At 37.8% G+C, this 122,560-nt stretch overlaps 1 protein-coding gene across 1 annotated transcript; it reads right to left on the minus strand.

Moving 5' to 3' along the window:
• Positions 1-6: 6 nt before the first annotated feature.
• Positions 7-108,294, minus strand: LOC130069822 (mannosyl-oligosaccharide 1,2-alpha-mannosidase IC-like; the record flags this gene model as incomplete). The annotated part of the gene is made up of 2 exons (XM_056233957.1): positions 107,317-108,294; positions 7-24 (listed from the first exon to the last, which is right to left on the minus strand). Coding segments are annotated over exons 1-2 (567 nt in total), but the record flags the coding sequence as incomplete, so codon positions are not given.
• Positions 108,295-122,560: the final 14,266 nt, after the last annotated feature.

The following is a 122,560-nucleotide window of genomic DNA, read 5'->3' on the forward strand; positions in this document are numbered from 1 at the left end:
GTTGTCCCAGGCAAACTTCATCATCTGCAAACACAAAACAAACAGACGTGAGAAAACACGTACGGTGAAACACCTCACCCATTAAATGTGCTTTTAACAAAAACGTTTAGTGTGTTGTTATTACAGGCAAAAAAAAAAAAGATATTACGATGCAAACGTGTCTAAAGCAATCAAGTGCAGATGTTCACTGATCATCAATGAGCAAAAATGCAGATGAATCAGAAGAACGTGGGCTTTTACGCGTTAGACGACAATACCTCTGGCGCAGTGAAGCATGGAGAAATGAGGGCTGGAAACATGAAATATGGGGATGTTATGAATGACAAGGAAAAAACAACAAAGAATTTAATCATGTTCCACAAGGTCTATTATTTCTGCTGGAAGCAACACGCTGTCATAATTAGCTGTGCTGTAATGCGGGCAGGCCTGCAGGATCACATTAATCATAGAAATACATAAATTCATATTATTCATATATCAACAGATAGACGGTGTCAAAGAAACGGAGCGTTACCTATGCACTTTATCAAGTAAAAAAAGGAATAAACACATCAAAAATCATTGTTTTCTCATAACCACCGCACATTTAAATGAACTGCCATGTTTCCTGAGCATCAAATCGGCATATTAGAATGATTTCTGAAGGATCATGTGACACTGAAGACTGGAGGAATGATGCTGAAAATGCAGCTTTGACCACAGGAATAAATTACAGTTTCCTATATATTAAACAGCCGTTTTAACTTGTAATAATATTTCACAAGATTTTCCTGTTTAAATAAACGCAGCCTTGGTGATGATCAGAAGAGTCTTCTTTCAAAAATATGAAATTGCAAGTATAAATGAGTTATAAATGCACATCACTTCTCTGATATTTATTTATCTTGATATTGTCAATGGTGACACAATTACAATAGAGTGGGATACGTATACATAGCTAAGTACATAATGATAGTGAGTAATATTAATTATTATTGATATTACTGTTATTGTAAAACTATGTTTAAACAATATGCTAGGATATATGGTTATATTTTATATATGATGTGATTATTATAGATATCGAGACATATTTGAATGTTTACGATAATGAGGATTACCATATAGCATTATAGTGATTATTGAGATAGCATAATGTAATTGTAAGAAACTATAATATCAAATAAGTATTATCATAACAAATAAATTATTATGTATTTAACTGTTAATGGCAGCGGATATATGGGGTAATATATGGGAAGGAATTGGGGGTGGGAGCAAATAAGTTATACTTCTTTCCACTCCCTTTCGAGCAACTATTATTATTAGTGTAAATAATATGTGTGTATATGTGTATTTATATCTATGTATATGGTAGATAAGCTGTGCTATGTTATTTTTATTTTGAATTGTGTGTGTGTTAATATATATGTTTATATTATTTTATTTTATTTTGCTCGAAATAAACTTCAATCAAATCAAAACTTCAATCAAATGATGCATTTACTGGCGAAAGGGCGGGGCAACCTGTCACTCACATGAGATCCACCAATAGCGAGCCACGACCTTCCAACCTTCCAATCAATTCCCCACAGACAAAACCAAGTCCTGCCCTACATTTGCTCTTGTTCCACAAGCCGTTTCACTCTGATATGAGTCACGATATGAAAGAAAAGATTATCATAGCTTCCGTTTCATGGCCACTTTGAGATATAAACTTAAAATTAGACCTGGAACCTGTTTTTGAATAGCTTTTGAGTAACATTACAAAGAAAGAACATGTGCTCTCCTGCTGCTGCTTCCGAACCTCTGAACTCCAGCAGATCTGCAGTCCTGGATCTGTGTGTCTCGTGGGATCGAGCTCTGAAGGAGTGTTTCAGCACAGCCAGAAAGAGAGAAGCCTGGCACCAACAACCTCCACAAGCCGACGTCTGAAAAACACTTTCTTCCCTTGAGGAGGAAGCCAATAATTGATGTGGGATCGCCTCCAACAACGCAATAAAAAGCCTTTCGACATGATAGGGAATTAGCAGGAAGAAATTCCAACTGTGATACATGGCGATACTTTTTAAAGCTCGACACGAAGGAGCAGCTGGGCCGGGATGTGCGTTTCATAAAGCTTTTGTGATCGTCTGATAGTGATGAACACTGGTGGGCTTTATGCTCACTACACTAACGCTTTGGTTTCTACACGTTTCGCAGCTTTGTTGGCCGAGTGTCTCTCCTCAGGGAGTTCAGGGAAAAGAAGAGGAAAATACATAGCAGGTTTTCTACCTGTTTGAACTTCATCATGTCCACTTTATCAACACTGAGAGTAACGGCACTGATAACCGCCCCGAAGCTGCTGAGAGATTTACAGTTTCATCTCAAACACAGTCCAGAAGTGTAAATGCATGAACCGCTGTCACAGCGAGATCAAACATACATGTTCTGCCTTCATTGTGCCAGACTGAATGAACACACACAACACTCCATATATTACTGACTCCGACAGCTGACAACAGTCACACTAGCATCCAAATATGACTAGAGATATTATACATACAGATCTGTTATAAGGCAAATGTTGCTTGCACAATGGTCTAAAACTTAAATAATAACTTATATTATTTGCATTTTGTCTTGTAACACATACTAAAGTAGTATTTATTATAACAAAATGTGCAGTATTTTACATACAGTATGTAGTATATTGTATATGCAGTTGACGATGTAAGCAATAATAATAGGCTTGTGTTCAATAGAAAAAATATAATCAATACTAAAAATAATCAATACTTTTCAATGATTCATAACAAAGAATGAAATGTCTTTAAATATTAAGAAATTATTGATTGCAATAAATTACAAATAGTTAATCAGCAAAGCATGTTTCATTAGTTTACTAGTACATACAGTACATGATTTATATAATTGTGTGTGTGTGTGTGTGTGTGTGAGAGAGAGAGTGAGTGTGAATGTGTGTGCACACGTGTTTGAGTAAATGTGTGTGCATGTGTGTGTGTGTGTGTGTGTGTGTGTGTGAGTGAGTGAGTAAGTGAGTGTGTGTGTGTGTGTGTGTGTGTGTGTGTGTGTGTGTGTGTGTGTGTGTGTGTGTGTGTGTGTAAACCCTACATTATGAGGACAAAATTTCCCCACAAATATGGCAATATCAAATCCTTGTAATTGTGGGGACCTTGTTTGATCCCATGAGGAAAACAGCTCATTAATCATAGTAAGGTTTTGGGTTTTTTTATGGAAAAAAGCAGAGAGTTTTCTGTGATGGGTATGGTTAGTGTAAGGGCAGCGAATATACAGTTTGTACAGTAGAAAAATCATTATGTCAATGGAAAATCCCCATTAAAAAACATGAAAACACAACGAGTGTGTGTGTGTGTGTGTGTGTGTGTGTGTGTGTGTGTGTGTGTGTGTGTGTGTGTGTGTGTGTGTGTGTGTGTGTGTGTGTGTGTGTGTGTGTGTGTGTGTGTGTGTGTGTGTGCGTGTCAGACAGTGCTGGTAAATCTGTGAATATTCATCTGAATGAATTCAGGTCAGCATGATGAACGGTCTTCACAGAACTGGCACTCTTCATGACACACATTTAAATGACTCAGCTGTTGAGGATGAACCCTAGGGTTTAGCACATGTGCTTCAACAAACTGAGCCATGGTCAATTCCACATCATTACCTGTCATCTCTCTATCGTAACTGTAAATGAGATGGCAAAGGTCCAAAAACAAGAACGGTCTGCTTTGGTGAGCATGAACATTAGCTTTTAACTTTCAGGATTAGATAACAGCATTAGCTTCCCTGTTTGTGACCAGTAGAGCATGACGCTAGTAATGCCAAGGCCTTCAGTTTGATTACCGGTAGGGTCAAAGAACTCATGAGTATGAGCCTAATGTATATTCACACACACACACACACACACACACACACACGGTTTGACTGTCTGGTGATGCATAAAACAGTAATATTGTGAAATATTATTACAATTTGAAATAACTGTTATCTATGTGAATATATTTTAAAATGTAATTTATATCCTGTGATCAAAGCTGAATTTTCAGCATCATTACTGTCTTCAGTGTCACATGATCCTTCAGAAATCATTCTAATATGATGATTTGATGCTCAAGAAACATGAATTATTATCAATGTTGAAATTTCTGGAAACGATAATGCATTTTTAGGACTCTTTACTGAATAGAAAGTTCAAAAGAACAGCATTTATTTGAAACAGACATGTTTTGTAACAATATAAATGTCTTTACTGTCACTTTTGATCAATTTAATGCTTCATTGCTGAATAAAAGTTTTAATTTCTTTAAAACAATCTATCTATCTCTCTATCTATCTCTCTATCTATCTCTCTATCTATCTCTCTATCTCTCTATCTATCTATCTATCTATCTATCTATCTATCTATCTATCTATCTATCTATCTATCTATCTATCTATCTGTCTATCCATCCATCCATCCATCCATCCATCCATCCACATCAGACTCAAAACTCTCAAATGACCATCAAACACTATGGAATATAATACTGTACACAGTCTGATCTCATTTGTATTTGCATATAAAGTGGACACATGAAATGCACATGTACTAATGAAAGGATTCATGGATTCTATGGACAGGCTTAATATCCAAGGACTCATGAGGAGCATGTGTTGACACTGTATGAATCACTGTCTGCTATAACCACAATTTACATACAAATATGTACAAAAACTAATGAGATTGAGTCTCATACACAGAGACAAAAGGCCTTTATTAAGTTCTCAGAAAACACACAATGTAAATGGCTCAGCCAGCTTAAATGATAAGAAAATAAACCCATTACAGAAACATTCAGTGTACTTTACACCAAATGAAGAACACATTCCCATGTCTGACACTTTGATAAATTGCTCCTCACTGTGATACATCTATCTTAAAATTGCATGAGCCTCTCGCAAAGTCCCTGCATGGCACATCAAAACCATCCGCATTTCGCTTGCCTGAAAAGCTGTTTTTGCACAGAAAGAGAGACATATAAATATATATATATATTGACCAAATGGAAACATAATGAGTCCCCAGTGTGGTACATCCAATTCCCAGATGAGATGAAAGCGAGAACGCGTCCATTAATGGGCTTTTATCTGGCTGAGCTCTTTCATGCAGCGTGGAGGTCTAGCAGGCTCATTTGCAACAACCATCAGCAGGAACAAACATGGCAAATCTCATGTAACCTGTCAAGAACACGTCTGGCTCATATTTCACCCCGTAATCAAAAGAAAACAACCTTCAAGGACATATTTGTTTACTTAAAGATAATAAAAAAGGTAATTGCGACTTTTTATCTTGAGATTCTGACAGGAGGCAGGAACAAGCTTCCAGACTATTTAGATATATTTTTTTTGCATTATTTTCATGACAATTAAGCACTCTTTTTTTTATCCATACATAACCCTAACCCATGCTGTAGTAAATAAATATTTAATTAAATAATATATAAATGACAAAGATTTTAAACTTGTATGTAACTGGATCAATTTGTAAATAATATCAATAAAAATTATATAAATAAACATACACACTCCAACTACTAATACGAAACAAATATATATGCAAAATACATATTTGCCTTAAAACTAAATTTGCAGTGTCGTGATTTACCTCAGAGCTGGTTAGTTTGGTTCAAGGCTTACAAGTTTGTAATTAAAGAATATTTTAAAAATGCCCGTGGAGAAAATGAACGAGGAAAATACCTCAGGAAACCAAGGCTTCTTGATTGTTATTAAAAAATGCCAAAACTCTTGATGGCCTCATAAACAAGGGTCCTTTTCTTTATGCAAAATTATATTTCAAATGATTTGGTGTTGAAATGTGACCTGGACATGTTTTTTGTGACATTCACCCACGTAGGACATGACAACAAGCCGACAGGGCGTCTGCGGTGCAATGCTACAGTAAATGAATGAACTGAAAGCTCAGTAATGGGTGCCGAGACAATTATTTCTGCAATAAACATCAGGACACACTGAACAAAACAGCCTTTGCTGAGAAATGCACATCACTGAATGTCCTTAAGTTAATTATTTACACAACACACATAAAAGAGACTGAATTCACACTGACAAACTCATCTCTGCGTGACTAACTGTACAGAGGAAGAGCAGGTTTTATATCAAGACATGCTGATTAAAGTGAACAGACGGTTTGACAAAAGGTCTTCTATAATAGCATGAGTTAGGGGAGTAACAGCTCATGTATTTGTCATGGTACAGACGTCATGGTTCGGTGCATACAAGACGATGAATACAGTGAATCACAGGCGATCTACTCTACAATCCAGCATGCGATGTAATGCAACGCTCTTTGCCAACCGCCACAACAGGAAAAAAAGCAGAAGAAGAAGAAGAGACGATCTATGCACCAACCCAAACCAAGAGTTCAGATGGGAATGTCTCTCCCCTAATACCATCTGTCAATGACTAGCAATAACAAGTTGCAAATCATCGCTCATTGCCGTGATGCCAACTATAGAACTATAGGATTTCAAACAAAAATGAACAAGCACTTTAATATGTCTTGCCTGGTTCAACGGGAAATACATTAAGACAATAAAGGAACTACATTTGGCTAACAATTTCATGGGGCATTTAAACTCTCTAAACTACCTGAACAATTATATTCCCTTAAGATACTTGAAAAAACTTGAAAAGTGCTTCCTTTATAGTTAATTATCCATCAGGTTACTGTGACTCACCTTTGCGGAGGCATTCAGAAGAGATTCATGCCTCATGCATTTCAAATACACCAAGGTTTCCTTAGCTTTCAGTGCTAACATGAACTAGTCTTGCCAACTTGGAGTGGTGCATAATAATTGTTAATCAGCCCGGGAATCAATTGTGATATTTTGCGTCCCGTTGTGGGCACAGCAAGAGCCCTCGTCGGGCTGATATTTAATCAATAGCCAGCAACTGTGTAAAACGCACTAAGCTTCCTGCTCTAAAATGCTCATTGTCACTAAAATAACCAAAGAATTGGTCTTGGTATGTAATGGACCTCAGACTCTCGATAGAGGAGTAATTTGAGGCAATTATCAAACTAATACATAAAAAGCATGAGGTTGAAGGATGAGAAGGAAGTCACTGATGAAGGGTCTTGGTTGGTCATGATTGCGAGCAGCTGCAGTGGAAAAAGTGAAACACGCAGATTAAGGAGCACAAGAGGACAGGAAAAGTAGAGACAAAAATACGGTGGTTAAGGGCGAAATGAGTAGCTACCAAACTCAGTCGTGACTCAGAACTGTCTGAAGAATCAATTTCAGTCCAGTATTTACCATTACGAAGGATTTCTGGTTCTTCAGTTGTTTTTAGGTAGAGAACAAGCACTAAAGAATATTTTACCAAAACAAAAGATATATACACACTCACCTGAAGGATTAGGAACACCTGTTCAATTTCTCATTAATGCAATTATCTAATCAACCAATCACATGACAGTTGCTTCAATGCATTTAGGGGTGTGGTCCTGGTCAAGACAATCTCCTGAACTCCAAACTGAATGTCAGAATGGGAAAGAAAGGTGATTTAAGCAATTTTGAGCGTGGCATGGTTGTTGGTGCCAGACGGGCCGGTCTGAGTATTTCACAATCTGCTCAGTTACTGGGATTTTCACGCACAACCATTTCTAGGGTTTACAAAGAATGGTGTGAAAAGGGAAAACATCCAGTATGCGGCAGTCCTGTGGGCGAAAATGCCTTGTTGATGCTAGAGGTCAGAGGAGAATGGGCCGACTGATTCAAGCTGATAGAAGAGCAACTTTGACTGAAATAACCACTCGTTACAACCGAGGTATGCAGCAAAGCATTTGTGAAGCCACAACACGCACAACCTTGAGGCGGATGGGCTACAACAGCAGAAGACCCCACCGGGTACCACTCATCTCCACTACAAATAGGATAAGGAGGCTACAATTTGCAAGAGCTCACCAAAATTGGACAGTTGAAGACTGGAAAAATGTTGCCTGGTCTGATGAGTCTCGATTTCTGCTTAGACATTCAGATGGTAGAATCAGAATTTGGCGTAAACAGAAAGAGAACATGGATCCATCATGCCTTGTTACCACTGTGCAGGCTGGTGGTGGTGGTGTAATGGTGTGGGGGATGTTTTCTTGGCACACTTTAGGCCCCTTAGTGCCAATTGGGCATTGTTTAAATGCCACGGCCTACCTGAGCATTGTTTCTGACCATGTCCATCCCTTTATGGCCACCATGTACCCATCCTCTGATGGCTACTTCCAGCAGGATAATGCACCATGTCACAAAGCTCGAATCATTTCAAATTGGTTTCTTGAACATGACAATGAGTTCACTGTACTAAAATGGCCCCCACAGTCACCAGATCTCAACCCAATAGAGCATCTTTGGGATGTGGTGGAACGGGAGCTTCGTGCCCTGGATGTGCATCCCACAAATCTCCATCAACTGCAAGATGCTATCCAATCAAAATGGGCCAACATTTCTAAAGAATGCTTTCAGTACCTTGTTGAATCAATGCCACGTAGAATTAAGGCAGTTCTCAGGGCGAAAGGGGGTCAAACACAGTATTAGTATGGTGTTCCTAATCCTTTAGGTGAGTGTATATATAAAGTTCTGTCATGAAACTTTAGATGGCACATTCCATTATATTGCACACATTGCACTTTTTCCCACACATAGTATTTATACAGTCTTCAGCTCTTTTCCTTACAGTTTGTCAAGCTCCAAAAAGAAGTAAAACGCACAGTAAGTGGTCTATATATCTTCAGCCATCATTTAATAGACTGAAATGTGAGTCATTATTCACTGAAATTTCCATAGCAGACTTAGAATAAAGCAGTCAAATCAAATGGATTACACTTTTATGTTTTTTTTTTATTATTATTTCCATCCTTGTAGGAACTTGCACCCAAATGAGCTGTGTAAGGATTCATCAAAATGTGTCCTTTTGTTTTCGACAGATAAATATATGCATTTGAGAACGTAAATAATGAAAGAATTTGCACTTTTGGCTGACCTATTCCTCTCTAACATTATCTGCTTATGTGATATATGGTTACGCTGGGGGGGAAAGGACAAGGCGATGCATAAATATTCTTCAAGTCAGTAGAAATGAGTTTGCTATGAGCAGCTACACAAAAATTGTTTTCGCTCACTGTTCTGCCGTTTCCCTGCAACAAACTATCAGGTAGAAATCAAGCCCCTCAACATTCAGTAAATAAATGTTACAAGTACATCCATGTGACATGCTGAATAGGCTCTAGCGGGAATTGCTAAACCACTGTTTTTGCTTACAATCAGCTGCGTTCAAGGGCACAAAACAATGGATTTCTAAAGCGTCCTTTTAACAGCAGCAAAGAAACACAATGGGCTATTAGCTTATTTGCAAACATCCCTTATGAATGCACACGTTTTCAATGCAAAGTGTTAAACTAAGCCTGAAAAACAGCACTGTGAGGCGAACGGTGGCATCCGTACAAAACACACTGACAGATTCTCATCAGAACAATAACGAGTTTGTGGGCGAACGCCTCACGCCGCATTATCTTTTGTCATCGCAGGCGCTTCTCTCCCGCTGTCACAATTACTCAGCGTTCATAGGTCAGACTCCACCGGGATCGTGTTGGATCGTGTTTGGTCCAAATCGCAGCTGACCCTCAGTCTAGAGACCACAAGTAATTTCAGGCGCAGACCACCAGAGTGATTTGGTCTGGGAAGCCATTTACCTTCAGGATTACCTGGAGCCCCAAGGCAACGGCTGCCTATTATTCAGGAGGCTAATCTGGAGAGAAACACGGCCCACCGCAAAACCAGCTCCACAAATTCCACTGATGGTCCATAATACTTAAGGCTCCGTGGGCCATTGATTGAAGGAAGTGGCCCAGGCCAAACTAATGCTGCCTAAAGACCTCAGGGCCGCAGTGGGAGACCAACTAATGAAACGATGGGGAAAGAAACTGTTCAACACAAATTTGATTTAAGACAGCAGGGACATTCAGATATTTATATTACAATCCTCAAGGACTCAAGGAAGGAAGGAAGGAAGGAAGGAAGGGGAAGGAAGGAAGGGGAAGGAAGGAAGGAAGGAAGGAAGGAAGGAAGGAAGGAAGGAAGGAAGGAAGGAAGGAAGGAAGGAAGGAAGGAAGGAAGGAAGGAAGGAAGGAAGGAAGGAAGGAAGGAAGGAAGGAAGGAAGGAAGGAAGGAAGGAAGGAAGGAAGGAAGAAAGAAAGGAAGAAAGAAAGAAAGAAAGGAAGAAAGGACGGACGGACGGACGGACGGACGTGTGAATACATATACACACACACACACACACACATACACATATATTTAAACACACACACACACACACACACATATTAAAAGTGTTTATTCACAATGAAATGAATACATTTAGATATGCAAATTACAATCCTCCAACATATTCATTTTGACCAAAATCACTTAATGCGCATGGATGACGTATGTTGTCATTGATGGCATTTGGAACAACATGGGTAAATGACAAACAAACTTAAATTTTTGGATGAACTATTCCATTGAGAGCTACAGGGATCATTCATTGCTAAATCGAAAATGGATAATCTATTCTTCAGGCACATAACAGGGCATCACATCCAACTGCAAGAGTTGAGGCGGACAGGGATCATGAGTAATAAATCAGATCTGGCAGGTTAGGCTGGCGAGTCACAAACGTGTTAACAAGCTACTGTGTCGTCAGCGGGAGACATTGGGACCTTCAGCGGAGAAAAGACCTGGATCCGCTTCACACAAACCGTCTGCGAAACTCAGGACCCCTCGAGACCCCGAAGGCCACATGACATCAAACAGCAGGCTCAGAAAGAACCTGGATGTGATTAAACACTCACCAAAAACAACACCTCAGAATATATGGAGCCCTAAATCTCCCAAATGTGAAAGATGGAGGCAAACAGCCCCTATTGTGAGCCAGAGAATGGGTTGTAACTGCCTATTAAAAGGGGCAGTTTGTTTTCAGTGATGTGATTTATGGCCGATATTTCTCAGTGGTGGAGAGACGGCATGTCAAAAAGTGTTTGTTTGGACAATTCCATGAATTCTAATTGCACAGCTGGTTCTGTTCCCTGATTAAAATGCACCGGCATCATAACGGGAGCCAGGAAAATATTTGCTCACTTCACTTGTCGATTCACAGTTTGGAAAGAGCACAAACAACAGAGACTTGTTTTATACATACCTACACATGTACATCTGATGGCGTTTTAGAAAAGTGAATCTCAAACCGTTGCCAATATACTCAGAATTCAAATTAGTTCAACTAAAATCAAGCTACTCTACTCTACTCTAGAAATGTAACTAGCTACACTATATAAACTGCTAACATACAGTAAGTAGCTAACAACATTTAAAGAAGCAATGTTTTTAAGTGATGTAATTAGATAATATGATTCAGTTAAAGGGATACTTCACCTCTGGAAAGATGAATGTGTATTTAAAATGGGTCATTTATGTAGAAGAAATGTGAAATTATTGAATGTATATTCACTCAGTATGAATTTGACTGAGAAAAGCCAGAAAATGTATTTTTGGCTTATGTGGATGAAAGACAACAACTCCCAGAATGCACTTCCTTCGCTGCCCTAGGAGGCCACGCCTACCGGTAACAGAGCGCAGTAGTTAAACAACAAGTCGAGGCTACTAGTGAGTCTCCGTGATGAGTCTGCCCGAAAATGTGTTTCGAGATCGCCCAAAATGTCCGGGATTCGGCTTTTGTGTTCTACAGTTGCCATTCATCATGTTTACTGTGGCAAGCAGGACGAGTGAGGGCCGCGGGAGAACGGCGCGAGGCCGGTGGCGTGATTACCGATGAGCGACACCTGTGAGACGCACCGCTCTCGTATCTCTCACGGAGGAGCGAGGAAATTTTCTTAGCAATGTTAAAACGCACATCAACCAATCACTTGTTTAGCGTTCATGTAAACACTACATTCAGATTCACCAATCGGAATGAATTCAGTTAGATTAAAACAAAAGGTGTGCATGTAAACAATGAATGGCGACTGCAGAAAGCAAAAGCTGAATCCCGGACATCGACGGCCGGACATGTCCGGGAAAAAGAGGATGAATGGTAACCCCTACTACTCCGCTTTCTCCACAGAACAAGAGCCTGCTAGCTTAGCTTCCAAAAAAGATGGCTGACACTATGTGTTTCTGTGAGTGAGATCCCAGCCTCTATGGGCGGGTTGAACACATGCGGGACAGCCCCTACTACTGACTGTAGTCTTTAGCCTCTGGCCAAAAAATCCTCCGATGACGCAAAATGACGATTTTTGCGTCATCTGAGGATTTTTTCCAGACAAAAAATACATAAATCTCTCGTCTCAGGGGGATATGAGGGTGGAAAGCATGGTAATTCGAAAATACTAGAGGTTTTCTACTAATACAAAGCTTAATGCTAAATCCTGAAATATCCCTTTAAGAATATGCTCTAAATAAATGAATCACATAATCTAATAATAATCATATAATTTAAAAGATATTCCCCCTTAGCTCCAATATACAGTAGTTAATATAGACAAAGAACGTAATTTGAATCCAGTGAACTGTCAATAAGATTGATATAGCATCAAACATAAAATTACACTTAACTTTACACAAAACTAATACAAATAAACAGTATAAAGTAAATTCCTATAACGGTGCTAAACATGAGTAAATATAACAAAATATTTAAAAACAAAAAAGACACAGTTCACATACCTGAGATAGTTCAAATCAATATATAGTACATACATACATACACATACATGAATATTGTGTGTATATATACACACAAATTAATTTATTTTGGTTGCATTGACATTACAGATGAATGCCTTTTAATTCTTGCCACTTTATGTTGGTATTTTTTATTTATAAAGTATTTTTATGATATATATCATAAATAAAAAATATATACACACACACATACTGAAAAGAATAATGAAATATTTTGCACCAAGAAAAGACAAAACTTCAAACAACTGACTGATAATTCAAATTAATATTTTTTTTTGTTTCAATGTTTTCATTAAAATGAACCATCCGAACGAAATGACTAAATACTTTGCTCCAACTTGCTGAGTTGCAAAGTTGCATGCACAATATGATGCAATACAAACAGCAATGGAGCATTCTGGGACTAAATGTAGTTAGTTTAGTCCCATTGCTACTTTTAATGAGTTGTTCCCAGCGTTCACATGCTGTAGTTTCTATAAGGAAACCAAAAGGATCTTCAGCATTTCCCATTGATTATATTTACAATGTTTGCACACATAATGTCAAGGTCTGGGTGGCTAAAACCTCCAACCATCCGGCTGTAATTCTGGTAACAGCCACTGTTAAAACCAAAACATTTTTCCAACTAATAGCAGAGAGGAAGCTTTCGAGAAACTGCCTGATGAAAACCTGCATGCAATTTCATCTGGTGATACTACTGGTGCAGAAATTACACACAGAGCGAGACAGAAATACTTTCTCCTCTGACACTTCATGGACTCCTGTGGCACAGACTCCCAACTTGATCATTAGAAACTCCACATCACTCATGCCAACAGGCCTCATGGGTATCCAGCGACACCATGGCCAGTCTCTTACTTAAAGACCTCATGAATAATTCACACGCAGAGAGGCCATTAAAACGGGTCGGGTCGGGCGAGGGCGGCGTCGCACTGCAAGACACAGACGCAAACATTTCAGAGCAGTTTTCTGCCTGGAGCAGCCACAGGGGAGTGATGAGCGAGACGGGCCACGGTGCCCTCGGCTACACAGAGCATTTAATCCCATCATGCTGTTTGCTTAAGGACCCCTTAATATGTCACACTTATGAAGCAATTAGTGGCCCTGATGTTATTCCAGAAAACAACTGCAGCGGAGAGAGATTTATGATGCGACTACATGACAAGCCTACGGGTGTGGAAGTAACAAACTCAGAAAGTGGTGATTCTGCTAAACTACACTTTTCAGTAGTGAATCACTCAAGCACTTCATATTAACTACATGAATATGGTAATGTTAATGTATTTGGCAAGGGCGTTGTTTCGATTTTGACATTGGTAGGGACATAAAAGTAGTCCGCACTGTCAATGACTTTAGTCTCGCAAAAACTCCCGTTATGATCAATGAAGCTGACTACACTGCACAATGAATCTCTTACTTACAGTACATCATATCTGCACTTGTTTATGAGAGCGGTCGTGAACGTGCAGATCTGACTGCAGAATCGCAGTGAGCGTGTGCTGAACTTTTCTTTTGCACCGGTGACTAATTTAAACGCCTCTGATTGGCCAATGCATTCTTGAGCTCAGCATACAGTTTGTCTGTGATTGGTTGTAACGCTCAACGCTGCAAAAAAACAAAACTCTTTGATGCAACCTGAATAGATCTAAATGTAATGCTGTAATAGACACATTTTTTATTAATTTTCACATTTAAATTGAATCGCGACAGTCGATCAAAACCATTGTTAGGGAAGATTCAGTAGTCGCTGGGTATTGGTACTAAATACGTCCCTACTAAATACGACACCCCTGGTATTTTTTAGGTATTTCTGTTTTCAGTTAAAACGGTGTCGTATAAGCCGCCCCTAAATTAATAACTAATGATTTTTTACAACGGAAGTGAATCAATCAAAAAACGTACTTTAGCTGGACAATGACTTTCTTCAAGAGATACTGTAAAACCAAAACTATCTCTGTTACTTTAATTTCCTATTATCACTGTAAAGGTGCTTTGAAACAATCTGTATTATTAAAAGCGCTATATAAATGAAGGTGACTTGACTCGGCGGACTAGATCTGCTGCTGATATTTATTATTGCTGCTGCAGAGGAAGGACTTGCTACTGCTAATAGATACAGAGACTCACTGATATGAGCATGTAAGAAATGCTGCTGCGGCATACATATAAATAGACATACATAAATCATACATTTTAAACATAAAAAGACATTACTTGAAAAAGCAACGCTTAAATGAGAAATACCTGAAGCCTACACGGTAAAAAATAAAACCGTATTTTTTACGGTAAAAAAACGGCAGCTGTGGTTGCCAGAACTTTACCGTCAAAAATACGGTAGCAACGTTATTGGTTTTACAGACTTAACTTAAAATTTACAGTAACAAACCGTATTTCATTATCTGATATAATGTTTATTTACCAATCTATTGAAGTATTGATATCTGTTTTGTACCATTGTAATACACTGACAACCACCAATCACAGCAGTGATGAGAGTCACATGATCAATCAAAGCTCATCACAAGCAGCTCTTCCACAAGAAGGTTACTTGTATAAAGAAGCAGCAGAGTGTCATTCACACAAACATTAAACACGATCATGGTAACACACATGAAATTAAAAAAATGCAATAAACATTAATTTAACAACATTAAATGTAACATAAAACCCTAATGTACATAACTGATTAGAAAAAAAAAACAAGAAAACTATGAGGAATTGTGGGAATGTCAATTTTCGTTTTTTCACTGTAAATTACACAATGAGTTGCTCCTTTTCACTTTCAAAAACTGTAAATTTAACGGTATTTTACAGTAAAATTACATTAGATGTACCATGAGATCACAGTTATTTACCCTATATAGTACGGAAATTTTCTGTTAACCAATTAACAGTTTTGCACTGCAGCATTTTTACAGTCTTTTACCGTTAAAATCACGATTATTTTTTACAGTGGTAAATATCTATAATATTTAACTTCCTATGTGTTTATTGGCATATTACTCACTGCTGTGGTTTTGGCAATCACAACATCTCACTATTCCTGGTATGGTGTCAGCCTTAGTGTGTATGAAGCTTGCACTGGCATCTGGCCACTTCAGGCACTGATAGCCGGGATCGGCGCCAGTCAGTGTGGCACATGATCGAATGGCAGAGCTTAGGAGAGTCCATTCTGTTGAGGCGGCCTGTTCTTAATGTGGCCAACTGGACAGCAGGCCTTTGGCTGATGAAAGACCACACTCCTCTAACGGGCCGTAGAAGCCACACAGATGCCCTCCGCCAGCACACAACACTGAGAGGCAGTGGAACGAGAAAAACACTTAATGGACTCCACACATTAAATATTTAGACCTACTTTTCGCCTGTAGCCTGACTGTTAACTGCACAATATGATCCTCCTCAAAGTTTACTTGTTATACTTCTTAACGGGGCCATTTATATAATGCAAAACAGCTTTTTCCTTGCTGTACAGAAGTACCAGCTGTATTCTAACTTGGCTTATATTCTAACTTTTTATTAAAATTGCTATGATAATATTATTTGCAATATAAAATGAATCAAATAAGATAAGAATGCAAAGCATTAACTGCTTTCAGACTCGTGTCCTGCTGTAAAAGCACATGCTTGTGAGACATTAGGAGTCAGAGAGAAGGAACAGTGAGAACAGAGCAGGTGGAAGTCATTTGTGAGCGAGAAATTGCCAATTTGCCAAACCCTGTGTCCTGCCGTACCGGTTCCTCCGGTGTTCTGTGTGAGCTCACTAAACACAGCGTCTATTACTCAAAGAAATAACAATGCAACTATAGTGCTTTTTAATGGGTGGCGCTCAAACATGGTCGGAAACGTACTTTTTTGTAGCACCTGCCAAAAATTTACATAATTTTTTTTACTTTATTCCTAATAAATTGAGAATAATATTAATTAAACAGTCACTAATTACTTTGTTTTATTACTTTGACAGAATTATATAAATAGAAGTTACGTTAATTATTAGAAATAAATAGAAATGTATATTAAAAAATATATATGTATTAAAAGTATATCCTACTAACCCTATCCTAATAAAGCTAGATTTAGTGACGTGAAGTGAAGTATGTTAAAGGGATAGTTCACTTTGAAATTAATTGTTGGTATGTTTTAGCTTACCTCAAGGGCATCCAAGATGTAGGTGTCTTTTTTTCCGCAGTAGTTTCAATTTTGATATTTTTAGGTCAAACCATTCTTGTCTGTCAGTCATATAATGCAGGTCTATGGTCACCACCTCAAAGAGCATGCACAGAGAAGTCCAAATTAAACATGATTTAATAACTCGTAAATGTAAGTACACATTGATGGCCTAAGACACGAAACGAGCGGTTTGTGTGAGAAAACGAACAGTATTTATATCGTTTTTACCTCTTGTAACCACAGCCACGTCCAAGTGATCTGAGGGCGCGGGCGCTTCGGTCTGCGCAAGCGTCGGAAAGCGTCCTTTTTGGACATGATAAATACTGTTGGTTTTCTCACACAAACCGCTCGTTTCGTGTCTTAGGCCATCAATGTGTACTTACATTTACGAGTCATTAAATCATGTTTAATTTGGACTTCTCTGTGCATGCTCTTTGAGGTGGTGACCATAGACCTGCATTATATGACTGACAGACAAGAACGGTTTGACCTAAAAATATCAAAATTGAAACTACTGCGGAAACAAAGACACCTACATCTTGGATGCCCTTGAGGTAAGCTAAAACGTACCAAAAATTAATTTCACAGTGCACTATCCCTTTAACCCATACTCGGAATTTGTCCTCTGCATTTAACCCATCCAAGTTAGTGTGCACACATTAGGAGCAAAAATAAATCATATAAATTAAATAAATGAACAGATAGTTTGCTTTATTGAAAATGAAATTCTCACTTTATTGTGAAATGCTATATATATATATATATATTATTTCAAATTAAAGGAAGTAAGTATCAACTCTTATTTTATACCAACTTTTTTTTTTATTCTCTAGAAGCAAACCACTTCCTGTGAGAACGAGACGTTTTGATCCAGTATATTCACCGTGTTGATTTATCACATGGCAAACTGTAGGCAGGAGAACAAGGAGCGAAGACGCCAGGAGCACTCGTTCCTCGGCACAGAAGCGGCTTAAAGGAAACTCAAGTCCTGCACACCTGAACCTGAAGGAAATATGTTGCAATATAAAGGAAAGGAGATTCCTCTGAAGAAAATCCGTGAGGAGACGTTCACACGGTCATGAAATCAGAATGGAACCAGTTTACTTTCTCAATACATGTTACTGGTCTTATTGTGAATGATTTATGAGTGCATTATTCAAAATATAAAAATGTTTGTCTTAATATAAAAAAAAAAAAGAAAAAAAAAATCCTTTTCACAAGTTAAAATCTCATTTTGGCCACTCTCCTCCAAACATCAATATTCTGGCATTTAACGCCCACTTTTCACATCCTTTTTCTCATATTTTTTTTCAACTTTGAACACATCTTCAAAAACACAGCACTTATAGTGCGAGAAGCCAAGAAAAACATTTACGTTCAACCATTTAGAAGATGCTTTAATCCAAAGAGACTTACAAATAAGAAATATCACAAGCAATATATCACAAGAGCCAACAATATTTGCAGCACACAAAATATAAAACAGATCATGGTGCCGAAAAGCACAGACTGAACACATTCTTGCACTTTCATTCACATCCACACAAAGGAACACTTGCAACCTGCAGCTTTTAATATGCCATGGAAGATCTTCAGCAAAATCTGAGTCTGTTCCTCACACTAAACTATCATGTGACTTCAGAAGATGGGGAGTATATACGGTAGCGCGATTCATATGAAATACTGTTTTTGTACCTTTTTGGACATGAAAACACTTTTTGTGCTCTACAGGGAAAAAATAACAATATACGGGTTTAAAATGACATGATGGCGAACAAATAATGACAGATTTTTTTTTTTTCAATCACTTTTGAAAATAAAATGCAGTGAAGATATTTTTAGCGAAAGCTCACGCAGATTTCCCCTTCACGGCAATCTGTCCGTCACTGCGGCGCAGACAGCCGTACATCAGCACACAATGAGTCCATTTACTCCTGACACAAATTGTTATTACTATGAGGAATACTTCATGCCTTTGTCACTGATTTTTACACCTCGATGAGAGTGATTCATGGGAAATGCTCTGAGGGGTACAATTTGCACTGGATTTATCATGGCATTTTGTGTAAAAAGAGCCCGGGGCTGAATCACCTGCGGCCCTTAGATGTTTCTTTGACGGTTCACATCAAAGTGCGAGGCAGACTTTTATCTCTGTGATGTGGAGACACTCGCCAGGGCCTCGTGGTAAAACGCTGGGTCAAATGTGGAAGTTTCTGCGCAGAAATGAAAGGCGTTCTTGGATGTGTGCTATTTCAGATGTGAATTCCTCTGACTGTACCTGCAGCCTCCATGAACTGGACACGGGTCTGAGGTCTTATCGGGGCTTATATAGATGTGTTTTAGATGTTACATTTGGTGCAATGGTGCTTTAAAGATGACTTTAGAGACTTCTAGCATCTAGGAAAGAGTTTACATCCCATTTAAAGCCATCAAAACACAGCTTGAGTAACAATTTCACCACCTTTAAAGCATTGTGGTCAACTATATTGTTTTATTGTGTGCTTTATAAATACATTAAAATTGAAAACAATTCAACGTATACAATTCAAGACCATTTTAGGACTTTGGGACAATAAAAAAATAACAACAGATATAGGTAAAACATTGGTCTATATTTACACATTATAACATTCAACAATGATAAATCAACTTAATTATTCAATTGCATTCTTTAAAGGGATACTTCCTTTTTTTAAAATATATATATATTTTTGTCCTCAGAAGAAAGTAAGTCATACTGGATTAAAAAGTGAAGAATTTAAGTCATAAATTAGTAATGTAACTTATAATGTAAAATAAAAATGATTATAATCATCCAATATTTATAATTTACTGAATGATCGTCATTTACAACATGAATATATTTAGAGTTAAACACGACAATCATAATAATAATAATAAATATATATTATTTTTATTTTACATTTTTTTTTATAATTATTTTTAGGCCAATTATATAGTAATTGGGTTCCTAAAACACCAGTGTGAATATAATGTGGTCCAGCTACAAAGTCTAAATAAAACACTAAAAAAAGATTCAATATTGTATCTATTTTTTTGCATGTCATGTGACCATCAACTGACACCAGAGAACAGTGAAAATGTGATTGTGTCATTCAATTATTGAAAAATTCATTTACAATTTCAGGGGGACAAGTACATATTTTACATTAAGTATAGTTTGGCAGACAAAAACGTTTGGGAACCCCTGACACGGGGTGAAAAATGATCCGAATATCCATTATTCCCTTTAAGACCAACTACTGGATACACTTACAGACTCCGGCAGGTCTGAACGAACATCAAAGCTTAATTTATGTGTATCAAGGCATTTGAAATCAATAAACATCCTGAGCTCATCTAGGAATCCCAGTGAGTTTATTACACAGAGTAAAAGTCCTCTGTCATTATATAAGACTGGAAACACGGCCCTTATCAATATTTAAAAGAGACGCTCTGTCCCTCTATCCATCAGTCAGAAACAACCTTGTAAATTTGAATTTAATTAACCCAGCTGCATATGCAATGAGATGTTTTAATTTATTAACTAATTTGCATGCCACTGAATTGTGCTGCACTTTCTCTTGAGAAACAAGCAGTCAGAATGCAGTTCATAGATTCCATTGTGTTGTTCCTCCAGAGTTTTATGCTTATTTAAAAACATCAGGATTTAGATTTATGCATGTATTGATTTGTTGCTGAAGCATAGCAATATCATATCTTTAATAAAACAGGCTAAGCTCAGAATAGCATTCTAGCTTTCTACTCATACATTACATATGACCATTTCTGCAGTATGCATTATAAATATTGTGCAAAGTATGCAAATGTGACGCCAAAGACTTTATATATAGATAGATGGTGTCCTCATATTACTTTGAATGGGAGAAAGTGCAATCTGCATGCCAGAATACATCGGATAAAACACTGATGACGCGTCGACAGACAAGACAGAGCCGGTTACTTTTGGGATGAAACAGTCTTTCAAATTGTCATTGTTAAAGAAATTCAAACTATAACTCTTTTGTGGCTCTTTAATGTGTCGTGACAGAACGCTTTAGCGCCTCAGTTCAAGCGGCACGTGAACCGATCATCTCTTCCTAGTTATAGCATGAACTAAACATGAATGAACATCAGTAGGTATATTGTTTCAACCACGGAAAGACATCAGTACACACCATTTTTCAAGTTAAAGTCCACCGATGTTAATCTACTAACTCATAGGACTGTCTGGTTTGTTTGTCGGACAAAATGGTGGATTCGGCGTTATGATTGGTCAGATCGCCTGTCAATCAAACTCTGAGTGCAAAAGTCAGGGTTCCAGATGTAAAACCCCCATTCATTTTCTCCATAGAGAAATAGATTTCTAATGATAACTTATAAACCTTTAAAGACAGCCCTACTGTAATCAATGATATTTGCTTCTGCTAAAGACGTCAGCCAACATTTTCAACTTAGTTTTAAAATAATCGTGTTTAACAACGAATTTGCGGTGAAAAACTACATTACCCATGACTCTTTACAGAAGATTCCGCCAATCAGAGAGTCGAAACAAGCAAAGCGCGCCAAAATATCTCTTTAGCTCCGCCCACTCTCATGAAACATTGCGAATGACTTAAAGGCACACTGTGGAATTTCTGGCCACTAGGGTGCGCTCGACCTGTAATTTTCACGTCTAGTGCCCCTATAGGCCACAAGCGCCGCAGCATTGTCGCAAAAGTCAACAAACAGTCAACCGGTCAACCCCCAGTGTCTTTATGTGTGTGCAGACGGCATTTGATTTGTATGTTGGAGAAAGTTAATCGATTCACTACTGACCAAAATAATAATATAAATATAAGATTAATAATATAAATCCTATAAAGAAAACAAATTGAATAAAAGTAGCATACGCAGAAAACAATGTCTGATCAGGTAAGTCGCATTGACAAGGGTTGCCCAATCCTGCTCCTGCCGATCGTCTGTCCTGCACAGTTCATCTCCAACCCTAATCAAACACACCTGAAGCAAACAATTAACGTCTTCAGGATCTCTTTGCAATGGGTTGGAGATCAAATCGAGTAGTCGGGAAATCGTGTAACAAAACTGATATAACTCACTACATATTTCCGTTATTTGTAGTCTTCAGCTTGTTTTTCCTTTTACACAAATACAAACATATATGAGCTGAAAGGAAAAAAAAACATTTACATTTGTATACGGCAGTATGTTGTGACTTATATCAGTTTTGTTACACGAATTCGCAGTAAATATTACATTATATATACACTTTTATGCCGATGTTTATTTTAAACTCTCCCTTTTTCTTTTTTTTGGTCTCCTCTGACAAAATCTTTGCTTTCTTCGCTTTCTTCCGAGTAGCTGTTGATTCAGCCATGACGACAACATACAGACGCCGGCAATCAAATGCGAGTTGAGCTCTCACGTTAGAATTTGAGGAAGTTGGGGTGGTGGGGGAAGTGACGTATGCCGTAAAGCGGTCGAATTTTGTAGTTCTTTTTGTGCTCGGGTTCCTACCCGAAACCCGAAGTTACATAGTGCTGGTAAAAGCGAGACAGACACCTTCAGGCTACGGCAGACGTGTCATTCAACCTATTGTAAGTCGATGTACCATCTCAATGGGTTTTGGTAATATATTATAAAGGTTGAAAAGTTCCACAGTGTGCCTTTAAGAGTCAGTCTCTCTTCACTCTCACAATACTTACATATTCGAAAATACATATATTGTTCATATATATATATATATATATACATATATATGAACAATATGCAAAATATGCATGTATATTCGAATAAAATATAGGCTATATTTTATATATAATATTATATGTAATCAGCATTTTTAAATGAGTAGTTTTATATTTCTCCATCACTTAATTCGGTTATGTTGTTTGCAATGCTTCACGGGATTGTAGATGTTTTCCTCACTAAAGCTTTTAAGTTCACAGTCTTGTACCTTTGTATTTTTGTCCGATTTTCAAATACTATTTTGCTTCAAATCAAAGTTTGTAATGTTACAATTCACCTCATAGCTGATTGGCTTGGTTCATGTCGCTTTAACAAAGTTTTTTTTTAAATGCCTATGGGAGAAATGAATGAAAAAATTACTTCCGTAACCAACACCACTGAAAAAGTATAGGCGGGTGATGTTGAACTCTTTATTGATAATACATCGCGTTGTGCATTGGCTGGTCTAGACTGAAAAATGGCTTTTTCTGTCATGGTTTGAGCAACTAAATTTAAGAGACATATTTCATTGGTTATTTCAAATATTACATTTAACCGTAAGCTTGGTGAACCGCTTTGGAGAATTTGATGTTTCCCCATTCAAAGATATAGTTCTTGCATGACTGAATGAGGCTTTTCAGAGACTCACATGACCTACTAGATTTTCAAATACACAGTCTGGTGTAATTAGTGGCATACAAATTACAAATGATAAATGGTATATGGTCAAATCAGGATAATTATACGCCATCCTCCATGACTGACCTTTCCAGTCAAACCATGTATGTTCAGAGACATTAAACACATGCCAGTCCTGCACTTTAATAGGGTTACATGAATAACGTAGGAAATGAAATGAAAGACACACCAGACTTAAATTAAACAGGAAAAACATCTTCTCAACTCACATTAAAAAGCATTTTAGTCATCTTGAAAGTTGTACATTTTGCCTAGTGTTTGTAAACACCATGAAAGTGGCAGGAAATTCAGCAATGCATGAAAAATTATTGGCTTTATTACAAGTTAATCTCCGTGCCAAGGAAAAAAAAAAAGCACTGGACTGTTAGAAAAACACAAGCTAATGCAAAAACATTTTGCTTCCTGCAAAAACATTATTTAAATATTTCTGCTCACAAAGCCACGGGACATACCCGAAAAAACACATCTATAACTAACAGTATTGCTTCTTAACTCTTGAACATAAAAACCTAATGAGCAATGAGAAATAACGTGGACTATTGACGACCTCGAAGGAAATCTGCTGACGAATGCTTTTCTGCTTGGCCTTAAAATGTTTACCATTAATAGCTCCCAAATGCAGCCATTAGCAGGCAAGAGTACAGACGTCACCGCTCAAGAAATGCCCATTAGGCGTCAATGTGCTGCAAAATAGCTTCAGCAACTCTACAGAGACTCGAATGCAAAGTTTGAGATCATAAATGCTGAAGATATACTCCTCTAATGAGCTGCCGAAAGCAGAGATCCACATGCTTTAAACATACAGTGACCCTAAAAAGCATTCATACACTAAAGTCACACTTAAAGATGTCTGAATGTCAAAACTTAAGTGGCTTAATTGTTCCAGTTCTTCTTGGGGTCACTTCACATGGGGGCATTTGTTGGCATTTTTATGACCAATTAGAGCAACCAGTGATCTTTATAAAATAAATAACAATTTAATGCTTCAAGCTTCTCATAACTTAGTGGTTATAGTCAAACACTATTTAACTATCAGTACCACCGTAAATATCCCAAGATATGATTTCTCTTCTCAGTTAGAGTATTTTATCAGGCTCAAGATTCATTTTAATCGGCATTCAACTTAGATAGATTTACACAATATACAACTAATAAAACACACTCAAGTCATATATATAATGGAACCAAACTAAATAGTGACAAACAGCACCATTTTACAAAATCTTTTGAGACGCACACATAAAAAAAGACAAAATGCTGCACAGAAACTGGTGAAGTGGTGACTTCTGAATGAACAAATAATGAATGAACGAACGGTAAAACTACACCTTTGAACACAAATAAACTAGTGTTGTGCTATTATTTAGTTAGTTACTCCCCAGCAAAATTACAGTATACAGTTTTGAATTGGCTCGGAGTGTTTATTAACTACTATTTTTTACCCATAAATGATACAATCTGCTCATCTCATGGAAGCTGATCAATACCATCAAAACTCATTTGATCAGTAAAGGGCATCAAAGACGAGCGTCTCTCCGAGCGCTACAGCTTTGATCCCAGAATCCTCTGCATGTACGACCACAACACACACTAACACTAAAATTACATTGAGAAGTATGTACTTCTGTCAGTGGTAAAGTTTTTACATCTAAATATGAAGCAACATGTTTTCCAGTTTTCTGGGCCACATTGTAGATTGTTTTCTCCTAACCCTAATTAACTTAGCCTACTTAAAGGGATAATTCACCCCAAAATGTAAAATTCTGTCATTTACTCAACCTCAAGTTTTCACAGCTGTAGCTTGTGCTGGGTCGACATTTCACACACATGGCCTGAAGTCATGAATTATCAATGTGAGGCGTCAATTTGATCCTCAGTCGCTTTAACAAGACCATCAGATGGGCAGAGGAACATATCTTAAACATTGTTTGCTGTAAGTGCACTTAAACACAGAAATAAACCCATGGATATGAATGGAAGAACAGGAAAACTGGGTCGCATAGACAATCAGTCCTATAGAAGACACCCTGCCAGGGTTTATCTCTCACATAGCTACAGTCCGGTAAGGTTCAGCTGGTGTGTTTCCATGTTGCTCGTTTCCTTGGGAACACAGACACCCACTCGCTTCAGTGCTGCAAGGCCTCATGGACTCACTGCACACTTGTAGGGATGTGGATATATGAGTATGCACACATACTCATGCATACATTCATTATAAGGTTAAAAGTATCATAGTTCTACCACATAAACATGCAGTGCTGAGGAGGCTACCTAGAAACTGTATCTATAAGTTACTGGCTAATCACAATTTAAAGTAGTTCACTACACCTCAAGTACACTTAAATGTAACTTATAACACCCTTTTTAATATAACAGAATCAAAAACAGGAGTGAACAGCAGCATTTTACTAAATGTTTCACTACAAACAAGATGATATTTCATATATACAGTATATATATATATATACACACAGTGTGTATATATATATATATATATATATACACTCACCGGCCACTTTATTAGGTACACCTGTCCAACTGCTCGTTAACACTTAATTTCTAAGCAGCCAATCACATGGCGGCAACTCAGTGCATTTAGGCATGTAGACATGGTCAAGACAATCTCCTGCAGTTCAAACCGAGCATCAGTATGGGGAAGAAAGTTGATTTGAGTGACTTTGAACGTGGCATGATTGTTGGTGCCAGAAGGGCTGGTCTGAGTATTTCAGAAACTGCTAATATACTGGGATTTTCACGCACAACCATCTCTAGGGTTTACAGACAATGGTCCGAAAAAGAAAAAACATCCAGTGAGCGGCAGTTCTGTGGGCGGAAATGCCTTGTTGATGCCAGAGGTCAGAGGAGAATGGCCAGACTGGTTCGAGCTGATAGAAGGGCAACAGTGACTGAAATAACCACTCGTTACAACCGAGGTATGCAGCAAAGCATTTGTGAAGCCACAACACGCACAACCTTGAGGCGGATGGGCTACAACAACAGAAGACTCCACCGGGTACCACTCATCTCCACTACAAATAGGAAAAAGAGGCTACAATTTGCAAGAGCTCACCAAAATTAAACAGTTGAAGACTGGAAAAATGTTGCCTGGTCTGATGAGTCTCGATTTCTGTTGAGACATTCAGATGTTAGAGTCAGAATTTGGCGTAAACAGATTGAGAACATGGAACCATCATGCCTTGTTACCACTGTGCAGGCTGGTGGTGGTGGTGTAATGGTGTGGGGGATGTTTTCCTGGCACACTTTAGGCCCCTTAGTGCCAATTGGGCATCGTTTAAATGCCACGGCCTACCTGAGCATTGTTTCTGACCATGTACATCCCTTTATGGCCACCATGTACCCATCCTCTGATGGCTACTTCCACCATGTCACAAAGCTCTAATCATTTCAAATTGGTTTCTTGAACATGACAATGAGTTCACTGTACTAAAATGGCCTCCACAGTCACCAGATCTCAACCCAATAGAGCATCTTTGGGATGTGGTGGAACGGGAGATTCGCATCATGGATGTGCAGCCGACAAATCTGCGGCAACTGTGTGATGCCATCATGTCAATATGGACCAAACTCCCTAAAGGAATGCTTCCAGCACCTTGTTGAATCTATGCCACGAAGAATTGAGGCAGTTCTGAAGGCAAAAGGGGGTCCAACCCGTTACTAGCATGGGGTACCTAATAAAGTGGCCGGTGAGTGTATATATATATATATATACACACATAAACATACACACACGCACATTTACGAACTTATACGTTAGATGCGATTAATCGTAATGATTCAATTTGACAGTTTTTGACAACACTAATATTGTGAAATATTATTACAGTTTTCTACTGTAATATATTTTTAAAATGTAAATTATTCCTGTTACACAAAGCTGAATTTTCAGCATCATTACTCCAGTCATCCATGTTTAAAACAGTTGTGCTGCTTCATATTTTTGTGGAAACTGTGATACACTACAATTGTAAAGTATATGTGCATAAATAAAGCTACTTGAAAATTGAGAGAGGGAAAGACAGAGAGAGAGACTTTTTTTTTGTAAAGAGGAAAAAGTAGCTTGTTACAGGAAAAGCTACATTATCAGCTCATGCTACCGTCATGCTATTAAAAAAATAAATGGGTGTCACTGTTAATCAATGTGAGGGAGCAGAACGGACAGAATCTCAAGTGCACTGAAACTCACTATAAATACCTCCCAGCATGAGGCCGCTGCTATCAGCACAGCAGCTGCAGGGAAACCGCTAATAATATAAAAGTTTAAAACATCCCTGTTTTTGCCAAATTGAATGTGGCTCTTATCCACCATGTTCCTTTTGCACTAAAAATGAAGTCTCCCTGTGTGTCTGCCACGTTTGTATATATAACAGAGGCCGACTGCGAGCATGTACGTACCAAAGCAAACTAACGGAGTGAATGGATTGCAAAGTGTTTCTTCATTTGGCATCCACATTTACCCACTGAACTTGGCCAACTCAGATGCACTGAAGTCCTTAGGAGCCGCCGCAGGACATCAGCTGTGTTGAAGTTGGCTTACAGTGGACTGCTGATTCGTAATAAAGCAAGAGCATGCTGGGTCGGCCTTGTTATGTCAAAACAAACTGTTTGGACCCCGAGCGCTTCCGAAGGGAGACGTAAAGCTGGCTCCATATAAAAATGGGAGAAAAGTATTACAGTATTCTCAGTGAACAAGCCATCACCAGGACTGCTCTCACGGGTGCTGGTCTTTGCTTTAGCTTTACCCATAGTGCTGTGCCACGCAATGAATAGAGAAAGCAATCCGTTAGCATTTGCAGTTAGAGCTGTTAAAGGTGCATTGTGTAATATTTAGGAGGATCTGTTGACAGTATAAATATAATATACATAACTATGTTTTCAGTGGTTTCACCTTACACAATGGACCGTTGTGTTTGTATGACCTTAGAATGAGCCATTTCTATCTACATACACCGTGGGTCCCCTTACATTGAAACAGCCATTTTGCACCGCCATGTTTCTACAGTGGCCCTAAAAGGACAAATGCGTTTCGTCACTATGTTGTTCTTCATGCAAAGAAGCTAGATAAAATCAGCGAATAAAACACTGACACAATGATGAACAAGTAACAATAATATAATCACAATAACATCACACTACTGAATAATTAAGTAAATATAATGTCTTAATTTATCTTTGCAAAGAAAACTCATTGCTTAACTGGCTACTCTCTGCTGTCTCAGACGACGACATCTTCTCCTTTCGGCCACCGTAACTTCTGTTGGTTGCAATTCACAACCTAACCGCTAGCTACCACTAAAAATTACACCATTTGATATCTGGAAAATTATTCCAAGACAACATTGATTAGTAGATGGCACCACAAGAACGATCACTGGTGCCCAATCTATTCACTCCGTAATATATATATAAAGAAATAGCAATAGCCTTGTGGGCAGCACTGTGTCATGTGCCATAACTGTGCACAAGGCAACCCACATTCGAGTCTCAGCTCAAGGTTCAGGCTTATTTGTTCATTAATGACATCATCAGCGAGTAGTCAACATCGACTCGACTTTAATCACATAAAAAACTTTTTTAAAATCTGAAGTCCTTCAACCCCTATTTCCAACCACACCTTCAGCCTCCGAAAGTCAAGTCACCTTCATTTATATAGCGCTTTTATCAATACAGATTGTTTCAAAGCAGCTTTACAGTGATAATAGTTAAAGTACAAGAGATAGTTTTGGCTTTACAGCAGCTCTAGAATAACGTTGTTGTACAGCTAGTAAGTTTTTTGATTGATTCACTTCTGTTACAAAGATCATTAGTTATTTAAGGAGAACTCCGGCGCAAAAAGAACCTTAGGTCTAATAAAACATTGGTACCTAGTCAACCGTTCTCTGAGATTTGTTTTCATGATAATCGAATGTAAAGAGTTTTATCTCTAAAAACTGTTTAGCGTATAACGCTAGTAATGGGGGCATATAATAAGTAAAAAGAAATCGCTAGTTTATACCACTAACAAGGCTCAAAATAGCCCCACACGAACACAGTAACATAATGAGGGTCCCTACATGCAAAACGAAGCATTGAAAACTTTGTAAGTGTACAGACCGTTTAATAAGAAGATAAAGATAAAGACAGTCCACTTCGTGTATACAGACAGGAGCCATCTTTGGAAAACAGTCTCGACTAATCAAACCACGAACGACGTGCTAAGTGAGCTGAACTGTATGAAGTTCAGTGAACTTCTGAACGGTATGCTTTGTTTTGCATGTAGGGACCCTCATTATGTTACTGTGTTGGTGTGGGGCTATTTTGAGCCTTGTAAGTGGTATAAACTAGCGATTTCTTTTTACTTATTTTATGCCCCCATTACTAGCGTTATACACTAAACAGTTTTTAGAGATAAAACTCTTTACATTCGATTATCATGAAAACAAATCTCAGAGAACGGTTGACTATAGGTACCAATGTTTTATTAGACCAAAGGTTCATTTTGCGCCGGAGTTCTCCTTTAACTAGGGTCCGCTTACACGACACCGTTTTAACTGAAAACAGCGTTCTGGCCGTTCATTTGCACGACAACGGTGTTTGGTGGCTCGAGAACGCAAACTACTGTATATAGTAGTAAGCTATATCTACTTGGAGAGTCGCGGAAGGCCGTAATTTGTGCTTTAGAATGAGCCAGACAGAGAGGGCGTGAGACCGAGGGACTGTGTGCAGTTCATGTGTACGTATAGTTATTCATCTGCTGGGTTTGGCGGTCTAGACAGGCTTCCCTGCCGCCTTCCCAGCTTAGATGCTTATTGGAAATGGGAAACTGCAGGTACTTTGGCTCAGCGTTGTTCATCACAGATGGTAAACAGAGCAGGCTGGCTTGATAAATAGAACCCATTCTGTTTTCTTTGGCTTCCACGCACAACCTCCCAGCCGACTCTCGAGACACCTCCGTTCATGAAAGTCTGCAGTGACAAATGGCTGTTTATCTACAGGAGAAGGCTGGAAAGTAATGAATGTCTTCGGGTCTACAGTCGAGAACATCTCAGAGGTCTCACTAGCCTCTGATTCCTGAGGGAAATGCACAGCCCTCTGAGTAATAAAGACATGAATAATTTCTCTAATATTCTCATCATCCACACTGACCTGACGTCAAATCTGTGGACCTCCACAAGAGAGGGCTTGGGTGAGTCGCAACCCTTCTTTAAAACTTAAAGAGACAAAAATGTCAGACTGATGCATTCAGATTACCCGAGTTTGTCTGCAAACTCATAAATGATTCCTTTACCTTATTTTCCCCCTGAAGGCTCCAGACAATCTCAGGCCTCAGGCATGTCTTCATAAAAACCCACATGGACATTCCCATCATGCATCGAACAGCAGAACCCAAAAAATGTGGCTACGACTGATCAAAACGGCTGAGAAGATTGTCTCTCTCTGTCCCAGGATTAGACCTCTGATTTTCGCAGAAATTGCAGAGGAACTAGAGAGAATTCATTTAATCGGCCGCTCAGACATGCTGGTATCAAAGACGCGGGTTGAAAGAGGTGCTGGTATCTCTAGAGGGCTTCCTGCTTTTAATGTAAATTTTGCATGAGGAGGTTGGCGTGTTAGACACGGTCTAGATGGCAAGAGGATGGTGACTATAGTGACTTCCTGCGTTACACAGATGGAGGCGTTCCGAAGGGATGAGACGCAGATAGAAAGAGATAGAAAGGACAACGCAGGAGTCGTGCTCGGAAACTAAGACCAGACTCAGAAAGAAAAAAAACGCCTACATTTATGCATGTCCCCTAACATAACATAAAAGTAATAAATGAGCTAATGTTAACCTTACGAGCAGCAACAGGTGTGATGGAGAGCTGAAGGGTGAAGAGGTGATGCAAAGATGCTGCTAATTGTCTTGTCGTGAAGGCTGTGTTCACACTTGGCGGATTTTCGATTAATACGAACTCTGGTGCGATTGCTCTGTCAGTGTGATTCATTTGAATAAGTGTGAATGCGGCCATCTGAACCCTGCTGTGCACCAAACAAGCGGACCGAGAAAAAGGGGGTTCCCGGTCCGCTTCCAAACGAACTCTGGTGTGGTTCGAATGAAATATGAACGCAACACGGACCAAAGACATCTAACGAACCAAAAACAGGACATGATGTCACAAGATGTGTGTGTGTGTGTGACGGAGGAAATTCTGGCACTGTTTTGACTCTTACACATTTTATTAGCGGTTCATGTGTTCTCAGCTGGTAAAAATACCACCATACTATATGTACACACATACAACGAGCGTGTTTAGTCCAGCGCACAGCATTGTTTTGGATGTTCTGTAAGTTACGTCATAAAATGACAGTGTGAATGATAAACGAACCAGGACTTATTTCACACTTCACTTGGCTAGTTTGGTCCGGACACAAAGAAAAAAAAACATGCATATTTCACGACGGAACTTACCGAACATCCAAAACAATGCTGTGTGCTGGACTAAACTTGCTCGCTGTATGTCCGCAGCCGACATATGATGGTATTTTGACCAGCTGAGAACTCGTGAAGAGCTTATAAAATGTGTAAAGGAGTCAAATAGCGTCAGGAATCCCTCCGTCACACACACAAACCAAGATCTGCTGTGAGGAGATGCGGATCTGACGCCTGTACTGAACTGTGATGGGCATCATCGCGAATATGACGAGAACAAACAGGTATGATTGAGCATTTTGTCTTGTGACATTGTGATTCATCTTGTTATTCTTTACCGCACCAGAGTTCGTGTGGAAGCGGATCGAGACTCATCTTTTCAGCGTCTCGGTCCGCTTGTTTGGTGGCACCAGGGTTCAGATGGCAGCGTTCACTCTTATTCAAATGAACCGCACTAACAGAGCAATCGCACCAGAGTTAGTTTCAATCCAACCAAACATGCCAAGTGTGAACACAACCTTAATGTGTCATTTTCTTTTTTGGTCCAGACCAAAAGAACCAAGAGATCCGAACTACAAGTGTGAACACACACAAAGAGTGCAAAAACAGTTATGTCCCACCCACGTATAGTTTATAGTTTTTTTAAGAGTTTCAGAACAGTTTGCAAGAACATTTGTGTAAATGAACATCCCAAACAAACTATCACTGCACAATTCATTTATAACATGACCTGTAAACACAAACTATTCCGATAACACATTTTCACATTCACATTTTGATGCAACATTATTAATCTCGTGATTTTCAGTCTTACATAGCAAAAACATAAACTAGCCTGGATATTCAAAACACTTGAGGATGTTGTAATGAGTAAGAGTGAGTAAAGAGTGACGCTGACTAATCAACGAGGTGTAGAATAGGATCAAATATATTTAAATTACATGCACATCATAAAAGAGGGAAAGTAACACTCGGTGAGGTGAGCGAGCCGGAGAGATCCTGATTGAGCCCGAGGCGAGATCTGGAGTAGCACTCGCGTCCACCGTGTGACTGTGTGTCTGTGTGTCTGTGGGCAATGACGGGTGTTGATGAGGAGAGGTTTCACTCTCTCAGGTTCAGCTCCATCGTATCACCGGCCATGATTCACAATATGCAGAGGTGCGTTTTAGCCCTGTAGGGGGCAGGAGACGATTCGCCATGCCATGCACCTATATGAAAGATTATACATGCATAAAACCAGTCCGCCCACATACGAAGCACATCAAAGTCTCGCGCACACACACACAACGCAGCCAGCGCAAACACACGTGCTGCAGGCTATTTTTCTCTGCAAATCATCTCAAAATATGGTGAAAAGGGAAGAGGATGGGATGCAAGGAGACAACCAAGCACAGCTGGAAATCAATGACGGGCAAATAAAAAACGACCAGCGCTGGCAGATGGGGAACGCAGGGTCGTAAATCCACAGCGGATAAAAAAAGATGGCTCTCCAAATGGCAATGCATGATTTAGCTGGGATTTAATGGGACATTGATAAAGTTGTCAGGGAAGTTATACGAGGTATTTCTTTAGGGAGGAGGAGGAGAGACTGACTGCAGCATTCTGGGTAATTGAAAGGCCCTAGGAAAGAGAAAATTATGCTGCGATCAAGCGATGTGGGCAAACAGAGCGAGTGTGTGTGGGTGTTTGTTTGGGCAGAGAGTGGGCAGAAAAAACGATGGTATATAAGAGCTGAAGCAAGGCTTTTGGACTGGGCTGTACATCTGTAGAAATTAGCAGTAAAGGCCGACTGAGCATGAAAGAAAACAAACCTCAGTTAGCATAGATGCTAAATAATTACTACGGGAGGAATGAAGAGAAACGTATATGGAAATATGGTTTGAAATAAGTATATTATTAGAAATATAAAAACAGTTAAAGTTTGTATGTGGATTTTTGCACCTCAAACTAAGAAAATAATCCAGAAGGGTTTTTATTGGCAGCCAACTGAATAAATAAAAGCTAAAAGAAATTAAGAAAATATTATATGTTAGGAATTATTATTAGAAAGAAAAGAAAAAGAGGGCTGTCAAAATTAGCGTGTTAACACACAATATTTGTTCATTTAACATGTTGAAAAGTGTCCCAAACAACCTGAATTCACCCCAAACACAATTAACGCAGCATCCATTTTTTCCCATCATTCTTTGGCTGCACTACAGTATAAATGATAACGCTATCATTCATTCAACTGCTATTAAACCATTCAAGCGCGATAAGACGCAAAAAAATAACTGTACTGCCGCGCTATCTGTGTGACTGACACTCACAAGACTCAGCGCCGAGTTCTCTTTCATGCTTGAACGGACAAAAACACACAAAAGTATGCCAAAATGTTGAGTATCCTCGTAAGCACAGTCTTAAACGAGCTAAATAAAGTCTTAAATTACTGTATAAGAGTTGTGAGTACATTAGATATGCGTCAGATCCACGTCATGTGCTTCAGATCTTAAAGTAACAGCAGCCTAATAAACATGCTGTGATGTCTCAATGTTAATCAAAGAACAAAAGACAGAGAAAATCACTGACTGCTCTTGACTGAATAACTTTTGTAGATTTAATAAGGATTAATCTATTTTTTAAAATAATGTATGCAGTGAAGACTGAAATTAGTACAATATACAAATATATTAATAACTTTTAAATGTTAAGTGTGATTAATCGAGATTAATTACAGAAAATTTTGATTAATTAGTAATAAAAAAAAAGAAATTGATTGACTGCACAAAAAATACAATATTAGGAATAAAAACACATATCTCCAAAGATTTTGCACTTTAAAAGCAGAAAAGTAAAAAACACCCTAAAGTTTTTTTCGCCAGCCAACTGAATAAACAAAAGCTATTTTATTACAAATATTATTATAATCAAATTATATTTAGAAATAAATAACACTTCATGTTTGTATGTGGATTTTTGCACACTAAATTAAGCAAAAAAAAAAAATATATATATATATATATATAATATTGCCAGCTAGCTAAATAAACCAAGGCTATACAAAAAATATGATATATTAGGAAATATTATTAGACAAAAAATATATGATTAGAAATCACTTCAAAAAGTTTGAAGTGGTTTTTTTGCACTACAAATTAGGCATTTTTTGCCTGCCAACTGAATAAAAAAAAAGATACAAGGAATGCAGAAAATATAATATATTCGGCAGCAAAACAAGTCAAATATATTGATTTACAGTAGGAGGGGAATTGCATTTCAAATTTGAATTTAGGGAATAAAAATGCAACAAAAAAAACAAAACAAAATGAATATATTGGAATTCAGTAAAATCCTCTTTCTGCCATTTCAATTGAAAGTCAATTCTTCAATTCTGAGCTCTACACAGGTTGTGAAATTGATGGCCGGACAGAAAGGTGCCGTATGCTCAGAAGAGCGCAGGACGGGTTCACGGGTCGTTGAGATGAAGGGGAACGTAACGGACCTCTCTCTCTCTCTCTCCTTGCCTCGGACAGTAACATCTACTGACAGTGTGAATCAGGCAGTCGAGGCCACCGACACATCGTATGTGACAGACCTGCAACCTCAGCTCCTGCCTGATTGTTTTTGCTGTACTTTCTTTCTCTGTTGCCATGGTTACAGTGTCATGCCACAGAAGGGAACAGCGGGGAAGCGTACAGTAGCGTTGTGTGGCCTGCAGGAGAATGACATGATGCAATGCAACACCTGTTGTTAAGACGTGATGCACAGCAGAAAAACCCTTTAAATGTCGTAATGCAACCTACTGCTTTAAAAAAAATGCATTTGTATACAATACAATATCACTAATAATCATCATGATTACTTCATTAGATTACCCAAACTACATCCTTGCCAAACAACTGTGTTATAGCCTATTTGATCAAGTTTGTGTCTGTTATTATTTTCCTGTGAAGGTGCTTTAAAACAATCTGTATTGTGTAAAGCGCTATAGAAATACCGTTGACGTCTCGACTCAGTTGCAAGCTTCAATTTGATTTCGTCTCTATCATACGAGTCTAGAACTGAAGCTGCTCTGAATGAAGATCCTGTCTGAACTAATCAGCTTCCACAAAAAAACACTTGGGTCCACAATGACAAGAGGAAGCATGAAATCCGAGAGCAGTAATTGGACGGAGAACATGCTAGTTTCTGCTGTCACTGCATCAGTTCTAGAAGAAACAAAGGTTGAATTATTGAACTACAGGATTAAATGATGAGCAGCGAATCACAATCGCTCACTCGCTGCTGTTGGAATAACCACAGATGTTTGCCATTCAGAACTGAAACACGATGTCTCTTCAATTCTAATTAAGCTCTTGAATTTAAAACGAGGAAGCAGAGCAGGACATATACTGTACATATGACCGTACAAAAATCTCAAGCTTACAATGACTTCAGTCACTGCTAGAGAGATATCATGCTTTTCACTGTATAATACTGATCCAGATAATTATTAATTGCTTCTGAAGAATGAAGTAACACTAGTGGGTTACCATGATCTTCACTTAAGAATTAATTACACATTATGCATTTTTCATGTTAATTATGAACCTGTATATAGTAGCTATTAGTCATCTGGTAGTATGAAAAAATAGTAGTTATTGATTACCTAATATGAACTACCACATTCAACTGAGCAATTTAACTTACTAATTTGTTAGAGTTTTTTGTTAGTTATTATATTATATTAGTTATTATATATACATATACACTACCGTTCAAAAGTTTGGGGTCGGTACGATTTTAAATACTTTGAAAAGAATTCTCTTCTGCTAACCATGGCTGCGCTTATTTGATTAAAAATACAACAAAAATCAGTTATAGTATTAAATATTATTCCAGTGTAAATCAGCTGTTTTCTGTGTGAATATATAGTAAAGTGTAATTTATTCCTGTGATCAAAGCTGAATTTTCAGCATCACCAGTGTCAGTGTCTTCAGTGTCAAATGATCCTTCACAAATCAGTATAATATGAGGATTTGATGCTCAAGAAACATTTATTATTATTATCAATGTTGAAACAGTTGTTGGTCTGTCAGTTATACAGTTTTTTTTTTTTTTTGGATTCTTTGATGAATAGGAAGTTCAAAAGACTTTTGTAACATTATAAATGTCTTTACTGTCACTTTCGATCAAATTAATTATTCCTTGATAAATAAAAGTATTGATTTCTTTCCTCCAAAAAATAAAAAAATAAAATTCTCACTGACCCCAAACTTTTGAACGGTAGTGTAAATAATACACACACACACACATATACATATATATATATACACACACATTTTAATCACAAACATGTGTTAATGCAAATAATCGATTTAACAGCACTGTGTGTGTGTGTGTGTGTGTGTGTGTGTGTGTGTGTGTGTGTGTGTGTGTGTGTGTGTGTGTGTGTGTGTGTGTGTGTGTGTGTGTGTGTGTAAACAAATACAATTCATTCATACTTTTTAAAATTGAATTTAGTCCTGAATTTGTTAAATAAACATGCACCAACAAAATTAAGTATTTTTCTAAATAAATAAATGAATTAATAAATGTATAAATAAACATACATACATACATACATACATATACACTCACCTAAAGGATTATTAGGAACACCTGTTCAATTCCTCATTAATGCAATTATAATCAACCAATCACATGGCAGTTGCTTCAATGCATTTAGGGGTGTGGTCCTGGTCAAGACAATCTCCCGAACTCCAAACTGAATGTCAGAATGGGAAAGAAAGGTGATTTAAACAATTTTGAGCGTGGCATGGTTGTTGGTGCCAGACGGGCCGGTCTGGGTATTTCACAATCTGCTCAGTTACTGGGATTTTCACGCACAACCATTTCTAGGGTTTACAAAGAATGGTGTGAAAAGGGAAAAACATCCAGTGTGCGGCAGTCCTGTGGGCGAAAATGCCTTGTTGATGCTAGAGGTCAGAGGAGAATGAGCCGACTGATTCAAGCTGATAGAAGAGCAACTTTGACTGAAATAACCACTCGTTACAACCGAGGTATGCAGCAAAGCATTTGTGAAGCCACAACACGCACAACCTTGAGGCGGATGGGCTACAACAGCAGAAGACCCCACCGGGTACCACTCATCTCCACTACAAATAGGAAAAAGAGGCTACAATTTGCAAGAGCTCACCAAAATTGGACAGTTGAAGACTGGAAAAATGTTGCCTGGTCTGATGAGTCTCGATTTCTGTTGAGACATTCAGATGGTAGAGTCAGAATTTGGCGTAAACAGAACGAGAACATGGGTCCATCATGCCTTGTTATCACTGTGCAGGCTGGTGGTGGTGGTGTAATGGTGTGGGGGATGTTTTCTTGGCACACTTTAGGCCCCTTAGTGCCAATTGGGCATCGTTTAAATGCCACGGCCTACCTGAGCATTGTTTCTGACCATGTCCATCCCTTTATGGCCACCATGTACCCATCCTCTGATGGCTACTTCCAGCAGGATAATGCACCATGGCACAAAGCTCGAATCATTTCAAATTGGTTTCTTGAACATGACAATGAGTTCACTGTACTAAAATGGCCCCCACAGTCACCAGATCTCAACCCAATAGAGCATCTTTGGGATGTGGTGGAACGGGAGCTTTGTGCCCTGGATGTGCATCCCACAAATCTCCATCAACTGCAAGATGCTATCCTATCAAAATGGGCCAACATTTCTAAAGAATGCTTTCAGCACCTTGTTGAATCAATGCCACGCAGAATTAAGGCAGATCTGAAGGCGAAAGGGGGTCAAACACAGTATTAGTATGGTGTTCCTAATAATCCTTTAGGTGAGTGTATGTGTATATAATATACATACATATACATATATATAATTTAGTTGCTTATTGTATGTAGCCTAGTTACTCCACATTTTTACTATACTGTATTTACCCTTTATTTTTCCACTTATTTACAAACTGATTTATGCATCATGTACGCAAGCATTTCAGCCCATATTCTCAGTTTTCTCCAGGTGCACGAGATTAAGCTTCTAATCCGGCTTCATTTAACACCACTTACTCTGATTACTCACACTAGCTTTTTTATGCTGTTGAAACAGGAAATGTGCTGAGAATCCTTCTAATTAGTTCCAATATCATTTACAGGGAAAGGGGGAATTAACTCTCTCTCTCTCTCTCATTGGCTGTCTGATAAGGCGTTATCTGCGCTGGGTTTCTATGTGCACACTTTTGATCTTTCTTTCCCTCGGTGCTTTTCCTCTTTCAAGGGGCCGGCGCTGTACCTCGGGCTGTGCGTCTCTGAGATCTACCCTCGATGGAGACTCGCTTTAGCGGAGCCCTGTTTAATTAACACGCCTGTATCACACGCTACCGGCACACTGCTGATCTGAGCCGATAGAAGAGAGAGAGTGCGTTTATACGGACACACACTCGGTCTGCATCATGACTATCACACAGGTAAGAGAATAATAGTAAAGTGATAAACTCGGAATGGAAGTGTCTGGGAAGGATGCAGTGATCAAAACATTTGACAAATGAAAAAAATCTTATATCTCAACATTCATCAACCAATTGTTTAGGAGGTTGATCTGGGATGCTTTTAATGAAGGAAAAAAAAACCTTAAGAAACACGATTTACCGGTAGCTAATTTCAATTATTTAAGCAGAAGCCGTTTAACTAAAAGGTTCTTAAAGGGATAGTTCACCAAAAAATGTAAATAAGTACGTATATGCTGCAAAAATCAATGAATAAATAATTTGCATTACACAACATATTAAAAACACAAAACGTATATAAAAAATAACTGTAAAAGTCCCCTATTTAGACAATTTATTTTTACTTTGTTTTTCTGTTTAGTTATACTTAATATATATTTTTATTCCATATATTTACTTTAAGTAATATGTATTGCAATGCATTTATTAATTAAAAATATATATCTTTGTTTATAGGCCTAATATATATTTTGGTGCATGTTTATTTTATGATCTATAGAGGTTTTTTTGACCCTAGAAATGTCCATTTTCATTTTTGTGAGGACTATCACTTTTAAAAGCATGAGAAAAACTCTCTTCAAGTGTGTCCATACTATGGCTGTGTCTGGAGACGGATTGGAAGAAAATGGAAAGCGAGATTGCAGACAGACTGATCTGATGAACGTTGGACTCTATCACGGGTTTCCTGGGCAGTAATTACTGCACTGACTCCTGGGATTGAAGAGGAAAATGACAGAGCGGTCACAATACTGATGGTCTGAGTTTATGTCCATGAGAAAAGATGTCTGCTGAGAAGACCAGCATGAATTGCTGCAATCAATCAAAATATAAAAATAAGTAATTCTGTGGAGAAAAACAACTTGATATGATATGATTGTTTTCTTGAAATGGTCTTTGTGTAGTTATTAGCGACACCGGTGGCCGTTAAGAGAACTGCAGCCAGTGTCTCACTGCTTGTGCTCGCGCTCATGTAACGTAAAGAGACTGAACGTGATTCAAGCCCTGATATTCTCACGGTGAAGTTCTTTTCAGCCTTTGCTTAGAAGTAAAAAGTTGAAAACTGCTGTGCAGCGATACACTGTTAATGAACATCCCGACGCCGTCCACGCTGCTGAGAGCGACGTTTAGATGAATATGTAAATATGCGCTGCACGCTTTCCTCTCAATAACAAAATACACACACAACACAAATGACAGCGGTGAGAAAACAGCCGTTCAGAGAGCATCAGATCGCAGTGATGTGGATGTTTGCAGCCGCTCTGAGATTCACCGGCATCATGCCGACTGATCATTAAAGGGGCAATAGTGATTCTCCACAGAAACATTTTTTTGTTATGCTGAAGTCTCCTCATATCCTGACAGCAATCACTGTTAATGTTAACCATTCTAAAATGTATTTTTATTATCAATATGTTTTTGGATATTGATATCACTATTTGCCTGTTTCAAAGAAATGTTATTTTGCTCGCTTTTAAAGTAATGCCATACATGCTTAAATATAAAAATGCTTGAATATGAGTGGAAAGTACCTAAAATATTGAGTGATGTAGGCTACATGTAGGGTGTAAACAACTGCATTTGACTTACTTTGTTTATTATGGTGTGAAAAAAGAAAAAAGAGTGACATTTGTGTAGGAAAAGGTGTGAAACTTAAGATCGTGGACTTACTGTTTGTAACCAACAACAAAGTTCAACGAAAGGACACACGGGGGTGAAGAGAAAGTGTTAAAACCACAAGCGGAGGCGAAAGTAATGAAGGCTACAGTGAAGAAGGAGAGAAGCACTAGAAGAAGATACTTTATGGATTAGGCATCCTTACCCTACCTGAAGGTGTAAGATAAAGGTCACACCGACTCACAATATATATCGCCTGTGGAAGGCGTAGGACCATATGGGATATTCACATAAAAAAAATATAACCGGGGAAGGTCTCAATTTTTAAGTTAACACATTGCCAATACAAAATGTGATTATACATGACAATTCTTACATATATATAACCCCTTTAAGTTAAAAAAAAGAAAGAAAAATCCTAGTAGGCAGCATCCACTATAGAGTAAGCAATATGTTAGTGTTTAATTCTAAACTAAAGGTGGATAACCTTCAGTCCACAACATCTACACCAACATGACCGTAATGAAAGGTAATGTTAAAGACTTTTCTGTCCCATCAATCTCATATAATCCCTCCACCACCCTCCTATCAGGCCTGAATCTTCCCCGCTTTAGTCAAATTAACCAGAGCCTGTAATCTCCTACATCAAAACACACCCGGCGCTCAAACTCAGTGACACGCTGAGAGTCACACCACATCTGCAATCATCTGGACCAATCGCAAGTAATGAGACACAAACCAACAGGCTCTGGGAAATGGGGTTTTCTTTGAATTTAGTTATTTTTGCTGGAAAGTCAGCAAAAATAGTGTATATTTTAAATACCCACATGGTATTTTTGGATAATCCAGTGAATGAAATACTTAGAAATGAAAAGTACTTGATCTCAGTTGATTATTTTCTCTTTTGGATACTTGATGGACACAAACAAAAGATCAGATTATTTATGATGTTCAGTCTGACATCAGGGCAAAAACAGCTTCACATTATGAAACAGCTGAGCTCAAAACAAACATTATAAAACAGCAGGTTTATAGAGTTATAAAACTCCTGCCACTGATATATACACTACCGCTCAAAAGTTTGGGGTCTGTAAGATTTTTTTAAAGACATTAATACTTTAAAACAGCGAGAATGCATTGAATTGATCAAAAGTCACAGTAAAGACTTGAGATTTATATTACAAATAAATGCTCTTCTATAAACTTTCTATTCATTAAAATATCCTGAAAAAAATGTATCATGGCTGTTTTCAACATTAATCATAAATGTTTCTTGAGCAGCAAATCCTCATATTAGAGTGATTTCTGAAGGATCATGTGACACTGAAGAAATGATGCTGAACATTCAGCTTTGATCACATGTAGTTACATTTTAACATTGAAAACAGCTATTTTAGATTGTTTGTAATAATATTTCACAATTATAACTATGTTCTTACTGTATTTTTGCAGCTTTAGTGAGCATAGAGACTTACCAACACCAAACTTTTGAACTATAATGTATCTACCACGGTACAAACAATATTGAAAAGTCCTGTTAACATTTCTACTGTTGCACAGTATATACATTTTGCATAACTCTAGGCAAGCAAAGCAAGAAATGTTACTCCATTGTGTAAAGACTGAAATTGCTCAACCAGAATCCAGGACCAGAACTAAAGCAGAAAAAACTCACAGCAGCATCTCAATTCAACCAGTTCAGCTGAAGTCTCTCTGTGCCGCTCTCTGCATCTCAATACAAGCTTACGGGTGAAACCCAGGGCACACACACACACACACACACTGATTCACTCTGGCACGACAGGGCACGACTGGCACAGAATCCTGAGATCAGGGATGAGAAGACACGAGCATCACGCTTTCGCTGTCACTGTGCCTTCTTCCAGAAACCAACACCAAACAACTTATGCTTACCCATTCCATTAACGTATAGCTAGAACTATTCCTGCAGTTTTTTAATGTCAGTAAAACACTACACTGATTTTAACTGAAAACGGAAAACTACAGTAAAAACAGCAATACTGTGAAATATTATTACAATTTAAAATAACTCTTTTCTATGTGAATTTATTTTAAAATGTAATCTATTCCTGTGATGCAAAGCTGAATTTTCAGCATCATTACTCCAGTCTTCAGTGTCACATGATCCTTCAGAAATCATTCTAATATGATGATTTGCTGCTCAAGAAACATGTTTTCTTTCAGGATTCTTTGTTGATTGGAAAGTTCAAAAGAACAGCATTTATTTGAAATCTTTTGTAACATTATAAAACATCTTTCTGAATCAACCTATTCAAAAAAAAAAAAATCTTACTGACCCCAAATGTATGTACCACGTGTCCTGAAAAGTGAAGCCAAAGCATTTTGATCGCCCCCTGGTGGCTGGCTGCAGTATAGGTCATAAACCCCGCCCTCGCCATGTAATCCAATGGCAGACGAGCCAGACTTAAACAATCCAATTACACTTCAAATCATTTTATTCCAAAAACGGTTTCTGTCATTTTAGGCAGTTCTCATAACGCAGAAGTATGTTCAAGTGTTTTCCCAATAAGTTTGGTTTTAGTTAGTTATTCAACGCTATAAAAACAGGATGTATCATCATGATTGACAGCTGTGTTTGTGATTGAGTCTATGGGCGGGACCCTGATACGACAGCTCCGCCTCAGGCTGACTTTATCATCATCGACCGTCTCAGGGATATTTTGGCTTCATTTTTCTACAGTGTAAGGAAGCGTCGTCCATCTTTTTTTTCTTTTTTTTTTACAGTCTATGACTATTACCATAATAACACCCCTAGTGGTGACACGGAGCACTGCAACAGGCAGTGGCGCTCAGGGCAAATCATGAATGTTGGATTCAGAAGAAATATAAATGTAAAAGCAGCAGTGGGAGGGAGGAGGACGAGGATTTAAACATCAGCGCTGGTGAATGAGGGCAGTGTGACAGCGTGGCCCTCACACAGGGCTTTTCAGGGATTACGCCGAGAGCGCGGTGTGCTTTTCGAGAGCAATAACACGAGCATCTCTCACTGCTGAACTCAAGAACGGTGCAGTTTCAGCCGTGTAAGAGTGTACGTTATAATCCTACTCGAGTCAGACAGCAGCCAATCAGAAATACTTTCTCTTCCGCATTTTCAAACTTAACTTGTTTATGAGACGCACAAGAACCAGTGACGTCAAAACTGGTTTGAAAATGTGAACGAGATTCAAAAAGATTTTCAGATCTTAAATTTCAGACCATTTCTCACAGAAAGCATCAAATGATCAATTAGCAATAATGATGTTTTATAATATTTCCGTATTTGGAGGTAATGGAAAAGGGCTCCATGAACAATTTTCACATTGAATATCAGGATCCTTAACTCTTCTGCAAAATAAAATAAATCGTATGGGAATGATGTGAGCAAAAGTACAGATCCAGTTGTTTCTCCCAGACAGCAACACAATGAGCAAAGTCTCCTGCTTCTCAGATGTTTCTCCTGACAAAAAGACCCTCAGATCTCAACAAGATCTCCAACTGGGCTCCGATTTGCCAAAGTCTACAATCAAAAGTCAGAGATCTCTCAGATTTCTCATCAAATTCTCTCAAGAGTAAATCCACATTCACTTAATGCTTTGTTCCAAAACATCCATATGCATCAGACAGATAACGCCACAACACACTAATAAGCATAAATATACACAGCGCACATACATATTGGATACATTCACCTATTTTAAATGAGACTATAATTACCCTATTTGAAACCATTCTTATTTATATTTTCAGTATTAAATGTTTGCCAACGTTTCTCTCACTCCGTCTGCCATCTGGAATGGAGTTGTTTTTTGTAAAACTGAGCTCAAAGCATTGCATCATGGGATTCAGAGTCATTATTACCCCTCAAGATTAAAAACTTCTTTGTTAAAGGCACAGTATGTAAGTTTCACCACTAGAGGTCACTTTTTCAAAACAATAACTTGGTATGAAATTAATTTTTGGTATGTTTTAGCTTACCTCAAGGGCATCCAAGATGTAGGTGTCTGTTTCCGCAGTAGTTTTAATTTTGATATTTTTAGGTCAAACCGTTCTTGTCTGTCAGTCATATAATGCAGGTCTATGGTCACCACCTCAAAGAGCACGCACAGAGAAGTCCAAATTAAACATGATTTAATGACTCGTAAATGTAAGTACACATTGATGGCCTAAGACACGGAACGAGCGGTTTGTGTGAGAAAACCAACAGTATTTATATAGTTTTTACCTCTTGTAACCACAGCCACGTCCAAGTGATCTGAGGGCGCGGGCGCTTCGGTCTGCGCAAGCGTCGGAAAGCGCCGGAAGTAAATAAATATGGTTGTGAAAAAAATTCAACGTTGTCTGTTGATATATCGAAATCGTCTTCCATTGCGATTTCCTGTATATCTAAATATGTTTAGATCTTCACAGTGAAAGGTAACACTTCCGAAATCTCTGTGTAAACAATGACTGACGTACACGCGCGAGAGATCACTTCCGGCGCTTGCGCAGACCGAAGCGCCCACGCCCTCAGATCACTTGGACGTGGCTGTGGTTACAAGAGGTAAAAACTATATAAATACTGTTCGGTTTCTCACACAAACCGCTCGTTTCGTGTCTTAGGCCATCAATGTGTACTTACATTTACAAGTCATTAAATCATGTTTAATTTGGACTTCTCTGTGCATGCTCTTTGAGGTGGTGACCATAGACCTGCATTATATGACTGACAGACAAGAACGGTTTGACCTAAAAATATCAAAATTGAAAATACTGCGGAAACAAAGACACCTACATCTTGGATGCCCTTGAGGTAAGCTAAAACATACCAAAAATTTATTTCAAAGTGAACTATCCCTTTAAGGTGTAGCTTGATGATGCATGAATGAGTTGTCGTCTTCACCTCCACAGACGATGGAAATTAATCCGATGGGACTCGGGCAGAAATCATGTTCATGGATGAGCTGATGATGTATTAAAGTTTTAATAAACATTACTGTGGTATGTTATATTATGCGTATGTATTATTTTTACGCCGCAGTCGGCCGCGGCTAGCCTGGTTAAAACCAGACCATTCTCAGTTGTAACTGAGTTACGGTCTGGCAAAGCGTCATAGACAAATCATTTCCAGAGGGGCGTCACCAACGGATGTCGCGGATAGACCTAAACCCAATCAGAGCGCTGAAGGAGATGACGTATGCAGAGCGGCGGAGAAACATCTCCGAGTGTTGTTCTTTGCTCGGTTTTTAACAAAAAGGAAACGTTCAAATCGCTTAAAACAGACGCGATAGCTGATTCGAACGAGTGATGTTCGACGGCGGCATCCATCTTTGTAATGTAGGCTACAAAATCATGTTCAAAATCCCAGCGCTGTCATCATCGTGTAAAGCCCGCCCCAACGTTTCTGATTGGTGCCGCGATTTCGGCGGATTGGAAATGGGCTTGAATGAGCTCTTTGCCAGACTAACTTTCAGAGCAAATCTAAATTTGCCAGAATTTGTCTGGGTTTTCCCAGGCTAAGCCGCGGCTGCTCCTTTCGTTTTGTTGTTTATGCATGTTCAAGTATCATCATGTTATGTTTACCACAGGCCTTATTTTACTCATAAATTGAAAAATCCCATTATAAAAGCCCATAGGAAAATCGAATTTAAAAATAAATAAAATAAATGTTAAACTATCATCAAGTTATGCATTCCTGGAGGCCTTATTTTATTCATAAATTGCAGGAACCCGTTTTAAATCTCAAGGGAACCAGTGGTGAGTTGGTCTTGACGTCATCCCTGCTGCACTCTATTATTATATCTATAGGTTTTGGACCAGAATCTTACTGCATACAATCGTCTCATTTGGGGAATTTGAGTAAACAACAGAGTCAAAGTTAATGTTTAAATGAAACATAAGCAAGAACTCCTTAAAGTCTTCCAGCCTCTATAAGAACAACTAATGAGCCATAAACCATTCCTCGGGGCATCGTCCTCCTCCTCTTTATTTAGGAAGACACGACACACACCAGCAGATCAAGCATCCCGTCCTTAAACAGCCTTAAAACAGGTCGCCAGCAGCAGCATCATTAATTCATCCGCATGTTCGTCTTACTCTACAGCAACAGAGCAGCGCCTGAAGGCCTTTTACTGGGGTAAAGGGGTACAAATAAAGCATGTTACCTTTAGAAGAGGCGTTTGAGAAGGATCAGGGCCGGCCCGCAGACAGACGGCACATAACAGAGAAAGAAAGAGAGATAAACACAGGTTAGCGTGTTCGTGCTTCACATTTCTGACTCAAGTTGACAGAGAAGCACTGGTGCAGACACTTCACTCTTACACGCTTTTGTTTCTGTCACTGAGAATAAGACACAGTTTCAAACGGGTTTCTCAAATGCACATAATTTGTAACTATAGCTAGCATAGTTTTACATGGTCTTGAGTTGCATTGTCTTGACATAGTGTTTGGTTTGGTGTAATTTGTTTATTTTTAATTCTCAGCAGCCAATAATTGACATGCCTGGCTTATTCTCACACATTTTGAGAGAGAGAAGTATAGTAAGTGTTGTTTTTCTGCCTGTGAGCCTTCAGAAGAGACATGTGACTATCACACTAATACTGCTAGCGGTCATGTGTATCGTCAGCTCACTGATCTCACTGACTCGGACTGACCTGTCAAACAGATTCATCACATAGAATGAGCCAATCAATCAATCGTGAACCACTTGCCTCGTTCAATGTTGAGGTAAAATAAGAATTATCATTCCAATTATATTATTTGCTTAACAAAAATGAAGGCTTTTTGAGTTAAAATAAATAAATAAATAAATAAATAGATATGAAACAAAAAGCTTAATAAAAGGTTAATATAATAAAAAAATAATAATAATAAAGACATGAAATAGGATATAAAAACAAAAAGGTAAATAAAAAGGCTCTTTATTTTTTTATTAAATAAATAAATATGATATAAAAAGGTTTTATAAATAAATAAACAGATAAATAAATAAATAGACAGATATGCCAATAGGTTATGAAAACAAAAAACTTAAAAGTTTAATATGAAGGCATAAAAATAAATAAATAAACAAATAAAAGACAGTTATGAAAATAGGTTATGAAAACAAAGAGCTTAATAAAAAAAGTTTTTATATGAATAAATCAATAAATGACATGGAAAAAATGGTGTGGGAGAAAAGATTAACAAAAAAATAAGGCTTTTTTGAAGTTTAAATAAATAAATAAATGACAGAGATGAAATTAGTCTATGAAAGCAAAAAGCAAAAATTTATGAATAAATATAAATAAATTAACAAGAAAACAAAGTAAAGTTTTTTTTAAATAAATAACATGAAAATACAGGAAAAAAAAATTAACCCAACATTTGCAACCCATTTTACTTCTATAATGATGCATTTCTGTGTGTAATACGATATTCAACTAAATATATGGAGGGACTCACTTTTATTAATCAGGAACTAATTAAAGGGGTCATATAATGGTACATGCACTTTTTCAAGTTGATTGTACTGAAATGTGTGTTGGCAGTGCCTGTACACAACCATCATTTAATGATAAAAATCAATCAAGTGTTTTTGATTTAATCTCCTTATATGTTTTCCCCTGCCTTAAATCGAGCCGTTTGACCATGTGACGTCACACGGTCGGAAGCCCCTCCCACGATTGTTGATTGACAGCAGCGTTTCAACACAGACCCGCCCTGAGCGAGCGGTCATCATAGTGTGTCATTGTTGATACGCTGGAGCAGAATGGCGTCTAAGGGATTGTGGTGTTCTGTTCTTGGGTGTAATAACGAACACAGCAGTCATTTTGATGTTCCTAAATCCGAACCGCTGAAGACGCAGTGGCTAAGTTTTGTTTTCGAAGGGAATATTCCCCACGATCAAAGTCAATATGTTCATGTTTGCGCGAATCATTTTTCACCAGACTGCTTTATAAACGAGGGTCAGTATAAAGCTGGTTTTGCTAAGAAGCTGCTCCTGAAAAAAGAATCGGTACCAGCTATTCGTGTTCTTGCTGCACCTCCAAAAGAAGAAGTGAGTGTAAAGTTTTATTAACCTTTATATTAATCTTTGCAAATCGCGAAAAAAAGTTGTTCATGACCATTAGCTGTATCATCAATCTGTCAATGAACTAACGTAAACATCAGTAAACACATAACGTTAGCGTTCGTATCTCACTTCTCTACCCTGCCAGTACATAGAAAGATAGATCAAAGTGACATTACGTTAACCAACCAATCAGAAACGTCCTGTTCGAGCCTTAATTGTCGAACTTCTTCGGGCCGTCATCTTTTTCCGGGTCCGACTCCGGTTTAAACTGATACGGTTTGACAGATGTGTCCTCAGAGACTCCCGCTGCCATTCTTTGTCCAAAATATACCCTCAACTGTTGTCAAGGCAACACTCCACGTGCGTTGTGTCTAAACGCCCGCAGAACAGAGGGGCGGAGTCAGCGAAGCTCATTATCATTTAAAGGCATATGCACTGAAACGGCGTGCTGAAAACAGAGCTGTTTTTGACCAGGTATAATTAGTGTTTTCTTACAATACTAATGAGAATTTTTAATAAAAGTATGTTACAAAGTTTTCATTTAGACCCTAAAGATTCATATTAACTTGCATTCTATGACCCCTTTAAATAGTGAAAAGTGGGCATGTTGGTGAAGCTCAAGTCAGCTGAAAATAAAGCCGTTTAGAGGCAGAATAAATTACATTTTCATAAAAGATTAGGAAAACGAACTGTTTGAAATAGCATGAACCAATTATTGTAAAATAAGACCATGAACAAGCATCACCACGATGATTTTGACAAAAACCACAACTCAAAATACGCTAGTGTCAAAATGACTATAACGTGATATTCTCTTTTCCTATCTCACTCTCGCATTTAAACACAATAACACTCACAAACCCTCTTTCTAAACCTATAACAAAGCGTAGTTGTTTACACTGCTGAGTTTTGGAGCTGACGAATGATCAACATGGATGAGCAGCTTGCTCTACCCCAACGCCTTCCTCGCCTCATGGAAATGTCAGAGAGCTGGTGCCTCGGCGGGGGCGTTTTATTTCTGCTCCACGGCACCCTAACGGCCGGAGCAGGACACACACAAACATGCCCTCATTTAACAGAGACAGATGTCTGAGGCGTACAGCACGTACGGGTGGATTACACAAGGAACCCCAAAAGCACTCTCTGCCTCTTCTAGTGGCTCCCTCTGGGGAACTGATCTCAAACCAGTCCCAGTCACAGTTTTTAGGGAATGCCACGACTAACTCTGACCGAAGAGAGCTTGTTATTAATATTTTATCCCAATCAGAATTCAAATTACCCTACGAGGAATTGAGGGGAAGGCCGATTACTCTTTAAACCTCAAAACAGCTCTCTTTAGAAGTGCTTTTTAAATGAAGGGGCCTTTTGTGATTCAGAAGGTGCGCTTTACGTTCATTCATTCATGCCAGTGCTGTTTACAAGTCTAACGGCATTTACTGGAGTTAAAAGAGCACAAAACAAAGTTATCTGATGTAAGGAGACGCACAGTAAACAGTTTAAATGCAAAAATGGCCCAAACACTCACTCTGGCATTACTGGCATTTATTTTGCCACCCATAATGACTGGCAGTATATAAATGGATACTCAAAAATCACTTAAAAGTATTAAGCCATAAAACATGCATGAGTAGAAATACAAGTGTTTACGCATGTAATAAAGTGAAAGTTAATATTTTTTCTCTGATGAAATCAAGATACGGGTCATTTTACATACATTTATGTATTTGGCAGACACTTATCCAAAGTGACAAACTGAAATCAAGATATGCATTTAACTTGAGGTGGATTTGCACTAAAATACTAGAGTTCGATTGGATGTACAACAACAAAGTATATGAGTGAGATCGATCAAAAGTATCATTTTTCTTGGAAATGCAATACAAGCACAGCTATTCAGTTTAAACCAGGGTTATTGTCGTTAACTATAACTAAAAACTATAATAATACATTTTCATTAACTGAAGAAAAAAGAAAAACGTTAACTGAAATAAAATGAACTTTTATTTCAATTAGTTGCCATCTCATTTTTATTCAATAACTGAAATAAACTAAAATTTATAACTATACAGACATCAAAAAAAATTATTAATGAAAATGACAACAAAATTACTAAAACAGAAAAAATTAACACTGGTTTCAACAGTTCTCGAGTTACGTTCAAATACTACAAAATACTTAACGGTGGCACAGAAATTGCTTAATATTTTTTATCACACAGGTTTCCCCCTTGCCCTCATTGGTCAGTCAAACAGATAGTCCCGCCCCAAACTTGCGTCATTGGCCGAGTCTCCACTGCAGTGTCGGACTGGTCGGACTTTTAAAAACACCACAGAGCGAACAATCCCACAAATGTCTTACTTATAGTTGACACTGCAGATTAAACTGATAAAATAAGCTATTTTTGCATCCCAAAACCCCACGTTTCACCTTTAAATATGATGTACAATTAACCGTAGTGCTTTCTGCCCCAGCTGAGGAGCCGTAACGCTGCTGTCAGCTCAGTGCTGATGATGATGATGATGATGAACACTGGAAATGAACAAAGACGGAGAAGCTCAAGGGATCGTGGACTGAGAATTCCTCCTTTGTTCGCTGCCGAGACAGAGAATGAGTGTGTGTGAGTGTAAGATGGGGAGAAAAACGTGTAAGCCATCTTGTCATTTCAGAGCAGTTTTTTAAATAAAGAACAAGAGAGATCTTTAAAGAGACGCTGACTTTAAGATGTACCAGCCGTTCCCCATCAGCGCACAGAGTGTCACATCAAGTACATGAACACTTTACACACTGCTCAGCAGAAACATGCAGTGTATACTTCACTATGTATCATAGCATGTACAGTATCATACAACCTGAGAGGTGCGAATGGTGGAGAATCTGCTATTTTGTATTATTTGCACAGACTGCTTTACGTTTTTTACACAAGTGTGACCAAAGAAATTGAAAAGCATTGGAAAAAAATTCACCAGATTATTACGTTGGACATTACTACTTGGTTAGTTAATATAGAAACAAGGGCCGTCAACATTTTTTTATAAATCTGGTTTATAAAATACATCATTATTTAATTATAATGTTAATAGTATACTATTGACATAAAATTAACGTAATAATACTACATAACTAGGGCGGTCAAAAAAACATGTTATTATTATTATTATTATTATTATTTTTATATGATATGCTGACTACTTAAATACACCAACATTTATTATTAATAACATTAACATTATAATATTGATATAAAATTAATATGTTAATATTATATTAATATAACATGAATACTTGTGTATATAATAATATATAAACTAGGGTTGTCAAACTATACTTTTTGAAAATTCTAAATAAATCTAAATTAATTATATGCTATGCTGATTACTTAATCAAATAGATCAATATTAATATATAATTAATATTATGTGTCAATGTTATATTAATTTGATATTACTACTTGTTAATGTAAAGCATGATGTAAAATAAAAAAATAAATTGATAAATAATTTTATTATAATATTATAATATTGTTAGATAATTAATAAAATGTTAATATTATATTAATATTACATTAATCATATACATTTCAATATTCACTAAGATGCATGCAAAGACATTCCATTTTTGTGAAGAGTAAATCATTGAATAAACAAAATGGCTTCACTGATCATACCACAACAAACCCATTTGCGGTCGAGTTCTGGTCATACGGTTCATCCTAAACTAAACCCTTCACTGTCAAGCATGTCCACGAAAGCATCACTGTCGAGTTTGTCCCTCGTCCTACAGCCTCAAAGGTGACACGGCAAACACACGGCTAATGACAGAGACGTCATATCGCGTAAACAAATCAACCGAAAGCTTCCTGAGCCTGAGAGGCCAAAGGGGGCATCGCTTCATGCTCTGTTTCCCTGACACCGAGAGTTCGCCCGGCTGTGCGCGAGATTCTTTGCACCGCTGGAACATGCAGGGCTTTTCGTCAGAGCTAGAGAAAAATCCCTACTTACAGACCACACTGAGCACTTGATAGCACAAACACTATTTATTTGCTATGGGAAGCTTCCCTTAACAAGTGCATGCTGGGCATTTGACCTAAATCCAGAACTACTGACCGTCATTAATGCATCCTTAATTATCCAATACAGGCTTTGCCTGTAGACAAAGAGGCCAGCTCGTGTCACCACAGGCAAATCCACTTAGTATCAACTCACTTCATTTAAGAGCAAATATTAGCAAAAACACACAAAAGCTAAGGTCCATTTGGCGAAAAACGACTTGTTTAACCCACAGGAATAGTTCACCCATCATTGACTCATCCACATGTCGTTGCAAACCCTTTTTCTTCATGCAACACAAAAAGAGACATTTTTGCAGATGCTGTTTCCCACATTCACTAAAAGAATACATTATTAATCTCAAAAGCACTAAAAAGCATTAAAAAAAATCCTAAAAGCAATTCATACAATTTGTGCACTATATTGTATGTTTTCTGAAGTCATGATGTCATCCATCATAAACAGACTGAAATATAATTTCATTATGCACTGAAGATCTTCAACTGATGTCAAACCTTGCATAATGCATGGTCACAGAGCCCATTTGAATATGCATGAGCATGAATGTGATTTCAGAACTACAGTTTGACAGATCCTGGTAAATGTGTACGTTTTATATTTGCATGTAAAAGAACATTATTAACATTTCTCCTTTTGTGCTCCACAGAAGAACAACTCTGTTAACCACCAAAACAGTTTGTAATTAACAAAGACAAGACAGACGTTGTATGTACTGTACACTGCCGTTCAAAGGTTTGGGGTCATTATGATTCATTTTTATAAATTACTTGTTAAAAAATATTTTATTCAGAAAAGATGAGTTAAATTGACCAACAGGGACACCGAAAGGCATTTATAATGCTAGAAAAGGTTTCGCTTTCAAATAAATGCTGTTCTTTTGAACTTTTCATCAAAGAATCCTGAAAAAAGCTGTTTTCGATATTTACAATAATCAGAAATATTACGAAATCAGCATATTAGAGTGATTTCTGAAGGATCATGTGACACTGAAGACTGGAGTAATGATGCTGAAAATGCAGCTTTGATCACAGGAATAAATTACATTTTAAAATATATTCGCACAGAAAGCAGTTATTTTAAATGGCAATAATATTTCACAATATTGCTGTTTTTACTGTATTTTTGATCAAATAAATGCAGCATTGGTGAGCAGAAGGGAGACACCGTTTGAATGGTAGTGTGTAATTTCTCGAGTCCGAATGCTGGTTTCTCTCCTACATATTCTACATTAGTCTTCAAGCATCAACTAGCAGCAAATCAACCCGTTTCAGCTCTGAAGAGGCGCGTGGAGTGACTCGAGTCATTACACTGAGCGTCAGACAACCCACACACTCCGTCCTACACAACACATCATACGCCTGGGTGGTCAAGGCATGAACGGAGGTCAAGGTCACAGCAACATCCTGGAAAATATACAGCAACATCACACTATTGATGTCAAAAGGTTAATATTACAATAAAATAATGTGACTTTTTTAAACGCTCACATCCACATATGCAGAAATGTGTCAATGTGAATTTGTACATTTAAGTACTGAATAATATTAATTAACTATAGGGTTAGGATTAGGTGTGGTTTAGGGTTAGTTGCATGTAATTATGCACAAATTATATGTATTACTATAGTAACATGTAACTTGTGTAACAAGGACACTGTAAAATAAAGGTTTACCCATGTTGAATTAAATACATGTATGTGTAATAGCATATTAATTATTTCTGTGACATCAACATTGGAAATGAGAGTTGCAAAATGTTAATGGTTCTAAAATGCTGTTATTATGACAGCCTGACATTGTAAACTCAATGATCCGTGTCAGACATCAGAATCAGCGGAGATCCATTACTGTCGACTGCAGTGCCAGACGGGTCAGGCTCAGGACACGACGCTTCAACCTAAATACTGTGAGTTAAACACGCATAACACTGACTGAGTCACTCTTCCTCAAGCACACGGCGATGAAGCGGAAGTGCCATGAAGCCGCGGTGCCGTTCCTGTCCAGAGGGCTGGAGTCATCAGAGAGCCACCCGTGCCGATCCAGACCAAACATTCGCTGAGGGCAAGTGTTTAACGCGTCCTCTTTGGAAACATGTTACCGAGTTCACGCTTCAGAGCCTCTGTTCATGCGCTCTTCAATGGCCTTCACCCAAACAATCCCACTCACACACGCTACCGTTTCTGACAGTCCTGCTCTTGAACCAGTCACATCGAGGCCTAGACCACATACTGGTAATACACACAATACACATTTACTAATCTAGGTCAATGTTAAAGGGATAGTTCACCCAAAAAAGAAAATTCTGTCATTAATTACTCTGTCATGTCGTTCTAAACCCGTAAGACTTTCGTTCATCTTCAGAACACAAATTAAGATCTTTTTGATGAGATCTGAGAGCTTTCTGTCCCTCCATTGACAGTCTATGCAACTACCACTGACGCTTCAGAAAGTTCATAAAGAGATCGTAAAACTGATCAATATGAATTGAGCGGTTTGGTCTTTTATTCACATATAAACATTGATCAGTGAACATAAACAGAAGCTCAAACGTGCTGCGTAACACAAGAATGGACCTCATTGGTTCTTGCTGAAGCTCAAACGTGATGCGTAACACGAGAATGAACCTCATTGGTTCTTGCAGAAGCTCAAACGTGCTGCGTAACACGAGGATGAACCTCATTGGTTCTTGTTGAAGCTCAAACGTGCTGCGTAACACAAGAACGAACCTCATTGGTTCTTGTTGAAGCTCAAACGTGCTGCGTAACACGAGGATGAACCTCATTGGTTCTTGTTGAAGCTCAAACGTGCTGCGTAACATGAGAACGAACCTCATTGGTTCTTGCTGAAGCTCAAACGTGCTGCGTAACACGAGAAGGAACCTCATTGGTTCTTGCTGAAGCTCAAACGTGCTGCGTAACACGAGGATGAACCTCATTGGTTCTCGCACGTCAAGCGAACATGCTTGAGCTTCTGTTTACCACAACTGATGTGTGAGTTAATGAATGTTTATATGTGAATAAACGACAGGGTTTGGAACGACGTGAGGTTGAGTAATTCATGTCAGAATATCCCTTTAAATGATCATTCATTGCTGCTTCCCAATATCAAATGCATTAACTAATGTTAACAAATTGAACCATATTTTAAAGCCGTTTGGTCAAAATATATATTTTTTTTAATATATAAATATCAAGCCTAGCCCTTCCCTCAACCCTTATGACACAGACGGCACCCTAAACCCTAATCAGTCGGCAACACCAAGAAGAAGCTCCAGATAAACTGGGCATGACAACACAGATAAACCAGACGCCCTTGTGTTTAACCTCGCTATCCGGTGATTGATCAGCATAATCTGTGAGCGTTTCATCGGTGACCTCGCTATTGTTCAAGGCCTGGTTAGGATGAGTGTTCAACCCTGTCAGACAACAACCTTCACATAGGAAAGAAACTCGGAGCATCCGACTTCAGCAGTAGAAGCAAAACAGACTCTGACAAGAAATGCAAACAGTATTTGTTAATAACTCCCAGATCATACAGCTTTCAGTCTCACCACCCGCTGTGTGTGCTTGTAGCTCGAAAGCATTCTCGTTTACGGAAAGCTCCTGGCTGAATGCTCACTCCTCTAAGCCAGATGTTTGACGGATACATAGCAATGGTAAAGCATTCAGCGTTTGGTTTCCCTCTTATAAGAGGAAAACCAAATATGTCAGTAAACAAATGGCAAAAGGTGCACCTTTACGACTTGTGGACAGAACTGGTTTTGCCTCAGGTTAATTCAGGCATCTCTGTATTTTCCCAGCACAACCTCATTAAAAATGACAGAACAAATAGCCTACTCGTTTTAGGCATATTTTGAGAAAAATGTGTGTGATTGGGATATTGTATTTTCACAATGCTACTTCATTCATTTTGACCTTTGTGTATTTGCAGTACTAAAGCTACTATAACAGAACACAGATGTTTACTGCAGTGTGATGAGAAAATTAGCTTTACCGCACATTTAGGCAAAAGTCATCCATATATTTTATGGATATAGATAATTTGTGCACAGTATACCTCTTCATAATGCAGAATAGGCATGCAGTACAAGCCTCTAATCAACATTTACAATCAACTTCTATTTACGGTATTACAATGCTGAAATTATCTTTTTTTTTTTAAATAGATCTTTAATGAATTGTTAATGCAATGCATGTTAATAATGCTTTTTTAATGAAATTATTGAGGAAGCTGTGCACTTGTATTCTTGAAGCAATAGCCACAGGTTGCATTATTTCTTGTGTCTTTTATCGTTTGTCATACTCAGAGAATTTTAATTGATCGCCCGCCGTCTCACATTCATGCGAATAAGTAGCTGAGGGAAGGAAAACTAGCGCTGATGATATTAGCTGAACCTCTAGAAAGAGGGAATACAGACAGAGAAAGACAGAGCACTCTTTTCTAAAGACTTATTTTTAGTGCACCTCGGCACAGGTGAGCGGCATCCAGAGGGACTTGAAGACAGAACTGATAATCATCTGGAGACCTCACAGTATCACAGGCACAAAGTTCAGATCATACTAGCTCAATTACAGACACTCAACAACAGAGACAGACAGTGAGGGAGAGACAGAGTGCCAGATTTTGACATCTTGTCATCATATTTGGATATAGATAATGCATTAATATTAATAAATGCATTCAAATATATATATACAACGGTTCTTTCTGGTTCTCGAATCTGATTGGCTGAGAGCCTTTTCCAGCAGTGCTATATTCACACAGTAACAGCCCTCTGACCGTTTAACCATTTGTATCACTCCGCTTGTGGCGACTGTCATGGCGGTCGAGCAAATCCACCACATTTTCTTTTTTAAATACTACTTTTAGGAGTTTTAGGAGTTTTTTAGGCAAGAATGTGGTTATTTAGACCTCAAATATGTGACTAAAATATAATCATAGTGCCTATTTTACAATCTGTCGAGACGCTTTGGCAGATGTGAGCTCCAGGCCGCCAGCGGCCGATCAGTGCTCATGTTCCCGCAGAGAACAACGTAATATCGGCCAGTCCTTCGGGAATTTGCCACTGGCTCTTATGTAGATCGTGGTTAAACATGAGATATAATACATTTGGGGTATATCAAACTGGCAATCTTTGGTCTCATTAATCTATTACTTGTTCCCGAGCAAATCGATTATAGTTAAAGGGAATATTAAGTTTCATAACTCTATATTTAGGGTATAGGTCTATTTCACTTAAATCCTGTACTAGAGTGCTGCTGTACTTCTACGTTTGACTGAATAGTTTTTTCTTGTGTTTATTTCCTATTGTCTTTAACCCTTCAAGTGTCAAGAATGCTTTGGAATATAGATGTAAATTTGCTCTATTGGTCTAATAAATTAAGAAAGTGAAACTTTTTGTTTCAAATTTTAGGTTGATTTCTCAAAAAATGAGCTTTCAGTAAGGTTTTGTTTGGGCGCAGTACCAAACTTTTTCACTAGGTGACAACCAGACTCCATTACTGCCCATATAAGGGCGCCTCTATTTCCATATGTGTTTTGAGTGATCTGAACCATTATTTCCAAAATTTTTATACAATTTATGAAGTAGACATCGTATTCAGAAGTAGCATGAGAAGTTTGGCATATTTTGATATGAATTCAACCTCTAAGAAACACAAAAAGAACACGTATGTGCGTTATAGCTCGCTGCCACATCACAAGTGGTGAATCCATTATTTTTTTCTTAATATTTAAAACATTTTCAGATTCAAACATTCAATTGAATGGAAGCTATCTTTTGAACCCTTAGGAGTATGAAAATATTCTTGATGCAAATTGATAAATTACGGCTCCTCTATCATTTATTTTGAAAATATTACCAAAAATGGAAACTAGAGATTGTAAGCTTTCAAATGATATAGTTTGTCAAGATTAGTTTAGGTTTAGTATAGGATATTACTGTTTTAAAAATCTAATGGCTTTGGGCCCAACATTAATTAATAATGACTATTTTGTTAATCTAAATATTGTAATTCAATAAATATTTTATATAAATAATATGCCGTATTTGGTAAGGATCGTGATAGGGACTTCAGTGAAAGTAGGCCTGGATTATTACACTTTTAGATGGCAGCAAAGACTGCTTTTATGAGCGAGTCAGAACAAGGAAGTTGTTTTACCGCTGTCATGGGAAGGACAAAGACGAACATTCAAACTGTATTTTTTGGATATAATATTATAGATACTACTTTGTTTATCCCGAGGTTTTCCCGCAGCCTGCCGGATCCAGGCCGTATCCAGATCTGACGAAGGAGATTCGCCTGGACCCGATGACAATGCAGTGCTGAAGTGTCAACTATCCTCTCCCTATGGAGGATCCCTTTCCCACTCTTCTGATAAAGCGTTGTTGAAAATCCGGTTCGCGTACCCCGAAGTGATAAAATAAAACAAAATTCTTTATCAAGTGTATAGGCAAGACAAGTAGTAGGCATGGTTTGTAGGGAAAGTACAAACCTGCGCACATATATTCAAACGAATATAACTAAGAATCAATTTTGAATGCGCATGTGAACGCCATCAGGTCACAGGTTCGCGTTTAAAGTCTGTTTAGAGAGAACGCCGTCGTCTTAGCGGCCCCTAATGTAATAACAAATGATCATTTTGCTGGAAGTGAATCAATCAAAACCAACTTTAGCTGGAAATAACATTACTCAAACATCGCTATAAAGCCAAAACAATCTCCGTTACCGTAAATTGTATGTTTATCTCTGTAAAGCCGCTTTGAAACAATCTCCATTGTTAAAAGCGCTATATAAATGAAGATGACTTGACTTGAAGACATCGACCTGAAGAATGAATGCTATAGGCTATCAGATGCAGGTAATACGCTCGTTTTGCCGATATCGCTCTCATAATACCATAGTACTGTACTCAATACAACAAGCTTTAATGTTAATGAAGCGACTCAACATTCCTTCGTTACTCGTTCTAAAGTGACGTTTAAAAAATCCGTTTTGGACTCAAATGTCAACTTGAGATTTGAATCCGTGGCGGAAGGAAGTAGTTCTGCACAAAAGAGGGTTTTTAAAGACATCCGTTGTTGTTTCTTATTCATTTACTCACTTGTGCGTAAAAACGCACTGTTGTATAAACGCAATAACACACTCGTAGCCGTGCGATATGACTATATATCAGTACGCTGTGATTATCCACGGCCGAATCACAGCCGTGCTGATATACAGCCATATCGCACGGCTACGAGTTTGTTATTGCTCATGACATATAAATATGAATTCAGAAGCTTGACCTGAAATCCTATTTAGTGGTATTTGAATGCAAAGAGAAAGAAACCCATGTGTGATGGACTATAAAACAGCCAATTTAACCACCATTGACATACAATCAGCCTAAAAGCTGAAGGATGACTACAATATCAAGAAGACACAACGCCACACTTTCTCCATGCAATTAAAGTCATCTTTGAAGCACGTCTCTATTTTTCACTGGGAGTGCAGAGAACGCTGTTGACAAGCGTCATGCATCTTTATTTCACGGCAGTGTGTGGGACGTGCTGAAACTGTGATGAGTCGCTGCTGTTATTCAGCACACGCCGCTGGGGGTCGTGACCCCCGACAAAAATATTAGTGGGGAAAACTAGACGATGAGCAGCAATCCACACAGGAATTACTTGTACTGCTTTTAGCGTCAGACGCATGTCGCTCCCCTCTTCCATTTCCAGATAAATGGCTGGGAAAAAAACACCAGGCATGCGGGGAAAAAGCGAATGCTTTCAGTGTGACGCTTGACCTCTGCCCTACATCTGCGCTCAATTACGCAACACACACACACACACTGCATCTGAACATGCGCTGTGCAACCGTTTGACGAGGCAGGGCTTAAATGTAAAACCCCCTGAAACACATGGTCTTAGATGACTAGATCATCCATCCCCATCCAACAGGCTCGCAGAATGGAAAACAGGATTTGACATGCTCTTTTGAAATAACAGTTTAACAGTAGTCTGAAAAAAGCAGCCTTCTGAAGTGTCATCTAAATATCATGTGACCTGAAAGGCTCTACACAGACACAAACATTACCCTAATCAGCCCAAAATATGCATATATATAATATATCAACCTCTCTTTTGGTTACAAAAATAAAATAATATAATATAATAAATATTAAATATTATATAATAAAATATCAAATAAAATATGTATTATTATACCTCACATCCATAGCATCATAAGTCAAACACAAAATAAAATAAAATACATCATAAATATTTTTATGCTTTATTTGTTATGCTTTTTTTCATTCCTATCACCCACCCATAGTATCCAATAAAGAATAAAAATAGAAATATTTTATTCTTACCGCCTGCCCAAAGTGCCCATAGTATCACGTATGTAAAATAAAATAATGTAAAATAAAGTAGCATAAAATAAAAATTATTTTATTCTTACCATAGAACTGTTTCAAACACAAATTAAAATTAAATTAAATTAAAAAACGAAAATCATGAAATAAAAAAAAATAAAGTATAAAGAAATAATTGTATTCTAACTGCCCAGCCATTATCATGCATCAAACACATATTCACTGAACATCTTGTCCTCCGCCATAGCTGCCAAAACTCATTCTCTCTCAGGCAAATTTAAACTATCTACATCGCATTTTGTTTGACAACCAACCAAAAGTTGGATGAACTAATCCTTTAACATAAGTGTAACAGACATACACACACACACACACATAAAGACACAGCCTGTTTAACCAGATTGAGGACAGAAAATGGTGATGAAAAACTAAATTATGACTATTTTTGATGTTAGAAACAGAGTAAGATTATATGTGGACTGCAGGGGAAATATAAAACGCTACACAAATATGGCCTGTGGAAAAGAATACAGCTAGTAAAAAGAGCTTTCTCTTTTCCATGTGTCTTTAAAGTAACAATAAAAGCAGATTCGCTGTGTAAACTGAGTCGCTGTGTGAGCGGGACGCTTCATGAAGTGACTCAGCGCTCTGATGGCTGACCAGCACTGATGCAGAATCATGGGTAACGCTTCCTTTTACAGTCCTGTTACCCGTGTACATACTAGTACTTATTATAGTAATTACAATTACTGGGTAATAACTAGGTACTAACCCTGAACCTACCCCTAACATACCCCTAACTAACCCATGTACTACCTTATTTTAGCCAGTACTTTCTAGGTAAGTACACTGTAAGTACTGTACTGTAAAAGGAAGCGTTACCGATTCATGTTGTGATTGAAACAGGCCTCAGCACGGAGCTCCGCCGTGGGGCTCATTCTTATCCAGCATGCTCTAGAGCTCGTCATAGCAAACAAGTCAACACGGGCTTTCAAAGTCATGTTGCAGCTTCATATTAATAGAACATTCAATCAATTTTTAAATGAAACCCATCCAATCAGAATTTAGGGAATTCCATATATTTTAAAATATTAGTTGTTGTTGTTGTTGTTTTTTAACTCAGATTTAATTGATTATCATAATTCATGATGCATTTCATTCAAATGAATTACCTCAAAATGGGCATTATCACAGTTATATAATGTATAAACCAGTAATACATTTTTTTTGGCTGTATGTATAATAATATAATAAAATACTGTAGGTATTACCACACAGTTATATAATATACAAAGTATTAATTAAAATAAATATAAAAAATGAATAAAAACTAAATGAAAAATAAATAAATAAATAAATAAATAAATACATTTTTTTGGTTGAATGTATGAATAATATAATAAAATAAAATAAACATCAATTTATTAAAGCCATTTTGGATGTACAAATCTACATAAAACAAAAATAGAAAAAAATAATAACTAATAAAATGAATAATATACATATTATAACTCACATAAATTAAATACAAATAAATTATATTACATTTTATTGTTACCTTCACCCATACAGTAGCATAATGCAATCAAACACAGTGTCCTTCTGCACGGCCGGTTTCCAATACGCCTGGGACAAACATGATATATGCGTTTGTGTATTAGTTTGTGCCCCGCTGTGGAGGACAGAACTACTCAGAGTCATCAAAATCACCAACAATGACAAACTGAGCCTTCTGTGAAGCAGCATCATCCTGAGATCAACCTGAGCTCACTGATATCTGACTCCAGGGAAAGCCTCTTCCCACACTGACCGGCTACAACACACAACAAATGAACGTTAAGAGCCCCAATAAAGCAGCTGTTCCTGTATCAGTCCCTGCAGGGTGACAATGAAGGTAATGAGACGACCAAACGAGTCAGTCATGCATTATCTGACTCCATAATGCAGCACAGTGATTCCTGACGACAGCGTTACAGCAAAACCATGAAATTTACCCGAGTTTGAAGCATGTGATAAGACAAAAAGACCATGTTGCAAATAATAAGAACAGCACTGATTTCTTTTGCATCGACTCATTATTTTAGTGAATCGCTCAAACAAACTACTTTCAATCATACCCGGCTAAAAGTAAAGTACTTTTTAATGATACCATTACTCCTCATTTAAAAAAAAAAAAGTGTAAATGTGTAGTAAACGCTGCTACGGCAGCTCACTATGGTGTTACTACGGTGTAAACGTGTGTACGGCGGTGTGAGGCTTGTTAATTAGCACTGCTGCGCTGTTGCGTATGACAGGATGATTTAACTAGCATCTTCTGAGCCAGGAGAACTCTTCCAGAGAGACGCCACAGCTGCTTTTACAGTCCACAGCGCAATACAGTGAGAAAAACAAACACGTTTATACTGTTCTTCACTTAGCATGAAGACATAACGAGCAGCACACACTCAAACAGAACATCTGCTGCTTGATGAACGCCTGAAAGCCTTCAGGTGAAGGACGAGGAAAGTAAAAAAAAAAAAACGGAAATGAGATGAATTATGTTCTGCAATAAACATAAAAATGATTCACTGTCAAGCAGAAAAATATGTCTCTCACATTCACCCCCAAATTAAAAATTATAATTTGAGCATGCAGCATTTGTAAAACATCCCGTTGCGAATCACTGATCTAGACAGGTTTGATAGTCAGAAGACGGGTTATAGAAATAAAAATGCCAAGAGCCGACTAAAATTGCCAGGTCAAATCTGATTGGCTGGCTTACACAGCCAGGAAACTAAGGTTTTTAGCATTCGGGTCATGAACAGACATGTCAATCAACCAGTCTCTCCCTGTCATGTGGGTTATTCTTGGCCAGAATAAATGTAATGTGAACCAGACTTTTTTTGTTGACAGTCAAGACTCTTTGTGAGAGTTACAGGGATGGAAAGCAGAGGGGAGAAAATTCGATTCAAACTAAATTAATATCAAATTAGAAGAGAAGCACTTTTTGGGATGTAACAGAGGAATAAGAGACGCCTGTCAGCAGAAATGTCGAAGTCATAAGGTGTCAATCGCACGTCTCTGGAGACGGGCCGCCGCAGGGAAGGTGACCGGACCACAACACCGTCATTCAAGACCCCACGAAACCTCTTTTCTTTCATGAACGCTGATTTGCAAGTCAGACGCAGAGTCATCGCCATCTTTAGTCCATTTTCCTACACTATAAAAAATGATTGTACAGTAAAAATCTGTTGATTGGTTAACGGTAAGTTCCTTTACTCTACATAGTGAAAAACTATAATAGATCTAACCTTACATTTCATATAATTCTACAGTAAAATAACTGTACCGTTTTTGGAAGTAATAAAGAACAAGTCATCTTATAATTTACAGTGAAAAACCTTAAATTGACACTCGCATTTGATGCTTTTCCATTGAAGTAATTACTTATCACTTCACGGCATCTCAAGGTTCAAGAAATCTTTATTAACCCCGAGGGGTAATGTGTTGTGCAGCAGCATGTGACATAAATAACACACAGGTTATACAAAACAACAGCCATACAAACAGTAAAAAAAAAACACCTAAATAAATACATACTACACAGAAATCTACAGCTCACATTGACTTATTACAAAAACCTATAGCAGAAGGGACAAAAGAATTTTTATGTCTATTTTTCTTGCATTTATAAACTGAATCTGCGGCCCGACGGCAATAAAATGAAGCAACTGTTCAAGGGGTGACTAGGGTCGGCCAGTACTGATTGTGCCTTCTTAAGGGTCCTTGTCTCATATATCAAGTTTAGGTCGGTCAAAGGGTTGTTGGAAATTCTGCCACACACTTTAACTAAATATTGCAGCCTATTTCTGTTTTTAAGCGTGAGGGACCCGAACCAACTCACAAGGGCAAAAGAAAGAATAAAACAACCATAAAAGTCTTATCGACATTAAAATTGCGAAGTTTACGATAAAAAAACATGCGTTGATGTGATTTCTTACAGACTCAAAAGTGAGTTTGTCATCAATAATAATGCCAAGGTATTTGTATTGCTTCACCACTTCTATAGCTTGGTCATTAATAAGAGTAGAAGAGAGGGCGTGGGGGTTCGTACTAAAATCGATCAGCATTTCTTTAGTTTTTGTCTCATTAATCTTAATGAAAGACAACTTACACCACTCTGTAAAATCTCATGTTGTTCAATTAATGTTTATTGCATTATCTGTCGAGTGTGTTTCCATGATGGTGTTTTGTGTTTATGTGCATCTTCTATATATTAGTATTTACCTCGGCTTGTGGAAAAGCTACTTGTGATGAACTTTGATTCATTATCTGACTTTTTTTTGTTTTAAGGTGATGATCAGAATAATAATAAAAAAAATATTAACTTGGTATGTTAACATTAATATAGCCTAGTTGTGAACTAAGTTTGAGTTCAATCTATACAACTTTTTATTTTTACAGTGTACAGACATATCTGCTTAAAGAAGAACCCTTAAGAGGTTTATCAGTCTTTCAGCTTTTTCCATCATCTTTTTACCACTATCTTTAACCGTTATGCAGCTGTACATGCACTAGTTTGAGATAAGCAGGCAAAACCCAGACGATATACAGTAACACATTGGCTGTTTATTTCCGCTGCGCTGCGAGTCTGTGTCGACAGAAGACTGGCGGACTAAAGTCTTATGGGAATATCATTGTGAATGAAAAGAAGAACTACGGCGTTCCAGACAGGAGGACGACTGCTTGAACTTGTGTGTGCTTTTTGAAAAATTACAGTAATGTTGTAAATCCTGCTCGAAAGTCAGGAATGATAGTCAAAATCAACAGTTGGGAATGAAGACACCTGCTGGGAGAGTCTGTCCGCCTGCCAGAAACATCTCACTATGAGGGCATGAACGCGCCGGGGGAGTTTAAAAAATGCATAAGCCTGTAAAAGTGCAGATCCTAAAAAATAAAAACCACTGACTAATGTCTGTCTGCTTGTAACGTCTGCAACATCAAACACAACTGCAAAAATCATGAGAGTTTTCAAACACTCTCCTCTTCTGCCATTGGCTGGACAAGCAGATAGCTCCGCCCCCAAACTCGTGCTATTGGTTGATCCAGTCATTATGTCCAGCTCAGTCTGGAAACTGAAATAAACAGTTTGCAATTCCATTTTGAGTCACAAACATTACCTTAAAAACTCATCATTCAGTGCAAATCAGTTGAGTCTCATTACAGAGCATAACTTAAAAAAATCTTCAATAAAGAGATTAAACCTTACAACTCTAAGATGAACATTTGATGTGAAGCACAAACGTATTTTAACATGTAGATCATATTTTATGCGGAAATAAACTCCTCTGCCATGAAACAGCAATATTTATTTTTGAAGCATAAAATACACATACACTATTTCAAAGTTGTTGTTTTTTTTTTGGGCCAAATATGCAAACATATAGTGGAACTGACTCTATATATTGCAATGCTTCACGGGACTCTGTGTGATACAAATCACAGCTAAACCTTAGAGCTCAAGCTAAACTTAATATTTTATCATTATTCTTTATGAAGAAAATATACGTGATCTTTACCTCTGGAAATATATGAGAAGAATATGTTGTATAGTATAGACTCAAAGAAACTCACAAATATGAAAACTTTGTAACTTTGTTAGCATCTACTTTCTTTTATAAATCAAAACAGACGATTCTTTTTCAATCCGCTGTTCAGTTCACAACTACAAAGACAAGAGGCGTCAGACGGGGCAGAAACAGGACAGCGGTCCATTATTTAAAATAGTGTTTTTCATGAGATCTCTGTATGTTGACAGAGTATATGCTCATAGAGACAGATAACACTATTCCAAGCAAAGGGCAAGTTCACATGCGTTCAGACACAGTGTGTTGACGGGGGGAGGACTATCTAATTGATTCACAACATGAGCATTAGGGACAACAGGAATGCCAATGATGTCACGCATGCCTGATTGACAGGGCAAACCCCGCCTCCATGAGTCCTTGAGTCCGCCGCTACAACAAAAGCTCATCTCCAGCGTGTGTCTGCGTCCTTCACAATAACAGAGCGTCAGTGTCCTCCATTCACACACTCCCTGTGTCCGTCTGTAAAGCCCAACACCCCTCCCGCTCGTCCCGTTACCTCCGAGCCTTTCGGGACAAATAACGGGATTGTTGTCTCGCACCGCCAGGGTCTCGGGGTTTAAAAACACCCCCTCAAACACAATGGCTTTCTGTCAGGATCTTCATCTGGACGCTGAACGAGACACAGAAACTGCTTTTCTTTCTGCCGTACCAACAAAGCTTTGTCCTTGAGACTGAAAAACTGACATTATGGTGAACCAGGGGAACATTTCATGCTCACAGCTTTGCTTTGTTTGCTTGTCTAGATTTTAATTCACATGCACTTTGCACGTTTTGCACCATGCAATTTATAAAATGGATATATTTTTTTTATAAAATATTCAGAGAATAATGACTTCATAATGACTACACGTGAGTTGTATGGAATACTGTTATGGTTCGCAATTAGTATATTTTAATATTTTTTATATATATATATACACTCACCGGCCACTTTATTAGGTACACCTGTCCAACTGCTCGTTAACACTTAATTTCTAAGCAGCCAATCACATGGCGGCAACTCAGTGCATTTAGGCATGTAGACATGGTCAAGACAATCTCCTGCAGTTCAAACCGAGCATCAGTATGGGGAAGAAAGCTGATTTGAGTGACTTTGAACGTGGCATGATTGTTGGTGCCAGAAGGGCTGGTCTGAGTATTTCAGAAACTGCTAATCTACTGGGATTTTCACGCACAACCATCTCTAGGGTTTACAGAGAATGGTCCGAAAAAGAAAAAACATCCAGTGAGCGGCAGTTCTGTGGGCGGAAATGCCTTGTTGATGCCAGAGGTCAGAGGAGAATGGCCAGACTGGTTCGAGCTGATAGAAGGGCAACAGTGACTGAAATAACCACTCGTTACAACCGAGGTATGCAGCAAAGCATTTGTGAAGCCACAACACGCACAACCTTGAGGCGGATGGGCTACAACAGCAGAAGACTCCACCGGGTACCACTCATCTCCACTACAAATAGGAAAAAGAGGCTACAATTTGCAAGAGCTCACCAAAATTGAACAGTTGAAGACTGGAAAAATGTTGCCTGGTCTGATGAGTCTCGATTTCTGTTGAGACATTCAGATGTTAGAGTCAGAATTTGGCGTAAACAGAATGAGAACATGGAACCATCATGCCTTGTTACCACTGTGCAGGCTGGTGGTGGTGGTGTAATGGTGTGGGGGATGTTTTCCTGGCACACTTTAGGCCCCTTAGTGCCAATTGGGCATCGTTTAAATGCCACGGCCTACCTGAGCATTGTTTCTGACCATGTCCATCCCTTTATGGCCACCATGTACCCATCCTCTGATGGCTACTTCCACCATGTCACAAAGCTCTAATCATTTCAAATTGGTTTCTTGAACATGACAATGAGTTCACTGTACTAAAATGGCCTCCACAGTCACCAGATCTCAACCCAATAGAGCATCTTTGGGATGTGGTGGAACGGGAGATTCGCATCATGGATGTGCAGCCGACAAATCTGCGGCAACTGTGTGATGCCATCATGTCAATATGGACCAAACTCCCTGAGGAATGCTTCCAGCACCTTGTTGAATCTATGCCACGAAGAATTGAGGCAGTTCTGAAGGCAAAAGGGGGTCCAACCCGTTACTAGCATGGGGTACCTAATAAAGTGGCCGGTGAGTGTATATATATATATATATATATATATATATATATATATATATATATATATATATATACACACACTTCATAAAATTCTTCCTTCGTTTAGTGGAAAACTGAAGAAAGCAGGCCTTGATTGTTTATTCTTTTATAATGATAAAATATGTATTTTAAAATAATTCATAATAGAAAACTGTGTAGAAAACATGCCCTTACTGTTTATTATTTTATAATAAACGTCTTCATAATTCATTCATTTATTAATTAAATTATTTATTAATTATTCCTTAAATTAATTGAAAACAGTGTCGAAAACATGTCTTCACTGTTTATTTCCTAAAAATTATAATATTACTTCATAAAATTATTTAATAAATTATTAGTCCTTCGTTTGATAGAAAGCATAGTACCTTAATTGTTTATTATTTAAATTCCTCAAGATAAATAAAAGCAGTAAAAACAAGACTGTACGGTAAGAGTATAAAATGATTGTGTATCGCAGCTCAGATCATTAGATGAGGAATATATGAGTTCATATTGAGATCGCAGACTTCTGATCTATGCACAATCTGAGATCTCTCGAGAGACACATGTGGGGTGTCTTTCTCTAAGGAGAAACATCAGCAGGAGACTAAAGTCAGTTTGTTCTCTCTGAACTGTAGGAGAATGGATTGAGTTATTAAAGGCTGTCTAAGAGAAGGAACAAGTGAGCTTCAAGCTCTTGCTATAGACCAGCCGTCAATTTCTTCTGTGAAAATATTATTGGAGCGCTCCCTGTCCTCTCCCTCCAGCGGCCTGTTCTGTATTTGTCCTGAATTTATGAGATGCACACACACACACACACACACACACACACACACACACACACACACACACACACACACACACACACACACACACACACACACACACACACACACACACACACACACACACAAGCTTTAATACAAACACACAAAAACTGATTCTTCCCAACTGACCTCCAGACAGCAGAAGGACACGAGCACATTAGACACAATATACAACAATCTTCATTCAACACACCGCTCACTTCTGCTTCTACTTTAGGGTTTTACACGGAAATCTTTTTCTTTTTTTTTTTAAACAAAACGTGAATTCGGAATTTAGGGAAAACCTCTTCATTTCCATGTAAATTATGCTGTCAATGCAGAATTTTACCTCAGCATTTACATTTTTACCTCAACCTTTTGATAAAGACTCCAATAATCCAATGAGACCTTTTAAATATACATATTTTTTGTTGTTATTACATAAAAATAAATAAAGTAAATTTGTTCTGGCTGTGCCCAATAAAGGATTAAAGTAAAATATATATATATAAAAAAAAAAAACGTTTAAAGTCAACATTATAATATATTTATCAGTGCATATTATGAGATGAATAAAATGAGAAAATCAAGATTCAAATCAAAATCAAATCAAACTAGAATCAAATAAGATATTCAAATCAAGATTCGAATCAAACGAGATTCAAATCAGATTTTAAAAAAAAGAAAAAAAAGCACAAAAAAAGAACTAGAAAAAGCACAACATAAGATACAGTAAAAAGTAATATAAAATAAAATACGATCAAATAAACTAAAATAAGAGAAAAAAATCAAATAAGAGAAAAAGAGAAAACTAAAAAAAAAAAAATAAAAAAAAAAAAATAAGATAAATCGTTAAAAAACAACGGCAGCTTGTCAAAAACCAATGTAGCCCCGCCCCTTTTCTCGTTGTCTTTTGTCTTCCGGTTTGCGATCTGACATGTTTACGAATGAACGGCTCGTTTAAAAATCTTCCCGGTCTACTGACATCTGTTAAGACTTCTGCTTTAAACATTACACTGCTCATGATAACTTCTGTTACCTCTATAATAAGTAAATCCATTCACCAGCTAATAACTCCTCGACAGCGACGTCAGAGAGATATCACAAAACTAAAGTTCAACGACAATATCCTAAAGATGGCTGCGCGCTTGTTTATCTGGAGCATAAGGTCTTATAGATTTTATCAATTGATAAAAAAAATATTGAATTCCTCGTGTTGCTTGAACATACACATTACACAATAAGTGTGATGATTTAGAGTACATTTCATGAGAAATTTAGAAGAACCAATATTCCAGCTAGTCTCTTAAATAATGTGAGGTCATAAATGCATGCTTAAAATCATAACAGTTCAAAAATGCAGTTTAGATGAAAATGTCACACAGCAGGACACTGCTACACACTTCACGTCCACTATCAAACAGGGGAAACATTGCACAAACAGTATGTAGTTGACAGGCAACAAAACTAAACTTTCATTCCACGTCCCACACACACACAGATCTCGACAGGTTCTGTCAACACTCCCAGCGCTCTGTTTGCGCATCAACAAGCAAACGGGCCGAACTCCAGCAGGACGGTGTGTGTGTGTGTGTGTGTGTGTGGGACGGGAGGGGTGGAGGACGAGCTCACCGAGGGACCAGTATCAAGTAAACAAGGGCAGAACTGTGAGAGTCCAAACACACACACACACACACACACTGCAAGTTCTGCATCTGTGATCTGGAGAAATCTGCAGCACCGCTGACCAGACACACACACACACACTAGTTCACAAATCGGCAGAGGGCGAGATGTGCTTCCCTTAGTGAGCAGGTTTAGAGAGGACAAGCCTGACAGAAAATAATGACCTGTCCTGTTCCAGACAGCAGAAACATCCGGAGAAAACACGTGCGATTACGGGACTAACTCATTCTGCTTTGTGTTACAATCTGATTTGCTGGGCAAAATACAAAATACAAATAAAAATAAATTAAAACGGATGAAAAATATTCACAGTTTGTGCCAATCATGGAGGCCTATAAACAGCCAGTGAAAGTATTTACCATTAAAACTTCACAAAAAATGTATTATATATTAACATGATGATAATAATAATATTATTATATGGAATTATAACTATATGGGATTATATGTAATGATATCACAAATATTATTGTTGTTATTATTATAATTAATACAATTATTAATAATTATATTAAATGTGATTATAATTATATATACTTGTATAATAATCATCATTATTATGATGTAATTACAACTATACGCAATTAATGATATTACCATTTTTATTGTTATTATTAATAATAATTATTATATGTGATAATAATCATGTATACACTTATATAAATATAATACATAATATTATTATTAAACAAAAATGAGCAAAACAAGAAATTATTGTAATTTAATTATAAAATATTACTATTTAACCATTTAATTTTAAAACTGTAAAATTGCAATATTAATATTTATGGGTGTCACATGACCTCTCTGTTGTGAATACTATAATCAACTGTGTGCAAAAGAGGGGAAAAAAAATCATGTGAGCAATTTCACAGATCTACTTAATTTAAAAGGTGTGTGTGAATGTGTCAAACCACAGCGAAATCTAACCGTGATTTAAAACACGCTTTGAATGATTGTTGGTAGGGCTGCACGATTTGGCCAAAATGTTTATGATAATGCATCAATATGACTATATTGTCCCAGGAATGTAATTGAAATGGTGTGTGTAAATGTGTCAAACTGTATGTCAGAAATATGAAATGTTCAACTTGTTCATTACCCGATGCATAATTCAATGCTGCAATTTAAATACAAACACGTTCCTTTCAGGATGTTCATTTGCAGCAACGAGAAAACGGATCGGTTGTCAGAACCGAATGATATTTTAGCGACTCCGGCTGTTATTGTTGAACGCATGATTGCATCACAACAGGAGCCTGCAGCGACTCACTGATTTAAAACACGCTGTGTGTGTGTGTGACGCCCCATAAGTGTCTGACTGTCTTTGATTAATCCGTGTGGATGTCTAGGCCGCTGCACTACGCCAGCCACACACGGCTATACGGGTCCAATGCTCTGTGCAAATGCATCGCAGGTCTGTCCGTTTGCGTGCCCCACATTCACAATTCCACTAAGTGCATGAAACATCAACAGAGCAACGATGCACGGTGGCTTTTTGCGCTCTCTCTTTAGCATTCGGCAGGTTTCCAGGGTATCAGGCTTGTTTGCGATGCCCACAAGACGAAACCTGACCTCGCTGAACCGGCCTCGCCATCGGGCGTCCTGTTTCTCTCTAATGTGATCAGCGTCTGAAGGATGGAGCGCTGCACAAGCTGCTCGAGCTGCTGATGGCTCTTTTGTGGACACTGAAAGCATTAGCAGCGTGGGCCGCTCGTTTTAGAGTCGCCCTGGGAGCAACACTGTCTGTTAGTGACTCTCAGAGAAGGTGCAGATGAAAGACACTGAGCTGTACGAGCCGATGCTCTAGTTTTACACAAACCTACTAACCTGGAGTAAACTAGTCTCTGCTGCACAGACATTCATTTCTATGTGGGTTAAACTGGTTAGTGGAGCTGAGCTGATATAATCACATTTCAATTTCTGATTATATTGCTTTGATAATATAGGTTCCTTTAATTATGTTTATTTTAACTACTTGTACTACTACACTCTAAAAAATGCTGGGTTGTTTCAACCCAAATTTGGGTCAAATATGGACAAACCCAAATGTTGGGTTAAAAATGTCATTCAAAAATGTACAGTTGAAAGTGAAAGTTGAAGTTGGGTTAACATTTTAAATTACATTTTTAACCCAACATTTGGGTTTGTCCATATTTGACCCAAATTTGGGTTAAAACAACCCAGCATTGTTTAGAGTGTATTTTTAAATGTTTTGCTCACTATATAGGCTGGATTCGGGGTGAGGATTGGGGCTGATCCATTCATAAAGCAGCTGTTTTTTCCCTGTTTTTTTTTTCTGTTTCTTTTGATGTGCATAAATAGCGACAGGTATTACAAGATTTTTTCTTCTTCCTGTTCCTTTTTATTCGTTCATGGAAACAAAAACAAAAATGTTGTGAAACAGCATGAACGAATGAATAAATAAACAAATAAATTTAATTGAATAAAAAAAACAGTAAAAATGTGAAATATTACAATTTACAATAAGTGTTTTCAATTTTAATATACTTTAAAATGTAATTTACTCCTATGATAAAAGCTGATTGTTGAGCATCATTACTCCAGTCTTCAGTGTCACATGACCCTTCAGAAATCATTCGGATATGATGATTTGATGCTCAATTAACATTTCTGATTATTATCAGAATTTTATTCAGGATTCTTTGATGAACAGAAAGTTCAAAAGAACAGCATTTATTTGAAATTTAAATCGTTTGTAACATTATAAATGTCTTTACTGTCACTTTTGAACTATTTAATGCATCCTTGTTGAACAAAAGTACTAATTGTAAAACCCCCAAACTTCTGAATGATACTGTATATTTATCATTCATATAATTTCATTTCAGACTACTTTTCAATTAATGAAGTGGTTGTTTAAATAAGCATAACCTCTAAACCAGCATTTCTCAAAAACTACTTCAAAATATGATATACACCGCGATGCATGTCAATATTCAATACACTCAAACTACTCTAGTTAAAGGGATAGTTCACCAAAATTTTTTTATTCTGTCATCAACTCACCCTCAAGTTGTTCCAAACCCTCCAAAAGAAGTTATTTTGAAGAATGTCGGTAACCAGTCAGTTGATGGTCCCCATTGACTTCCATAGTATAGAAGGGGAAAAAGAATACTATGGAAGTCAATGGGGTCCAACACCTTGGTTTGGTTACTGACATTCTTCAAAATAACTTTTTTTGTGTGTTCAGCATAAGAAAGAAATTCATACAGGTTTGGAACAACTTGAGGGTGAGCGAATGATGACAGAATTTTAATTTTTGGGTGAACTATCCCTTTAAATAGCCAGCATTACACAAACAACATCAGCTTCCTGTTTAATGGATTGTGTGGAAATCTTCCCGTGTTGTCATTGAGAGGGAGCTCAGCGATGAGGCCTGTTTGGAGGAAAACTAATCTCTGAAGAAGGCTATACTTGCACCGTTTTCTGAGTAATTCGATCAAATTGGCTGAAGAGCAGCGGCTGGCAGGAACAAACGCGCGGCTGCGGACTCAACGCAGATCCACGCCGCCAAAGACATGATTAGATTTGAAGATCATGTCCAAATAAGTGTCAATCTCTCTTGGAAAGTGTCCAAATGAAATGAGATTCAATTACCTATTCAAGATGATGCAGAGTTGCTCCAAACTGTCCGACTGATGATTGAGTCGAGCCAACAGAGACTTTAACAGGAGCTGCTAGGATGAATCCTGTCAGATGAATCGTGTGCTGATTTCCAGATGAATCAGGACGATCAGCAGAATATCAGCGAGGACTTATCAGGAATTTACTTCAATATTGTTAGTAGTAGCCGCGCATTTGAATTTAGAGATGGACTGTCAGCACATGTGAATTCATCGTCTTTAATGCAGTATAACCTTCACTAATCAATTTAAAGAATATTTTTTTAATTATTAGTCTATGTACACAATATACATCCTGGTCGCACTGCTTTGCACCACTAGTACTGCATTTAAAAGGGGGGACAATTATGCTCTTTTACAAAGTCTTGATGTTGTTTTGGGGCTCTACTAAAATAGGTTTTCATGTTTTGAAAAAAAAAAAAAAATCCTATTCTCCATTGTTGCGGCTCCTCTCTTCTCAGTCTGTCAGTAACGCTCTGTTTAGTTCCTGTCTCTATGAAGCCCCTCCTTCTGAAATGTAGATTGGTCGCCTGGATCAGTGTGTTGTGATTGGTCTGAGATATTTTCCCGCCCCTTACCATAATCATGAGTTTCAACACACTAACTCAACCAGGCCCCGCCCTTTTATTCTGTGTATGAATTATTTAAATGAGGAATATTGTGACGTGTTCGTTCCCGGAAGAAACTCAAGACTACAATGGAGGCGTTTCAGGAGTTCAGAAACACTGACACTGATATAGAGAAGAACTCCCGCTGGAGGGACTTTGTGACTTTGTAATTTTGCAGACCTTTTAAAACATAAAAACAAAGCATAATGGGACACCTTTAAAGATGCAATGCCAATTTACAATGTCTGAACGTCTGCAAAAAAAAAAATGGTGGAAAAATTAATGTAGCAAGTAAGTGTAGTAGTGAGTAAATATGTCAAACCATAGCAAAATCTAACAAAATATATTTGTGATTTTTCTGATAAATATTGTGATTTAAAGGCACACTATGCAAGAATTGTACCTTAATTTAACAGCTTCAAAGTCATTTCGGTGGTAAACAAACTCATAGTAGGGCGAATCATCCTGGTAGTAAAGCTTGGGGGGGACGCCGCTGGAAAAACCAGCAATGCAAGTTTGAGAGGAGCGCCCCCGACAAATCTCGCGAGAATCACGACATGCTTTACGGGAACGACGTCACACATATCAACCACAACATGAAGCACGAAGACACTTGCGCGCATTTCAGACGTGATACTCGACGATAGAAAAAGGAAAGAAAACGCGGTCGGAAGAGACTAGGAAAAGATAAAAGAGAATGAGCCTCTCAACCCGTAAATAAATGCATCGATCCGCAAGTTTTGTTTGAGTTCTTTAATGGTCTAGTGGTAAATCTTTTGCCAAGCGTGTCAGAGGTTACAGGTTCTAAGTTTTTTCTCTCTCATCAAAACCGAATATCTTCATAAGTGGTTACAGTCTATATCAAGCAGGGGGACGTTTTTGTGCATTTTATTTTGTGATTTCACCAGAATGAATAGAGAGTCTCCGCAACGGCGATAGATTGAAGAGAGCGTCCGAGTGTAGACTGCGCGCGCGCCGCCACAAGAGACACTATGTATCCATGACACTGATAGCAGCGGTCACGAGCGCTCAGGTTGAGTTCAAAAACACATTTTAGCGCTAGATCTCTTTTTTAAAGGCACACTATGCAAGATTTGTACCTTAATATAACAGCTTCAAAGGGGTATCAGGCTGTGAGTGCAGAGATCAGTCTATGGCAGAGACACTCTGCGTGAGTGGCATTTATGACAGTAACGTTAAATACAAGTACTCCACAGCGACTCTAGGGGTCGCTGTTTGACAAAAACGGAATTCCTGCATAGTGTGCCTCTAAATTTTTTTTTTCACATTTGGCCCAAAACTAATAACAACAACAACAACATGTTTTCGTGTTGTTTTCCAAAGAAAAAAAAACATGCGAGCACATATATGCATTAAATATATTAAAACAATTGTCATCTTGAACAAAAAAACATCTTGAATGAAGTTGATTTTTATTTCCCGATTTGCTAATTGTTAATGTTCTTTTAAAAGTAAAGCATGCACACTAAACTGTTAAATTATGCTTGAAACAAGCAAAACAATATGACAATGGGGTAAAAAAAAATTTTCATAAAAATATCCTATTATATTTTGCTTTGTAAATGTATCTGTGTAGTTTTACAAACATTTACTGTAAATTCCTTTAGTTTTAAGGATGCCCTGCTGGTTCACTAAAAAGACTAAGTTGGCTAGATGCCACCAACTAATCTCACGTGGAGTTTATATGTAAAATATGTCCTTTTGCACATCTCTAATCTGGTGGTGTAAGTTATTGCGTAGTGTCGCTGACACACAGACTCTGAAGAGGGAAAGACATTAATAAGCAGAGCTCAGCTTTGAGTGTCAGCGGCTGATCCACCAGAAAATTGCAGTATTGATCCGGTTGAGATTCGGCTGCGTTGCCGTTTCCCCCCCGGTGGCCAGCGCTGCACTTCTGCTCTCCTCAAACCACACGGATCAACAGAAGGGAGAGAACGCAATAAAACGAGAAAATGGGAACGAGAAATGACGAGACAAATGCACAAAACTGCATTTTAGTATAGTGCAACTTTAAAGGGCTTGGTTTGAAATGAAGTATTCTGCACCATGGGCTTGATCCGTCTCCAAGTTCTTTATAAAGCACCAGAGCCTCTATAGACCATTTCAAGGATTTCAATTCTTCCTCTTAGTTAAGTGTGCAACAGAGTCTAAGTATACAGCCATATAACAAGCAGCTGTACAAAAGAAGATACACCAGTGTTTTGCCAGTTTATTTTTATAACTGTATCTACTGTACATCCGGCTGACTGCACTGTATTCTTCCTTTTGATTCTAAACTGAACTCAAATGGCACTGAGAATTGGGAAAGAGCTAAATAAGATACGCCGGCGTTTTGCAAGATGAGAAGTTTATTCTTTACACTTTAATTTATTTCACTCCAATTCATTTTATAACTGTATCATTTTTCTCTTTTAATTTCTTTTATAACGGTTTTAATTTCCCTTGCTTTTATTTTGTGCTTCTTTTCTATGCAAAGCACTTTGAATTGCCATAGTGTGGTATTTTAATTCCTTTCTATGTAAAGCATTATGAATAACTATTTTAATTTTCCTTGCTTTTATTTTTTATTCCTTTCTATGCAAAGCACTTTGAATTCCCATATTGTATGAAATGTGCTATAAATAAACTTGCCTTGCCTAAGGAAAAATAATGGCATTTTACAGTATGAACTTTTGCTCCGATGTTTTGACAAAGTCCAAAAAAAAAAAAAAAAAATAGACAAACAAGTCAACATTTGACGTACACTGAAAAATAAATTGGTGTAGAACCAATTTACTTTCAGAAATTGCTAGGAAAGCTATAAGGAATGTGGAGAGCTCGGCTCATCTGATGAGAAATCTTCGAGTTCATTTAGAGATCTGTCAAAACACCAAAGTTTGCAATCAAAAGTTTGCAGTCAGTTTGAGACATTATTGAAATCTCTTTTAAATATTACTGGGGTCATTTCCTCAGGAGAAACATCTGTTTAATCTCACTTAAAAGTCACAATTGAGATGTGTCGAAAAGAAATTAAGGTTTTTGATGAAAACATTCCAGGATTTTTCTCCATATAATGGACTTCAATGGGGTCCAAACGGTTCAAGGTCCAAATGACAGTTTCAGTGCAGCTTCAAAGGACTTTAAACGATCTGTCATTTCAAAAATAAATAAAAAAGTTGAAGTTTTATAAGCACAAATGCTCGCCTTGCTCTGTTCTGTGATGTGCGTTCGTGACGTCACGTAATACGCAATTACATTGAAAAGGTCTCACAGAACAGATTCATCACATTTATAAAACTTTTTTTATTTATTTTTTAAATGACCGATTGTTTCGCTAGATAAGACCCTTATTCATCGTCTGGTGTTGTTTAAAGCTGCACTGAAACTGTCATTTGGACCTTGAACCGTTTGGACCCCATTGAAGTCCATTATATGGAGAAAAATCCTGGAATGTTTTCATCAAAAACCTTAATTTCTTTTCGACAGAAGAAAGAAAGACATGGACATCTTGGATGACATGGGGGTGAGTAAATTTCAGCAAAAGTTTTTTAAAAGTGAACTAATCCTTTAAGAGTGTAGGAAATGACAGACAGCGATAAGATTAAATTGAGAGCAAATATTTCCAAGTCTCTTGAGCTTTAAAAGAACCACCTCTGAGCAATAACATTTTCCTCTGGGGTGGTCTCATTACGACATCTCAAAATCAGCAGACTCTCCGTCAACAGATCCACCGATGTTTTCCCAGTCCTGCGACCTCTGTTTAGACAGACGCATCTCCAGCTAAACACATGCAACCGCATCAAAACCCGAAACAGTTCCTTCTGTGGACAAGCTCTTGCTAAAACAACAGTCCTGAGTCAGGCCTGGGAATGAGAAAATATGACCTGGAAATGTGTGTTTTCAGCTACTTCAGCAAGACGATTGGCTACAAAACAATAAATCTAGAGAGAGCGAAGTTGAGGAAATAAAGAGGAAACGAGGGACTGGGAGCTTATGAACGCCACAGGGCAGGAAAACAGAAGTGCTGACGGAACATAAACCTCAGCTTGTTAAATATCACAGACATATAGGCGATTCCACTTCTGATTTTTAAAAACTTCTTCAAAATATGTATCAGCTATGTGAAAACACTTGCCACGTTCATGAATACAAATCTGACCGTGACCTTGATCAGCCATCCAATGGACTTCATGTGTGATGTTAACAGTGTTGGGGGAAACACATTACAACACATACAAGTAAAACGGGGGAGATAATCAATTACATTTTATGACAAAATACCCGAGTTACTTTTTCAAATAAGCGACACAAGTTTGTTTTTTCCATGTATTGACTGACAGCTCTCCTGTCCTTGTGTTAAGAGACATCGTGAGTTGTAGAGCAATTAGTTACTCTTTTTTTTTTTGTGATCAAAATGTTTATTTTATTTACCACATCAGGAGCATATCTGAGTTCACATGAACTATATACAGACATATGCCATGAAAACTGTCCACATATAAACAGAAAAAAAAGAAAAGAAATTACTCTCTTTTTTAGGGAGGAACAATATGGTAATGCATTGCTTTTAAAAGTAATTTTCCACAACACTGGATGTTAATGACATTTTGATTTTATAAAAAAGCTGAATTAGCCTTGGACTTTCTAACACAAACAGATTAGCAGTTAATTTTGTATTTTAATTTAACTTTGAATTTGTTTTTGTATTGTTGCCAAATTACATTTGGCAATTTAGTAACAACACCCAATAAAGCTTTCAGAGCTTTTTTTATTTTATTTTTTTAAGCAATACTAAATGATTTCTGATCTTCTCTCAGTTTTCAGTTCCATCAAAAACAAGCAGAAACTCTTTTGGAAAATTAATCCAAATGTTCTCAAATGCTTGTGATGGTTGAAAAAAAAATCATATTTTTTTTATTTTATATATATATATACACACACACACACACGTTCACTAACTTTCAAAAGTTTAGGGTCAATACAAAATAAATTAATACTTTATTCAGCAAGGATGCATTACATTTACCAAAACTTGCAGTAAAAACGTATAATGTTACAAAATTTCAAATAAATGCTTTCTATTCATCAAACTTTCTGTTCATCAAATAATCATTGAAACACAAAAATATGAAGCAGCACAACTGTTTTCAACCTTAATAATCAGAAATGTTTCTTGAGCATCAAATCATCATATTAGAATGATTTCTGAAGGATCATGTGACACTGAAGACTGGAGTAATGATGCAGTAGTGGTTTTTTTTTACAAGCATTTTAAAGAACAACTGAATCTTTCAGTCTGTTTTTGATACATTTTATTTAAAATGATTCTATAGGGGACAGAAAAGGTTGAAGAATCGCTCATATATCAGTACAAACAAGCGCTGACTTTGCCGAGTACATGGCGTGACACCAGCCTGTCCCATCCAATAAAAGCAGCCCCTGAAGCGGAGGCTGTGGGACGCTCTTTGACCCTGATAAGCTTCAGACACTCTCAGCGCTCTGACCTTCCCACAGTTACACACACACACTTCCTGATTCAACTTCCTGCTTCCTGTTATGATCCCAGGAGAAAGACTCTATGATGGGGCCACATTTTATGGACATATGTTTTGATGAACAGAAATCTTTAGAGACATAAAGGCTAGCATTTTGTCTAGATGCCCATTTAATAGAATAGACCCAGAAGCACATCTCTCTCACACGCACACAAGAAAATGAGACTCTATAAGAACAAAGTGGTACATCCTCTTGAAATCGTTCTTCCCCAACAGGAAGGCTTTTCCGAAGCCATTCTTTACAAGCTTTGCCAAAGTGAGTGGCATTATCTGTCACTTGCACACACGGCCAGCTCATGCCGATGTCTCTATAGCTTATGGAAATGAGCCCCGGCCGCCAATTGAAAACACTAAGAGATGAAATCTGCGAGACAGACACAGCGGGAGAGAGAACTCAAGAAGCAGTTTAAACACAGCCCTGAATAAACAGCCCAATCACACGGAGACGGATCCAAATCATTATGGAGATCCATCTCACAATAAAGAGAATGTATATTGTGCATGTGTGTGTTTACTAAAGAAACAATCCACAAAAAGAAGTGGAACAATGATTTTACCGCACCAACGGCTGTTCTTAGACAATCTGGAAGCTTATTGCTTTCATTAAACTACAGCAACATCAAACAGATTTTTATATGTGCACATGATGCTGATAAGAGCAACAATTCTGGCAAAAAATAAATAAAAATTCATACTAAATTGTATGCATGCATTTTATGCATATTTTACATAAGTAATTCTTCACCAATTCTCAAATTAGTAAAAAAAAAAAAAAAAGAAGATAATTCGAATTTAAAACTATTGTAAAAAAAAGTTTACAAAAATAATTACAAAGACACACTAAGTAACAATAAATTCAACGTGCAATTTTGAAGTAGAAAGACAGTAATGTGAACTAATTTTGCATTACAGTCAAAATAATTAAGGTGTAAATGTGCTTGATTAACATGATTAACATGTCACAATGCACATAAATATCTTAACGGTCCTAAAACCAGACTTCATTTTCTTTATGCAAAATATAAGAAATCATACATTTTGGACTGCAGAATGACAAAAGCACAAGTTTGGTGATATTGACTCGAAGATCTTCACTGTAAGTGCATTATTGTACACCACACTGCTTTCACTCTAGCTCTACAGACTAAAAGATTGCAGTAATCGCCCGAGTTTAAGTTGTATTTAACCTGGAATATTCCTTTAGCAGTGAATCAGCCCACATGTTGTCAGCAGGACTCAATTCGGCTTAAGAGTATCGTCAGAGTCTGTAAGTTTACCCAAGCGTGCACCGTGAGACAGATACAGACACAGGCTGCATTGCTATTCAGGGCCAGAGAGCGAGACAGCATCTCATCCCAGCCGGCAGCAGGACAGGATAGTTCTCCATTCACTCACGGATGCCATGAATAATTAATGTAAGCGGAGTAGATGAATTCAAGTCTCCAAGAGAGCGACTTCGCCCCAAGATAGTCTCGTGGAGCCAGACTTTTGACTTGAAGCATAACGTCTGTCCACACCGCAGAGTTCTGGCAATAAACCACATTTAAAGAGGCCATTTTATGCCCTTTTACAAAGTCTTGATTTTGTTTTAGGGCTCTACTAAAATAGGTTTTAATGCTTGAATGTTCAAAAAACACCTTGTTTCCCCATATTCTCCATTGTTGCGGCTCCTCTCTTCTCAGTCTGTCAGTATCGCTCTGTTTAGTTCCTGTCTCTATGAAGCCCCACCTTCTGAAAAGCACACTGTGCTCTGATTGGTCGGCTGGATCAGTGTGTTGTGATTGGTCGAGAGCTTCAAGTGTGTTTTGGAAATGTCCCGCCCTTTACCATAACCGCCAGTTTAACACACTACTAACTCAACCAGGCCCCGCCCCTTTATTCTGCGTATGAATTATTTAATGAGGAATATTGTAACATATTGTGAATATGGAAAAAAGCATAATAGGTCCTGTTTAAAACAATTCACTACAGTAAATGATTTGAATTTTTTCATTGGCTGTAAACTATAGGTGTTTGCAAAGGTAACAACTTGGCGTATTAGTGCATGTTTATCACATCCGGCCATTATTTCTCCACAGCGCTTTGCTTCAGTGAGCGCAGCACTTAAAATATCCCTGGAATTTAGCCTAGTTCAGTTTCAATCCCAGATGTTTTTTGATGACTCACACAAATCCACAACAAAAGTCTCATAAACTCGATCATTAAGTGGCTGGGTAGTGTTGCAATAACGTTCCCTAAAGCATCGCACAAATGTGTACACAGCACAACTCCATAACGTAAACTGCTGATGCTGAAGACTTTTTTTTTGGTCCAGTTTGATTAATAAGGTTGTTTTTAATAAAGCTCTGTCCTTGATAAATGAGACAATATTGTTGAAAAATGACTGATACTCAGAATCATAACACTGATATTACCATTGAAATGAATGAGAATGCTAAAACAGACCTTTCTCCATCTTTTTAATTACATATGACATCAAAATATTTTATTTCTTTGCATTTTCATGCAAACTACTAGCTGAAGCTACATTCCTCATGCATTCTGTATGTTCAGCATGTAGAATTACATGCATGATGAAATGGATGAGGTCATTTCTATTCAAAACCAATGTTAAGTTGTTCACCACATAAAGCTTTCAGAGCAATAACAACTCAAAGCAAAACAAATCTGTCTTCAAGCACGCAATTCAGATTCATATTTGACTCCAGAACTATGTTAGACTCATAAACAGAGATTGTGATGGGTTATGCTCATTTGTGGGAAGGTTATGTGCTAACAGCCATTTGGCTCACAAATCAAAAGAAACATGCGGGTTCTGAGAGAGATCACAGATCACATTCACCACAGGCTCTTTACAGCAGCAGTTCAGTCCTAAAAACACTCTAAAACAGCATTTTAACACTCCAAGAGTTGCTAAAGGTCAAATATTTTGTATTTATACTACAGTGTTAACCCAAGTGTTGTAACATGGTGCTCAAAGACCAGAACTGATGTTGGAAACTCACATAAGTCGTATAGTTATAGTTTATAATATATATATATATATATATATATATATATATACTGTATATATATATATACTGTATATATATATATATATATATATATACATATATATTAAACCCTCTTTTGTGTTGAGTCAATTTCACTCACATTTGATCTTTGAACTGCTTGAAACATTGATTAAACTATTTATTTCTTCTAAAATTTTTTACTTTTTTTCTAAATAGGATCATGCAAAGCTATGTTTACATGCACCCAAATAATCTGTTTAGAACCGATCTGTTTGTACCCGAATTGATTGCTCAACCGGACTGAAAATCCTTCATGTAAACAACTCAAAAGTTCCGGCTGACCTCGATCTGAAATGTTAAGGCTGGTTCACACGGGACGATTTTAAAATTGTCGGCCGATTTTACAAACCAGAGAGACCCCACACACAGCTATAAAAAATCACGGGTCTAACAGTTTTGGTCGTACAGTGTGTGGTGCGCAGCCACACGGCAAAATAAACACCTCACACACAAACCGATTTGACTTTTTTTTTTTTTTTTTTTTTTTTTTTTTTTTATATTCTAATGAACAAAAAGTACAGGGGATACATGTATCAAGCACAAAAGAAAAAATAAATATAACAGTACAATCAAGCAAGGCAGTAGATACGGGATAGTCTACCAAAAATCAAAATAAAAGTTCACAAAACATGCACAGAAACTACAAATACACAAAATGAATACAAGTAATTAGAAATAAATAGCATTGGAAGTAGATAAATAATAATCTTCCGACAATCAGGAGGTCATTTATAATGAAACCATAATTTCTTTGAGCAACAAAGTAGTTTTAGTAGCTTTCTTATTAGCTGATAAACAAAGAGAGTCATAAAATAATTTTAAATCAACACAAAAAAGTGTAAAATTGGGCTTAGGGTCAGTCACTTTACATTTATGAAGATGAAACATACCACATAAAGTAAGTAGTTTTAATCTGTCATCCATCTCCTTTAACCCGGAGTCCCAAATCAAAAACAACACATTCACAGCCTCAAAAGTAAAGAGTTTGTAATAAGTAGAAAAAATAAGCCAGGCTACTTTTTTCCAGAACTCCTTTACACAATCACATTCAAAAAACAAATGTGGTATTGATTCAAGATTAGTATTACAGAATGTGCACTGTGAAGAGACGTCCAACTTAAATTTGGAAAGAAAAGAGTTACAGGGATAGTAATTATGTAGAATTTTAAAGTGAAGCTCTTTCCATTTGTTAGGTAACAGAAACTTATTAAAGCCAGTCCATATATTAATGGTAGGAAGAAAAGGATAATTTAGTTTCCATTTGAAAAAAGCTTTAGGATGACAGCTGATCTTCCTAATAAGAAATCTTCTAATCCAAAAATTGTTACATTTGCCATTGGAAAGCTCCAATCCTCCAATAGATAACTGGGGCATTTCACAAACGGATACTCTGTAGCTACAATATGACCTAACCATATGCAAAAGTTTAGGTGAAATAGAATTAATAACCCAGTTATAAACTTTAGGTGAGGAATTCACTCCAAAAAGGTTGATAAATTCATTAAAGGAGTAAAAGCTGCCATCCTTCTTCAACAAATCCAAAACAAAAATAACACCTTTTTGACTCAACAAATCCAAAACAAAAATAACACCGATTTGACTCCCGAGCATTCCCAGGTCAGACGGAAAATCTCGCAAAATCCCTCAAAATCAAACGTGACTTCAGAGTAGCCTAAACAATCATGGCGGACGAAGAGGATGTTGAGTAGTTTGTAGTTAGTTTTTAACCGAAAAAAAACGTTATCAAAAGAAAAGTGCGGGATGCACGGGATACCATTGTGTTTAAACTTTATTTTTCAAAATGGATAATTTCTTGAATTTTCTAAAAAACGACATTTAGCCTACTTGTATTTTTAAAGTCAATTTTTTGGGAGGAAAAAGCTCAGTATAATATAAGCAATAAAATACTTCACATATAAAAAATTAATATAGGGTACCCTAAAACAAAAACATTTCAAAAACTGTAAAACGTTAAGTTATATAAAAATAAAACATTAATAAATTATTTTTTGATAAACATTACTGTCTTAAGTGAAATCATGTATAGTTATAAATGCAAATAATAATTGTCATTATTATTAGCCTACATTTTGGCTAGAAGACGCTTTTATCCAAAAAAGGAACAAAGCAATTCGTCAGTCATAATACTGGTTAGACAATAATAATACAGGGCTAAGATTATTACAAATGACGCATATCCAGGGTTTGTGCGAGTGTGGAGCGCGCTCTGCATGACCAGAGGCGCGCGGGCGCGAACACTTGCGTTTTTCTATCAACAGTGGAAACAACTTAAAATACTCTATCATTTCTGGTCATACAGAAAATAAAAAATACATCAGTCGCAACTACTTTTATTTGTGTAAACTCACAATAACAAGAAAACGTTGTGCTTTTGTAAAATAAAAAAAAACAATCAGGCGCGCTTTCGTGGTCTCCGTAACTGGATTGCGTCTCAAAAATGAACTGAAACAAAACATAGCCTACCTATATATCTAAAGCTTGAAATGTCAATTTTTAAACGAATAAATTCGAATCGAAAGCAAATGCAGTCTGATTATGTAATCCATATGAATTTCTCATCTAAAGGCGCATCCGCTTTACAGCGGAGATGGAGATATTTCCAGCCGATTTAAAAAATACTAGGCTAGTTTATTAATAAACAATTAAAATGCCTCGTTACTTTTTCAGACACATTTATTATTATTAGCCTATAAATCATCTATAGCCTAAATCAGCTCTCGTATGGTTCCAGAGACACGGGTCTTCACCACTGCGGGAAAAATATAATTTCCGCGTTTGGCCTTAGAAAACCAGTAGTAAAATCTAAATTTTTTCCATATTAATTTGTGAATATTTTAAATGTTTAATTTAGGGACAAAAAGTCATAAACAAAAATCTGAAAATACGTCAATATTTATTATTTTGCGCAGCATTTGGAGTATAGCCTATGCATTTCAAATTAAAATTTTGGTGTTCAACTTCACGTTTTAGAAATATAACAACCGTTCATTTTTCAATTACGGGTTAAAAAAGGAAAAACGAATGGACGCAAAAGTACACGGACCAATGGGTAATTTTAAAGCTTGTTCATGATTTCAATGTGTTTAAACGAGAAAACAAGCCCAAAAACAATGGGCGTTTTTTTGTGCATTCTCACGGTTTTTGACGAGGTTTTGGGCTGGAAAACCTTGCTGGCATCTGGGGAGACCACACACGAGGAGAAATCGGGCCAAAAAAATCCAACATGTTGGATATCCCCGATTTGAGATCGGAGCGGTCCCGACGTCCTTCCGAGCAGACGAGAGCAGTCTTAACACACCACACACGACAGGAATATCTGATCAGATTATTTTACGATAATCGGAGCATCCTTAAGATTGTCGGAAGGGGTGAATCGGGGCTAAAATCGGCCTAATTATCCTGCCGTGTGAACCAGGCTTTAGTTAAGAGGGGGTCACGTACACCTGAAATAATCTGATCAACAGAATGTAAATGATTGAATACAACTATCTTCATTCTTTTAAGATCTCGGTTTACATAGTGTATACTTTTTACAAATGTGCATATGTTTATTAGAGTATACATCACTGGTTAGTGGAAAAATAGCTACTAAATATTTGCTAAATATCTCTTCTGGAATTTACATCAGCTTTCCTTTTAGGTGTCATAAAGGCAAAAATGACAATAATTGCAGTGGTTTTCTCTGGTTCTGAATGCACTGACACTCAATGCACTGACACTGTTCAGAATAAATAAACTTATTTAATAATCTGATACAGCAGGAGCCGGAGGGTTAAAAAGATTGGTGCATCTTAAAAATCTCAATTACCGGCGCAAACAACAAAGAAGAGTTATAGAGTTCCTGCCATAGCTCTAATGTAGGGACAGTTTATTCAGATTGAATAGCTAGTAGTGTTGCACATCAACTGCACAACGCTGGATCCTTGGAGAAACGAGACATTTATTTGTTTACCATCCCGTTAGGAGAAACGGAGGTCTCTTGAGACGCTGATGATCCAAACATTTGTAACACACCCTGTGAGGTTCAGAACAGGGATTCCTCAATCCTGCGGGCCCCAGAGGACCCTTAAATAGAAACGTGGATTGACATGAGCATCTCATGAACGGCAGGAACCGGAGTTCTTACAGTGGAGAGATACAGTACGAATGATGCTGTTTTACAAGCTCTGAACGGTGGAAATACTGTAAAACTGAGGATGCTATTCGATCTCACTGCAATTTAAAGGGGCTCAGAAAACAATGAAAACAATAATAATAATAAACGGCACCGAATGCTTTTTTTTATTTCACCTTTCCTTCAGTGTTTAATAAGCCATGTGTGCATGTAAACAATCTGCAAAGTTACAAACTTCATCTCTCCAACAGAAAACACTTGCCTGAAACGCCTCGTTTTCCTGCCATTATTTCCATGACTTATGCGTGCTATCAGAATTATCATAATAAATACAAGTTTCCAAGAGGACATGCATGCCCTCTGAAATCTTATTTACGGTAACACTTTATTTCGATAGTCCACTTTAGACATTCTACTAACTATAAGTAACTTTGTAACTACATGTCAACTAACTTTCAGAGTATTAGTAGACTGTCAGCTTATTATCTGCTAACACTTTATTTTGATGGTCCCCCAACAGATATTCTACTGACTATTAGTAACTACAAGTCAATTTATTCTCCTAACCAGAATCCAAACACCTAACCAGAACCTGACAGTCTACTACAGTCTACTAATTCTCTAATGAGAGTTAGTTGACATGTAGTTGCAAAGTTACTTATAGTTAGTAAAATGTCTAAAGTAGACTATCGACTACTTTACTACTGGGAAACCCGAGTTAGATACCCGAGTTTCCAAGTTGGGTGTGCCATAAACTTTAAACATGGCAGAGTCGAGAACGATTTCTTTATTAGTTTTTTCCAGCTACATCGCCTTGTCATTATAGTGCATATTTACATGAATGAATAATCATTTGAAGCGTATTGTATGTTTTATACACAGCGAAAATAGCCTGTTTGACTGAAATTCCAGAATCATCATCATTATCTGACAATCATTATATAGATAGCGCGGTAATGTTCATTTGGTTGTCAAAGAATGGGATTGGGATGCTACATTTTATTCAAAATTAGATATCTTCAATACTTCTTTGCACAAAACATGCGAATTTCAGAAAAATTTGGAACACAAGATGGCGGTTGTATGGATGTTTGTCTTGTTTTTATTGACTGTTTTAAATACTGACTCTCTACTGGTGTACGATCGCCAAACACTTCATGGCATTAGATCGGCTATGGATAATACGTCGATCTATAATTTTAACCGGGGTGATCCTGCGTATAAGTGGCTGGTACCTGTGATTGATGTGGATAAGGAGCCTCCGGTCATCATTCATCGGCCGCCCCGTCTTAGAAGAGGTGGTGTGTGTGGACCATCGTTTTTTTGACTGTGAATCTCCGTCGTTGAAAGACTCAACTCTAGTGAGGATAGCCTTGGTGAATGCTAGATCACTAGCTAACAAGTCCTTTATTTTGAATGTCTTTTTTTACTTCCAAGGACCTGGGCATGTTGTGTGTGACTGAAACCTGGATCGGTGCTGGTGAGTCGAGTGTTTTTACCACTAAACTGTACCTATTTTAACTCTCCACGGCTTACGGGACGAGGAGGTGGAGTAGCAACTATTTTTAAAGAACATTTAAACTGTCTGCGTTTGAGTTCAAAGCTGGAATAGGAGTAAGATGGCAGTGTTTTTGAACTAAGTCTGAGTTATCCAGTGTTGTGCGCTGTTGTTTATCGCCCACCCAAATATAACAAGGACTTTATCAATGATTTTTCAGATTTTTTGGCCGGAATCATGACGAAATATGATCGGGTCTTAATTGCGGGGGATTTTAATATCCATGTGTGCTGTCCTGCCAAGCCTCTGGCTAAAGCTTTTTTTAAATCTTGTGGAGTCTTTTAACTTCACTCAGTTTGTGGCTAGTCCCACACATATATGTGGACACACACTAGATTTGGTTTTATCATATGGCCTGCGTGCCTACTGGTAATATTGAAGTCTGTGATGCCACTTTCTCTGATCATTTGCCTGTTTTATTTGAGATATGTATTACTTGTCACTCTAAAGTGACAGTTCTAAACCCTCGCTGTCGGACGATTAATCCTTCAACTGCTCAATTATTTTCTGAGGCTTTTAATGGCATTAATGAGGATTATTCAATGTCCTCATATGGGCTTAACACTGATGACTTGACCTCATTGTTCTTTTTAACCTGTCAAAGTATTTTGGGTACAGTGGCCCCTTTTAGGAGGGTTCGAGAAATAAATAGAGTTCAACCGTGGCTGAATGCTCCTACGAGCTCGAGCTGTAAGGCTTGAGTGCAGAAGGGCGTAACGCTGCTGGGAGGAGGATAAATTACAGATCTCTTTTGATATTTTAAAGGAGAATGTCTAAATATTTTAAAAAACTGTTAGATCTGAGAAATCAAAGTATCTCTCTAACGTCATCTGAAATAACTCATAAGCCAGCTGTGCTGTTCAGTACTATTAATGCTGTTTTGAACACTCCCAAAGCTACTTGTTTAGAGCCTTCTGCCGAAATGTGTGAAAATTTTTTACACTTTTTTATTGATAAGATTGACGCTGTTAGAGCTAATATGTCTCTCCCATCGACTTTATCCATTTTCACGGAGTGCTCTGCTGTTTTTAATCAGTTTGAGTCGGTGTCTCTTGTCTCATTGAGGGAGATCATTGTTGAAATTAAATCATCCTCGTGTGGCATGGATATTGTCCCTTCACGTTTTCTAAAAGATTAATTTGAAACTATTGGTCCTACAGTACTCGAAATTATTAATAGTAGCCTTCCTCGGGAGTTGTACCCAAGTCTTTTAAACATGCAGCAGTGGAACCAGCAATCAAGAAACCCAATCTGGATTCATCAGTCTTTGCTAATTTTAGACCTACCTTGAAACTTCTGTTTCTGTCCAAACCACTGGAGAAGCTCGTATTTGGACAATTGAATTCGTCTCTAGATCTACATGGTACTCATGAAGTGTTTCAGTCTGGTTTTAAATTCCTACATAGTACAGAAACTGCACTGTTGAAGGTTTTTAATGACATGTTACTTGCTACTGACTCAGGGGACTGCGATATTAATTTTACTAGACCTTTCGGCTGCATTTGATACTGTAGTAGACCATAAGATCTTGATTACACGCTTAAAACAATGTGTTGGTATTAAGGGTACTGCGTTGGCATGGTTTATATCTTATTTGTCTGAAATAACTTTCTCAGTTCGTTTTAGAGACTGTCTCCTCAACGGCTTTAACTTGTGGGGTTCCCCAGGGCTCGATTTTGGGGCCTATTTTGTTCTCCCTGTATATGCTCCCCTTAGGACATATCTTTAGGAAATTTGGCATTTCTTTTCATTGTAATGCGAACAATACGTAAATGTATCTGCCTTTGAAACGAAAAGATACGCGCACTTTAGCGCCTCTATTGCAGTGTCTTGAGGAAATTAAGGCCTGGTTGCCACTAAATTTCCTTAGTTTTAATGAAAATAAAACAGAAGTTATGCTGTTTACGCCAGGAGGCACTTATGAGTCATTAGATTTGGACCTTGGTGAATTGAATCCACTTGTGAAGCCTTATGTAAAACATTTAGGTTTTATTATGGATTGTGATTTTAAATTGGACAAACATTAACTCGGTAGTTAAATCTATTTTTTTCCAATTGAGACAACTCCCCAAAGTAGAATCTTTCCTGTCCTTTAAAGACTTGTTCATATTTTTATTTCAACTCGTCTGGATTATTGTAATGGCCTCTATATAGGCATTAGTCAGGCCTCTCTCTCCAGACTGCAGATGGTCCAGAATGCAGCAGCTCGCCTGTTGACGCTACACGAAAGCGGGAACATATTACCCCTATTATTGCCTCTCTTCACTGGTTACCTGTCCATTTCAGGATTCATTTTAAGATTTTGGTGTTTGTTTTTAAATCTCTTAATGGTTTAGCACCTAAATATCTTCCTGACCTGATTAAGCTGTATGGTCCGCTAAGAGCGCTTAGAGCATTTGCTTTTAGTTGTCCCACGGGTAAAGTTGAAGAGCAGGGGTGACTGAGCATTTGCATTGGTGGCCCCGAAGCTCTGGAATAGTTTGCCCCTCTACATTAGACAGGCTCAAACACTTGCTGATTTTAAATCTAGCCTAAAAACGTATTTTTATATTCTGGCATTTGACGCTATGTGAGACTTTTCTTCTGTGCTGTTGATTGTTTGTATCATTGATATGCGATATGTGTGTACAGCACTTTGATAAACAATTGCTTTTTTTTTAAAAGTGCTTTATAAATAAACTTTGACTTTAATAAGATTTCTCCAATAATAAAGAATAAATCTGGCGTCCTCCATGATTCCTGTTCTTTCGGGCAACACAGCTCTTAAACGCGACGCGCTCATAATCACGACTTCAGAAGTGGGAAGTAGAGATTTTTTTTGAAGGCAGCATAATCATTATCATAGTGTTATGTTTGTCCATTTACATTAAAAACAGTGACAAATTTCAATGTGTAAATCTTGAATGACAAACGGCATCTATTAAAAACAACTTGATCATGCCTAGATTTTAAATTACTAAAAAAAACTTTCTTATCGCAGGTTTTATTTAATTTATCTTATTGCCATTGCATTCGTCCACTTCCATCCCATTCAATCTGCTACTTGTTAGTAATATAGTTAACTACTGGTCTAAGGTCAGAGGTTGGAATAAGTTCAGAGCCAATAACTTAAAAAAAACTTTAAAGTAGTCATTGCAAACATTCAAAATTAAAGTCTTAAAGTCGTAAAATTTACTAATGCATGTTGCTCGTCTTATTGTGCATGAATCTCTATGCTATGTTACTCCCAGAAAAAGAGAAAAAAAATCTCGCTATGTATATAGAGAGATTTTTTTTTACACAATTACAGAAGTAAAATGCAATTTTTCTAGCCAAAGCATTTGCATGTGTGAAAACGGAAGGGAGTGAACAGGAAACACTTTTAGATTAAATCTGACACAACAAACCAGCTTCAACGTTTCTACTGTTTTACCCAAGATATATTGGCTAACAAAGTTTAGGTGGAGTTTAGCTCTAGTTTCTGCTTCAGCATGGCGACCACACCTGCAAACCAACTTCCCGTTTCTCGGCTTTTCTGAAACCAAGCGATAAACGCAGAAAGGGTGGGTGACCCTCAGAAGCACTTGTTGCATCCACTGATAGAGCATGTGACTGGCATGCAGATATAAGAGGTCACATGAAAGCTTGCGAACGCAACGAAACCATCAGCAGCAGCAGCGTAATGCACCTGGGCTTCTACCGAATCTCTCAGTCCGACAATTCCTGATCATTTCAGTATCACAGAAACAAACTGCTGCTTTTGACCAAGCAAACTCTGACGTCAAACTGACACCCTTATAAAGGTGTGAAAGTGTCATAGTGTGAAAAAACACCCTAATAATAACAACAGCTTAACGTTAGTTGGTAATACTTTACAATATGGTCCCATTACATAACAGTAGTTCATTAGCAGCACATTTGTTTTCTTTGTTAATGGTAAAAAATACAACAGTTTCAGAAATGTCCATTAAAAAATATTAAAAGTGTCAGATTAAGTTTAAGTAAGATTAATAAATGAGTAGTTTGTATTGTTAGTTTATAGTTTAATAACTAAAGTTAACAAAATGGAACTTTATTGTAGTGTTAGTTGGTTTAATACGAATAGCAGCAACAACAAAAAAATACATATTAAAATACAAATAGATAAAGTACATAAATATATCTGTGCATATTAAAAGCAAACGTCATGTAGCCTTTAGCATTTCAAAATTAAAAAAGTTTGATAAATTTCTTTAAGTTTATTATAAAATACAAATATTTATTTTAATAATTCAACAATACATTTTTAAATAATGCATTTAAAAATAAATTATTATTATATACATTTATATATTTAATATTTACTATGAAATTATTACTAAATATACATATATTTAGTGAAATATTACAGTACAAAATTTAATTTGAAAATAAATGTAAATTCAAGAACAGGCATAATAAATCAATGCAACAAATAAAGACATTTAAAGCCTAGTTCACACACTACATGATTTTAAGCCCGATTTGCAAATCGTTGAGCTCGCCGACAGGTCAGGGTGTTATCGCGTGCAAATCGCGGGAGATTAGCGGGCGATGGACGCTCGCCAATTTGTTAGTATGAAAGAGCCAACAACGCATCAAAGACGCTCGCAGACGCCTCGCAGACGCGTCGCCGAGCCCAGAAAAATATCTAGCATGCTAGATATCCAGAGCTGTCGCACGACTCAAGCTCACGTGATGTCATGAGCTACAGCCAATCAGAGCAAGGCATGTTGGCGTGTTGTGTTCTTCCAGAGAATGGGCCTTTCTCAATCTGTGTTCTTGTCTGTACTTGTGTCCTTGTGTTCTTGTGAAACGTCATCTTTTGTGGCCCAAGTACTGTCCCAATACACAAGTTTGCATTTTGGCAAGAATGGTTAAAAATCCCGGATGTGTTCTTGACACGCCCATTTTACCGAGGATGCATAGGTTGGTAACTTGTGTTAACGTGACGGTAGAAATATCCCAGCATTCAATTCGGCATTCGATGAAGGAGAGGCAGGTCAATACAGTAATTCGTTTTTTTACAATTACGTACACTATTTCATCACTAAATTCACTTCTGAGAACATTTGATGCGAGAAATCAACTGTGTAGATTTCAAATATTGGCATTTTTACGAAAATGTATGGCTAATCGAAAACGTGCTCAAACGTTTTCGGAAGTGAGAATCTCCATAAGCGCCTGCGGGTGTTAAGTTAGATTGCGAGCCAACCGGCCAGTTTGCTCACAGACTCGTTTTACCCCACCACAGTCAAGAGACCATTGCAGCCTTGCTGTTATCGTCAATAATTCTCGTTATGTTTGGGTACTGCAGACGGTGTCTGTGCGGGGGTATTATTGCGCAATCCCAGCAAGAACACATAGTCTCAAACTGTCAGCAGCGTTCTGTGTGCTCGTCACCTTGTGAGTTCATTCTTCCAAGAACAACTAGCAAGAGCTTTCTCCCCAAGAACACAAGTCCGTTCTTTGCATTCTTGGTTTTGAGAAACACCCAATGGCTTTGGTTCTTCTTCGTCTTCTTCGCTGGGTATTGGCGCGCGTGCTGTTTCGCGTCATTTCCGGTTCGTTTTATCGCGCGATTTTTCGTGACAAAACGTGGTTTGTAGAAAAGATAGAATCGTTGGGTGACAGAGTTGTTGTCAACTCGTGTAGTGCGTTACCCCCTGTTGCGGATCAATCACGTTGTGTCGTGTGGTGTGAACAGCTCAACAACTTGAACACTCCTGATTTCACAGAGAGCAAGTCATGTAGTGTGAACCTCACAGTTCAGCCCGACATTTTAAAATCATGTAGTGTGAACTAGGCTTAAGATACCAAATAGTAGGTATACAAGAAAATATTCTGATTCTGATATAGATGAAAATGCATTAAAGCACTATAATGAATTTGGCTGTTTTCACATTTGACTCAATTTCTTGTTCTGACAGATTTCAAATCCACCATCTCAACTACAGGTCTGCTTTCACAATGAACTTTCAGATCCTGCCTGCGGTAAGTGAGGTTGGTGTCAATGAGCACCGCCACGAGTGTAGAAGCCATTTACCAATGCAACTGTAAAGCCTCCAGAGAAGACCCCAGTTTCACTGTTATTACTGATGTGTTAATCCCATTGGATTTACCATCAGAATATAACACAAACAGCGATGGACTCACAGCATAAGAAGTGAGAATGTGAGCTGCTCTCTGAAGAGAATGTGCTCAAGAGAGAAGCAGCAATGACACATGCATTATAGTGCATTATGCAAATGATACATCATCAGTAACGGTTCACTCCTGAGAGAGAGAACGAATGCTTTCAAGCCAGACCAGCTTTACAAGTGGACTCAGGTGCGGTTCACTGGTGCAGTTCAGAGCTGCTTCAAGATTCAACCAAACACAACTCTGACGTCAAACTGAAAGTACCCTAACATGACTGATTTAAAGTTTGCTTATACTTATCTGGAAATACAGCCCAAAAAAGGAATAAAATGCATTAATAGCAAAAAACTCCCTGATGCCAGCAAATTATATACAATGTTGAAGAGAGAGAGAGAGAGAGAGAGAGAGAGAGAGAGAGAGAGAGAGAGAGAGAGAGAGAGAGAGAGAGAGAGAGAGAGAGAGAGAGAGAGAGAGAGAGAGAGAGAGAGAGAGAGAGAGAGAGAGAGAGAGAGAGAGAGAGAGAGAGAGAGAGAGAGAGAGAGTTAGCAATTGAATTTTGAGATACTTTTTTGTCACAGTTGTAAACACGACAGTTCTCTTCCATAAGGGGGTTTGGCTTCATGGCATCTTTGTTTCCAAGCGGACCCTTAAAGAATGCGACACACACACACACGTCTCCCAGAAATCTTATAGAATTCAACCAATCAGACGACTACTTCAAACCTCCTGAAGTGTTTCCAATTGTGTGTGCCATATGCACCAGACGTTCAGCAACAGTCCCTGGGTGTGAATGTGAAATTACAATATAAAAATGTTATGTTAATATGCGATTAATCATGATTAATTACAGAAAAATGTGAGATTAATTAGTTTGTTTTTGTAATCAATTGACAGCACACACACATACACAAAAGCATATAACATATACATGCATTTGTTAAATGCTTTGTGTATGTATGTGTGTATTGTGCCGTCAATCAGAAAAAAAAAATCAAAAAAAAAAAAAATCACATTATGATATATCAAGCAAGAAAAAGAAATGGTCTGTCATAATGGAGAGTTGCTCAGCAACTAAAACAGGAAAGTTTGGCATTTTCTGAAGCGATGCTTAATTAAGTGTCACTTTGTGTTACGATAATCTGCAATTCCACAACGCACTGACGTATGATCGTTAAACGAGACCGCAACATATTTGCTCTTTGCTTCTTTCTGTAAACAAAGTGGGCAGATATTGTCACTCCCACAGAAGTTAAACAGGAAAAATGATTCAAGTCCTTTGGGCTGTGATGATTTCTGTGTTCCGCTGTTTCATTAACGGCCTAATTGTGTTGGTAATGAACAAAACACTCTCCCCAAAAGCAGGGCACTGCGCTGAACATCCAGATAATTAAAAACTATTTCTACCAATGTCGCCCCGGTGGAAAATCACTTACAACGCCTGACTGAACCAAAGACGGCATTCGCAATCACTGGAACAGGTAAAATGATGCAGAATACGATCATGATGAAATGTGTCAAGACGTCTGAAATGCGATGCTTCATTTCAAATAGTTTTGCTTTAAACAGCATATTTGTGAAATTTGCAACTTGCATGATTTGCATTCCTGCTCTGAACTTTATTGAATGAACAAGTCTCAGGCACCAAATTTAATAAAACAGCTCAAAGCAGATTACAAAATCAGACATTTCATTTTTAATGCATTCTCCACTGTGTGGTTTATGTTCCCGAAGATAATCACACATGATGTTTCTCAAATTATATTGCATAAAACACGTCCAGGTAAAAAAGAAAAAAAAATCTTTATTATTGAATTTATTATTGAACCATTAATTGTTTTTGCATGGTGACATCAAATAACATTTTCAGACAGATTCTTCCATTTGTTAACTGATGTGAACACTTATTGTCAACAGTCTACTTTCAAAATGCGTTTAACTTTTTCCAGTAGACATCTATTGTAATTGCATGACTGTAAATGCTAATTTTGCATTCTTTTAAAAAACAAAGGTACAAATCGTGGACATGAATATCCAATCCATATACAAAAAACATATCTTGCTTTCCATAAAGACTTGCAAGTAGATTGAGCTGCAGATGCTTCGTAGCAATAACATCTTCAGAGACTATTATGAATTGCCATCTACGTGACTACATAGAGAGCAGAGCCAAAGGCAGCGACCACACAAATGGACAACAGGAATGAGCAACAGATGAAAGAACACAGGACAAAAGACAGCGGTGCTAGTAAACAGATATGAGCGGGTATAACTCAGTCCTGTAGATCCATTAACCTGAAGGAAAAATTGGGTGAGCGGTGTGACTAACAATTTCAAAATCTGTCTAAAAAGAGTTATTCTAGAACAGGATGCTGAATTTTGGTGAAAATTCAACAACAAAAGAATCTTACATTTCATGCAGTGTGTAATTATAGCGGTTTGTTAATGCAAAAGGTCTGCAAAGTTTCACAGATCAAAGTGCACAAAAAAATAAAGTTATTGTCTCCTAAATCTAAATGAAAGAATCGATTCCGCACTGCCCAAATGAGTCGTCATCACTTCCTGTTACATAACTACATAATGTAACACATTTGCATAAAGCTAGCCTAAGGTCTTCATTGGCTGGCCGTGAACGAGGTCTACTTTGCCGCGCTCTCAAACACTGTAGTTGTAGCTGAGACTGGAAGAGTTTGGTTTGTGTTGTCGACATGTCAAGAGTGACCAATCAGAGCCTATCATAACAGACTGGGCCATCTGACCAATCAGAGCAGAGTAGATCAAAACACAACAGACTGGGTCATCTGACCAATCAGAGCAGAGTAGATCAAAACACAACAGACTGGGCCATCTGACCAATCAGAGCAGAGTAGATCAAACACAATAGACTGGGCCATCCGACCAATCAGAGCAGAGCAGGCTCACGGAAAGGAGGGAATTAGACTGAACCTTTGGACAAAACATTTTCAGACTCTGAGAAATAAGTTATGTTAAATGTATATTATGAGAAAATGTGTATTTTTGACCTTGAATGCATGCAAGTCTATAGTAGGAGACTACAAAACAAAATAAGGAACCTTTAAAATGGCATAAAGGGCACTTTAAATAACCAAGTGTAAACGGTACAGTACAGGAAAATCTCTACCAGCTGACAAGTTTCTACTGTAGCATGGTCTATAATGTCATACCGCCAAACCCTAAACAGAATCATGACAAATGTCTCTAGCTCAAGCGTCTGATTTACTATAATTAGCATGTTCATAATTACACTGCCAGTCTGTGGTGGAAAAAAGCAGAGTTTTTCAAAGTTGAAGCTCTACAGTGAAGTAGACTGCTAGCTTAAAACCTAGAATTTGAACTCTAAATACTTTTGAGCGCACACACACACACACACACTCACACACTGGAAAAGTCGCGTCCCCAGCAGAGCGTTTGGCTCAGAGCAGAGCGCAGAGGTCACGTCCATCCACGTCTGCTTACTGGAATCTGATGCAAACTTACTCAAAGTAGCAAACATGGAGGTCGGCGCAACAAGAAAAACAAACAAATAAGTCCCTTTAGAGACGAAACCACTGGTAAATCATATGCTTTGTCTGACCTTGATCCTAAACTTTAGCATTTCGTAACAACTTTGCACGCACTAGATAAATTATTTTGCAATCTAATTTATCCACTGATAAATCATTTGCTTTAACTGACCTTGATCCTAAACCTCTGCATTTTGTAACAACTCCCATAGTTTTCCATGCACTAGATAAATAATTTGGAATAGCATGAATATAATAGAATCACACAACGCTTAGTTTTGCATTTTCGAGAAGATTTTTGCGCTAATCTTCACTGAAAGAAAACACTGTAATATATAGCCTAATATTCACAGAAGCTGGAAGAGGCACAACAGATTTAATAGAGCAACTAGAATTAGATCACAAATTTAAACCAGACATTTTATTGCATTTTCTGCTTGGCTATATTACAGCATATAATCACAAAGATGTTTAGTACAGTATCGAGTTATACTGCAAGTACACTTAAGAGCAGCTCACACAAGGGCACACATGCATTCAAAACAGCAGACGGAGCGCATTAGCGTGAAGTTCACAGGGTTCCATGGAAAACATTAGGGAAATTGTGTAAGGATTTGTGTTTTCCAGACCCATCATGGAAAGAGTCATGGAAATTCCTATGGGAAGTAAATAAATCTAACCTAAAATTTTAAGTTTGGTCAACTCAAATATCCAAGTTGTCACTTAGTACAACTTCACATTTCAAGTTGACTGAGCTTAAAATTAAGGCAGCATGAAAACTTACTTTAAGTTGAAACAACTCCTTTCTTTTTTTTCTTTTTTATACAGTGAATCCACATACCTTGGAATGGTAATGTGTTCTTCTCTTCTGCTCACCAAGGCTTCATTTATTTAATAAAAAATACCATAAAAACACTAATACTGTGAAATATTACAACTGTTTTCTATGTGAATATATTTTATTTCTGTGATCAAAGCTGAATTTTCAGCATCATTACTCCAGTTTTCAGTGCATGATCCTTCAGAAATCATTCTGATATGATGACTTGCTGCTCAAGAAACATTGATTATTATTATCAATGTTGAAAACAGTTGTGCTGCTTCATATTTTTGTAGAAACAGTGATGCATTTTTTTTCAGGGCACTTTTATAACAAGCAAATTCGTTCATTACTTGGTCTAAAAGATTCACTAGTGATTGGTTTGAATTTAAATAACTTATTTTCCGGTAACTAAAAACAACATGTATTATGTAAGGTCACGGAGAATCAGGCAAAATCAGTCAAAAGGTTTGGATGCACATATAAAACGCAACTACTTTTAACTTGATACTGCATCTTAAAAAGAACAGAGATCTGTGAACAATAGCGGATGTGTGCAAACAAAAAAACATTGCAGAAGGATTGCAAAAACGACTCCTGAGCAAACAGCTCCTGAACGACATCGGACCGATGTGGGGATGTGGGCTTCTTAATAGACGACACTGATGCTGAAAATGAATAGCTCAAAAACAAATGTAAACAAACTCAATATTTACAACGAAAAAAAAAGACATACATCAATCATCACAGAGTCAAAACTACTCCAACAACCAAATCTAGTCTATATCTAGCCAAGTAACCACATTAAGTTTAGTTTGCAAAGACTGTTGCAAAACTCTGCACATATTGAGAAAGGCAATTCTCAGCGGCGCAGGCGAAAACAGAAGAACAGATGCTGTAATCATGACTCTCGTTTAGCGGCCGCTCTCCATCCCCCGTTTCAATAGCCAGGAGCTGATTGCCTTGTCCTGCCCCCTCACCATGCAGTCGCTCCGGGCCAGCGGAGTCCGAGGAGTGGAACCGGATCCTGGCTTTCCTCAAAGAGCATGCGCTTTACCCAGCCTCGGGCCAGAGCTGCCAAGCTGCTCCTTGTAACTCTATCCATCTCACAGAGCGGAGAACGCCCATTCAGCATGTCCCAACAGGGGATAAACCCTCCAGTCAGCACCCGTGACAAGAGCAGGGAGGCAATGATGAATGAGAGGCCATAGACTCGACAAGCTTCACATGCTCGTGGATACCAACCGCAAATTCCTATAGACTTTCTGGGGGATGTCAAGAACGTTTCCAACCAGGAGAGGAGCTTCAGACAGCGGCTACAGGCTACGAGATTATATAGCCATGCCATTAATAAGAGGAAATGATTGATAAATACACGGTCCACATAAAAAGATAAAAGAGTGATGCAGGGATGACGTATTTAGGCTCCCGAAGTCAATGTGTTTTTGGTTAAATAAGGTCTGTGGTGTACACAAGCTCTATAACATAAAATACATCACTAAAACCCTCTTGTGAGTTTTTAAAAGCTTTTTCTTGTCTTGAAAAAGGCGGTTGCTAACAAGTTGCCAGGACATGAAACGTCATCAGCCGAACAGGTAAACTAGTCAATCACCGCCTCGTTGTGTTTAGAATCGCGCCCTTGCAAACTAATATAACTCCAACTTTCAGGGGAAATGTTTTTAAACCGACTGAAAGAGTTGACTGAAGCTCACTGATGGTGACGTTGAAGTCATGTGACCATGGTGTAGTTCGTTTAGCCGATTGTCTTTATGCTTCAAAATTCATAAAAGTTGTTCATTTGTGAAGATCATTTTTTTATTTTCTGCAATAATCAAATGCTACAAAAAAAAATCCTTCTGGTCCTAAAAAAGGCTTTATTTTCTTAATGCAAAATATGTTGCTATTTATGCAAAATAAGCATTGATAAGTATTGATTTGATTATGCAAAACAAGCATTGATATTAAAATTAGCACCACAATGCAAAACATCATAATGGTCCTAAAACAGACGTCATTTTCTTTATGGAAATATATGGCTGATATTTATGCAAAATAAGCATTGATTTATGTTAACACAAAGCAAGCAATGATTTATGCATCACTGATATTACAATTAATTGTCAATGCAAAAATAAATAAATCATAGTGGCCCTAAAATAACATTCAATTTCTTTATGCAAAATATATTGTTATTATTTATGCAAATAAGCATTGATTTACGGTTAACACTTTACAAAAAGGTTTCGGTTTGTTAACTCTATTTTTTTATCTTTGTTAATGTTAGTTAATAAAAATTTGCTCATTTATGTTTGATTTATACAAAATAAGCTTTGATATTAAAACAATCAAAGGTCTTAATATAGGCTTTATTTTCTTGTTTTTCTTCTTTTAATTCTGAGTTGAAATGTGAACTTTTTCCAAGTATCCAAACTGCCACAACGAAGCTTCCAAGCACTACTATCAACATTATTTGAGTTTCAAAAAGTGTTTCATTTGACTAGTTAAACCCGGTTTCACATTAGCCGGCCCATGAACGCCCCACAACAGAAGCGAATAGTAGTTAGTTGGTCGCATCACGTCAATCAGACCATCCACTGCTGTCCTTCAGGACGGTCCTGAGCCAGGATAAACTGCATCTTGGACCAGTGAAGCTAGAAGTTCAATATTTGCCTTGCACAGTCACAGTTGATGCAACACCTAAACAACCAATGGTCGAGGAGAACATATGTAAAGTCACTTCTTGTTTTTAAGCCCATGAAGCCAAAAGCACACAGCGCTGAACTCCTGCTGAATGCAAATGCAATAATATCGGCCAATCAGATTGAGATGCTGCAAGTCAACTTTGGTTGATAAGCAAAGCTTTAGTACACTAAAAAAAAAAAAAATGGTGTAGAAACAATTCCAGAAATTGCTACTAAATTTGACATCTAATTAAACGTGAAAGTTTGAGGCAGAAAGACTGAAATAGTATTTTCTTGTAAAACGTACAACAATAATCTTCATAGTATTTACAACTTAAAGTGTTTGAACTGTTTTCCAGGACTGCTAACAAGATCTGAGCTGTAAACAGTCCTTTCCATTACTTCTATTTTCCCAACTTGGCCAAAAAGCTAAGAAACGGATGACCTAATGTGTTGTACACTTACACAACAGTGATGTAATGATACCAGAGAAGACACCATGGTCTCAAAAGGCAGAATCAACAGTGATTCTCTAGATTCAGAGCTGATCTTCAGAAGACTCGTCTGCCAGATTATTATTTAATGGAGCTGTTTATCATGATTAGGTCGGATATGAATATGCATGGTTCTGACAGGAGGCGGCACAGAGGGAAGCCAGAGGCATCCGTGCAAACGCTCCGCGTTCGTAAATACTTAATTCAGCATGAGGCTTTAACAGCAACAGAATAAAGCCTCCATGAATCACTGAAATCACATGCAAGTAGGTCAGTGCAGGTTAATATACATCAGTCCACAAACAGACAAGAACTTAACTAAACACAAATCCTGGGCTTTTTATGAATGATTCATTACACAATGTTTTGTACATCCAAATATAACTTCCAAAACATCTTTCCTTATTCGCTGATTCTCAACTTCTTCCTGACTCTATGCAACGCCCGCGTGTGTCTTTGAAAATCCGGTTTGACTCGGAAACATGACAGAAGTGAGATGGGTTGTGTGAACAATGTTTCACATCGACTTTAAAGTTTAATGAAACGGCATGCACGAAAAATGATTTGTTTTGTTGCCTGATTTTGCTTTTTTTCCTCATTTCCGACTCCTACCTAAAGCACGGTAAAAACACGGGCTTTGCCACCACAGTGTTTTATAAATACCCCGCAGGTCTGGAAACCATCCAGCGCTTCTGACACTGTGAAATATGATATAACTATAGAACATTCAAAGCAGAATCGCAGCTATAACACTCATTTCAATACACTCACTGCCCTCTGCAAACATTCTTTGTTTCTACAGTTATTAATTTCACAAAGTCTGAGAAAAAAAAGACTTCGGTAAGTTAGAGAAATCAATATGTTGTCAGCAAGCTGGACCTTACGCTAGACCTGTAGTGAAACATTATGAACCTGAACACACAGTTCTGTCACTCGGCATTTAAAGGACAAACTCACCCCAAAATGAGAACGCTCTCATCAGTTTCTCTCCTTCATGTGGTTTTAAACCCCAATGACTTTTCCTTCCCTCAAACATAAAGATGAGATTCTAAAGAATATCCCAAAACAACAAGAACAAAGTGTGAAAAAGTGAAAGTGTGTGTGTTGTGTGTGTGTGTGCCTGTCTCTCTGTGTGTGTGTGTGTGTGTGTGTGTGTGTGTGTGTGTGTGTCTGTCTGTCTCTGTGTGTGTGTGTGTGTGTGTGTGTATGTGCCTGTCTCTGTGTGTGTGTGTGTGTGTGTGTGCCTGTCTGTGTGTGTGTGTGTGTATAGATGTGCCTGTCTCTGTGTGTGTGTGTGTGTGTGTGTGTGTATAGATGTGCCTGTCTCTGTGTGTGTGTGTGTGTGTGTGTGTGTGTGTGTGTGTCTATATGTGCCTGTCTCTGTGTGTGTGTGTGTGTGTGTGTGTGTGTGTGTGTGTGTGTGTGTGTGTGTGTGTGTGTGTGTGTGTGTGTGTGTGTGTGTGTGTGTGTGTGTGTGTGTGTGTGTGTGTCTGTGTGTGCCTGTCTGTGTGTGTGTGTGTGTGTGTGTGTGTGTGTGTGTGTGTGTGTGTGTGTGTGTGTGTGTGTGTGTGTGTGTGTGTGTGTGTGTGTGTGTCTGTGTCTGTGTGTGCCTGTCTGTGTGTGTGTGTGTGTGTGTGTGTGTCTATATGTGCCTGTCTGTGTGTGTGTGTGTCTATATGTGCCTGTCTGTGTGTGTGTGTGTGTGTCTATATGTGCCTGTCTGTGTGTGTGTGTGTGTGTGTGTGTGTGTGTGTGTGTGTGTGTGTGTGTGTGTGTGTGTGTGTGTGTGTGTGTGTGTGTGTGTGTGTGTGTGTGTGTGTGTGCCACCCCACAAGGATGGCAGTACCAGAAATCCTTGTCAAACATTTTTTTATCCCTATGAGGAAAACCGCTTATAAGTGATGTTTTGTGAAAATGTAAAAATGCAGAGTTTTCTGAGATGGGTAGGGTTAGTGTAAGGGGAGAGAATATACAGTTTGTAGTATAAAAATCATTATGTCAATGGAAAGTCCCCATAAAACATGAAAACACAACGTGTGTGTGTGTGTGTGTGTGTGTGTGTGTGTGTGTGTGTGTGTGTGTGTGTGTGTGTGTGTGTGTGTGTGTGTGTGTGTGTGTGTGTCTTTCTCATCCCCATGTGGGAGCGAAACCTCTTGTATCAGAATGAGTTTCACTAGCACACCAGAAAGAGTTCTAATGATCATTGATTCACCAACTCAGATTCATGAACAACAATCCTTCACAATAGCACAGTCACTGTCTGTATTCCCCATATCAAAGCATATCAGCTGACTGCGAGACAACGTTCCTTTTATCTGGATTCAAACCACCAGCTTCAAACAGCCGGCACAAAAACACAGCAGAAGGAAGCCTGAGCGCTCTCTGATAAGTGTCAGTTAGGAAAGTGACACGTCAGTAAATAATCTATTCATATGGATTCTAACTTATGGTATGAGGATGAAAAACATAGGGAGGCTGGGGCTATTTGTCACATCGGCTATATCTAAGGGAAAGTTGTCACAAGCGCTTTTATATGCAGTTTTGTTGGCCAATGGTTTGGTATTTTAATGAATTCTTTTGCATTTCATAAATGTATAGTTTCATTTCGCATTTAATATTCAAGAACAATAGTGTGACAACATGCCCCACCATAGAGTTCAATGTGTTCAATTAACTATATCTTTTTATTCTTTAGCAATAGCAGTGGAAATATGCTATATGTTTCATCGGACTAAATTATATTGACTTTCTCTGGAATAAATGTGACAACTAGCCCCGACTCCCCAATAGCTTCAGGCATCTTCATATCAGTCATGCCTGCTGTTCGCCTCAGATCCAAGGCAATTTAGAACAAATTTATCATTTAACAAACACTTTTATCCCAAGTGATACTTATTACAGGCACAATCCAACAAGTTTCAAACCTACAATATTTTAGGTACAACTATAGAAGAACATGCATTTGTAAATCATAATTATAATAAAATTATGTCATGATTTAAAAAAAAAAGTCAACCCATACACTAAAAGATTGAGCCCAAAACGCAATTTTACTTTGACTCGATGCATTGAAAAATGTATTTGAGCCAACTGAAAATATGTGAACTAAAGGTCTTTTAACCTTGGCACTTTAGTTGAACCAACTGAAAATTTCCAATGCAGCAAGTTAACAAAATTGAGTTTTTTACCTCAAATCTTAAACAGTGTACTATCATATGACATAAGTCATAATTATAAAATAAAGTGAAAATTAGGAAATAAAGTCGTTATGACATGAAAAGTTGAGTTTCTATGACTTTTATATAAATTATAATGACTTGTAATTTTAACTTTTCATCTGAATCAATTAGTAGCTCAATTTCGAATTTTTATATCGTTTTGAGTTTTTATCCCATAATTATGGCTGTGTCTGATTATGATTTCCCAAAGCTGGGAATTTTTTCTTGATTTCTATGATTTTATTCTTATGTGGCAGAGATGGGCATCCATACACAATAAGAGGCATCCATGCACACATCTTTCTCACCTCTTTGACTTTCTCCCTCCGCTGAAGCGTCTCGGAATCAGATGGATTTCCCTGGTCCTTCCCCAAAGCTGGTTTCAGCAGGCACTTTTTAAACGTCTCGTGGCTGAAAGTGGTGCCGTGTTGGGCGTTAAGAGCGGCCGAGGTGACCCGCTCGTCCCTGGCCGGCGGTTCGTGCGCCCTCGCCGGACTCCACTCGTCCTGCGCTCTACTCCCAACAGATCTCTCCACAGTTCTCGCTCCATGGGTGACCGAGGGCTTGCGGCTCACTTTCGGTTTGACATTCGCCTCAACCCCTTTTAAACCCGTCCGCTGATGCTCTTGATCCACGGGCACCTTTTTGGAAAGCTCATTGTCGGAGCCTACGGTCACCGCGGGACTCTCGTTCTTGGAGAGGAAGATGCGCTTCAGACGCACGGAGTCGGGTAGAAAGAAAAGAGCCCCGAAGCACAGAGTTACCAACCCTGACAGGAACAGCAGAAAGACGAATTTCTGAGACAGACGAAGCCCCATGCCCGATGCTGAGACACCGGGTAACTTTCGGAGCACCATTTAAACTCTCAACTTTCACGTCACGCACGATTATACAGTGGGCTACACACAATGTGCGATCAAAACTTCTCTTGTCTCGTGGTTAGAAAGCGCGAGCGACACGGCTGTTGTGCAACCTGAACTCTCTCCTGGTCAAAGTGCCTAAATCTTTCTGAATCAATCGATTTAAGAGACCACAGGTGGCGTCAGCACATTTGCGCACAGCGAGAGCGTCATTCAGCATCACTGCAGTTTCCTTAAGTTTCAGTTTTAATCTCATCTGAGAGACCAAATTGAGACTTTTAAGGTCTTAAAGCAACAAAATGTTTCGTACATCCAAAATAACTGCTTTCTAAAGACGATGACGCTCATCGATGAGATGAAATTGAAGAAGCATAAGCCTACAATGATATCTACAGCCAAAAGTCATCACATGAACACATAATAAAACGTGCCTGCAAACACACTGCTTTATGGAAATGACAATGGTGCTCAACTAGTAGGCGTTTATAAACCTAAAGTTAAAGCAGCATTTAAGAAGTCAATAATGGCATGCCATGCCATGCACAGCCAACATGCATCAATGCTTTATTTAAAGGCGAGCAAAGTGCCTGCAAACACAGCAAAGATGCTCACGTGTGAGACCTACTTTATAAAAAAAAAGGTTAAGCAGCATTTAAGTTGCCTAAAATGTCATGCACACCCAACATATCTGAACGTCTTAATCAAAACACATCCCTACAAACACACAGCTTTCTGACAAAACGCACTTTTAAAAAGTGAAAGCATCATATTAAAATGCCCTGTATTAAAAGGCAAGTATCAACGTGCTTCCACACAACTGCTTTCGAATGATGCTGATGATGAAGACTCGTGGCCAAACCGCGCAACACTGAAGTTGAGTGACTGAAATCAAACGCATCTCAGCTGATAACCCCCAAAATTGCAACCTCATAGGTTAGCCTACTTCACGATATCTATGTGCGTTTGGCACAGTGCACACCACTCCATCAAGAGCTGCAGAAATACATCCAAAGATCAAGTCAAGAGAGTCCGCGAACCGACGAGACGCCGAAATTTTAAAAACTGTAGCTTTATGCGCCGTACACGCGCTCAACTCTTCTGTGCTCCGAAAGTCTACGTCCAGTGCATGAAGGAGGATGTTTGAGCTGCTAAAGCGTGATCGACAGATGGATGGGTCATTCTTCGGAAATGTAATCTAATGAAAGCACGCTGTATCTTCCCATTACTGCGCGTTCTCTTCCGCGCTCGCCTGGTTTATCACCAGAGAAGGACGGAAGAAAACGAACGCCGATGAACGCGGGTCGCTGCGGGATATTCTCTCGCTGTAGACGCGTTGAAATGAAGCCGTGGTGATCCGCACAGAAGCTGAAACAGAGCTCGGTGAGTCTCGGAGATCTGGGCGGTCTGCCGCAAACGCGTCTGATCAGCAGCAGCGGAGAGCGCGAGCGAGTCATTACCGGCGCCGCGCGAGAGAGCGCGCGCAACCGCGGGCACATACATCCATCGTGTGGCGGGTGTGGGTATCGTTTTGAAGAACCTGGTTCCCACTCAATGAAATAAAATGCATTTATATTTACAGTGGGAAATATGAGTTTGTTTTCATTTTCACTCCATTTCGGCGATTTGGCCCAAGCGGTGCTCACTGCAGAGTCAATGACGTCCAGTGGGACGTCTAATGGGAGGAGGAATAGAGTTATGGGTATAGGGTTGGATATTCTAGCTTCACCCATAGGCCCAAATTACATTCAGAGAGAGAGAGCTGGACGCGCGCTCTTAAAAATAAAGGTTCTTTATTGGCATTGGTTCCATGAAGAACCTTTAACGTTCATAGAACCTTTCCATTGCACTAAAAAATGCTCTAGATTATTAAAATGTTCTTTACATTAAGGTTCTAATTATTATTATTAAAGGGATATTTTCACCCAAAAATGAAAATTCTGTCATCATTTACTCACCCTCAAGTTGTTCCAAACCTGTATGAATTTCTTTCTTCTGTTGAACACAAAAGAAGATATTTTGAAGAATGTCAAAATATCTTCATACAATTTTTCATTTAAGAAACAAAGTAACCAAGCAGTTGACTTCCATGGTTACCGACATTCTTTTAAAATATCTTATTTTTAAAAAAAGTCAAAGTAAGTGATTTCAACCATTTTCTAGGAAGTGTGTGTATAATACCTGCCGTTCTCAATCCGTTAACTTTCTCAACTTTCAAAGTGATATCAGCCAATCAGATGACAGCAAACCGGAACATTTCCATGTCTTCTCAGATTGGCTAAATAATTCCATAAACGTAGTTTACAACATTGTCAGTGGGAGATTTTAAGAATATAATCTTAGAAAATATAAATCATTTTGGTCAATCGACCTTCTTCAGGCTTACTTTAATCTTAAAAGTATAAAGAAAACAATATTTGATTGGAGTAATGCAGCATTCTTCTTATTCTCAGCCTGTAATATTCACAATCACAATTAGAAGAAAAGGTTCTATTTAGAACTCTTGGGTTCTTGACTCAATTTTAAAGAAAACTTTATGCCAAAAAGGTTCTAATACTTTAATGTTTAATGGGTTATTTAAAAATGTTCTAGTGATAAAGTATGTGCTGTTTAATTAATAAAATAATGAATTAAAAAAAATGAATTAAAGGTTATATATGAAGCGCCTGCCAAAATCCTTTAAGATTCTAGAAGCTTTTCTTCTAAGAGTGTTGCATTGAGAGAATGTTTTATCACAGCACTGGCACTTTGTCTAGATTTAACTTGGTTTAGCCAAACAAAATGATTCACAAGTTTAAAGCGAATAAGCATCACCAAACCAAGGCAATCAATACAGAAATTCAACAGATTTTCCTATTAAACTGGACGGAGACAGAGGACAGTTTTCCTGGAACATAATAAGACAAATGGTCCTGATTAATCCAGTGTTGATCATTAAGAAAAAAACAACCAACCACAGCAGAAACTTAGTTAGTTAACAAAGGTCAAGAAAAAAAGTATAGTGCAATCGGCAGCAGAAAATTTCCATTAAGTGTTGACTTCAGTCTCACGGGACGGCTGTTTACTGGACATTCCTAATGGGAAATGTACTCTTATTCCCAACACGGGATGTTTAATTCAGAGATTAGACGCTGTGTAAATGACCCAAAACCTCACAACAATGAAATAATGCTTTTGATTGCAAATATTTCAGAGAGTAGAGACAGTAGATCTTCACTTCACATTCTCATATGCACAAGCTTTTGAGACTTTAAATATCAAAGTATTTAGCAGATTATGATTCTGCAAAGAGAAAAAACAGCAATGCTCTCTATTCAATGTTAATGTGTGTACATTTAAAGTCACTGCATATGATTCCTCCTCATTTTCACCTGAGTCTGTGTAAGATGACGTTACACTGAAATTAAAAGTGTCTAGCCAGAAAGGGTTTCCCTCTGGGCATGAATTTTGAAAATGCTTCCCAAATGCTCAATAAGCATGAAATACTCACTCTATGCAGACTTTAATTTTAGGCTTATTGGCGCAGATGCAACTGTTTGATTCATCATTTGAATATCTCAGTAATAGGATCCAAATATCACAGAAAGACACTTATCTCAGCACTCAAGAACAATCTGGGGCAAATAAGCATATCGTGATGCAAATAGGTCACATTAATCTCACCAGCCACATCAAAATTGACTCCTCTGCTTCTGTAGAGCAGTGAGTCAGAGCAATTTAACAGCATCCAAACAAGAATAAATTAGCACTAATGTGGCCAAGAGTGCTGCTGTGTGTCTAGACCCAAACACACCAGGATTACACATGTTAAAGAGAGACAGTGTGTGTCAGGCCGATGTATTTTAGTGTCACAGTCCTTAATCAAAAGAATAATGATAAAACAGAGCGATTATAAGCAGCATCAGATGCGCAAAAAAATTAGTTATATATATAAATTAATATCTAACATAAAATTAGCCTAACATGAATTTTAGGTAGTTTTAAACACATCAAATATATGTACAGCCTATATGAACTAATAATAATGTTCATTAATATATACATTTTCATTTCATTTTGGTTAAAGTTATTGTAATTCTAATCATTTTTAATAGTTTGAAAAAATATATATGTCTGTATAGTTTTTATTAACTTTTAGTTTTTAGTATTTTTTTGTGTTAGTTTAGTACTTCAACAAAAATGAGAAATCTTGCTAAATGGACACTAGCTGAAATAATGACAATGGCTTTTGTTTTAGTTAATGTTAAACCCTGAGGGAAAGTAAGTAAATAATCTCATTTCCATTTTAATTTTTATGCAAATTGAAGTGTTGACTGCCTTTTTATCAAGCTCAACAATTTTTTATACTTTTTATAATCTAATATTTTTCTTATAAAGTTATCAATAACTAGCTCTGACTGAATGAGCTTAATTTAGACTAAATCTGAATTTTGATGTTTATCTAGTCTTTATTGGTAGAAAATAATAAATCAAGGTATAATACTGCATTTAAAAAAACATGGTTGCAAACTAATAAAATAAAGAAAAGAAAAGAAAATATAGCTCATAAAATGAAGTTTGACCCTTTGAAGCTGATGATATGCATTTCTCAAAGGTTAAACGCCTCCTTTTACTGATCAGTTGTTGAAATAATCATTTGATCAATCATTTTGTAGACAGTTTCAGAGCTGTGTTCTCCATCTGTAGAAAGAGCCATTGATATTTATGAAACCGCAACGGCCTCTGCTGGTCGTGTCGTGCATGTGCATCTCAGTATATCAAACTGCAAACAACATGTGACAAAAGAAGTACACTCACCTAAAGAATTATTAGGAACACCATACTAATACTGTGTTTGACCCCCTTTCGCCTTCAGAACTGCCTTAATTCTACGTGGCATTGATTCAACAAGGTGCTGAAAGCATTCTTTAGAAATGTTGGCCTATATTGATAGAATAGCATCTTGCAGTTGATGGAGATTTATGGGATGCACATCCAGGGCACGAAGCTCCCGTTCCACCACATCCCAAAGATGCTCTATTGGGTTGAGATCTGGTGACTGTGGGGGCCATTTTAGTACAGTGAACTCATTGTCATGTTCAAGAAACCAATTTGAAATGATTCGAGCTTTGTGACATGGTGCATTATCCCGCTGGAAGTAGACATCAGAGGATGGGTACATGGTGGCCATAAAGGGATGGACATGGTCAGAAACAATGCTCAGGTAGGCCGTGGCATTTAAACGATGCCCAATTGGCACTAAGGGGCCTAAAGTGTGCCAAGAAAACATCCCCCACACCATTACACCACCACCACCAGCCTGCACAGTGGTAACAAGGCATGATGGATCCATGTTCTCATTCTGTTTACGCCAAATTCTGACTCTACCATCTGAATGTCTGAACAGAAATCGAGACTCATCAGACCAGGCAATATTTTTCCAGTCTTCAACTGTCCAATTTTGGGGAGCTCTTGCAAATTGTAGCCTCTTTTTCCTATTTGTAGTGGAGATGAGTGGTACCCGGTGGGGTCTTCTGCTGTTGTAGCCCATCCGCCTCAAGGTTGTGCGTGTTGTGGCTTCACAAATGCTTTGCTGCATACCTCGGTTGTAACGAGTGGTTATTTCAGTCAAAGTTGCTCTTCTATCAGCTTGAATCAGTCGGCCCATTCTCCTCTGACCTCTAGCATCAACAAGGCATTTTCGCCCACAGGACTGCCGCACACTGGATGTTTTTCCCTTTTCACACCATTCTTTGTAAACCCTAGAAATGGTTGTGCGTGAAAATCCCAGTAACTGAGCAGATTGTGAAATACTCGACCTGGCACCAACAACCATGCCACGCTCAAAATTGCTTAAATCACCTTTCTTTCCCATTCTGACATTCAGTTTGGAGTTCAGGAGATTGTCTTGACCAGGACCACACCCCTAAATGCATTGAAGCAACTGCCATGTGATTGGTTGATTAGATAATTGCATTAATGAGAAATTGAACAGGTGTTCCTAATAATCCTTTAGGTGAGTGTATGTCCGAATTCACAGTATTCATGAAACGGTAGGCAAAAAGTACCTGGATGACCCACTACTTCCTGTGAGATTGTGAAGTGAGCATATGATTGACACGTTACTATCCCATGAGGCCACAGGAGAGGATTTATGAATGACGGTGAAGCAAATATCTCTCAAAGCCCTGTACACACAAGATAAACAATAAGTGAAACAATGAATACAATAATAAAAAACTAAAATCAGCAAGCATACACTAGTCTAAAAAAAAAAATTGTGTTGATTCATAAGAAAATAATTTACTTACTTAAACTTTTATTTGTCCCCGTAGGGCGATTTGTTTTGCAGCAAGACATAGACACAGGACAAACACAGATGCAAGACCGAAATACATAAAATATTTAATGTTACAGGCTCTGGTTGTACAACAGAGAATTGAGAAGATAAATAGGCCTAAGTGCTATAGAATAAAGTGCTCTATTTCTAAAATGGGCCTCCAATTCGACAGCCACATATTAAAAAGAAACATCTGACACTGTTCATCATAAAAAACAATATAGCAACACAGGAGGACATTTCCATAACAATCACCCTTTCATTGACAACATCATCAACGTCAATACTATACATATTATAGCAACCCCATCACTATTTAATTATCAAGTCTTATCTACTCCTCAGGGCTGAGTTTAGAAGAGAGATGGCGGTTGGAACTAATGAGTGCCTGTATCTATTGCTCTTTACTGGGGGTAATCTAAGCCGAGAACCAGAAGGTAAGATCTGAAACTCTAAATGAATGGGGTGAGAGCTATCAGAAATAACTGATTTGGCCTTCCTAACTACCTGTCTGTTATACAGGTCAGTGAGGCTACACTGCTGGACACCTATAATTTCACTGCTATATTGGAAAGAGCAGTTTTGGCCTTGACAGTGAGATTACCATACCAGCAGATTACTGAAAATGTTAAAACAGACCCAATGTATGATTTATAAAAAAGGGTCATGAAGGTCTTAGCTTAAGAGCGATTCGGGACCGATCTGAGAGCAACTCTGAGTAAGGAAAAGACAAAAACTCTCATCTTAGTGAGGAGGCGGGGCTGACCCCGTTGCTATGTATGACACAATCTTTTGAAGACTGTGATTGGTTGGTTGTCCAAGAAGGAAAAAAAAGAGCCATTTTAAGTACTCACACACTAGTCTCGCGCAGCCAGACCTTCAGACTGACGGCTGAAGGTCTGGAATTCATAGCAGCTTTCTTTGGCCAAGGCCCGCCCATAAGGCCGTTTGACCGACATGTAAAACAACCAATTACAGTTCGTTTCGTTCAGTGTCACGTTTCGATGCATGGAAATGTCCCCACAACAACAGACCGGCGTGCAACAAGTCAGTCAGCATAGAAAATCAAAGAAGGAGAAGAAAACTTCAAGAGTCTGCCGTGAACCTCTCATACTTTTGAGAATCCTACGTTTAGCTGATCTTGATAAATGCTCATTGTCACTCATCATGTAAACACAACAGTTTTTCTTCCGCAATCACACGTCTGCGGTTTGTTTCCCGGCGGACCGAAAATAAACGCAACACTCGCGCCCCCCGGAAATCCGATAAAATTCAACCAATCAGATGACGACTTCGACATTCCTGAAGTGTTTCCAGTTAAGTGTACCATATGCATCAGATGTTTAGCCAACGTTCCGTGGGCGTGACGTCTGAGGCTGAGACTACTCACACACACACACACACACACACACACACACACACACACACACACACATTATATTTATGTATATAAATCCTTTTTTTTACCTTGCTGTTAATTTCCTAAGGTATTTGATTGGCTTAGAATGATAAAAATTGTTCCACTCTTTTCAATTACACTGATTGCTGTCTATTTAAGTGGTGGTTTGAATGTTTGTTTTAATATAGCAAACATGAATTAAATACAAGAAAGACGAGAAAGCCCGACTGGTCAGAAGAACCGTGTTTACTGTTAGCCCAGTTAGTGGATGAACACTAGGCCATCATTAAAGGAAAATTTGGGCCGGGTGTCACAGCATGGAGCGCAAATGATTACCGGTTCATTCCCCTGCTTGTGCGCACCAGGGAAGCCTGCTATTCATAACTGCAGTTTTTTTGAGCCTGCAAAGTGGGAATGTCCAGTGGAAACTAAATGAACTGCGACACAATAAGAGGTTCTGAAAGTGCTGTAATTGTTTGTGTGATCACTGCTTACAGAAGGTTGTGACAGACCCAAATCACTGCTGCTTTATTGCATTTTCCCATTTGCCAAATATCTTAATGTAGTGATTACTTTCATTTCTGGCGTTATGGCATTCCTGCGCTGTCTGAGATATTAGCGTGTCTCTAATAAGATCAGTCACAAACATGATCCCTGCACGATCTCATCTATAGCGTCTTATTAACTCACTGTCATCCATTGTCTGCATCACATTTCTTCTCCCTCTTCATCGGTCTGTCATTTTCTCCTCTGCTAAAGAAACTCTTAAGCCTCTTAAAAGTCCTCATCCATACTCCTAACAACTTTGACCTTAAGACCTCTTTTAAGGGTTAAGATGCTTTCTGAATTACTTTTTTTCTTTACTAGGATTTTTTTCTTTAATTGTAAGAGTAAACACCCACATTTCTAAGAATTTTCTTCGAATTTTGTCACTAGGAGCTACTCTTTGCATTAAGATTCTTTATGAATACGGGCCCTGGCTGTCACCCATAGATTTTACGTGGGTTTGAGGAACAGCCGACAGATTAGATTGTGAAGAGTCCAGTCTACGACTTGGGAAGTAAGGAGTGAGTAACTCTGATCAATACTGTGGAGCCAGGCCATGTCCTGCTGTCAGCATCATACATTTAAAAGCAACACAGAACCTGAGCGGGAGCGAGAGCCAGTGCAAGGACTCTAATAGCAGTGATATGATTGCATGCCCAGGATCCGGGCAAGTTTTGTACATGTTGAAACTGGTTAAGTGTGGATTTAGATAGGCCTACTCCAGCTAAAAGGGCGTTACAGTAGGCAATCCGAGAGACAACAACATTTAGGATAGGACGCAATCTTGTTATATTTCTGAGGTGAAAAAAAGATGTTTAATAGTGTTCTGTATATAAGGATCTGGCACCAAAGATTACTCCAAAGTTCCTCAAATTTCTTGGATTCTCAAAACAGTACCATCAATAGAAACTTAGGTATAGGGGGAACCAAGTAACATAACTTCAGTTATATTCAAACTTCAAATTATTCATCCATATCTTGATCTCAGAAACACAATCAGACAGCAAACAAACATCCAGATTTTCACCAGGGTTCGAGTATATAGAGTAGTGTCAGCATAAAAGTGATAATGAAGGCCGAGCGATCGCAACAGATGCCAAGTAGATATTAAAGAGGAAAGGGCCTAAAACTGAACCCTGGGGAACACCAGTGAAAACAGAGCTAATCTCAGACCTGAAACCATGGGCAATGAACTGGGAACGGTCAGTAAAATAGAATTTAAACCAGTTTAAAGCTGTCCCTGAAACACCAACGCACTTTCTAGGTAAGTAAAAGACTATGATCAACAGTATCGGAAGTGGCTCTGAGATCAAGAAGGATGAGAATGGAGATAGCGGCAGAATCAGACGCCATCAACAAGTCATTGTCAACCCTGACCAGAGATGTTTCAGTACTGTGAGATTTACGAACACCTGACTGAAGGGGTTACAAGACATTACCAACTCTAAGGTGGTCACATGAGTTTTAGTACTTTTGCAAATGGGGTGGAAATTGTTAAAGTCGTCCAGGGCAGGATTTTCTTTTCTTGCCACAGGAGTTACAGCAGGAACTTTAAATACTTCTGGAACAACCCCAAACTGCAATGAATCATTTATTATACTGAGTACAGTAGGGCAAAATAACATCAAAGCCAGATATAAAGAGACGAATGGGAATAGGATCGAGCAAGCAAGTGGTAGATTTCATGTTACCTCTCTTTCGAGAGCCTCAGACTCAAGCTGGGAGAAATTAGTGAGAGAACGTGACTTCAAAGGAGCAAATGAGTCTAAATTAGTACTAAATGCATTATTTAACTGAATTTGAATAAGTATTTGGGTTGCACTTTATTTTACAGGGTAACGCTTCCTTTTACAGTACAGTACTTACGGTGTACTTACCTAGAAAGTACTGGCTAAATAAGGTAAGTACATGGTTTAGGGGTAGGTTCAGGGTTAGTACCTAGTTATTACCCAGTAATTATAATTACTATAATAAGTACATAGTAAGTACATGGGTAACAGGACTGTAAAAGGAAGCAAGTATACTTATATAACTACTGTAGTCCGTCGGGATTACAGTCATACTACAGAACATATGCGATTTTGGACGCAGCATTCAAATGAAAGAGAAACCTGATGCTTTTTAGCAAATTAAAACTTTATTTGTGTATCTTTGATGACCATAAATGTGAGATCCCAGAATGCAAGAGCAAAACTGTGAAGCTGTAGGCGACTTGACCAATACAGTGAATCCTTGTTGTGTACACTCTTGGCTTTGACATTTGCAGATATCTCAAATCTTATATTGTGATATATTTTTTCTTGTATTTAAAATAAACATTTTGTTGCAAATACATGATGATGCACTTTATCAAACGACAGTGAATTACATTAATAGATTATACGACAGCAGATTAATAACATACAGTCAAACGCAGCTGATGTTAAAGAACTAGGGACATTTTGACCAACTTGTGCAGAAAATGATCATTCCTGTGAGTTATCCTGGTTCAAAATCCATATAAAACCAGCAATCAACACATTTCAAATCAGCTTTTAATATTACATGACCTTTACACCACACAGAAAGGTAAAGCCTATGCGTTTACCGTAGTAAGTTATTCAATGAATGGCTTAATTATTGCTGTAATCACGTTTGAAAGGTTCTGTTCATGATAAAGTGCTTCAAACGGCCTCTTAAATATAACGAGGAAAGACTGTAGGCTACATCTGTGTTTAGATACAGAAGACTATGAAGTTATGACGATTATATTACCAAGATCTTCTCCGCACAAATGAACAGATGTTCCATTGCCTTGCATTTGGTGTCTTTTGGTCAAATAAATAACAGCACATAATTCATGCACATTTCAGTAAATGGTTTTTATAAAGTCATTTCATTTAGAGTTTAAGAACAGTACGCATGTTACAGTCCTTCAGTCAAATATTCATCAGGATTGATACAACAACCTCAGAATAAACCCTGAAACAGAAGCAAAAGTTGAAGATTACTGTCATTTCATCGCCACCAAACAAATGAGATAAGACATAGACTGGTCATTTAAAACCATGTGAAAGTGACTTCATGTATGATCACACACTCCTTTCAGAGATTTGTTCAGTCTTTTGACATTAGTAAGTCTGCATTCATGTCGCTTCCCGGCGTCACAAATGACATAAAAGTGAGCGCAGGCCATTAAAGTGTCCGAGTCAAACCATAAGCATCAGTGAAGAGACGAAAGATCACGAATGATCAAGCAACCTGGAAGCGGACATAAGCTTTTATGATTACAAACAGCATGAGACATAAATCTCATCTGAATCTGCATGATCACACACAGATGAACGGCAGTTTAAAGATACAGCATGCACACACAAAAAGAAAGAAAGAGACAAAATAATGTAAACTCACAGAATCGTCCGAGTAATAAACGGATAACAGAAGGCAAAATGATGCAAAGCAAAAGTAAACCATCGTGAACCGAACATCATATAAAAAGGCTTTATGGTGAATATGAGTAGAAAATTACAGTACAGTGCCAGGCAATAAAAAAAAGGACAAACAAAATGCAGAAAATAGCAAACTTATTAAATACACGAATTACCATTAAAACAAACTCATCATTGGCATTCAGCTTCATGTCAAAGACAATTAAGTTTAAATAAATATTTCACTCAAAAATGTAAATTATACCATTTTTTAACCACCCTCATGTTGTTCAAAACATTAAAAAGTTTCTTAAAATAAACATTTTCTTTTTAATTTCAGCTAGTTCAGCAATGTTTCTCATTTTAATTGAATTTAAATTAATAAAAATGATAAAGAAAAAACCTAGTAAAATTACAATAAAATTACTTGCTTAACTAATTTAAAATATTAACTATAATAAAACTTAAACTAATAATTCAACTAATTGTATAAAGAAAAGCATGCTCCTCTGGAAAATAAAAGCATGCAGCTTTAAACAAAATAAGGATGAGTAGATAACGACAGAATCCTCTTTATTAGAGCTGGTCATCGGTGTGAATACTGCAGTCCGAGCCCGGTGACACCGTCCTGACACCCAGCTCAGGTCAAGCAGCAACACCAGGCTCACACAAGACTAAACAAGCAGACGACGAGAGGACGACGAGACGAGACGACAGCCTCTCCGCTCAAAGGCAAAACAAGCTCACTACATAATTGGTCAGTTAGCATTGTAATTCTTCCAAGCAGAATATAGACATCTATAGTTCACATAAAATATATAGATCTGATTTCACCACGTCTGGATTAAAATAAGGCTAATCTATCTTTTGTGCATGCTAAAGAGTCTCTGAATTTGATATATTATTTATTCTTTTTAAAGTATGCAATGCACCAGGCGGATCTGCTCCGGTGGCGGAGTGCTGTGATTCTGGTGGTGCGAAGCTTTTAAAGGGAATAATTCAACATACAGGCTTTAGAAGAGTCCAGACTGTGTCGTTCTTTCAGGAAACAATCACACTGCAACACGAATCTGCATTAACCACCGGCAGGAATGTGTGTGTGTGTGTGTGAAGGCTAAGCTATGGGGAGTTTTGGGAAAGTGTCCAACCAATTCACGCAAGAAATCCATTTAGAAATCCGTTTTCATTTAAGCAGCTTTTTGTTAAATCATAATTATGACTAACTATACGTATAAGGAAATAAAAAATCAGAAGTCATATTATCAAAATTATGATATAAAAAGTCATATTTATGTGATAGTTGAAATTACAACAAAAGTCAAAGAATTAAGTCATAATTATGAGATAAAAAGGCAAAATTATGACACTATGCCACAATTATGAAATAAAAAGTGGAAATTGCAACAAAAGGTCAAAGTATTAAGTCATAATTATGAGATAAAAAGGCAAAATTACGACACTATGCCACAATTATGAAATAAAAAGGGGAAATTACAACAAAAGGTCAAAGTATTAAGTCATAATTACAATTTAAAAAGACGCATTTATGACATACAATCAACTTTTTGTCATTACTTTTTTTTTAAATCTCAATTTCGACTCTATCTTACAATTATGACTTAGTACGTTCATTTCCACTTTATATCATAATTATGACCATCTCATAATTGAAACTTTTTATCTCACAATTATGACTTAATACTTTGACCTTTTGTTGTAATTTCCACTTTTTATTTGATAATTGTGGCATAGTGTCGTAATTTTGCCTTTTTATCTCATAATTATGACTTAATTCTTTGACTTTTGTTGTAATTTCAACTATCACATAAATATGACTTTTTATTTCATAACTTTGACACAATTATGGCTTAGTCCGTCATAACTTTGACTTTTCGTCAATTTCCACATTTATATCATACTTGTGGCTTAGTGTGTCGTAATTTTGCCTTTTTATCTCATAATTATGAGTTGGTGTGTCAGTTTTCACTTTTAGACAATTTTGACTTTTTATGTGATAATTATGGCTTTTTATCTCATAATTTCAAAATCTCAAACTTATGACTTAGTAAAGTATGTCATAATTTCTACAGCATATTGGTGTGGTTTATGAAGCGAGGGTGAGTAAATAATGACATAATCTTGTGACTTTTGCATGAACTCTTCCTTTAAGCTAAATCAAGGTTTGTGAATACGATGGTCCAGATCTTTTTCAGAGCGGTCATGACTGGTCACAAAAGCGCTTTGAGTGCTTTTAAAGGGAATAAGATTATATAATAACAAAGATCATTTTAATCGAATAAAGTATAAGCAAAGAAAACAAAACAGGATACACGAGCACAACCAATCAATTTGGTCATGCAACTTTTTGGTGCAAAATAAAGTCTTTACAAATGCAAATCTGTGCGATCTCCACGAGTCTCTAGTTGCTTCTCAGGTTTGTAATGCAAATAAAGCGTGACTTCAAGGGTCCTTCCACGTGTGGTTAACGCGTCAACCAAATAATTAGCCAGAGTAAATATGCACCATCTGACTGATAAATATAAGAAAGGCCATAATGTGGCCAGTTTCCTATTATTGCTCCTGACGTCTAATTCCTCGAGAGGTAAAACTAGTGATAAAAACAAGTAAAGCAAGTTTATGTGAACGAACACAAAACACAATGAACAAGAAAACGCATCAATGCTCTGAAAACGCCAACAGAAGCGGTTTACCTGAATATAGAGCGAGACTGAACAGTGCGAGCGTTTGGTAATGCATAGATCTGTTCCCACGCGCAGAATATCACAACTCCACATTTACTTGCTGACACGAGTTCGAACCAGGCGTGATGTGACCCGCAATAATAAGCCATGTGTTCATGGACCAATGAGATTTCACTGTTCTGTGTGTGTGTGTTATACTGTATGATCATTGAAATCACGAAATGGCCTTTATTACTAAATAAATTGTAAAATGTTTCATTTTCTCATACATTTATTTCATGCACTGGTTGCTTGTGACGAGCTATTAGACTATTAGCATGTT

This window comes from Rhinichthys klamathensis, unplaced genomic scaffold (assembly GCF_029890125.1).
Source record: "Rhinichthys klamathensis goyatoka isolate OS25496 unplaced genomic scaffold, OSU_Roscu_1.1 h1tg000385l_1, whole genome shotgun sequence".
Lineage (NCBI taxonomy): Eukaryota > Metazoa > Chordata > Actinopteri > Cypriniformes > Leuciscidae > Rhinichthys > Rhinichthys klamathensis.